The sequence below is a fragment of the Vulpes lagopus genome, chromosome 6, assembly GCF_018345385.1.
Source record: "Vulpes lagopus strain Blue_001 chromosome 6, ASM1834538v1, whole genome shotgun sequence".
In the NCBI taxonomy this organism is placed as follows: Eukaryota; Metazoa; Chordata; class Mammalia; order Carnivora; family Canidae; genus Vulpes; species Vulpes lagopus.
In genome coordinates this window covers 25,430,147-25,563,081 of record NC_054829.1, presented here as the reverse complement: position 1 = coordinate 25,563,081, position 132,935 = coordinate 25,430,147, and the positions used below count along the sequence as shown (strand labels likewise).

Below are 132,935 nucleotides of genomic sequence, written 5' to 3'. Positions count from 1 at the left end.
GACCAATAGATCATTGAAATAAATAGAAAGTCCATAAACAGACCAATATATTTATGGCAAGTTGGTGTATTATCAAGGTAGTATTTCAAATCTGTGGGAAAAGGAAACTTTATTGGAAGGCCAAATAGTATGGAGTAATTCTTAGTGGGGTTAACCTGATTCTACCAGTTACTATCTGTATGAGTTGGGCACTGTATGTAACCCTTTGGTGCCTTCCTCGCTCCCTCTTTATTTATTTATTTTTTTATAGAAACATTTTTTAAAATTTTTTTTTAAATTTATTTATGATAGTCACAGAGAGAGAGAGAGAGGCAGAGACATAGGCAGAGGGAGAAGCAGGCTCCATGCACGGGGAGCCCGACGTAGGATTTAATCCCAGGTCTCCAGGATCGCGCCCTGGGCCAAAGGCAGGTGCCAAACCGCTGCACCACCCAGGGATCCCCCTTGCTCCCTCTTTAAAATGTGTTTTCTGATCCTCACAACAAGCCTGATAAGATGGGATGAAATCAAATAGTACATGACAATTGAAGTATTGTTCAGTAAGTGTCAGTGATTATTATCATAGTGACGAGTTGGCTATCCATTCAAAAAAGTTTTAGTATTCCTACTTCATATCCTTCATGAGAATTCATTTCAAGTGGATCAAAGATCTAAACTTTTTCTTCTAAGCAATGGAAGTCTTAGGAAAAAAACACCAAAAAATGCCTATAATTTTTTGATAGAATTCTTAAATAAGATGGAGAATGTAAAAACCATTTAAAAAAAAAAGGTTGGTAAGTGTGACTATATTAAAACTAGATTTGTGCAAGGCAACCCCCCAAAATTAAGACAAGTGGCTGGCCAAAAGATCTTCCAGGATACATAATAGGAGTGTGAAGAAATGAGTAGTTATGCGATGCTAAGAAGAGTGCAGATAGATATAATCATTTTAGACAGCAGTTTGGCAGGAGCCATTAAAATAAAAATTACAGATATCCAAGGAGCCCAATTCTATTTTTTGGTTTTTATAGGTATTATGCAGGTGATTTTCCTTAAAATACGTGGTTAATGTGTTATAAGTGAATAAGTATAATATAAATGTGTAAAGAAACATTAACACATGAGTACAAGGAAGTGTCTAGAAGCATCTTATTGCACCACTGTTTGTAGTAGAGAAAGATTGAGAAGAATGTAAACTTCTATCAAATGAATCTTAATATAGTTACATCTATACAGTTGACCCTTGAACAATGGTTAGGGGAGCTGATGCCCCACACAGTTGAAGTTTTGTTCCCCAGAACTTAACTCCTAATAACCTATTTGTGACTGGAAGTCTTAGTGGTAACATAAACAATGAATGAATATTTTGAATGTTACATGTATTATATGTGTTATATACTGTATTCTTTCAATAGCATAAACTAGAGAAAAGAAAATGTGAGGAAAATCATAAGAGCAAATATGTTTCTAATACTGTACCAAAAGAAAACTGACCCATGCAGTTTAATCCCATATTCTTAAAGTATATATATCCTGAGCATTTAAAAAGAATGAAGTAGATTTTAAAATGGGCAAAAGACTTGAATAGATGGTTCTCTGAAGAAGACATACAGATGGTCAAAAAAGCATATAAAAGGATACTAACTGTTAGGAAAATGCAAATCAGAACCACAATGAAATACCACTGCACACCTATTCAGATGGCTACTATTGAGAATAAATAAATAATGAGAATTGACAAGGATGTGGAGAAATTGAACCTGTTGTGCACTGTTAGAAATATAAAATAGTACAGTCACTATAGAAAACAAAATGGCGGGCAGCCCTGGTGGCGCAGTGGTTTGGCGCCACCTGCAGCCCGGGGTGTGATCCTGGGGACCCAGGATCGAGTCCCACATCCGGCTCCCTGTGAGGATTCTGCTTCTCCCTCTGCCTGTGTCTCTGTCTCTCTCTCTCTCTCTCTCTCTCTCTCTGTCTCTATGAGTAAATAAATAAAATCTTTAAAAAAAGAAAAGAAAAAGAAAACAGAATGGTGGTTCCTGGAAGAATTAATGGAATTACCATATGATCCAGCAACTCCACTCCGGAGTGTATACAAAAGAATCAACACAGGATCGTAAAGAGATACTTGCACACCACACCTATGTTTACAGCAGCACTATTCACAATAACCAAAAAAGTGGAAGCAATCCAAGTGTCCATCAACAGATGACTACTCGAGTAATCAAAATGTGGTATATACATATAATAAAATATTGTGCAGCCTTAAGAAGGAAGAAAGTTCTGACCCATACTCTAACATGGATGACTCTAGAGGACGTTTATGCTAAGTGAAGTAAGACAGTCACAAAAAGACAAATACTGGATTCTACTTACATGAAGTACCTGCAATAACTGAATTCATAGAGACATGGTAAAAAGGTGGTTCCCAGGGGCTGGAGGGAGTGGGGGATAGGAAGTTTAATGGGGATGGAGCTTCAGTCTTCCAAAATAGAATTATGGAGATTGGTTGCACAGCATTGTAAATGTACTTAACAATACTGAAGTATTCACTTAAACATGGCTAAAATGGTTATTTTTATGTATATCTTACCACAATTAATACGAGCTATACTACTTAGTAATGTTAAGAAAAAGAAGCAACTTGTAGAACAATTAAGTATGGTGTGATAGGGGATCCCTGGGTGGCGCAGTGGTTTGGCGCTTGCCTTTGGCCCAGGGCGCAATCCTGGAGACCCGGGATCGAATCCCACATCAGGCTCCCGGTGCATGGAGCCTGCTTCTCCCTCTGCCTATGTCTCTGCCTCTCTCTCTCTCTCTCTCTCTCTCTCTGTGACTATCATAAATAAATAAAAATTAAAAAAAAAAGTATGGTGTGATAAGTGTTTTCCTTTTTTTTAAAACAAAATTACAAAATTGTTTATATGGTAATAGACATATATGGATAGAAAAAGGTCTGAAAATAATTCTTTTCCTAGCCTCCCTTCTCTGCTAACAGAATTCCTCTTAGGAGAAAACCATTGTTACAGGACTGGATTGTGGCTCACTCCTACCCCAGCACATAGTATGGATGTTTCATCTTCCTGGTTGGACCAATCAGACTATCCTTATTCCCTTTGCCATTGTTCTTATTTCAAACCTGGGAGATCAAACTCAAGTGAAATAGTCTTACCCAGAGTGTTTACTGGAGAGTTGCTCTCTTTTTCTGTGGGAGAGCCGTTGGGTAATGTAAAGTTGGAAACTCAGTGATCAGATTTGGCAATACATTGGAAAAGCTGGCTTGGTTTTTACTTTGGTTGTATAGTCAAACTTAATCCTAACTAATATAGGATGTGTGTCAGAAAGAAGAAATGGGAAGGGAAACTGAATTATTTAAAAAACTCAAAGAACAAAATAGGTTTTGTCAAAACCCATTGAACTGAATCACTGGAGATTTGCATATTTTGCTATCTGTAAATCAAAAAAGAAAAAAATGCAGAAGAGAGGAGGGAAGAAGAAATAATGATAAAAAAGAGAAAGTAAGATGGTAGAGAAAAGTACAAATTCACAGTAGTCATGATGAATGTGATTAGGTAAGTTTTCTTATTAAAAGACAAATATAGGGATCCCTGGGTGGCGCAGCGGTTTGGCGCCTGCCTTTGGCCCAGGGCGCGATCCTGGAGACCCGGGATCGAATCCCACATCAGGCTCCCGGCGCATGGAGCCTGCTTCTCCCTCTGCCTGTGTCTCTGCCTCTCTCTCTTTCTCTCTGTATGACTATCATAAATAAATAAAATTAAAAAAAAAATAAAAGACAAATATACAGGTTGGATATTTTTAAAATCTTGTGGCTGTGTGGTATTACAAAACACACCTAAAATAAAATGACCCAGAACAGTTGGGAATGATAGAATACACTGACTGCACAACCCAGTAATTCTACTCCTAGGAGATACACCCAGGAGAAATGAAAACAATATTCACACAAAATTTGTACACAGTGTTTATGTTATCTTTATTCATAAAAGATAAAAACTAGAAACAACCCAAGTATCTATGGATAAGTGGATGGATAAATTGTGGTGCCTTCACACAGTGGAATACTATTTAGCAATAAAAAGAATGAACTGATACAGCAACATAGATAAATCTTAAAATCAAGTAGAGCAAAAGAAGCCAGACACAAAAGAATATATACTATGTGATTCCATTTATATGAAACTCTAGAAAAGACTAATTTATAGTGATGGGAAATAATTAATTACCTGAGGTTGGGTGGAAGGTTGGCTGTGTACAGATACAAAGGAATTTGGGGGGGGAGGATTATGGAAATATTCTATATCTTAATTGTGATGGTTACTTGGATATATTGATTTGTCAAAATGCATTTTAACCTGTACACGAAATGAGTGCATTTGTTGTGCATAGATTATACTTAACTAAAAGATGGGAAAAGATGCAAAAAAAATATGCTGTTCGAATAAGCAATATGGAAAACACAGAGGGTTTTTTTTGGTAGCCTAACATCAATTTCATGAACGTCCCATGTACACTTGGAAAGGAGGTACAGTCTCTGTTACCATGATTTTTTTTTAATTTTTATTTATTTATGATAGTCACAGAGAGAGAGAGAGAGAGAGAGAGAGAGAGAGAGAGGCAGAGACATAGGCAGAGGGAGAAGCAGGCTCCATGCACCGGGAGCCCGACGTGGGATTCAATCCCGGGTCCCCAGGATCACGCCCTGGGCCAAAGGCAGGCGCTAAACCGCTGCGCCACCCAGGGATCCCACCATGATATTATCAGGGTAAAAGTTTTGATATTTATCCATAAGATCTATCTAATTGTTTAGGTCTTCTCTATCTTATTTGACTCTTTAATCTGTCTCAAGCTGAGAGGAATACATTAGAGTCTCCTGATATTAGTATGTTTTGTTTATTTCTCCTTGTGCTTCTTACTTAGTTTCCACTTGATGAAAGTTGCTACTGTGTGGTTCTGTGCATGGGTACTCATAACTGATAGGTTTCTTGTGAATTGTAGCCTTTTTTTTTTTTTTTTTGGTTTTTTGTTTGTTTTTGTTTTGTTGTTCTTTTGTTGTGAATTGTAGCCTTTAGCTTTATACTGTATCTATTTTGTCTCATTGAATGCATTTGGGCCCAAATTCTCTTTTCTTTGACGTTAACAGGATCTCTGCTTTCTCTTTGTTTTGTTTTGTTTTGTTTTTTCTTTTGTAATACATTTATTTGCCTTGTATATGTTTAGCTATTTTTTTTTATTTTTTATTTTTTGTGAATTTCTTATCCTGAAACTGAGGTGACCTGGTGTGTTTTATCTTATAGACAGAACTGCTAGAAACCAATCATTTATTTGTCCTCTTTTTTCTTTCTTTTTTCTGAATGAGAGTATTCACTGTGGTTGTCCTACTCCTATTACAACAACTGTGTGCTTGGTATATGAGTATATGAGGGCAGATCATTTGCCCTCTTGTTGCATAGGTCTTTAGATCAAAAAAAAGCCACACCTGATAAGGATACTACTACATATATGCCTTGCTGTAGAGACTCCTGTACTTTTCCTAGGTATCCTGAATTTTGAGCCTGATGTCATGACTGGACACAATTTTGAGAATGTCTCTGGGGAGCAGGGGGTTGTATGTACTTGGCCTCTGAGAAGGAAAGTGAGGCAGTGAGGCCAGCATTTGGTAACTAAAAGGGTGGAGTGTAGCAGTTGTTGTGCTGCTCAGCAAACATTTCCAACTCTATTTTATGAACCCAGGGTAGGATTGCTCTTCCCCACCATCTCTGAAGTTAGGGGTGGCAACGTGAGTGAAGATGACATTCATTTCTAGGCAGTAGCTTTAAAAGTCATTGTGTGATTAGCTTTTTTTGCCCCCTTTGTTTTTTCTTTTAAAGATTTTATTTATTTATTCATAGACACAGAGAGAGAGACAGAGACACAGACAGAGGGAGAGGGAGAAGCAGGCTCCATGCAGGGAGCCCGATGCGGGACTCGATCCCTGCTCTCCAGGATCACACCCCAGGCTGCAGGCGGCAGCAAACCGCTGCGCCACCGGAGCTGCCCTGTTTTTTCTTTACAGTCATGAAGACAAAGATGGAAACTTGCTTTGTCTGGATCCCAGCTTAATGATGGGAACATCAGAGTGAATGATAAATAAGCATTTGTTATTTTAAACTATGAAATTTGGATTGGCTTTTTGTTTGTTTTTATTACCGTAGCATAACTTGTCTGTATCAGCTAATAAAGAGCATGTTAAAAAGTCTGGGTTAGAACAATTAGAAGAGAAAAAGAATTAAAGGCAACCAAATAGGAAATGAAGAAGTAAAATTATATCTTCACAGATGATATGATCTTACATGTAGAAAACCCTAAAGAAGCCATTTTTATTTTTAAGTTTTTATTTTAATTCCAGTTAACATTCAGGCGTACTAAAGAAACCGTTTTTAAAACTGTTAGAACTAATTAATGCATTCAGCAAAGTTTCAGGACACAAAATCAACATGGAAAAATTAGTTGTATCTCAGTATACTAAGAACGATTAATTCAAAAAAAAGAAAACAATCCTGTTTACTATGGCATCAAAAAGGATAAAATACTTTAGGAGTAAACCTAACTAAGGAGTGAAAAACTTCTATATTGAAAATTACAAAATGTTGCCAAAAGAATCAGAGAAGATACAAAGAAATGGAAAGACATCCTGTGTTCTTGCATTGGAAGACTCAATATCATTAAAATGTTCATATTACTCAAAATGATCTACAGATTCAGTGCAATTTTTATCAAAATCCCAATGACATTTGTTTGCAGAAGTAGGAAAAAAAATGCCGAAATTCATATGGAATCCCAAGAGATCCTAAATAGCCAAAACAATCTGAAAAAGAAGAACAAAGTTGGATACCTCACAATTCCTGATTTCAAAACACACTACAAAGCAATAGTAATGAGGACAGTGTTGTACTGACATAAAGACAGAGATATAGACCAGTGGAACAGAATAGAAGGTCCAGAAATAAATACTTGAATATATTAAATGATTTGTGCAAGGGTGCTAAGACTACAAAATGGGAAAAGGACAGTCTCTTCAACAGATGGTCCTGGGGAAACCTGGATATCCACATGCAAAAGAAGGAAAAATGACTCCTGCACCATGAAATTAACAAAGATTAACTCAAAGTAGATAAAGGCCAAAACATAAGACCTAAAACTAAGAAAATGGGGAAAGCTTGAGGATATTGAATTTGGTAATGATTTCTTATATATGACACCAAAAACACAGGCAACAAATGCAAAAATAGACAAATGGAACCACATGAAATTTAAAGATTTTTTAAAATTTATTTATTCTTGAGAGATAGAAGGAGAGACAGAGCCAGAGACACAGGCAGAGACAGAGCCAGAGGGAGAAGCAGGCTCCATGCACCGGGAGCCCGACGTGGGATTCGATCCCGGGTCTCCAGGATCGTGCCCTGGGCCAAAGGCAGGCGCCAAACCGCTGCGCCACCCAGGGATCCTGAGCCACATGAAATTTAAATGATTCCTTCTTTCAAAGGAAGCCATCAACAGAGTAAAAGGCACACTATGGAATGGGAGAGAATTTTTTTTTTAATTTTTTTTTATGATAGTCACACAGAGAGAGAGAGGCAGAGACATAGGCAGAGGGAGAAGCAGGCCCCATGCACCGGGAGCCCGTCGTGGGATTCGATCCGGGGTCTCCAGGATCGTGCCCTGGGCCAAAGGTAGGCGCCAAACCGCTGTGCCACCCAGGGATCCCGAGAATATTTAGAAAGCATACATGTGACAAGGGATTAAAATCTAGAATGCATTAGGAACCTCTATAACTTTACAACAAAAAAAACCAAATAACCCAATTTAAAAATGGGCAAAAAGACCTGAATAGACAATTAGCTGAAGATATACAGAAAACCAATAAGCACATGAAAAAATGCTCAATATCCCTAATCATAAGCTAAGTGCAAACCAAAACCATGATGAGATACCACCTCACATCCATTAGGACAGCCACTATCAAAAGAACAGAAAATAAATGTCAAGGATACAATCAGTATCTGATTAATTGGAACACTTGTCACTGTTGGTGGGAATGTAAAATGGTACAACCACAATGGAAATAGTATAGTGGTTTCTCAAGAAATCAAAAATAGAATTACCATATGATCTGGCAATCCCACTTCTGTTTATATATCCAGTAGAATTCAAGGCAGGATCTCAAAGAAATATTTGCATACCCATGTCCATTACAGCATTATTCACAATAACCAAGAGTGGGAGCAACCCAAATATCCACTGATGGATGAATGGATAAAGAAAATGTAGTATATACACACAATGGACTATTATGCAGATTTTAAAAAGAAGGAAATCCTGTTACATTCTGCAATATGATAAACATTGTTCTAAGCAAAATAAGCCAGCCACAAAAAGGACAAATACCATATAATTCCACTCATAAAGTGTCTAAAGTAGCTAAAATCAGAAACAGAGAATAGAAACATGGTTGCCAGGTGCAGAGGAGTGTGGGCAGGAGACATTAGTGTTTAGTGGATATAGAGTTTGTTGTGCAAGATGCAAAAGTTGTAGAGATTTTTTGCACAACAATGTAAATATATTTAACACTTAAGAGCTGTGCACCTAAAAATGATTTTTAAAAGATGGTAAGTTTAATGTGATGTGGATTTCAGTACAAAATAGATACAAGATCAAAGCAATACACAGTGAGAAACGAAAGTTTGAAGTCCCATTCCAGAGAAGTCCCATTCCCACTCAGAACTGCTTCTTTGTTTGCTATAGGCCTGTAGACATAAGCCCTATTGGCTTTCAGAGGTAGGTGTTTTGGGGACATCCAGTGTGGGAGCCTTACAAGTTGGGGCACTAGATGCATGGTTCAAACCCCTTACTCCTCAGGAAGAATCTGGGTGTTGGGGGTTCCCTCCCAATTATTTGGTGCTATGCCAAGGATAAGCTTCATGGTAAGTAACAGTATGTCTCAGCCCTTCCTATCCTTTGGAGGTGAGTATTTCTCATTTGCCTGATGTATAGTAGTCACTCAGCTGGTTTCTGGATTTCTCTCATAGGGAATTGCTTTGTGTGTACATTCCGTGTGTCCAGGAGTGGAGGGAAGTTCAGGAGCCTCCAATGTCAGCATCCTGGTCCCTCTCCATAATAAAGGCATTCTTTAATTACAGAAAAATGCAAAGAAGTGCTCAGTTTTTGAGGAGCCAGCTTGAAAAGGCTCATGCTGGCCAAATTTGAGACAGTTTAGTCATCAGAATTAATGATGACAGTAATGGATTATCACATTGATTTTTAAACTATATTTGACATATAATGTGTAAATTTAAGGTATACAACATGTTGATGCACACTAATTTTTAATGAAGAATCCATGAGTCCATAAGATACTAAGAATAAATAAAATGGGATAGGAGAACTTTCATATATAGAAATATGACAACTGTTCAGTGTAGAAGGAATGATTAAAATATAAAATCATTGTTTTACAATCACCATTGTACTGTGTCAGGCAAGAATCATCAGTGGATGCTAGAACCATTGGTGGACAACCGTAAGGAACAAGATATTTCCAGAGCTTCAAAGTATCACCACACAGATTAGTTATATACACCTTTGCAATAGAGAAATTTGGCAGACACTGCCTTGACCAAATGATTAAACTTGATATTACTATTAGGAGGATAAGTTGGCATAATGTACATCATGATGCAGTGTATAGAAGGATACAATACCCATGTAATATTTTTGTCCCCCAAATTAGAATTTTTTCACATGAATCTAATTATGAGGAAACTGTCAAATCCCAAACTGAGGGACATTCAGCAAAATAATTGGCTTGAATTCTTTTTTGTTTTTTTTGTTTTTTTTTTAAGATTCAGTTATTTATTTTAGAGCACAAGCAGGAGGAGGAGCAGAGAGCGAGAGAATCCTGAAGCAGATTCCCCCTGAGCACAGAGCCCGATGCAGGGCTTGATCTCAGGACCCTGAGATCATGACCTGAATTGGCTTGGATTCTTAAAAATTAATGTCATGAGAGACATAAAAAAAAAAAATGCTGGCAAACTATTTTACATTGAAGGAGACTAACAAGGCATGACAATTAAAAGCAATGTCTTATCCTTGACTAGACTCTGAATTTAAGAAGACGAAAACAAAAACCAAAAAAAAAAAAAAACAAAAAACAAGAAGCAGGGCACCTGGGTGGCTCAGTCAATTAAGCATCCAACTCTTGATTTCAGCTCAGGTCTCGATCTTGGGGTCATGAGTTCAAGCCCTGTGTTGGGCTCCATGGTGGGCATGGAGCCTACTTAAAAAAACAAAAACAAAAAACCGGGTGGCTCAGGTGGTTGACTGTCTGACTCTTGATTTTGGCTTAGGTCATGATCTCAGGGTTGTGGGATCAAGCCCCACATTGGGCTCTGTGCTCAGCGGGGAGTCTGCTTCTCCCTTTCCCTCTGCTCCTCCCCCTACTCACTCCCTTTCTGTGTGTCTCTCTCTCAAATAAATAAATAGATAACGTCTTTAAACAAAAACAAACAAGGGCAGCCCTGGTGGTTCAGCGGTTTAGTGCCGCCTTCAGCCCAGGGCCTGATTCTGGAGACCCAGGATTGAGTCCCACATCGGGCTCCCTGCATGGAGCCTGCTTCTCCCTCTGGCTCTCTCTCTCTCTCATGAATAAATAAATAAATAAAATCTTTAAAAAAACAAAAAACAAAAAAACAAGAAGCCATAAGAGATACTGTTGAGACACTTAGGGAAATTTAAATATGGACTGATTGCTAGATAATATAATTGTATTTATGTTAAATATCCTTAGCATGAACATTATATTGTAGATACATGTAAGGATACCCTTGTTTTAGGAAATATATGCTGAATGTTTGTGTGAAGGGTCACAGTGTCTTCAAGTAACTGATGGTTTAGGGAAAGATGGATAGATAATAGATGTGAGAGAAAAGAGGAAGAAGGAGAATGTAAGAAAACATAACAGATGGTGTGCCTCGATGAAGGATAGAGCGGGGGTGGGGGGGTGGGGTGGAATCCCTGGGTGGCTCAGTGGTTTAGCACCTGCCTTCGGACCAGAGCGTGATTCTGGAGTCCTGGGATAGAGTCCCATGTCGGGCTCCCTGCGTGGAGCCTGCTTCTCCCTCTGCCTGTGTCTCTGCCTCTCTCTCTCTCTCTCTCTCTCTCTCTCTCTCTCTCTGTCTCTCATGAATAAATAAATAAAAATCTTTAAAAAAATTTTTTAAAGGATAGAGGGGTATTTATTTACTATTTTTACAACTTCTCTCTAGGTTTGGCATTTTTCAAAATAAAAAGTGGTAAAAAAAAATAAGCTAAGTGAAACACAGTGGAGAGAAAAGATAACTGACAGAGTAGCAATGTCAAGGGATGGAATCTAGAATGTGAAGACCAGCATCAACTTGGGACAGGAGAAGAGATACTCAAAACTGGAGGATAGGGGGCAGGGGTGGCTGCCAGCGAAGATTAGTACTTACGAGGGTGAGCAGAATTTGAAGGAGTTGGTGCCTGTTAGTCTCTCTGTAAAATTGAAAGCATGGCCATTTATTGAGACACAAGGCTTGAAGTAGTGGTGAAGGACTGAAATAGCTACTGTACTAAGTGGGAGAGGTCGATGACATAAAATAATGGCAAAGTAAATGATGAGAACCCAGACAGGACTGCAGAACCTGAATAGGACTAATTGCAGGCTGTGTGGTTTCTCCATAACCATTCAGCAAAACAAAGTTCAGTAAGCTATAAGGGGAACTTACGGGACAAATGCCACAGTAGAACAAGGAGTTGAAGATACATGTGAGAAAGATTGAATCGATGTAACATAGGTTCAAGAATTGATAGGAAAAGAAGTAAAACCATGAGAGGAGCAGTGACCTCGGATTAAGCATCAGTCAAGGGGCTGGGTCTCAAGAAGACTGATTAACGTATATTAAAAATTAGGAATTGAGAGGGCTATCGAAATAAAAGATTGAGATCTGTAATTAAAGTATCAGAGGTTCCAGCAAAGTAAGAGTTGGTGTTGCATTATGGGTACCAATTGTGGTTAAAGATTTTGAGATTGACATGTTGAAAGAACTTTGTGCCTAAATTGTTCCATGATCAATTTGAGCCTAAATTGTTCCATGATCAACCCAAATGTGTGCTAAACAGGAGCCTAGCATGAATAGCACACACATAGGCTAATGCTAAGAGGTTCTTTTGATATAAACTGCCAAACTGGTCCTTCATGATCACAAACTTAATTCTGTTAATTGAGTCAAAGCTACAGGCAAATTACCCACAAATATCCAATGTACAAATTGGCCAAGAGATCATGAGGTGGGCTGCTGGAAAGTTCTGTCCTAAGGAAATATATCCTCTCTTGGGGAACTTTAGGTCCAAAGACATGAAGAGTTGAATAGTTATAGCCAGAGTAGAAGCCACATGTAAAAGCAGGGGTGCATCTAACACCAGAGTACAATGATCTCAGAGTCCTGGGGTAGGAATTAATCAAGAACCTCCTAATGCTGAGGGAGTAACAGCTATTATCTACTTTGGGTCCTTAAGCACCATTGAGATCCTGAAACACACTCCAGTCTCTCTAGGGCCGACATAGGCAGCCCTTCTTATAGTGCCTAGTGGAGTTTCTGAGTTTCCATGCCCCCCAACTGTGTGTCTGAGATTCCTGTTTCTACATGTATCCTTAGACTATATATCCAGATTTCAGCTGTGGTGCTTTCAGTGCAAACAATAAGGAAATGCATCTTGAATAACAGGAATTTCAAAGGTAGTGTAGCTCTATGCCCAGTATAATCAGCTGAAGCTCTATGTCCCTCAACTCTGAACTTTGCCCTCTGTTCGCTTTGTCATCAAAGCCCCCATTTGGCTGTAAACAGCAACTGGAGCAACAAGCTCCTTGTTTACATCCACTGGAGAAAGAAAGAGGGTTTCTTTCCCAATCATATAATAAAAATCCTTCTCTTCAGTATGATTGTACCAAGTTTGGGAAGATGCCAACCCTTGGGTGGCCAAAGAAAGGTCATGTGCCGATTAGGTTACTACAGAATCTCCCAATAAATGGCAAGAGGGATGATGTAATTATGATTGACTTAAACTAATTGGGACCTACTCTTGGAGCCAGAGATGGTCAGCTTTTTCTGAGTGACATGAGATATATACCGGGAGATGTGAATATCTCCGCAAAACTGGGATTTTATTAAGGAAGAATGGATGTTCTATAGGCAAAGAATAGTATTCACTACACCTCATTCTCAAACACTTGAGTGGTTTATTTTATTTATTTATTCATGAGAGACACAGAGAGAGAGAGAGGGAGGCAGAGACACAGGCAGAGGGAGAAGCAGGCTCCATGCAGGGAGCCCGACGTGGGACTTGATCCCAGGACTCCAGGATCAGGCCCTGGGCTGAAGGAGGCGCTAAACTGCTGAGCCACCTGGGCTGCCCACACTTGAGTGTTTGAGGTGGAATTTTAGAGTATAGGACAAGTGTCAACAGTTTTTTCTAATTTTTCTTCAATCCACTTTGATATTTCTCCATTCTCCTTAATTTTCCCACCTTAAAGTAGGCAATACTTTAGGTATTTAAAGGTATTGATTTATGTTATATATTTAAATACATATGCCGTTGAATTATGAAATACTGTATGTATGATTTAAATATTACATATATAGGGATCCCTGGTGGCTCAGTGGTTTGGCACCTGCCTTCGGCCCAGGGTGTGATCCTGGAGTCCCGGGATCGAGTCCCACGTCGGGCTCCCTGCATGGAGCCTGCTTCTCCCTCTGCCTGTGTCTCTGCCTCTCTCTCCCTCTCTCTGTGTATCTCATGAATAAATAAATAAAATCTTTAAAAAATAAATACAAATAAATAAATAAATATTGCATATATATATATTTAAGGCATAAAGAATATTACTAGGGGCGCCTAGGTAGCTCAGTCAGTTAAGTGTCTGCCTTTGGCTTAGGTCATGATCCCAGGGTACTGGGATTGAGTTCCAGGTCAGATTCCCTCTGCCCACCCCAATCTCCGTTCCTGTGCACACACCCATGCTCTCTGTCAAATAAATGAAATCTTTTTCTTTTTTTTTTTTTTAAAAAGGATATTATTGAAATGAACACCCTTGCACCCCATCCCAATTTAAGAAAAAGAATATTAACCACAACTTTGAAACTTTTATGTAATCCTCCCTGATTATATTCCTTTCCCTCAACTCCACCCCAACTCTGAGGTAAACACCGTTCTGGATTTTTATTTGTGTCCCCTTGATTTTCATTATAATTTTACCCATTATTTGAATACCTTGACTATATGTAAGGTCTATGGGTTTTTTTTTTTTGAGGCTTAATAATTTGCATTTTAAAATTTTTATTTAAATTCAGTTAATTAATGTATGATGTATTATTGGTTTCAGAGGTACAGTTCACAGATTCCTTGGTCTTATATCACACCCAGTGCTCAGTACATCATGTCCCCTCCTTAATGCACATCACCCAGCTACCCTGTCCGCCCACCCCCTCCCTCTCCCCTCTAGTGACCTTCAGTTTGTTTCCTATGATTAAGAGTCCCTTGTGGTTTGTCTCCCTCTCTGATTTCATCTTGTTTTATTTTTTTCCTCTCTTCCCCTATGATCCTCCTTTTGTCTCTTAAATTCCACATATGACTGAGATCATATGATAATTGTCTTTCTCTGATTTATTTCACTTAGCATAATATCCTCTAGTTCTATCCATGTCATCACCAGTGGCAAGATTTTATTTTTTAAATTTTTAAAAAGATTTTATTTATTTATTTATGGGGGGGCAGAGACATAGGCAGAGGGAGAAGCAGGCTCCTTGTGGGGAGCTCAATGCAGAACTTGATCCCAGGACTCCAGAATCATGCCCTGAGCCACCCAGGTGCCCCTGGAATTGTGTCCTAAGGCACTGTGTATCTTCAGTGATAATAGACATTGTCAAATTACTCTTTATGTACACATTTGTACTCCAATCAACAGTGTATGAGAGTTTCTGTTGTTCCACAACCTCATTAGAACTTGGTATTAGGGGCACCTGGGTGGCTCAGTGGTTGAGCGTCTGCCTTTGGCTCAGGTCCTGATCCTGGGGTTCTGGGATGGAGGCCCACATCTGGCTCCCTGCAGGAAGCCTGCTTCTCCCTCTGCCTGTGTTTCTGCCTCTCTCTCTTTGTCTCTCATGAATAAATAAATGAAATCTTTAAAAAAAAAAAAAGAACTTGGTATTGTTGGGGCTCCTAGGTGGCTCAGTTGGTTAAGTGGCCACCTTTGGCTCAGGTCATGATCCCAGCGTCCTGGGATTGAGCCCCATGTGGTTTTTCTCCCTCTTACCCTACCTGCTGCTGCTTGTTCTCTCTCTCTTAATTTAAAAAAAAAAAAAAGAACTTGGTATTGTCAGGTTCAATGCTTCAATACAGATACTGCCAGTTGTTCCCAGTATTCCCTCTTTCATCCTCCCTTAATAATGTATCTCATGAGTTTTATCTGGGTTTCCCAGGTGGAATCTTTATTTCCAAGCCTTCCTAAGGCTAGGCAAGGCCAACCAACTAAGTTGTAGCCAACAGGATGTAACTGAAAGTGATGTGTATCTCTTTCGGTTCCTTACCTTAAAAGGCATGCTCCTTAAAAGGTATGTTTCTCTACTCTAACCCATTTACTAGCCTACTGGCTAGATGCAGATTTAATGGCAAGAGCCAGAGCAGCCACTTTAAACCCAGAAATGGAAGCTATATGTTGAAGATGACAACTTTGGACTGCTTACCTCTGAACTGGCTTTTCATAAGTTCACTTTTCATAAGTAAAAAATGAACTTTTGTTTAAGTCACTATACTTTGCTGTTTCATTGTTATAGCAGCTTAGGCTGCATCCTAATTAATACATTAGTTGGGATGCCTGTGTGGCTCATGGTTGAGCATATGCCTTTGGTTCAGGTCATGATCCCAGAATCCTGGGATTGAGTCCCACATCAGGCTCCTGGCAAAGAGTCTGCTTCTCCTTCTGCCCATGTCTCTGCCTCTCTCTGTGTGTCGCTCATGAATAAATAAATAAAATATTTTAAATGCATTAATTATTCAGTTTTGAAGTCCTTCTCAATTTTACCCTTATGTTTGTTCTCTCTCAAGATCTTCCTGATGATGTTCTTTTTGCATTTGATCTATACTTCTAAACTCCTTTTTATGCTCCTGTCTTTAAGCATATTTGCCTGACAACAGTGGCCCAGGGTAGTGGATGCTTGTTGTTGCTTATCCATATCCACTCCTCCTTCCTAACAGCACCTAGACTTCTTTGTTTTGGTTTGGTTTTGGAGTGTTACATTTTCCCCACTTATATGCAATTTCCCCAGTGTTACATTTTCCCCCAATTGTATACAGGAATTAGATCAGAGTACTCGGCCCTTTCACTATAGAAGATGAGGGGAATGGAGGCTTTTTCTTCTAGATTCTTCCTCTCACCAGCCCATATATCTAAAAAGCCACCGAGTGGCTAAAGGTTAAAAAAAAAAATAGAGGTGAACTTTGTTTCTTATAGCATCCAGAGCTTTGATGATAGAATAGTTCCTGCCTTAGTTTTTTTCTACTCCTAGTTCTAGTTAAATGACCTTCTTGTCTATTTTGTGACTCCCACAGTGTATTTTCAATGCATTTTTGAAGTAATGGATACAGCCACCCCCAAGTGCCAGGTTCTCCTAAACTCTGATCCTGGGAATCAGGATTTTCACTCCTAAACTGGGCATGGTTACAAGGACTGGCTACATGTTAACTGGGATTACATATGAACACCCATGGGTTTCTTTAGGATAAAACGAGAACATGACTCTGAAATAGGGAGGGAAAGAAGCACTAACATTGCCAAGATTAGGCAAGACCAATCTTAGATACTCTTAAGTTTAGACATTTTCTACTCAAAATCCTGGGTAATGCCTACCTAAGGAAGCATAGGTCCAATAGGAGACAATCTGACTCCAAATCCTGTTGTTTAGAGCAGTACAAGCTGCAAGAGCTAGCAGATTTTTATTCCTCAAAATGGCATGTATGCCATCAGCCAATCGGAATATGGCCTCAAACCACTAACCAATGAAATGCCACCCCCTCCTCCCAGCCCCCAACCAAGTCCCCCTAGCAACAGCAAGAATGAAACATAACAAGAAAGAAGTACAGCTGGGTTATAAACCTAGACCAGAGAAGACTCCTGCAAGTTGACTTTGACAGCACTGACAATTAAGAGCTAACCCTCTCTGAAGTCTCCCACACAAAACCTTTTGTGTGATTTATGCTTTAATTCATCCCTTAGTTCATTTTGAATAGGAGCACTTTATATTTTTGTTGCGACTTCTTTCATCCTAGATTAGTAAAATCCATCTCTAAATACTTGGTCTGGGGCTGGTCATACAATGTGAAATCAGTTTCACTAAAATGTCTTGAGAAGAGCATTATACATGAGGCCTCTTTTCAATAATTTTCTGGTATCTAGATAGGGGTTCCATATCAAAGTTTTGTTTTTGTTTTTGTTGTTGTTGTTGTTGTTGTTTAGTTGTGTAGACTAGAAGGTTTGAGTGGACAACTCTGTTAGTTCACAGGGAGTAAGAATCTAGAGGCTAGGATTTTCTATAGCATCTAAAACAATTCCCAATTGGGTCTTTATCTTGAAACAATGAGGGGAAAGGTGTTATCTCCCACATAGGTGCTGAAAGATCCGTCGTTATTGAGGGATGGAATAGAGGACAGGACAGCTAGAACCTACCAATATCAGGTGGGAAAGGAAGAGATGAAGAGAAACCTTTCCACTACCCCCCACCTAATCTCATCTTTCTCTGTTTTCCACAACTATCACTGTTCTCCTTCCCACCTTTTTTTAACTTAAAAAAAAAAAAAAACTGTGAAGTACACCATACAAATGGGAAAGCACAAAGGATAAACACACAGTTCAATAAGTTTTAACAAAGCAAATATTTGTGTAATTACTATTTGGTTCAATAAATGGAACATTGTTAGCATTTCAGAAGCCCTGCTTGTACCCCTTCCAGCCACTACCCTTTCCCTCTCCCCAAAGGCAACCACTAGTCTTACTTTTAACATAATTTCCTTTTGCCAATTTTTGAACAACATGTAAAGCCAATTGTACACTATTCTTTTGGAGTTCCATCTTTCAAAAGTTTCTTGGAGGTACATTTATTGAATTAAACAAGCAGAAAAGTGCATAAATCACAAGTGGTAGAGTCGGATGAATCTTTCACAAGCAAAACATACCTATGTAACCAGTACCCAGATCAAGAAACATAACATACCAGCGGCTGCCTTTATGCCCCCTTTCAATCACTATCTCTTCACCCCAAGGGTAACTACTATCCTAAATTCTAACATTACATATCAGTTATGTCTATTTTTGAACTTATGCATGTGAAAACATGCAGTACATACTTTTTTGCATAGCTTCTTTTGTTCAACAATATGTTTGTGAGATTCACCTGAATTGTCACATGTGGTTATAGTTTGTTCATTCTTATTGTTCTGTATTCCATTGTATAAATGTGCCACAATGTCATTATATATTCTAGCATAGGTGGACACTTGGGTTACTTTCCAGTTTTCAGCCATTACAAGTAGTGGTACTATGAACATTCTTGTACATGTCTTCTGTATAACGTATACATGCGTTTGTCTTCATTATATGCCTAGTAGTGGGATTCCTGGGTTATAAGCTATGGGTCTGCTCAGCTTTAGTAGCTACTGCCAAATAGTATTTCAGAATGATCATCCTAATTTACACTTCAAGGCACCCCGGGTGGCGCTGCGGTTTAGCGCCGCCTGCAGCCCAGGGTGTGATCCTGGAGACCCAGGATTGAGTCCCACATCGGGCTCCCGGTGCATGGAGCCTGCTTCTCCCTCTGCCTGTGTCTCTGCCAATCTCTCTCTCTCTCTCTCTCTCATGAATAAAAATCTTTAAAAAAATAAATAAAACGAATTTACACTTCCACCCTCACTGTATGAGAATTCCATTTGTTCCACTCTTTGGCTTGCAATTGCATAACTCCAATCTCTGCTTTCAGCATCATATGAGCATTCTCTCTGTGTGTCTGGGTCTTCAAATGGCCATCTTTTTATAAGGACACTAGTGGTGGGGTGCCTAGGTGGCTTGGTTACGTGTCTGCCTTTGGCTCGGGTCATGATTCCAGGGTCCTGGGATTGAGAGCCCTGTGGGCTCCCTGCTCAGTGGGGAGCCTGCTTCTCCCTCTCCCTCTGCCTGCAGTTCTCCCTGTTTGTGCTCTCTCTGTCAAATAAATAAATCTTTTTTAAAAAATGGACAGTAGTCATATTGGATTGACCCTACTACAAATATGATCTTAACTAATTACATCTGCAACAGCCTTATTTCCAGAGAAAATCACATTCTGAAGTACTTGAACATTTTGGGGGGTGGGTGGAATACAATTCAATCCATATCAGCTGTGATTGGTAATGAACATCTGTTGTTGATCCTAGTGGGAAAACTTTGAACTTTTCACAATCAAGTGTGATGTTTGCTGTGGTTTTTAAAAATAAATACTCTTTATAAGATTAGGATGTTCCCTTTTATTTCTGGTTTGCTAAGATTTTTTAAAAATTGTGAATGGATGTTGAAATTTATCATATTCTTTTTCTTCATCTAATGAGATAACCATCTCATATTCTCCTCTAGGCTATTAGTATAGTAATTTACATGCATTTTTAATATTTTTTCAAGAGAATTTCAATAGAAAATATTAAAATTATAAGTAAGTGGGATTTATGAGTTGGACAATATTCTGTTTCTTTTTCTGTTCTCTTTTTGGGAAAAGAAGGGGTACAAGGGCAGGCATCTGACCTGGCCCTAATGTTCTGTTTCTTGATCAAGGTGCTAGTTACATAATGTGATTGGTTTGTGAAAATTCGCTAACCTGAAAACTTATGATGTTTAGTTATATGTATATATGTTATACTTCAACAAAAAGTTAAGAGAAATGCAACTGAATTCCTACTTGCGAATGAAAACGCCTTCTGAAAGATACTTAGATGCCCCACTTTCCACTCACATCTGCCTCCTAAGAGAGGTGAAGATCTGGGTTGCTAAGATGGAAGGTCAAATCTTTAACTGACACACTGACACACTTAATATTCTCAGAGTTAGGTAGTGTTGTTGTTGTTTTCCTTTCCAGAATTCAGAGTGTATCAGCTTTGTTTTTCAGTGATCCACTCAAGCCAAAGTTGAGTTTTACGTTGACAGATTGGATTATTTTCTAGGTCACCCCCTCGGGACAATCGTTGAATCTGGTTTTTGCTATCTTTGCTTTAGCTGAGATTCTCCAACACGAATTTTTATGTGTTGAGTTATTCTAAAGAATTCCATTCCTCGCCTTTTACAATAACTGCAGATGTTATCTTTCATGTAACATCTGCAGGAATTGGCGTATCTATCTCCAAAATATTTCTATTCTTCACAGATTTGTTCCGGATTATTATTATTTTCTTTTTTTGTTGGTTAGAATTGAATTAATTCTATTCATTTAATTTGAGGAGAACTGGCATGTCTACATTTTCCCCTCTTTTCATTCAGGATCATGGTAAGCCTCTCCATCATTGCAAGTCTAATTTACTCCCCTCGGATATGATTCCGTACGGTTCTGTAGTTTTCTTCATATACATTCCACATATTTATTAGAGTTATTCCTACTTGTTTCATGGCTTTGCTGTTGTTGTTGAGATTGTTGCTATTGTGAATGGAACCTTGTTTTTTTTTTTTTTTTTCATTCAAAAATGAGCCCGTGGAGCGATAGGATCTCTACCACCCCTTTCAGCTCTGAGACTCTATGGTTCCTCGGTTCTATGAGAACATTCTACTCGCACGTACATTATCCGGACCGGAAGGAAGATGGCAACCGAGAGTCGCCAAGGAAAGGGTCGCTCTATCTTGCCTTTGTTCTCCTCTCGGTGGCTACTGCGCAGGCGTAGTCGCCCCAGTGTCGTCCCCGCCTTCCCGGTCGCGGGCCCAGCTCGGTAGCGCCGGCGCACTGGCGCGCTCCGTTTACACGCTCCGGGGCCTGTAGGCGCCGCGAGTTCCGGCTGTCGCCGTCGCCGCCGCAGCTCCTGGAGGTCGGTTGCGACGAGTAACGGCGCCGGGACGAGCCCTGCGCCGCCTTCTCCGATATGTACCCGAATTGGGGCCGGTATGGCGGGAGCAGCCACTATCCGCCGCCGCCGGTCCCGCCGCCGCCACCGCCGGTGGCGCTTCCTGAGGCCTCGCCGGGGCCCGGGTACTCGAGCTCGACGACTCCCGCGGCCCCCTCCTCCTCGGGCTTCATGAGCTTCCGCGAGCAGCACCTGGCGCAGCTCCAGCAGCTGCAGCAGATGCACCAGAAGCAAATGCAGTGCGTGCTCCAGCCCCATCACCTTCCTCCGCCCCCCCTGCCGCCCCCGCCGGTGATGCCCGGGGGCGGCTACGGGGACTGGCAGCCACCGCCACCACCGATGCCCCCGCCACCCGGGCCGGCCCTCAGCTATCAGAAGCAGCAGCAGTACAAACACCAGATGCTCCACCACCAACGAGATGGGTCTCCTGGTTTGGTTCCCATGGAGCTGGATTCCCCCCCTGAATCTCCCCCTGTACCGCCGGGGTCCTATATGCCCCCGTCCCAATCTTACATGCCCCCACCTCAGCCGCCACCCTCGTACTACCCCCCGGCCTCGTCCCAGCCCTACCTGCCTCCCGCTCAGCCGTCCCCTTCTCAGTCCCCACCTTCCCAATCCTACCTGGCACCCACCCCTTCTTATTCTTCCTCTTCCTCTTCCTCGCAATCCTATTTGAGCCATTCCCAGTCCTACTTGCCCCCTTCTCAGGCATCTCCTTCCCGCCCCTCCCAGGGCCATTCTAAATCCCAACTACTAGCTCCACCGCCACCGTCCGCCCCTTCTGGGAATAAGACAACTGTCCAGCAAGAGCCTTCGGAGAGTGGGGCCAAGAACAAGAGTGCTGAACAGCAGCAAGCTGCCCCTGAGCCAGATCCCTCAACAATGACTCCACAGGTAAGAAAAGCATATGCCTGAGCCTCATCTTTCACCTAAAGGGCCCTAAGTGAGCAGGCCTCAGGGCTTTAACCCGTGTTTAGGCTAATTCCAACACAATGAATAGCTAATTTACACTCCAAAGGGTTCCTTAAGAGTCAGAAGTCTGACACCCCAGCTTTTCAAGTAGCTAAATGTAGATTATTAAAAGAACAGTTGTTTGAAGATGTTCCTAACGTCCACGGAATAGTGGGGTGGCTCAAGAGTTACTTCTTAGGTTTGTTCTTTGGTTCCCTTTGACCGACCTCCTAGATTTTGTTGCTTTTGCAAAGAGCTTTGTTTTAAAATTGTATTTTAAACTCAAATTTCCGTTTGTGAGGCAGCATAGAAAAGAGGCTTCCCAAAGGGTTGATACTTGAAATGTATACAAACCTTTTGACTAGTTAGCTTCTTTAAACAGGTATTTAGGGGCCACTGATAGCTTGTCAGCTTCGTGAATTACAAAGTGTTAGTAAATGAAGAATGGAAATCTTGTTCTTATCAGGAGTATCCTAATTATACTTATAGACACATATGCAATACATAGGAAGTCTCTTCATCTTTGACCTTTTTGGGAGTCTCTTGGTTATTTTAAGGAATGAACCCATACAGCCCTTTCTCACATCAAGTTTTAAGACATAAGCAATTTGCTTACGGAGTGACTTGTTACCATTCAACTGCCTTGGAATTTGGCCAAGGTGAAAATAAGTTAGTGATATCTCTTCCTTCATGAGAGAGCCATTCCTCTAAACTTCTGTTTTAAGTGATGCTTCCTACAGAGCAAAGACGGATTGGATAGCAGTAACTAATGAATTCCTCCCTTAAGAAAGAAGATAGAACTCTCAAGTAGAATAAATAACTTGTTATGATTTCTTAACATAGACACTTTGAGCAATTACTAATCTACCTTAGATCCCCTAAGTGAAAAAAAGAGTCTTTTAATCTACAGACTCAGATTTATATATAAAAGATTTTCAAAAGATAGGTTGTGGTACTCTAATTTTATAGTGGTTTAGCATTAGAAATTAAGAACATACGCAAGTTGTTTTAGGTAAGCCAGATGTTGTACTTGGCACATCATCAGGAGAAAACGCTTGTGATGCTGAAGTGAAATAGGAGAATAAGGGATTCTGCTGGTTTACACCAAATTAGTACCATCCTACCAAGTTATTTCCCCCAGATGCCTCTATTAGAGAAAATTTCTGTCCCCATTCCCAACGCATTCCCAGTGCTTTGTTGTCAGCCTCAGAGTTAGTCCAAGTCAAAGTACAACATCAATATATTCCTCTCTACTAGACTTTTTCTGGCCTTTTAGATAGACAAATAAATTGTTTTTGGAAGGAGGGGAGGAGGTATCTGACCAGTCATTAATACAAATACTTACATGAACACTGGTTTGCTGGTTTTGCTTTTCTTCTGCCTTTGTACTCTTTTCTATATTGAACTTCCTTCAGTACTTTGAGTATTCATTGCCTCCAATTCTTTGGTGACAGCCAGAAAAAAAATGGAAGATGAAGCTTGAGAAGTATGTGGGCCAGACCAAGAAGGGCCTTGTAAGCTTGTTTAGGCTTTCTTATCTCTGTCTAGAATTCCTCCCAATTTCCTCAACCTCCTCTTCCTGCCTTATAGTTGTATTGTTTTCAAGGTACATCTCAAATATCAGGGTCTCAGTAAAGCCATCCCTGAGCTCACCTATCTGGTTGGATGTTTTTCAGATTGTAAGTCCCTTGTAAACAGGGACCATCTCACTCATCTTTTTATCCTCTGTAGCACCTAGGACAGTGCCTTGCAAACTGTAGGCTCTCTACAAAGATTTGTTGAGTAAGCTATAAGAGTTGTTATGTTCTAGACTTAGGATACTTTGGCTTATTAGATTACACAGGTTTTCTTCATACCAGTGCTGGTCTCTGACAATGAACCTTTCTGCCAATTTATTATTTTTTGGTTCATATTTTAATTTTGGAATATGTTAGAAATTTTTATGGCAAAAGATGATAAACACAAAAGTAAAGAAAATGGTATGATTTCTCCTATAAACCCATCAATCAGATTCAACAGCTATCAAGATTTTACCATGTTTACTTCACCTATGCCTTTTTTTAATTGTTGCTGAAATATTTTAAAGGAAATCTTTGATCTCATGTCATTTCTACATTCCATTCTTAGTCATGGGTTTGTTTTTTTTTTAATGGACCTTTTCTTAGGTAAATACATTATAACACCTACAAAAAGTAACAGTTTCTTTGTATCATCCATCTAATTACCTGCCCATTCAGATTTCCCCTATTGTCTTATCATACTAGATGGAGTTAAAAATAATTATTTGATATCATCCATGTTAACATTCCCCAATGGACTCAATCATGTATTATTGGTTTATTCAGATTTTATCAGGATCCAATGTAGACATTGTGAGCAGGATCATTCTTTGTTGTGGAGGGCAGTCCTTGGCCTTATAGTATGTTTAGCAGCATCTCTGGCCTGTCACTACTAGATGTTGGTAGCAGCCTCCAATGGGAAACAAAAATGTTTCCAGGCGTTGCCAAATATCCCTTGGGGTTTAAAATCACCCTCCATTGAGAACTGATCTAGATTAATCTCTCCTATTCTCTTTTCCAACCCCATGCCATTGAACTTGATGAGAAGTCTATCTCAGTTTTGTATAATATCCCACATTCTGGATTTGTCTGCTTACTCATTGTTCTTATCATTCGACTTGTTACACTCTCTTTCACGCTTCTGGTAAACTTGGAAAGCTTATTCTTAAGTTCACCTTTCTTTTGACAAGTATACTTCGTTACCAGGGTGGTGCTGTGTACTTCGTTTGTATTCCATCAGGAGACACACAATGCCTGGTTATTCCACTATTAGCAGAGCCAAGATTGATCAGTAGGTAACAATAGTCTGGTCCCTCCATTGTAAAGCTTCCCATCAATTTTGCCTCTAATGTTTTTTTGTTTGTTTGTTTTTGTTTTTTGTTTTTTTTTAAGATTTTATTTATTTATTCATGAGAGACACACAGAGAGAAAGAGGCAGAGACACAGGCAGAGGGAGAAGCAGGCTCCATGCAGGGAGCCCGACATGGGACTCGATCCTGGGTCTCCAGGATCAGGCCCTGGGCTGAAGGCGGCGCTAAACCGCTGAGCCACCCAGGCTGCCCTGGGTTTTATCTAGTGACTTATCCACTGATAGTCTTTGCTTGAGTAAATTATTTCTTTGTTGAAGGTTATAACATGGTGATTTTTTTTCGTAGCATTGCTTCTACATTTACTATATGGAATTCTGTAAAGAAAAACTTTCATTAACTGATTAGGACTACTTAATTGGAGATATAGTTGGTATGGGAAAGATAGGATAAATGCTTAATATTCTTCCATTTAATTTCTAGTTTTCAGAGTAAAGCATTGGTGATTTAATGGAATGTGTCATTTTGAAGAATTAATTTTCTATGTATTTAAAGGGCTGGCTAGGTAAAATGCATACTAGCCAGTTTTTTTTTCATAAATTGTGACTTCATTTATCTTTTAGTTCTCAAAACTTACATAAAGCTCTTGACTTTGATTAGAATTTTTAGTCATTTAAAAAAAAAGAATTTTTAGTCATTTATTTGATATCCAAGTACTTATTGAGTAGCAACTATGTGCCAAGTGCCGTGCTTAGCTTAGTACCAGAGTTGAAGAAAATAGACATGGTTCTTGCTCTCATTGACTTGTCCCAATGGGAAGAACAAGACATTTAATAAGTCATTATGAGGAGTGCAAGGTGCTGTGGGATTATAAAATACACAATATCACTAGACTATTTCATGAAGAATGGGTTTTTGTTTGTCTTCTAGTTTTAAGCTCACCATTGTATTTACAGTGTCTTACTCAGGGTCTAGCACATAGTAGGTGAAGAACAAAATTTTTTTTTTTTTTTAAGAACAAATATTTTTAAGTGATTAGTTATAGTTGAGAGCTGTAACCTAATTGAAGAGGCCTTCCTTTGTAAGTGATATTTAAGTGAAACCTGAAGAATGAGTAGGAATTAACCAGATAGCATTAAAAGTAAGGCTTCCTGAAAGCTCCAGGTGAGAATGGTAGACACAAACCAGATCAGGGAGGGCCTATGAGGATTTTGGGGCAGTTGGAAGCCAATGAAGGATTTTATATAGTCGAATGTGACAGATTGGCATTTGTGAAAGCTCATTGTGTTTGGTGTGTGGAGAGTGGAATTGAGAAAAGCAAGGATGATTTATAGAGAATACTTAATAGAATAATCCAGACAAGAGATAACAGTGGCTTGGACTTGGATGGTGACAGAAATAGAAGTGGAAAGACTGGAGAAATATTTGTGTGCTAGAACCTAATTGGAGATTGAGTAGTAGCAGAGAGGGAGGTGTCAAGGATGATTCCTGAGTTTTTGGAGTAGACTGCTAGGTAGATGGTTGTCCCATTTACTAATAAAATAGGAAAACCTGGAAGAAGAGGAAGAACAGGTCTGGGGATGATGTGAAAGGATGAGTTCAGTTTTAGACCTACTGAGTTTGAGGTCCTTGAGCCACATGATTCCAAATGGAGATGTTCAATAGGAAGTTAGCTATAGATAGGTCTGGAGTCTAGGAGCGAGATCTTGGAGACATGACAGACTTGTGAGTCATCAGTATAAATATGGTATTTGGGGCACAGAAATGGATGAGGTCTCCTGAGGTATGTGTGTAGAGTAGGGATAGAGTTTAAAGGATGTTAATCCGAGCCCCACAGAATCTCAGTATCTAGGGGAACCAACAGAAGAAAGACCAAATGGGTAGATGAAAGTCAGGATAGTGCAGTCCCGCGGAAGTGCAAAGAGGACTGTTTCTAGGAGGAGGGAGTGCTCAGCTGTAGCTGTAGCACCACCACTGACAGGTCAAGCAGGATAAAGACTTTGAGTTATCTTTTGCATTTACTGACATGTAGATTATTGTTGACCTTGGCAGGAGCAGTTCATAGTGACTGAAGCCATATTGCATTGATTTGAGGAGTGATGGAAGGTGAGGAAATGGGGATGGTGAGTATAGACAACTCTTTAAAGAAGTTTGACTGAAGGAGAGAGAGAGAGAGAATGAGGGCAGGAGCTGGAGGAAGAGGTTGAAATAGAGGAGCTTTATTTTTTCATTTTTCTTTCTTTTTTTTTTTTAGATGGGACTAAGATTATCTGGTGACTTTAATTCCTGCAGTAGAATGTAAACCTCAAAAATACTGAAAATAACTATGTTTTAAATAAGTCTAAAAAATGGAAAACCAATTCACTATTTTGCCAGATTCTCCCCACCCATTGCTTTAGGATGTAAGACATAGGACATTTAGTGTTATAGGCATTTCCAATAACTTGGATAGGAAAGGCAACCTTCCAAAATTAATCTCTAAAACATCTCTCTCTCTCTCTTTCTCTCTCCATCTCTCTTCCTCCCCACCTCACACACTCTTTGCTTTACATTACCCTGTTTAGAAAATCATTTAGTACCTAGTTCATTACTGTACTATAGCAAGTGGTCAGTTGATGCTTGCTGAATAAATTAGCATCTTTTTAATAATGATATTTGTGACAAGTAGTTCTTACATCCTTTTTAACTCTCTTCATTCAGTCTCTTTGAGTGTGACATATGCAGTGATTTTCCTCTATGAATTAACATCCCATGTGAGATGGAGTTGTCTGATATGATGGAGCAAATGGAAAAACTGGCTCTAGGTTTGCTTTGGCTTCATTAGGAAGTCGAGGCAGGTTTTATTCCTTTCTAAAACAGAAATCACTTTTCTCTTGGGGACACTGAAGACATATATGAATGATGCTCCTTTGTAGAGCTTTAAAAATGTACCAGAGCCTAGTCTTAGAACTGAAATAGATCTGGTTTCTGCTTATTGGATTCGTATGAAATAGAAATTGACCTGTAGTGCATACTCTCAGCAAATCAACCAGTATTCCAGCTCCTAACAAAGTTAGACCTAGGCTAGGTCTAAGACAAAGATGGGAAGCATTGACAATAAGGTGGATACATACAAATTGATCAAGAATCTAGATCTGTGTAGTAGCCATTGGCTTCTAGTTTATGAAAGATGGTTTGCATCTTTGTATCTTTTAGTGATGCTTTCAAAGCAACTAAAAACTAAGGGAAGCTTCTAACTTCTACTTGAAAGAGACTGGGTTTATTAATTTTTTTAAGCTGAAAGATAAGCCTGTTGCTATTTTCATAAAATAGTAAAAGAATGTTGAAAATATTTTAATGGTACATTATTGTCAATTATCATGGCCTATGTGCTGTTTTTGTTTTTTTTTTTTTTTTAATGTTCAATAGAAAAGGTAATTACATCTCTGGAGCGGATGATTATGTGCATGGAAATTAAACACAGAATAACTCAATCATGACCCAGACTTCAAGATGCAGGTAGTGAGATGGAATTTTTTCCTCCCAATGGTTTGGAGCAAGTTTCAGGTCATAGAAATAAGTGGCCTAGAAGGGAAGTCTTCGGTTGATCAATAACTATTTATTGACATTCCTCCTGTGCTCCAGCTCTGTGCTTAAGCACCAGATAGGATATAAGAAAAGCATGAGACAGCTCTCTCCCAAGAAAATTATATTCTGTGAGTAAAAAAACAAATAATAAAACATCATAGTGAGAAAAGAGTATATTGTATATGTCTTATGTATTTTGTTTGCCTGTGGGAAATTGGAGAGGATGTACACTAAAATATTAACAGTATAGAAAATCCTGGCTATTCAAGGATAATAAATCCCAGTGAATCTAAGCAAAACGAATCTATTTAACATAGGGACCAAAAGTTTCATGTAAAAAATAAGTAAAATTTATTTTAAAAATTTAACTTGGGACACAACCTTTAAAAAACAGAGCTCAAAGTCATAAGGAATAGCTGTCTTAGAATGAACAAAGAATAGTGTTGATTTGGTTTATGTACTATATTTTTTATGACAAAATTATATGGCAGTATTATATATCATCTTTTACTTTGGTTTTGGATATGTTGAAAAATGTAGGAATTTATCAGTTTTTCTATGGGCTATTTTTTTTTTTTTTTTTTAAGATTTTACCTATTTATTCATGAGAGACACAGAGAGGCAGAGACATAGGCTGAGGGAACATCAGGCTCCCTGTAATGAGCCTGATGTGGGACTCAATCCTGGGATCACAACCTGAGCCAAAGGCAGACGCTCAACCGCTGAGCCACGAAGGCATCCCTCTAGGGGCTATTTTCAACCTTTGATATTCGTGTCATTCTCTTTTGCAGTTCCTATTATAAAAAATGTGATTGTTAACTGGCAGGATTTCTGTTAGATCCTCAGCTATCAGTAATGAGTTCCAAAGCTCTCCAACATCAGTTTCATAAAATCCTGCATTCTTATAATTGTAGTAGAAATACATGCTGTTGTTAATTATGGAAGTATAAAAGATGGTATGTGAGTGAATATTTTCATGTTATGACAACTTTTTACTTATGCAACCTTGTAACCATAGGGAGTTATATAATGAATGCTGGGAAAATGAAGATCCTATAGTTATGTCTGAGTGGTGAGATTTTATTTAATTGATTTTTTTTTTTAAGATTTTATTTATTTATTCACGATAGACAGAGAGAGAGAGAGAGGCAGAGACACAGGCAGAGGGAGAAGCAGGCTCCATGCCAGGAGCCTGATGTGGGACTTGATCCCGGGACCCCAGGATCACGCCCTGGGCCAAAGGCAGGTGCCAAACTGCTGAGCCACCCAGGGATCCCCTTAATTGATTTTAATTCATTAGTTATCACTTATTTGTATAGTTGATTCTCTTTATTTGAGGTATTTGTGTTCCATAAAGTTGCCAAGAACGTTGAATTAGTGAATACTAACCCAATGCTCCTAGGGGAATTACAGGGTTAGGTTTCTGTGAGTCTTTGGTCTCATTTTCATCAACCAGTTAATACATAACCTGTTTTATATGTGCCCCTGTTTAATGACACCTTTAATATATTTTGTTGATTCATTAATATTGAACTCAAAGCCAGCAGCATAACGCATGTCTGAATGAAGTTTATCTAACATGTAGATTTTCTATGTGAAACATATCACAGGTTTCTTGCACTTAGGAACACTAGACAGCACACCAGCCTATGCTTGTGGCCATTTTAAACAGCAAAGTCACCAACAAAAAGCACAGAAATCTGAAAAATGTGTTCCTAAATAGACTGTGAAAAGCACACTTATTTACAGTATAAGAGCTAAACAAAAAGGCAGACCATATCCTTGTTCTGTAACAGCAGGAAATGTGCAAGTCAGGCAACTCAGATTTTTCACCACTCCACTATGCATGTCCACAAATGATAGCCAAAGTTTCCTGAGTATTGATTTTGGAGTTAGAAATAAACTTTAGCAAGTAGGCATATTTGCAAATATAGAATCCATGACTAATGAGGATCAGCTGTATTTTCTAATTATTTCTTCATTAAAGTTCTTATTGTAGTTTTTTCTTTTTTGTTGTAGTTTTTTTCAAGTAGAAACACAAAACAAACTTTCAGAAAATTAAAGTACAATATAATTTGGAGGACAAAGCTGAGACTTTTAAAATGAGTAGAATTCTAAAAAAAGTATATTCTCATTTATCTGTATAGAGCTGGGATACAACAGGTGTTTAAAAGAGGAAAGAGCACCAAAGGAGAGAGAAGTCAGAGAAGGGACAGAACTATTTGGCTATATATTCATTACTTACAAGACCCCTTGGATAAATCTACCCCAGCTAATGGCAGGCTCAAAACAAGCAGCTGTGAATACTAATAGGATTTCCTCTGAGCTTTTTAACATTTTTTTAAGTTTCTTTTTTTTTTTTTTTAAGATTATTTATTTATTTATTCATGAGAGACACACAGAGAGAGGCAGAGAGACACAGGCAGAGGGAGAAGCAGGCTCCATGCAGGGAGCCCGATGCAGAACTCGATCCTGGGACTCCAGGATCATGCCCCGGGCCGAAGGCAGGCGCTAAACCGCTGAGCCACCCAGGCGTTCCTCCTCTGAGCATTTGTCAAAAAGACTGCTCTCACTTCCAAAAGTGTGTGGTAAAAGAGTAGAGAAGTATGTTGAATTAATATGTATGGTTTAACTTAAATGTATATATTTGGGGGAGGAATTGAAAGATCTTGTTTACTTGTCTTTCTGAGTCTGGCTTTGCCCTTTCCTACATATAGACAGATGAACACAGGTACAAACGCAGGTCTCTATCAACACCAAGTTGCAGATATATAGGAGTTTTAGTTAAAATTCTTAAAAATGCTTTCTGTTGTAGGAACAGCAGCAGTATTGGTATCGGCAGCACCTTCTTAGTTTGCAGCAGCGGACAAAAGTGCATCTGCCAGGTCACAAAAAAGGTCCTGTCACAGCAAAGGATGCACCGGAGCCGGTAAAGGAAGAAGTGACTGTACCTGCAACTAGTCAAGTACCAGAACCCCCTGCATCGGAGGAGCCCCCATTACCACCTCCTAATGAAGAGGTACCACCTCCTCTCCCACCTGAGGAACCCCAGGTAACCATAAAACTAATTACTTGGTGTTTAATAAGTTGTTTAGCTTTTTTTTTTCTGATTCGTTTATATAAACCTTTGTCAAAATAGATATATATTTTGATTTTTTTTTTAAGTACATGCAAAATTCTGTTATGGAATAATCAGATAAATGCCTGATCAAGTTTAGAAAAGGCATTTTTCTCATGGTTCAAGTGAGTGAAGAATTAGACACTTCTGAATTAAGGCTCTCTCAGCACTAAAGGGAAGTCAGGGCGTTTTCATATTGGCAGCACAGGGCAGTAGTTATGAGCCTAACCTTCTGTTGTCAAACTACTGGGGCTGTAGTCGAGGCAGTGCCATTTGCTGGGGGTGACTCTGCACAAATTAGTTAGCCCGTGCTACAATTTCCTCATCTGCAAAATGGGTATATTCAAATAGTAGCTATCTTATAGAGCTATTGAAGCATTAAATGTGATAATCCTTGTCACTTAACATACTAACTGACACATGAAAAGTTCTCACTTTGGTCCAAAGATAGTTGTTCTCCCAAGAGCCTCTGTGGAATCTGTGAATCATAATGATGACATTGTAGTCTCTCGGTTAATGTGGGGGCACCTGGTTGACTCAGTGGTTGAGTGTCTACTTTTGCCTCAGGTTGTGATCCCAGGGTTCTGGGATCAAGTCCTGCATCCAGGCTCCCCGCAGGGAGCCTGCTTCTCCCTATGCCTATGTCTCTGCCTCTCTGTCTCTCATGAATAAATAAATAAAATCTTTAAAAAAATGGCTAATGTGAAAAAAAATATTTCTCATAGGATGCAGAGCACATAGCTATAAACTGACTCTTATTACTCCAGTAAAGACTAGAATTTATAAGCTCCTTTGTATTAGTATTCATGATCCACAGTGTAAGTAGAGCCAGATATTTTATCTAAACATAAAATAACTTTTCTCAGTCAGCCAGAGTGTAGGGATTCTGGACTTTATAATACAATACTTTAAAAAATATTCAGGTTGTTTGTTAATTTGGTTGCTGTTTTATTGCTTACATAAAAGTGTATTCTCTCTCTTATCTTTAGTCTGAAGACCCAGAAGAAGATGCGAGGTTAAAACAGTTGCAGGCTGCAGCAGCACACTGGCAGCAGCACCAGCAACATCGAGTTGGCTTCCAGTATCAGGGAATAATGCAGAAGCATACTCAGTTACAGCAGATCCTCCAACAGTACCAACAGATCATACAGCAGCCGCCACATATGCAGGCAAGTGCCTCCTCAGCTGACACATGGTGGGAAGTTGCCCCAAGTCATTTAAAGGAGTTGTTATTCCTGAAAAAGATTTAAATGTGAAGAAGGAGAGAAATTAAATTAGATGTTTCCAAGGGGGTTCTGAGTAGTTCTCTGTCACATCACCATGAGTTTGGGAAGTACAGCTTTATGAAAATGCTGTTGGGAGGGCGGGGCAGGGCTAGTGGAGTCTTCTGTTGTGGAGTCTCTGTCGAGTCTTCTGTCCACCCAAGCAGGTGTTAGAGGCCCATTGCTAAGAGTTTTAAGAACCTCAGATTCTTTCTTTTTTTATGATTTTATTTATTTATTTGACAGAGCACACGCAGGGGGAGAGGCAGGGAGAGGGAGAAGCAGGCTCCCTGCTAAGTAGGGAGCCTGATGTGGTGCTCCATCCCAGGACCCTGGGATCATGACCTGAGTCAAAGGCAGACACTTAACTGACTGAGCCACTCAGGTGCCCCAGAACCAAAGATTCTTATCATGTAGTTTCAAGTTGCCTACAAATCACTACAGTGACAGACAAGCAAAAATCCACCAAAAAGATCACAGCAACCACCACAGAAACCTAAGGAAATACACCATAAAAAATACTTGTCCTTCTTGTACCTTGAAGACACAAACTTGTGTCTGTATGTCCATAATAATAGATCATTTTTCAAGTTCTTAAAATTATCCATTGTAATATTAAAAGGGTGAAAAATAATTCTTGTTAAGATAGGTATTTGCTTTAGTGTTTAGTTAGTTCTCCAACTCTGGGGCAACATAGAAATGAGTCAAAGGAAGAAAGAATGATTATCATTGAATAGATGTGACAAGTTTATCCCTTACTAGCCTACAAAGTCTTTAGTGTTTTAGTTTCCTAAGATACAAATGCCCTTGATTCCTTAATTTTTTAACTTGTGATTAATTCTCTTATATGAATGTCTTGAAATAATTGTCACCCCTTTATTCGTAGACCATGTCTGTAGACGTGCAGCTGCGGCATTATGAGATGCAGCAGCAACAGTTTCAACATCTCTACCAAGAATGGGAGCGGGAGTTTCAGCTGTGGGAGGAGCAGCTCCATTCTTATCCTCATAAAGATCAGCTTCAGGAGTATGAGAAGCAGTGGAAAACATGGCAGGGACATATGAAAGCGACTCAGACCTATCTCCAGGAGAAAGTCAATTCATTTCAGAACATGAAGAACCAGTATATGGGGAACATGTCAATGCCACCTCCTTTTGTTCCATATTCTCAGATGCCTCCACCTCTACCAACAATGCCCCCTCCAGTATTGCCCCCATCATTGCCACCACCAGTGATGCCCCCTGCCCTGCCTACTTCAGTGCCACCGCCCGGCATGCCCCCCCCTGTGATGCCGCCTTCTCTACCCACCTCTGTGCCCCCACCTGTGATGCCTCCATCTCTCTCTTCTGCAGGGCCACCACCGGTTCTTCCCCCACCTTCCCTCTCTTCTGCAGGGCCACCACCGGTTCTTCCCCCCCCTTCTCTCTCCTCTGCAGCACCTCCACCTGTCTTGCCCCTCCCACCATTGTCTTTAGCCACACCTCCTCCGGGATTACCTCCCCCTGGGGTTCCACAAGGGATACCTCCTCAGTTAGCCACAGCCCCAGTTCCACCAGCCTCCAGTTCTCAGAGTTCACAGGTTCCAGAGAAACCTAGACCAGCACTGCTTCCCACTCCTGTGTCTTTTGGTTCAGCCCCACCCTCAACCTACCATCCTCCATTGCAATCAGCTGTTAGTCCATCAGACCAAGTGAATTCTAAAGCCCCTCTGAGCAAGTCGACTCTGCCATATAGTTCATTCTCATCTGAGCAAGGACTTGGGGAGTCTTCAGCTGCTCCATCTCAGCCAATCACTGGAGTCAAGGACATGCCAGTGAGGTCAGGTGGACTGCTTCCAGATCCTCCTAGAAGCAGTTACTTGGAAGGCCCAAGAGGCCCAAGGTAGGTCTGCTTTTGTTTGGTTGGTTTGTTGGTTTGGTTTGGCTTTTTTGTTGATTTAGGCTGAGTAGGCCTTGGTGCTATATAAAAAGCTTTATTTATATGATTTTTATATTTCTTTGTACTTTTATATACATTCCTGGTTTACAGTTAATAACGTTAGTATTGTTCACTTATTAGACACAACATAATAAAAATCTAGAAATAGTAACGTGCCCCCATTTCTTTGATGTCACTGCTTTTATCCTATATGTAGAGATTACACTCCAGGATGAATGTCCTGTTTTAGAGTAATGCTTATCAATGTCTTATAGACTTTTTAACTTCAACAGTAATATTTATTAAGTGTACTTATCTTTTTTGGTTTTTTCCTTGATTTGACAAATAACTGAATTGGTAACTTCTCTTTGTTAGAGAATATGCCAGCTATTGGAGGTAAAGATAAGTCAAATTCTAGTGAAATAAGGCAACAAAATTTCATGTAAGGGTAGATACAGCTTTTATACATTTATTCAGCAAATATTTATTCCTGCTCTGTGCTTATAGCAGTGAATATAACAGAGTAGACAAAATCCTCACCCCCATGGAGCTCATTTCCTATATATTTCCCTCAATTTGGGAGATGTTTTCCTTATGTCTGCACCACATTTTTATTTAGAAAAGCACACAGAAAAAAAAAAAAAAAAAAAAAAAAGCACACAGGAAAATTTACTAGTAATCTCTAACTTTTTTTTTGCTTTGCTTTTTTTTTTTTTTTTAAAGTATTAAATTCATTTTTCCAAGTTTGTAAAAGTATATTTTTCCCCAGTTGGCCTACATGTTAATTTTTCTATAGAAAAACGTCAATCACATTTTTTTGCCAATTGTAAATTGTAAGAGAAATATATACTCCTTATACTAAGTTTAGATAGTACAGAAAAATATTTTAAAAAGTGAAAGTCCTAATTCCGCCATTGAGATAATTATTTTAAAAATGTCATAAAAATGAGATCATACTGAGCATATTGTCTTGTAAGCTTGCTTTTTTGCACTCGTCAGTACATTGATTAGTTTTCTATCTCAGTGTCAGTGTATCTATATTAACTATTTTAATTTAACCTTAATTTTGGCTTTTGGAAACCAAATATATCTTTGATTTGTTCACCAAATTTATAACTCTGAAAACAACATGGCACAGAACTCTACCATCTTATAATGACAGTTATATTCTTGACAGTTCTCTGGAAAGTTTTTTTCTAGCTTTGAACCTAAATGTATTGCTACAACTTCTACCTGTTAATTCTAGATCTGATTCTGTGGTGCAACACATAATTAACATGAACTCTCTGGGTGCCAGAAGCCTTGCCAGAAGCCATATATATGTTATCTCCTAGAGTCTTCTCAGCAACCTGTTAACTAGGCAGGTTCATACCCTACATTTACCCTTGACAGACTGAGGCTGAGAGGTTTGAGAAACTTGCTCAGCATCATGTAACTGGGAGAATAGAGCCTGAGTCCACACCCAATGGGAGCAGAGTCCAGGTGGTCCCAGAGCAAAAGCACTAGTTAAGCACTGTGTTTAATGCCATGATTAAGTGATATTCATACTGTGAGTGATTACAAGTACATTTTGTAATCTTGATTTATTTGGCATGTGTAACTTTTTTATTAGAATTCCTGCTTATCTCTTGGATTAAGCATTGCCTTTTAGATCTGGTGACTAATTTGCTATCTGAAAAGTACATTCTTAAGACCTTGTGAAACATAGATTTTTCTGCTCTTCCCCCCCCCCCCCCCCCCGCTTTTAAAAGATTTTATTTATTCATGAGAGACACAGAGAGGGAGGCAGAGACATTGGCAGAGGGAAAAGCAGGCTCCTCGCAGAGAGCCTGATGCAGAACTCAATTCCCAGACCTGGGATCATGCCCTGGGCTGAAGGCAGACACGCAACCACTGAGCCACCCAGGTGCCCCCCCTTTTTTTCTATCATATTAATGTTTTCTGTCTTTTGCCTACCAAATCTTGTTGTAAATTTAGGACCCATTTTAAGTTTTTTCTTACCTTATAGTTAATAATTTCACTGCTGGGAGGATCTTAGCAATTATCTAGTGCAATATCCCCTCTATAGCAATTCATATTTGTATTGCATTTTAGTTTGTCATCCTGGATCTTACATGTATTACCTTATTATTTTTCCGTGATCTCATGAAGTAAACATATAAGGGAAGCTGAGATTTGGAGAGGTTATAAATAAATTGCCCCAGATAACATTGCTAGTAAATGATTGAGATGGAATTAGAATCCAAGGCCTTCTGATCCTTTTTTTTTTCTAAAGATTTGTTTATTTATTTTGAGAGCGAGAACAAGCATGTATGTGTGGTTAGGGGGCAGAGGAGTAAAGGGAGAGGGAGAAAGAATCCCAAGCAGACTCTGCCCTGGGTGTGGAGCCCACGTGGGGGCTTGACCTAACAACGGCCCTGAGAGCATGACCTGAGCCAATATCAAAAGTTGAACACTCAACTGACTGAGCCACCCAGGCACCCCTGATCCACTTTTTTTAAGGTTTTATTTATTTATTCATGAGAGGCACAGAGAGAGAGAGAGAGGGAGAGGGAGAGAGAGAGAGAGAGAGAGAGAGAGAGGCAGAGACACAGGCAGAGGGAGAAGCAGGCTCCATGCAGAGAGCCCAATGTGGGACTTGATCCTGGCATTCCAGGATCTTCACTCCAGCCCTTCCTGGGCTGAAGGCAGGTGCTAAACCGCTGAGCCACCCAGGGATCCCCCCACCCCCCCACTTTTTTTTCCTGATCCACTTTTGAGTTCATTTTACTTCCTGTGACAATTGGTTAATAGCCTCTGTTTGAACATTGGCACTGTGATAAGGAATACTACCATACAAGGTGTTGACAGTTTGCCGGAAAGCCTATTTGTGTTGAATCTAAATGTGTTGCTGTCACTTCTACCTGTTGATTCTAGATCTGCCTGTGTGGTGTAACACGTGATGGATTATCCTATCCTCCTTCTATAGTGAGTTCCTACATTTCTTTAAACACCACCTTCTTGACTCCTGCATCCTGTCCTACGTACTCTTCTCTGCCATCACAGAAACTCATATTCTTCTTTTCTTTTCACACTTATTTTGGTTCTAGCCTCCTGCTACATTCCTCACTGTCTTGCAAAGGGCCTTGGATTTGTCAGTCTCCTTCAGAATGAATGAACCCTTACTTTAGATGCAGGGAACCATAGAACCTATTACCACCTTTTTTATAAATAACGTATTGTGTAGCTGAACAAATTGCTTTTTTGGGCAGCACTGTCACAGTGTTGACTCGTGTTGAGCTTAACATCAGTTTGGCTTCCCAAGTCTTTTTCAGCTGTTATTAAGCCAAGTCTCTCTCATCCTGAACTTGTGCAGGATGTTTTTTGTTGTTTTGTCTTTCTCTAAGATTTTATTTTACATTTCATCTAGTTAGGTTTGGGCCAACATTCTAGTCTGCTGAAATCTTAATAAATGTTGATTATGTTGCTTTTAGATGTAAGATGTTCCTCTCCATCTTTTCCACCTGCAACTTTGATAAGGATGGGTTTTTTTGTTTGTTTGTTTTTGAATTGGATCCTGCTCACATTATCTATCCTGTTTTTAAAACCCTTCCCCAATCTAGCTTATGTCATTTCTGTTTCTATTACCTTTCCACTTCTTTTGCTCACTTAGCTTATATTGAGTGTCATTTCTGATGGTTGCCAGGGCATGGTTGTTTTTCCTCCTGTGTAACTAGGTGAAAAAAAAATCAGTGAGAAGCTGGTAAATGAGTGAAAGAGACTGAGGTAGAAATAATCCACACTGTTAAGGAAACTTGTGAATTTTTCTTACTAGTTGAATTCGAGTTTGCTATAATCACATAACTCATGGTAAGCCACTCCATTTTGTTTTTTAAACAAAGCTGTGTAGAAAAACAAGAATAGAGAACACAGATAACTGATCAATAACACACTATTAAAATAATGTAGATTACTTTGAGTTTTTGCGAAATCCAGATTGAGGCTGCTTTCTAAAAACCATCATGTGTAAATATCATACCACATTGTGGAGCATCTGGGGCAAGCTCTTTTGAAATTGTGTGTAGGTGTGTGTCATTTGATTCATCAGGACTTCTAGAAGACTACCACTGCTCTGATAAACTGTTAGGTCAGTGGATATTGGTTTCCCAGAACCTTTTATTTTTCAATCTTAAAACTTATTTATTAAAGGGTAACATACAGAGATAATGCACAATCCTGAGTATATGGCTTAGTGAATTTGCACAAAGTAAACACACTCACATTATCACAACTGAGATCAAGATCTAAAGATTACTAGTGTCTGAGAAGTCCTCCTCATGCCCTTTCCCATTTTTCTCTCACCCCAAAGATAACCATTATGCTGACATTTCATATAATAGTTTTGCCTATTTTTGAAGTTTATATCATTGGAATTCTAATGTATGTATTCTTTTGAGTCTAGCATCTTTCACTTGACATTACATTATTGTGAGATACATCCATGTTGTATGTAGCTGCAGTTTGTTCATTCCCATTTCTCTACCATATTTTATTGTTTGAATATACCACAGTCTGTTTATCTATTCTAATATTTAGTCATTTAAGATTTTTTGGTTATTATGAAGATCACTGCTTTGTGTCTTTTGGCGCTGTAGGTGTCTCTTTAGGTGTGTACGTGTGTGCGCCATGTATTTAATTTTGTTTAGAAATATACCAAGGATTCAAATTGCTTGATCAGGTGGTAAGTAGGTATGGTTTTACTTTGGTAGATGTTGTCAAACAGTTGTTTTTTTCCTTTTTTTTTTTTTTTAAGATTTTTTTATTCATTTGAGAGCGAGCAAGCGCACAAGTAGGGGGAATGGTAGAGGGAAAGGGGGAAGCAGACTCCCCGCTGAGCTGGGAGCCCGATGCGGGGCTCAGTTCCAGGAGCTGGAGATCATGACCTGAGCCAAGGTAGATGTTTAAGCATCTGAGCCACCCAGGTGCCCCCAAACAGTTTTCTGGTGTGATTATGTCTATTTACATTCTCACCAGCAGTTCTTTTGCATCCTCATCAACACTTAGTATTGTTAAATTTTTAATTTTAGCCGTTTTGATGGATGTCTAGTGAGATTATAAGTATGACTTTAGTTTGTACTTCCCTGATGACAAATGAAGCTAACTTCTCTGTCCATTTGATTATTGTTAAGTTGAATTTCCTCTTTTATGAAGTGTTGATTGAGGTCTTTTCCCAGGTTTTCTATCGGGTTATGTATTGAATTGTAGGAGTTCCTTGTGTATACTAGATATTATTCTGTGTCTAGACTGTCTCAACTATTTGTCATTCTATAACCCTTTTTCTTATCCTCAGTATACCAAAAAAGTATCATATAGATCCAGAGGATCCTTTTTACTTTTTTAAATTTTAAAGTCATTTTACAAATAACTTACAGAAGTAACAACAAAGGAATAGTGAAAAAAAAAACTTATTAGAAATTTTTACAAAAGTTTTATAAGAGCAAAACTCTGCATCAAGTAAATTTTGGCACATAAATATAAAAGATCAAATAATCCCGTCACACATTCTTCTGGCAAAGCAGAATGATCCAGGTTCTTGGCAGAAAATATTATGTGATAACATCCTTCCAGTTTAATAACCAAGTGGATGGCAGTACTACATTTCCTTTCTGTCCTTAGAAATATATTGTTCACTCATCAAATATTGAGTTTGAGAATATTCATCTAGAGTACTGTCATGTGAGGACTCAGAGTTGGAGATTTTACTGCTGCGATCAGTTTCACATTTATTAGAGCCTAGAGTGCTTCTGTCTCTGTGTTTATTTTTTTATTTTGACACAGCTTTCTCTCTCACTTTTTGCCATTCTGAAAATTTCTCATTTCTCAGTTGTGTTCAGAGAAGCCTAAAAGTAGGCTGTAATATTTTGGGTAATACAAAGTGGAGTGAGATGACAGCTATTTCTACCTTTGCTTCATCCTTTAGGCAAATCCATCATTCCTTTATTGTCTTCATATTTTAATCTTCTTTGGCATAGTTGGGGATAATTAATGAGTAAGATGAGTAAGAATTCTAGGATAAAGAAATTGCAGAATGTTTTTAAGATACAGAAAAAAAATCCCATAGGATCCCATAATGTATCTTAGATTTGTGAAAAGAATGGACCCAAATAGTAATTGCATGATAATATAAGTTTTATTCTATTTTTTTAGAGTTAAGTTTTCTCTTTGTTCTTGGGAAAAGCCTGTAAAAAAAAAAAAGTCATGAAATGTCAATCCTTATAATAGAACTGTTTATTTTTGTTTATTTTTTTAAGTGTTTTTTTAAATTCTAGTTAGTTAACATAAGTGTAATATTAGTTTCAGGTATTATAATATGGTGATTCAACACTAATAAACAACATCTAGTGCTTATCACTGGATATGTGATAAGGAAGTACAAGTGCACTTCCTAATCCCTATCACCTATTTAACCCATCACTGGGTTAAATAAACTGGTAGCCATCAATTTGTTCTCTATAGTTAAAGCCTGTTTCTTGGGGGACTCCTGGCTGGCTTAGCAGGTAGAACATGGGACTCTAAATCTCAGGGTTGAGAGTTCAAGCCCCAGTTGGGTGTAGAGCATACTTTAAAAAAAAAAAAAAAGGAAGAGTCTTTATTGGTTTGTCTATTTTTTTTTCCATTTACTCATTTGTTTCTTAGATTCCACATGAGTGAAATCATATGGTATTTGTCTTTCTCTGACTGACATTTCATTTAGCATAATACTCTCTAGCTCTATCCACATCCTTGCAAATAGCAAGATTTCATTCTTTTTATGACTAATATTCCATTACACACATATACCTCATATCTTCTTTATCCATTCATCAGTTGATAGACACTTGGGCTGTTTCCCTAATTTGGCTACTGTAGACAGTGCTGCTGTAAACATTGGGGTGCATAACTTTTGAATTAGTACTTTTGTATTCTTTGGGTAAATATCTAGTAGTGTGATTGCTAGATCAAAGGGTAGTTCTCCTTTTAACTTTTTGAGGAACCTCCATACTGTCTTCCCTAGTGGCTGTACCAGTTTGCATTCCAATACCAACAGTTCCCTTTCTCCAAATTCTCACCAATAGCTGTTGTTTCTTCTCTTTTGATTTTGGCCATTCTGACAGGTATGACTATAATAGATTGTCAAAACAAAAATAAAAACAAAACAGTTCTAAAACTAGGATGCAGTGAACCCAGAGGAGCCTCAAAGGTTAGTGGTGTCTTTTGATTAATAGAAATTATTGATTTTAATTTAGTAGTCGAATTTATTGACCTTTTCCTTTATAGTTATTAGTGCTTTTTTTGTGTTTTGTTTAAGAAATCTTTGTTTATTTGCCCTAAGGCCATGAACACATTATCCTATTTTATCTTTTGTTGTTTTATCTTTTATTTTTAAATCAACAATTTATAGAGTTGATTGTTGATATATAATATGAGGCAGGGTTCATGGTTTATTATTTTTCATATGGCTATCTAGTTGACCCCAGCACCATTTATTGAAAAAGTTAACTTTTTCTTACTACTTTGGTACTATCTCCTTCATCATGGGTCAGATGACTCTATGTGTGGGTTTGTTTCTGGATTCTATTTGTCTATCCTTGCATAAGTGTCCTGTTTTAATTACTGTAGCTTTGTAATAAATCTTGATGTCTCTGAGTGTAAGTCCTCCAATTCTGTGTTTCTAGATCAGAGGTTGGCAGACTTTTTCTGTGAAGGGCCAGATGAGAAATATTTTTAGGTTTTGCAGGCCATGTTTGGTTTATATTAAATATTTTTCATTCTTTTATTTTTCACCTTTAAAATTGTAAAACAAAACAAAACAAAACAAAACAAAACAAAAAAAACCACTCTTAACTGGATTTGGCCCATGGGCCGTATGGTTCCCTGACCCCCAATCTAGATTGACTTGACTATTTGTCGTCCTCTGTGTTTCCCATGTAATGCTTAGAATCACCTTGTCCGTTTTCAGAAACCTATAATTTTGATAAACATTGCATAGAATCTATTGACTGTTTTGCAGAAGAATTGAAATCTTTGTAATATATTGACTTCTGATCTGTCACACATACTTTTTGATTGGTTTTTAGATTGGAATTATGCACCTCTTCCATTCTGTACCTACTTTATTAGGATTAGCAAGGGACTATAAATACTAAATTTTTTATCTATGTTTCCATTTGTCATGGTTGTTCCTACTATAGAGATAACACTTGGCAGGGGGCGGATTTTGATTTCAGGATCTTGGTTATATATATATATACATATATATATATATATGTATATATATATATATGAAAATAATTGGAAAAATTATCTCACATGAAAACTAAAAGGGCAAGAATTTGATTCTAGAATTTAATATTTTGTAATTCCCATGGTCAGCTGATTTATGTTTATGTAATTATTGTGACAATAAGATGTTATCTTGTTTAAGGGTATTTTGTATTTTTTCATACCTCTTAAGTTTTTATACCCAATTTGAAGTCTGTTTTTATGTCAAATCCTAAAATTTTTATACATACCTCTAATGGTTTCATATCTAGTTTTAGGTTTTTTATTTTTTTAGAAGTTTATGAAATACCTAACTGTACAAAAATTTTCTAAAGATTTAAAACAACAAATATTTGTTTTTCTTCTCATCTAACCAATGGGCAATGCATGTGTTTTTATGTGATTGTATTAGTGAATATATATATGTTTGTACTTTATTTCAAATGTTTTTATATGTTAAAAGGTCATAGCATTTCATTGTATTGTTGTAAACATGACTTATTTTTGTGCATACTTTTAAATTATCTCTAAATATATTTCTTCCAAAAGCTTAAAAATTCTTTTATAAATACAAAAGGTTTTGATAGTCTAACATTTTGTTACAGGCTTGAGTTTTGAAAATTTGAAAGTGCAGTATTGATAAATAATTGCCATTTACATGTAGTGTTGAAAGTATATTTCAATTGCTTTAACATTTTCTAACACCCAAAATAAAAATAAAATGATGACCCTTGGCTGTTGATCAGCAATTTAATCTAAAAGCAAAGCACCCTACCCTTTCATGGAAACTGCGTGTTGTATTTGCAGGCATGGTGCTTGCAGTATTGAGTTCATAACCTTTTACAGCTTTGTCCCTGGATTCTCTTCTTCCTTATCTGCACATCTTTTAGTGCCTCTTGCTTCCTTCATCCTTTCCTCTGGCCTTGACGTGTGCTTTTCTCTTTGTCCGGAATTCCTTTCCTGTCAGTTTTTACTTTGCTAATTCCTATTTTTCTTACCCTAGGGGGCAGGGAGCAATTCAGTAATTATATGTTGAGATCCTTCAGTGAGTCAGACAATGGACATACTTCAGTAAATAAAGCCAACACATCCCATTTTATCAAATTGTGTTCTGATTGTTGATTTACTTGCCTCCATTTTCCCATGACTGTGAACTCCTTAAGTACCATTTATTTCCATCACAAACATAATACCTGACGTGTCAGATTAAATCACTGGTGCTTATGCCAGAATGTCTTAGTTATAGATAAAATTCTGAAGACATTCACAATTTGGTGAGGAAGGCAGTTCATTCGTATTTAAATTTGTTTATAATACTGGGTAATGAGTGGACAAAGGGTTCTTCTGACTCTTCCTTGTGGAGAATAATCTTCTCTTTTCATTTATATGAAGTAATCATTGCTGAATCAAATACAAACAGATTGCTTTACATGACTTTAATGGTCTAAGGTGTTTTTCCAGGCACTTTGAATTAATAAATGTAACTTCAAGAAAAGGAACTAAACCATCATAAGCTCTGAAACAGTATCATAAATAGGTAAATAAGTGGTCTCCATCCTAAGCATTGCTATGTATCCTTTGACAAGTCTTTGGTCAGCTCCTTTCCCTTTGCCCAACAATAACTGTGCCAAGCCTTTGCCGCTTTGCAGAGACCATCTGCACTAGTGCTGCTTTTTTGGTCTCCACAAACATTTTAATTTTACTTTGTAGCTTTAATTTAGCTTCCTGACTCCCAGAGAAAATCAAGGCTTTCAGGCCAAGTGAAACTCACTTTCTGCCCTTATGTTTACCTTACTCTGCTATCCTCATCTTCTAGCCTCAAAAGAAGCCCTTCTTTCTCTTGGTTAGGGCTAATCTGTCTGTGCCACTTAAAGAAATTCCTTTTCTATTCTTATCAAAGTGGTATGTACATACCATAGTTTTTAAAAATCAAGAAAAATAGCCAGCTAGATGTGTTTTCTAATGACATCTTTTAATTCTTTAGCTGTTTCTTTTGGTAGTTACCTTCCTATCACTAAATGATAATGCTCCTACTTTCTTGATTTACACATTTTAGATATTAATATTTACTTCCGGGTCTGATATAGATTTAGCTCTTACACTACTCTAACCTCATCTGCCTAATATATTTATATCACTGTTATTAGATAAGCAAAAATGTTTGTTGTAGAGATAAGCAATGTGTTATATTTTCTTTACTGTAATGACTTTTCTAGGATTTCTAATTGTCTTCTTGAAAAATGTTTAAAATAATTCTCCAACCCCAGTCCCAAAAGCACCACCCTTTTTTTCCTGAGGAGCTCTCTCTCCAGAATGTATGCATCTTGCTTTACACCTAGGCAGGTTGGGTGGTTGGTTGCTCAAAAGATCTGCCATATATATGGCTGTTACTCCAGCATTTTCCTTGACTGTCCTCCTGGATTGGATTCACGGTTTACTGAATCTCATGGCTTCCTGTTTGTGATTTAGTGACTGTTTCCCAGAGTGCATGCTCAAGTAACTTACTGAGAAATCATGGGTTAGAGGTACATTTTCTGAGTCTAGTGTGTCTGAGAATGTTTTTATTCTAACCTCACACTTGATTAATAATTTGGATATAGAATTTGAAGTTGAGCATTTAAAATTTAATTTATTTAAACTAAAAACAATTCACCCATTTCTCCCATGCCCCACCCCTGCCTCTGGCAACTACTAGCCTATTCTCTGTATCGATAAGCTTGGGTTTTTTTCTATTTATTTATTTTTGCATTCCACGTATAAGACAGATCATACAGCATTTGTCAAACTTAATTTCACTTAGTATAATGCCTTCAAGGTTTATCCATGTTGTCACAAGTGGCAAGGTTTCATTCTTTTTTATGGCTGAATAATATTCAGTTTCAGTATCCAGTTTCTTTACCCATTCTTCCATTGATGGGCACTGAGGTTGTTTCCATATTTTGGCTATTGTGAATAATGCTGCAGTGAATACAGGGATGCATGTATCTTTTTAAGTTAGTTTTTTGTTTGTTTGTTTTCTTCAGATATAAATACCCAGGAGTAAAATTGATGGGTCACATGGTAGTTCTACTTTTAATTTTTTTTTTTTTTTAAACAATGGATTTCTTAGCTTTTTTTTTTTTTTTTTTTAAATTTTTTATTTATTTATTTATGATAGTCACACAGAGAGAGAGAGAGGCAGAGACACAGGCAGAGGGAGAAGCAGGCTCCATGCACCGGAGCCTGACGTGGGATTCGATCCCGGGTCTCCAGGATCGCGCCCTGGGCCAAAGGCAGGCGCCAAACCGCTGCGCCACCCAGGGATCCCCTACTTTTAATTTTTTGAAGAACCTTCATACTGTTTTCCTTGTGGCCAAACCAATTTACATTCCCACCAGCCATATACAAGAGTGCTCTTTTTTCCATATCCTCGCCAACACCTATTAGTTCTAGTCTTTGAAAATAGCCATGCTAACAGGTGTGGGGTAATATCTCATTGTGGTTTTGATTTGCATCTCCCTGATGATAAATAATGTAGAAAATCTTTTCATGTACCTATTGGCCATCTGTATGTCATCTTTGGAAAAATATCAGTTCAGATCTTCTGCCCATCTTTTAATCAGAGTGTTTTTTTGCTAGAGTATATATGAGTTGTTTATTTTGAATGTTAGCCCCTTATGAGATATAATATTTGCAAGTATTTTTTCCCAATCAGTTGTTCACCTTTTCATTTTGTTGATGGTTTTCTTTGCTGTACCGAAGCTTGGTAGTTTAGTGTGGTCCCACCTTTTTGTTTTTGATATCAGATTCAAAAAAATCATTACCAAGACCTATGTCAAGGAGCTTACCACCTGTGTTTTTTTCTAGGAGTTTTATGGTTTGGGGTCTTACTTTCAAGTCTTTAATCCATTTTGAGTTAATTTTTGTGTATAGTGTGAGATAGCACTGTAGTTGCATTCTTCTGTATATGGCTGTTCGGTTTTCCCAGGATCATTTATTGAAGAGACTGTCCTTTCTCCGTTATATATTCTTAGCTCCTTTGTCATAAAGTAATTGACAATATATGTGTGGGTTTATTTTGGGGCTCTCAGTTCTGTTCCATTGATCTGTATGTCTGTTTTAATGCTAATACCAAACTGTTTAATACCATTTACATAGCACATACTGATGTTGAACATAATTACTCCTCAAGGTTTTAGGGTCATCATTCTATTTTCTTCTGTTACTTAGTGTAGCTGCTGTACTGTTCTGATTCTTTTCCTAATTAGGTGACTTCTCCCTTTGCCAGAAACACTTTTTCACCCTGGTATTCTAAAAGTTCATAGTGGTTTTGTTTTACTAGTTACATTTGGTACTTAGTGAGCTAGGCCCTTTCTGTCTGGAGATTAGAGTCTCTTAACTCTTAAACCTTTGTGCTATTTCTTTATAAATGTTTTTCTTGTTTTCTGTTTTTCTGGAATGCCTCATTTGTAGGTTTTTGGACCTGCTAGATTGATTATATTTGTCTTTTTCTCTTTCATTTGGTTGTACTTCGAAATACTGCTAATTCTTTCATTGCATTTTATTTGGAGAATTTTAAAAATGTTCCACAGTTCTTTTGGTTCTCATCCTTTTTTATGTATAGCAAATTGATTTATAGCACAGTATCTTTAAGAATCTCTCTGGGGATGTTATTTGAGGATTTTTAAAAAGTTATCTTCTGTTTTTTTGCATTATCTCTGTTTTCTCCAGATTTATGACCTGTTTACCTTTGGTCTCTTCCTTTCATATTGGAGACATTCCTCAAATATCTAGTGATCCTTGGTTATCATTTATATTTAAGAGTTGGGGACACCAACAAGCTAATTGAAAACTGTATGCATATGAAGGGGTTATTAGCTATTATTGCTCCCAGTCAGCAAATTCAGGCTTTGTTTGAGGTGGTAGGGCAAAGAACTGTCTGCTAATGTTAGAGGACTCTCAGATTCAAGAAATTAGGGACATTCAGCCTAGAGAAAGTCTGGTTGATGTTTCCGACTATAGATTTTAACTTATATATTTTTAACCCCAACTCTTACTCTTGTCCTTCATGGTATCTGAGAATTTTGACTCTAGGTTTCTGTGAGCAAACCAACCCCCCCCCCTTTTTTTTAAGATTTTATTTATTTATTCATCAGAGAGAGAGAGCGGCAGAGACCCAGGCAGAGGGAGAAGCAGGCTCCATGCAGGGAGCCCGGGGGCCCGATCCCGGGTCTCCAGGATCACGCCCTCGGCTGAAGGTGGCGCTAAACCGCTGAGCCACCCGGGCTGCCCCCAACTCCATTTTTATTGTATCCCTTTCTACTACCAGCATTCTAAACTGCAGCTTCTTCTTGCTCCATTTGTTACCATTCACATGTGCTCTTTGTCTTTTAGAATTTAAAAACAAAATTCTCATCTGCTGGTGATCCCTTTTCTGTTTATAATGGGTTTATGTATATTGAAATTTCTTGTGAGGAGTCTGTGTGGTGTCAGTTTGGCTAGGCTGTAGTGGAGTTTACTAATATGTTCTTTCCCAGAGTTCCCTTATATGTTTCTGATTAGGATGGGTCACAAGGGAGATTTTTGCATCTGACATAAAATACTTATCTCTGGACAACTGAAAAAAGATTCTCACCTTTTCCCCAGAAAAGGATACAAAGTCCCTTTTTTGTCTTTGGTGAAATCTTCATTCTTCCACCTGGGTTCACACTCTTTCTTTGTTACTTTGTAATTTAAACTCTGAGATACAAAATTAACTATTATTAATACATCTTATGTTAGATAAGAACAATCAACCAAAGAAATTTGACTAAGACATATTTAAACATATCAAATAAGGAAGGAACTACTCATAACTGTTACAGTCCTTCTTTCTGCGATTGGTCATGTAACCTAACCATAGTTGGTATTTATAATAACCTTTATCCACAACCCATTTCATAGTCCCTTTGTTCTCACATGCACCTCAGGTGGTCCTGGTTTTTTGCCTGGTGGAGTGACCCAAACCTTCATTCTTGAAGGCTCTGGGCTGTTGGCAGTCCTGTCTGAATTCAGCTGTTGTAAATTTTTTTTTTTTTTTTTTTTTTTTTTTTTACTTTAATCACAGGACATGGAAGTGCTAAGAGGTGTTCTAGAGGATCTCCATTCCAGACATATTCCTCCTTACCTTCAGTGTGCAGTTTCCCCCTTGCAGCCCAGGGCCAGTCACTCCCTTCTTCGCCTGTTGATTCAGAACCCAGAGTAGCCAGGTGGCAATCTTGAGTTTAATGGAGTTATTGTTGTTTCCCCAGATGGGAGCATTCCCTCCTCCCTTTGAAACTAAGACTTCTAGACCAGCAAAACCTGACGTCAACAGGAATGGAAAATAAATGTTTTATCTGAAACTGAATTTATTATTCCTCATTGATTTCCCAAACCAATGAGAGAAAAACTCTTCTATTTATCATTAAAATCCTGAAAAGTATCACCATCCATTTAGCCCTAAGACAGAAACCTTAGAATCATCGTAAATCCTTCCCTTCTGTTATCATTTTAATCTCACCTGTTAGAAAGTCCTATCCATTTTACCTTCCTTCACATCTCTCACTTTTATCTCCCCTGCATCTTCATGTCAGTCACTGCCTTAGGACAGGCTTCCCTTTCACTTACCCAAATTATAGAAACAATTCTAAATAAACTTTTCCCACCTATCCATCTGCTACTTTTCTGCTAGAGCAATCTTTTAAAATTCAAACCATCTGTAGTGGCTCTAAGTCTCATTAAGTAACCCCCAACTTCTTACCCAGCTGAATTAATTCATTTATGATAACAGAGATCCAAAGTCACATGCTCTAATAAGTTAGTTTTATTCTTTCTCAGCACTTATGTGGTGGCTCTACAATGTCAAGAATCCAGGTTCCTTCTGATTTGTTAATTTTTATCCCCTAGTATATTGCCCTTATCTACATGGTCCAAGATGTGTCATTACCATGTCAAAGCTAGCATGAAAAGGAAATGATAAATGATAAAGAGGAATATGTGCCCTTCCCTTTAAGGGTATGACCCAGAAGGATGTGCTGGTCATTTTCACTCTCAGCGCATTGGCCAGAACATGGCTGCAAGTTCTAGTGCAGGAGAATTTGGAAAAGAGAGTATTTAGGCTGGCTAGCTTTATGTCCAGCTAAGAATGGAGAGGCTCAGTTACTCTAGGAAAAGGGGGAATGGCTGGCTATTGGAGGAGCATAGTAGTCTCTGCCACACAGGCATACAGGGTCTTCTGGAGATTGATTCTTGCCTATTCTTTACTTTGTCTCTTAGTTCTCTACCTTTCCACTCCTTTCCCAGCTCTCCCTACTCTGTCTCCTCTTGTTTCAGCCATGTTGAACTGTTTGCACTTCGAGACATGTTGTGCTAGTGTGCTTCCCTGCCTTTCCTCACAATGCTTCCTTAACCTTAGATGTCCTTGCTGTCCATTTACCTTATCTCCAGTGCACTCTGTGAGCCTGGCCTCAGAGAATTTGTCCTTCAAGACTTAATTTAAGCATCATATATTGTATAAAGCCTTTATTGGACAGCAACCTTCCCCTTATCCTGGTAGAATTAACCATCACCTCCTCTGTTTGCCCTTGTTATATGCAGATAGACTTCTGTCATTGCACCTTTGGGCACTTATTTACACTTAGGTTCTCTTTCTCCTTGATTGCAAACCCTTTGAGGGCACAGATGACATTTTATTTGTATATCCCTTGGATGTACTGTAGTGCTTGACAAGGAATGTGCACTAAAAATTTACTGAATAAGCAAGGAGGTCCATAACAAAATTTCAGGACTTTAAGATGTCCAGACTTTAAAATGTCAGGGCATACTCCTAAGATATAGCTGGCTACTGTCTTTTTGAATTTTGTCAGTCCAGATGATAATGTTAGTTCCAACAGTATTTATAATCATCCTAAATTACCTTGTTAATTGTTTCCTATTTAGTTTTTATATTTTAATTCTGAAAATACTCTCAGAATTAGCTGTGGCATTTTTTCCCCCTTAAAAATGAGTGGACTTTTCTGTCTACTAAGTCACAATGTTTATAATTGCTTTTTAACAATTTATTTAAAATATCAGTGACTTGCCGCAGGAAATGTTTTGAAGTGAATTATAATACTACTGACATGATTTCCAAAGCCTGTCCTGAGACCTGAGCACTGCCACTTTAGCTTACTGATTCTAAGATAGATGCCTCAGGATTTATTTAATGACTGAGAGTCATTTCTGTAAACAAATTCTAAGGCCAGATTGCCTTAAATATTCTTACATGGAGAATATTTTTTTCTGCTTTACTGTCTTGAGTAATATCTTTTGTTTTACTTGTAGATTTGATGGTCCTCGAAGATTTGAGGATTTAGGGTCAAGGTGTGAAGGACCGAGACCCAAAGGGCCTCGTTTTGAAGGAAATCGCCCCGATGGGCCAAGACCCAGATATGAAGGTCACCCAACAGAGGGCACTAAAAGCAAATGGGGAATGATTCCCCGGGGGCCAGCATCTCAGTTTTATATTACCCCCAATACATCCCTCAGTCCTCGACAGAGTGGACCACAGTGGAAAGGCCCCAAGCCAGCTTTTGGACAGCAACATCAGCCGCAACCTAAGTCACAAGCAGAACCTCTTTCAGGAAACAAAGAACAATTAGCAGACACCAATAGTAACCAGCAGAAGAATTTTAAAATGCAGTCAGCTACATTTTCCATTGCTGCAGATATAAAGGATGCCAAGGCGGCTCAGTCAAATGAGAATCTAAGCGACTCTCAACAAGAGCCACCTAAAAGCGAAGTCTCGGAAGGGCCCATAGAGCCTTCTAATTGGGACCCGAATTCTCAAAGTATGGAGACTCAAATGGACAAAGCCCAAGCTGTTACTCAGCCTGTATCCCTTGCAAATAAACCTGTACCTTCTCAATCTGCTTTTCCCTCAAAACCAGGGGGGATGGAGGGAGGAGCAGCAGTGACAACATCATCATCATTAACTGCAGATAATGATTTTAAACCTTTGGGTATTGGTCTGCCCCACTCAGAAAACAGCCAAGAGAAAGGGCTACCTCGGCCAGATAACAGAGATAATAGGTTAGAAGGCAATCGAGGCAGCAGCTCATCTTACAGAGGTCCAGGGCAAAACAGAATGGAAGACATACGGGATAAAGGACTAGTAAATAGAGGTCGAGGCCAGGCACTCAGCCGTGGCCCAGGGTTGGTCAAGCAAGAAGACTTTCGTGATAAGATGATGGGTAGAAGAGAAGACAGTCGAGAGAAGATGAATAGAGGAGAAGGCAGCCGGGACAGAGGGTTAATGAGGCCAGGAGGCAATCGGGAGAAAGTGCCAGGTGGTCTACAAGGCAGCCAGGACAGAGGTAGAGCTGGCAGCCGAGAGAGGGGACTACCTCGGAGGGCTGGCAGTCAGGAGAGAGGACCTCCTCGGAGGGCTGGGAGTAGGGAGAGAGTACCACCACGAAGAGCCGGGAGTAGGGAGAGGGGACCACCCCGAGGGCCTGGCAGTAGGGAAAGGGGACTGGGAAGACCAGATTTTGGTCGTGACAGAGGTCCATTTAGACCAGAACCAGGAGATGGTGGGGAAAAAATGTATCCATATCACCGAGACGAGCCTTCTAGGGCTCCATGGAACCATGGAGAAGAGAGAGGGCATGAAGAGTTCCCTTTAGATGGTAGAAATGCTCCAATGGAACGAGAAAGACTTGATGATTGGGATAGAGAAAGATACTGGAGAGAATGTGAACGTGACTATCAAGATGATACACTAGATCCATATAACAGAGAGGACAGGTTCTCAGCACCACCATCTCGATCTCATGATGGAGATAGACGAGGCCCTTGGTGGGATGATTGGGAGAGAGATCAGGATATGGATGAGGACTACAACAGGGAAATGGACAGGGACTTGGACAGGGATGTGGATCGGATTGGAAGACCCATGGATATGTATGATAGAAATTTGGATAATGAGTGGGACAGAGATTATGGGAGACCACTGGATGAACAAGAATCACAGTTTCGTGAACGGGATATTCCATCTCTTCCACCTTTACCACCCCTCCCACCTCTTCCACCTTTGGATAGATATCGGGATGATAGATGGAGAGAAGAAAGAAATCGAGACCATGGGTATGATCGAGATTTTCGTGATAGGGGTGAGTTGAGGATCCGAGAGTATCCAGAAAGAGGAGATACATGGCGGGAAAAGCGAGATTATATCCCTGACAGAATGGACTGGGAAAGAGAACGGTTGTCAGACAGATGGTACCCATCTGATGTGGATAGACATTCCCCCATGGCGGAACATATGCCCTCCTCACATCATTCTTCTGAAATGATGGGGTCGGATACAAACTTAGACTCTGACCAAGGCCTTGGAGGGGTAATGGTTCTCAGTCAGAGGCAGCACGAAATCATTTTGAAAGCTGCACAAGAACTGAAAATGCTTCGGTAAGTTGACTACTTAAGATCATTTCTTTTAGTCAAAACCACATTCAAACTGCTCTTTTAAAGTGATGTGATATATTTGAATGGAATCATTTTGCTTCAAGTTCTTATCTCGTAATTTTAATTATTACCTGGCCATTCAGTACTGTTTAGGGTTAGGATATATATTTAGGAACTGTGTTAATTGTAAGCTTATGTCCTGAAATGTGAAAATTTTATAGCCATTCTTGGCTTTTATGGATGTGTTGCTGATATACCATGCTTATGCATGTTTCAGGTGTCAAACTTCAAGTCTCTAGTGCTCTGGATTTCATGGAGCTCATATGTAACATCTTTTTTTTTCCCCAGGAGGCATTTGTTCTTTGGTATTAGATCTGATAGACTTCATATTCACTAATCTTTGATAAAACTTTGGGAAGTGCTATAAGGTTTTTCTCTGTTGAAGCTAAGAATGGTTTACCTAAAGTGTCCTCAGATTTGTCTAATCATTGTTACTTTCTTTCTGGGGTGCTTTATCTTTCCGTATAATTAGAAGCAGATATCTCTACTTGAGGATGTTACTTGTTTCTGCATAATCAAATATTTTCTTTGCGAAATGGAGAATAGAATTTGGATTTCTTGATATACAGTCACCCAACTCTGTATAGGTATCTACATAATGCTTCCTGGGTAGTAGCAATAACAAAATTTTTTTAAAAAGCTAACATTGCATGCTTACTATGTACTAGGAACTATACTGAATACTTAGTATATACACATTTAATCCTTAAACCAACTATATCCTGAAATAATTTAGGAGTCATTGTTAGATTGCAAGATTTTTGAGTAATTTCTTAGGAATTAACAACGTTTTGAGAAAATAAATTAATGGTTAGGATTTGATATATTCCAGTGTGTTATATTTCCTTCATTTTTTAATTCTATTCTGCATTTGTGGATTATACCAATTGAAATTATAACTGAAGCTTTATGACTAGAAAAGTGTAGTGAGGAAAAATACCTGTAGGTAAAGATGGAAGATCTGATGTTTCAGGCAGCATAACAGATTTCTGTCTATAGAAGATACGCTCTGAAAAATTAGACTCTTCTAGATTACTCTTGAAGATGTGAAAGCATGCTAGAGAATATTTAGTTACTACACTGTTCGTTTTTAAGTTATAGACACCTTTAATTTAAAGCCCACTGTGTACTGAGTGCTTAGTGTATGTTATCTTAGTTCTCCTGTCTCATATCCTTTTATCTCAAAGGCCTGCAAAGAGAAGTAGATAGTATCCTCACTTCACAGATGACACTAAGACTCATAGAGGTTAAGTCCACTTGGCTATTCAGTGGCAAACCCAGAATTTCAGTGCAGTCTGTCCAACTCTAAAATCTGTTTTGTTTATGGAGAACACCAAGCTGATTGGTGTTACCAAGCTGCCAAGATTTCTTTCCTTTCATTTTAAAATTTCCTTTTCATCTACTGCTTTATATGGAAATGCTGTATAAAAGGTGCTTCTTCTTCACCATCCTTTTTTTTTAAAGCTCTTTCTAGGCAATATAAACCTAATTAAAATATGAAGTGATGGATAAGAATTGTCATTGCTGAATACAAGTAAGCTATGTTGTGATGGTGTAAAGTTATATTATGATTTATGTGAGGCAGAAAATAAACTTTTTCTATATTTGACCCTTTATGTCTATTTGGGTCACTATACCCAATGTAGGGAAAAAATTATAAAAGGTCCGAAGAGCTTATAGTAGATGTTATACCTGTTTAAGGTGGGCATTGTAAGGAAAAGTTAAAAATAAAAAAAGGAATTTGACCAGAGATATTTGAAGAAAAGCATAAAGAGTTGTGTAATTACTCTTTAGGAATATGAAGTACCGTTTTTAAGGGTATAGGCTGACATTTGTTCTCACTGTATACAGCAGGGCCATAAACTAAAATATCCACAAAAACTAGACAGGTAACTAAAATGAGTAAAAATGGGCCAGAATAACTACTTACTGAATGTGGTGAGGATTGTGGCAAACTGTTTCATCTAAAGTGGACAGCCACTATTTCAGCTCATCATTGGCATGTGGGAACTTAAACCCATTGTTACCAAATCCCTTTAAAATTTGAATTTATCTATGAAATATTTTGCTTTGTAAATGATGGCAGCTAATTCAGATTTTTAAAACTGATGTGAAAGCCAAATTTCAAAAAAAAAAATCGCTTTCTAGGTCATATTTGGCCACCATGTTGCAACCTTTGGTCTAGAGACTATTGAACAAAAGACATAGTGAGACAACTTTTTGTTCAATGAAAGAAAAACATGACAAGTAGATGATATTTTAGAATAGACTAATGAGGCAGATTATAGAACCTGCCCTTGAAGATCTTTGATAATTTGTAGTCGTTTATAGGTTGTAGATGACTGGTCAGTTGCTACATATAGGCAAAAGAGTGTTATCCTGCCTGTGCTCTGTGGGCACTGAGAGGATTTTAGAACAAGGATTTTAGGTCTCTTTTTTGTTCTTTGTTATCAATTGTAGTCACTTAGGAATGGAGTAAACATGCCTAATGTACCATGGCAATTTTATTTGTTCACAGGGAACAAAAAGAACAGCTTCAGAAGATGAAAGACTTTGGGTCGGAGCCACAGATGCCTGACCATCTGCCACCCCAGGACGCGAGGTTGCAGAATGCATCTTCAAGGCCTGGAATGTACCCGGTATGGCAAAATGTGTGCTCAGGAAATGAAATGATTCCTACTTTGTATGTTTGTATATTTTGTTTGATTTTTTTTCCTATTGTAATAAGTATAAATTTCCTCTACAAAAAAAATGTAAATTTGGGGAAAGTATAAAGCTAGTGGTAATTGACCTTTGAAAATCTTTTAAATGTGGTCACCTGTGAGCATTTTTCCCCTAGGTTTTGATAAGTACACCAAGCACACCTGAGCTACATGGCTTCATGTTCACAAAACTGTAGAATTTTCCTAATAGTCTCTTTTGTTCAAATAGTGCTGTTTTTCATCTGGGCAGTGTAAGGGCTCCCCATGAACTTTGCTCCTATGAGCCTCATAGTCTCCCCACTTCCTCAAGCTACTAGTTCCACAGCTAAGGAAGGGATCAAACGTCCTGCCTCAGTTCAGGCAGTAAAGTTCTGTTAAAGAAGACTTGTTTGATCAAATTTTCTATTTGTTTTGCATTCATCTTTGTGGTTGTTATTTGTTGTTTTATCTTTAAGCCAGTGTTGGGCTTTAAAAATATTGTCATGCAAATAACTTTGTAACAACACAATGAAAGAAAAAAAAACAAATCATTTCATGAAATTAACTCTTCATTTTTCAATGTTCCCTTTCACTCTGGTCTAACACGTAACACTCAGATATAGTTGTTAACACTAACAACCACCATGATGTCACCTCTCCATGTCCTGTCTCTGACCTGTGTGTGCATCCACCTGCATCTTGATGTGTCTCCTGTCACTCCACAGATTCAAAGCAGAACTCATTATCATTCTCTATTTAACTGGTTCTTTCTCCTCACCATCACATAGTCACCCAAGCTGGGAACCTGAAAGTCAGCCTTAATTCTTTTCTTTGTCCTGCCCTTCCATATCCAGTCATTCTGTTGATTGATTTTACTACCTTTTTAATAGTCTTCAAATATACTGTCCTCCACTTCCCCACAATCTCAGTTCTAGCCTTCATCAGCTCTTGCCTATATTATTTCAGATTATTTCATCTCTCCATCTCACTCCCCTCTGATCCCGTTTTCCATTCTGCTGCTAGAGTGATTGTTTTGCTGTATTTTTTAATCAAATTTTGAGGTTTAGTTTACATCTCATAACTCATTTTAAGCCTACATAGGTTTGTGTTTTGACAAATAGAAGGAAGAACAAAATTTCCATCACCTGAAAAAGTTCTCTAGTGCCACTGTGTACCCCTACACCTCACTTAAGACAGCGCTGATGGGGCTTCTGGCCAAAATGGACATGCAAAAACATAAATCTCACTATGTTGCATGTGCCCTCACTTTAGAATGCTTTTGTATTCCCCCATGGCTTTCAGGATAAAATCTAGAGTCTTTTGCATGACCTTTTATGTTTTCTTCCTGAATTTAACATTACTTACCATTACCATCACTCTGCTACATTCTGCTTTCCTTCCACATGGAGCTTCTTACAATTCAAAGTGTGCCAGGCTCTTCCTCTCTATCGTTTTGCACATGCATGTTCTCTAAAACAGAGTTTCTTTTCTTTCTCTTCTTATCCCCTTCTCCAACTAGTTCATCCTTGTTCATTTTTTTAGAACTCAGCTCTGTATCTTCTCTTACACTTGTGTAAGATGGTTGCCTTCACATGTACCTCTGTAACGTCTTATACAAGCCTCTGTCATGGCCATTATCCTGTTGTATTTTGTCTGTTATCAGGTCTGTCTTTCCTTCTAAACAGAGCTCTTGGTGCACCTGGGTAGCTCAGTTAGTAAAGCGTCTGCCTTCAGCTTAAGTCATGATCTCCCAGGACCCTGAGATTAAGCCCTGCATTGGGCTCCCTGCTCAGTGGAGAGTCTACTTCTTCCTGTTCCTCTGCTGCTCTCCCTGCTTGTGTGCTGTGCACACGTGCACTCACTCACTCTCTCTCTCTCTCTCTCTCTCTCTCTCTCAAATGAATAAATAAAAATAAAATATTTAGAGCTCATAATGATAGGAACTATGTCTTTTATCTTTGTATCTCTTAGCAAATAGTAGAAGCTTCAAATTATAGTTCCATGTGTCTGCTTTATTCACTTCACAAATCATAAACATTTTTCTGTATTCCTGCATACATTATTATTTTTGATGCATAATTTATTAAAACTATTCCACTTCTGTTGGACAATTGGTTTCTAATCCTTCAGCCTTATTATTAATAGAACATTAATGAATATTTTTGTATCAAGTTCTTATTCTAGATAACTTTTTAAAATAATCTTAAATTCCCAAAGTGGGATACTTCAGTAACAGAATAAGGACCTTTTTTAATGATTCCTGGAATACAGCCAGTGGCTCTCAAAAATAGTTGTGTAACATGTATACTAGAGCCTTGCAGGTGTCAGCTACTTAATATTTTTGGTAGATTTAATAGTTTTAAAATGTTTTAATATGCATTTTTGATAGTGAACATGAGTATTTTTCCATATTAGTTAACTAATTTCTTCCTATAAAAATTCTATTTTGTTCTTTACCCATTTATCTGTTGACTCTTAAGGGTTTTTTTTTTTTTTCCAATTTATATTATTCTAAATACAGTATAGATATTAATCCTTTCTCATATAAATACTGTAGGGATGTTTTGTTTTGTTTTTTTACAAGTGTGTGTATTGCTTTCACTATGTAGTGTGAAGGAAATACTTTTTGTTTTATTTATAGACAAAGTCCCAAGTATTCTTAAGATATTTGAAACAGGTCTGGATAGCTGTGCTCCACACAAAAGTTTTTGTCTTATATGACATTTTCTTGGAGTTTAAAATGCCATAATCAAATGTTTATCCTTAGGTAGTAACCCTTTGTCTTTAACTGTAGCCTATAGTGATCTCTAGTTAAACAGCATCCTTATATATTGGCCAAATCCATTTCATTACTCAAAAAGTTTTTTTTAAAGCACAGCCCATATGTGAGTAAATGTGTAAGGAATGTATATATTGTTGGCTGGTCTGTGTAAGGTCTAAAATAGCTGTCAGTGAAGAACAAACAAACTAGAAACAATGAACTAAAAGAAAAGTGTAGTGAGTATTTGAATCAAACTTGTAAAGATTAAAATAAAATTTAATAATTAGGTTTCAGTATTGAGTAGATAGGTAGGACCTATCTATCTAAGAGGTTCTACTGTCTCTTTAATACACATTTCTGTTGACATTTGGTGATTGCTTTGGGAAAACAAATACAACCATTGCATGCTACAGTAGCACTCCCTCTTGAGTAGGTTACTAAATGTTCTATTCAGTTTCTTTGTTTTGTTTCCTGGTTTTGGTGTTGTATGTTGGTACCAGTCCTGCCACAAACTACTGTTGTCAACTAGACAACTGAATAGAAGTGAGGAGGCTAGCTAGAGTTTATTTCACTGGAAATTCACTATTTTTGTAGAGATAGACCACCAGAGTGAGAAAGATAGTTTATAGCAGAGATTCTTAGCCAAGTGGTCAACATCAGAATTATTCATGGAGGTTTTGTTTTTAATTAATGCTAGGATCTCCCCTACAGAAATTCAGTAGGTGTGGGGTAGGCCTGGGGCATTTATATCTAAGTGGCTAGCTCCCTAATATTTCAGGAAGGAGAAAAGAGAGAGGATAGTACATTAGAGGGGAGGGGATGGTAGTGTTGAGGACAATTTTTTTTAAGTGGGTATTTTGTTTATTTGTACTTAAACCTGTAAACCAGCCAGCCAACTGGTACTATTATCATGATACATTAAGATACAAAACATCTTTCTGCAAATACTAAAATAATGAACACATTAGGAGTTATTGTAAAACAACACAAGGGGCAGAGGAAATCAATGAAGCACATGTGGTTTAACCCTTCACCGTAACAATTGAAGTTATTAACAAGTAAAGCTTCACACTCTCTGAAAATACAAATAATCCTTTGTCACACATCTTTGTATTTTTACTTCCTATTCTTGAGGTTAGATCCTAGAGCTTAAAGATACCCAAATTAGTATGGTATCTAGTTATTTATAGCCAGAAACATGCCATGTTGTCCATAGCAGCCAATGCTACTGAAACTTCCTTGACTAGACTCCAGTTGTACCCCCTCAATTTGACAAAATAAGCACAGTGAGAAACAGAATATCAAGGCAAGATACAGGACCCTAAAATATAAATACTAGGAAAAGTAATACAGCCGCTGCCCAAATTGAGATTGAATAATATACTCATCATCATACGTCTTCAGGGTCTGTGTTCACAGAGTAATTTGGGAATAAATCCATTATTTGCTGGGTGCTAAAATCCTTAGCAGTTTGTTGTATTACATTATTGGCTTTCCCCAACAGTTTCTAAGATAGACTCCAAATCACTGACAGAATTTTGCTGGAACTGGATCTGGGGCTGCAAGGATTCCTCTCCACAGTTGTGGAGCTGATTGTTCCATGTCTGGTTGTTCCAGGCTTGGGGGCACCAGCTCTGACTCTTCCAGGAATAGTTGTTCCAAGACTGACTGTTCCAAGTCTGGTTGCTCTATATTGAAAGGTTCCAGAAGTGTTTATCAGTTATTCCTGGTAGTAAGAAGAGAAGCCTGATTATTCAATAGTTGCTGAGCTTGTTTTGAGTCACACTTGCTATTTGGCCAGTTATTTTTCTGCCACTTCTTACATTTCATTCTCTGGTTCTGGAACCAGGTCTTAACCTGCTTATAGCTAAGGTTCAGAATGTTGGGAAGTTCTTGGATCTACTTTAGAGTGAGGTATTTCTGTCTCTGAAATCTGTCGTTGAGTACATATAGCTCTGAGAGGACAGGGTTCTGATCTTCTGTGTCTTGCCCAGGGCCATACCTTCCTTCTTCACTGTGCTCTCCTCTATAGAAGCGGCCAGTAGTTTTACTCTGGGACTGGTGGAAGAATCGGGGCTGTCCTGAATAAGCAGATCTATGGAGGAAGGAAGAGGAGAGGCAGTTTCCACGTGGGGTGTCTCAACAGATGACACTTGCAAGGACGCATAATTTTTTTTAGACCCATAAATCTCAGGCATTTGAGAAGAATCCCTAGAATTGGGTGCTTTGGGGCAAGGCAGATACGGGCTGAACTGAATCCACATTTCTGTTGCTGAGTTAAAGGGTAGAGGGAAAAAAACAAAGAATGAGAAACAAGATTGATTTTGTTTTGGTTTTCTTAAGATTTTATGTATTTATTTTATTATTAGAGACAGCAGGAGGAGCAAAAGGAGAGGGACAGAGTCTCTGCTTAGCTTGGAGCCTGACATGGGGCTTGATGTCACAACCCCAAGATCTTGATCTGAACTAGGGAATCAAGAGGGAATCCCCAACTGACTGAGCTACCTAGACAGCCAAAGAGCAAGATTGTAAGAAAAGACCCAGGCTTATGTATCTAGGTGGAAAAGCTTAGAGAAATATGAAGATCTCCATATGTAAGAGGGTCAGAAAGATGGGATGAAATGGGTCACTACCTCAATAGCAAGAGCCAACCAGCCCAATCCAGCAAAAGGGCAAAGACAATTTTTTTCCTTTTTCTAAATAACCTAATTGAGGTATAATATAGCATGTATTTTGCCCATTTAATTGTGTGGTTCAGTGATTTTTAAATAAATTTACTAAGTTGTGCAACTGTCACCATAATCCAGTTTTAGAACATGTTCGTTATCCCAGTAAGATCCCTTTTGACAATTTGCAGTTAATCCTCATTCCTACCCCAGGTTCCAGGCAACAATTAATCTACTTTCTGACTTTGTAGATTTGCCTTTCTGGGCATTTCATTTAAATGGAATTCATACAATATGTGGTCTTTCATGTCTGTCATTTCTTAATTCGCCTGATGTTTTCAAAGTTCATCCATGTTGTAGCATGAACCAGTACTTCATTTCTTTTTACAGCCAAGAAATATTATATTATGTGGATTATCATATTTTGTTTATCCATTCACCAGTTGACAGAAATTTGGATTTTGAATAATGCTGCTGTGAATACTTCTGCAAGTCCTTTGGTGGATGTGTGTGTGTGTGTGTATGTGTGTGTGTTTTGGATAGACACCTAGGAATGGAATTGCTGAGTGTGTAAGTTTATGTTTAACTTCTTGAACAACTGTTAAACCATTTACCAAAGTGGTTGTACCATTTTACATTCCCATTAGCAATCTAACTGGGTTCTTATTTCTCTGCATTCTTGCCATCATTTGTTATTGTCTGTTTTATTAACTGCAGCCATTTACTGGGTATGAGATAGTATCTCATTACGATTTTAATTTGTACTTCCCTAATGACTAATGATATTGAGCATTTTTTCAAGTGCTTATTTATGTATCTACTTTGGAGAAATGTCCAAATTTTTTGCCCATTTTTTTCCTATTATTTGTCTTATTAAGTTGTAAAAATTTTTCATAATCTAAGTACAAGTCTTTTGTCAGATACATGATTTAGATATTTCTCTCCATTGGTGTATTTTTAAACACAAAAAGTTTTTAATTTTGAATGACCAGTTTATCAGCCTTTTCTTTTATGGACAGAGAATCAGATTTTAATTGCTGCTAATGTGTGAAAACATAATGGTGTGTTTATCTACTAAACCATTTACTCTGTTCTCCAGCCTCCAGGGTCCTATAGACCACCCCCTCCTATAGGTAAACCACCAGGTTCAATTGTAAGACCTTCTGCTCCCCCAGCAAGATCATCTGTTCCTGTGACCAGGCCGCCTATCCCAATACCACCACCACCGCCTCCTCCTCCTCCTCCTCCACCTCCTCCTCCAGTGATAAAGCCACAAACTTCAGCTGTGGAACAGGAACGCTGGGATGAAGATTCTTTCTACGGTCTCTGGGATACAAATGATGAACAAGGACTGAATTCAGAATTTAAACCAGAAACTGGAACAATTCCATCTGCTCCAGTGTTACCACCCCCACTGCACCCTTCCATTCCCCCTCCTGGCCCATTGCCTATGGGTATGCCACCAATGTCCAAACCACCACCGGTGCAGCAGACTGTTGATTATGGCCATGGCCGAGGTGAGTGATGGTGACAGGTTTGTATTTGGGATTGTCAAGAAATTGTTAGCTTCAGCTTTGTCTTCTTTTAGCTTCATTCTTACCATGTTTTATCCCTGATTTGTTTCACCAGATATGTCCACTAATAAAGTTGAACAGATACCCTATGGAGAAAGAATAACTTTGCGCCCAGATCCACTACCTGAAAGATCAACTTTTGAGACAGGTAGGAGTCCCAGAGAGAGCAGTATTTTTAAACCTTTTAGGACCTAGTTATCATTTGCTTTTCCTTTTGATAATATTTTTGATAATATTATCTAGGCTTCCCTTTAAAATAGCTAAAAGATTCATAAGCTGAATTTAGAACAATAGTTTATATTAGTTCTAAAGTTAGATTTGCACTCTTCAGCTTTTATTTCAGAAGAAGGGCTATAGCTCTTATTTTATACTAATTATTTCGTAGAGCATGCAGGCCAACGTGATCGTTATGATAGAGACAGAGATCGTGAGCCTTATTTTGATCGTCAAAGTAATGTCATCGCAGATCATCGAGATTTCAAAAGGGATCGGGAGACACACAGAGACCGAGACCGGGATCGGGGTGTTATTGACTACGACCGGGATCGATTTGATAGAGAACGCAGACCTCGAGATGATAGGTATGTTATGAAAAATATCTTTTTTGCCAGGTATACAAATTACCATAGACTTAAATTTGGCAAAAGTCATTGTATCTAAAGGAAATTCATAAATTTTTATACGTGTGTGTATAGTTTGGAGAGGGAAGAACAGTTCCAGACTAATCTTTAGGAAACTAGATGCTTGAGTTTTGTGAGCTTGAATTCCAGAGAATTAAATGGGAGATGAGGATAGCCAGTGAGGAAACAAAATAGTATTGTCAATAAAGATGCAGCCATTATTTAAATAGTAGGCAAACAGTGTATTTTTGCAATTCATGAGCTCTTTAGATATGTGTATGCAAGTCAGACTGAAATGGAAAAGCAAAATAAAGGGGCACCTGGGTGATTTAGTCTGTTAATCCTGTGCCTTTGGCTCAGGTCATGATCCCGAGGTCCTGGGATCGAGCCTTGCATCAGGTTCCCTGCTCCACAGGGAGCTTGCTTCTCCATCTGCTTGCAACTCTCCCTGCTTGTGCTTTCTCTCTCTCCCTCTCACATTCTCTGTCAAATAAATAAAATCTTTAAAAAAAAGAAAAGCAAAATAAAAATATTGACTATGTATAGTAACTACCCATGGAAAAAATTGGGCAGATAGTGTTATTGCATTGTAAGACAGAGACCTCCACATTTATTTTCTAAAGCGCTCCCTGTTAACATCTTCTAGGACTCAGTCATATCGAGACAAAAAAGACCATTCCTCATCCAGAAGAGGGGGATTTGATAGGCCATCCTATGACAGGAAGTCTGACCGACCAGCCTACGAAGGACCATCCATGTTTGGAGGTAAAGCAGTGCCTTATTAACTATGAGGATATTGAGAATGCAAACCACTGGAGATGATTCCCACTGTAGCTATGGATTTAAACTTTCAGAGTAGAATGTAGTCACAGATTTTTCAGAGATGGCAACATTGTTATCAAAAATAGCAGTGTAGGGGTGCGTGGGTGGCTCATTCGGTTAAGCATCCAATTCTTTATCTCAGCTCAGGTGTTGAGCTGTGGGTCATGAGTTCAAGCCCCATGTTTGGCTTCATGTTTGGATGTGGAACCTACTTAAAAATTTTTTTAAATTTTTTTAAAAATTTTAAAATAATGTAATTAATGAAAGAAAACAAAGTGTTCTTTTGTATTATTAAAGAAATTTGGAAAATAGAAACAAAATCAGTTATAATGCCACCATCTACCATACCACAACTATTATAATTTTGTATATTTCTTCTCATTCTCTTTTCATGTATGTGTTAATGGAGTTGTAATCAAAGTGTAAATACAGTTTTTTTATCATGCTTATTCCCAGTAATATTGTACCATATACATTTTTCTATATGTAAACCTATTATAATAATGGCTCTGTAATATTCCATTGAGTGTATAAAATAGAAAACCCTTTTTGTTGGACATTTAGGTTGCTTTTAGTTTTTCACAACTATACACTTAATCTAAAAATGCATCCCTGTTTGTAAGAGCAAGCTTTCCTAAGCTGGTGACTCTTGTTCATAAAGCTGTAAAGCTGGCATTACAGACAGACTATAAATCATACTTGGGACTGTCCAGCAAAGTGTAATTGTTATTCTGTGTCCTGTTGCTTAACTTTTCCCCTAAATTTAATACAAACAAAAATGATTTGAGTATTTTTTAGAACATTCTGTTTACCTAAATCTTTTTATTTTCTTGATTTCAGTAGATTTACATTACTTTAAACTTTCTCTTATTAAGGTTTCTCTTATTAAGGTACCCCCCAAGTCATCATAAATTATTTTACCTTAGCATGATCGAAGAAAGTTAAAATTTAAAATAATTACCATATAAATAGTAATTTTGTTCAACTGCTGGAATTCTAGGAGAACGAAGAACTTACCCTGAGGAGCGAATGCCCCTGCCAGCTCCTTCACTAAGCCACCAGCCACCTCCAGCTCCACGGGTTGAGAAGAAACCCGAATCTAAGAATGTGGATGATATTTTGAAACCACCTGGCCGAGAAAGCAGACCTGAGAGAGTGAGTCCTATGTAGTTGACTAGCTTTCTTGCAAATCAGAGGCTGAAAGGAGATCTTTTAATATCCTGAGCAGAATTTCTCTACTTTTCTATGACATCGTAATAATCAGATTCAAGGCATCTTACTATTTCCAAATCACCATATAATCTCAAACTGCTTACGCTATAGAATTTAAGAAATTAGAGATTAATTGCTTGGCAAAAAAAAACGTTGAAAAACTTGAAAAAAAAATTGACAAGAGATCCATTAATTGCTCCATTATTTTGACGAGAGGGAAAGTGGATTTGGTTTTATGGTATATAAAACAAAAAGGACTTGATTTACTTGGGCTTATTTTCCTAGTGACCTCCAAATATGTATGTTTTTTTTTTTTAAGTTTTTATTTTCATTCCAGTTAGTTAACACAGTGTTATATTAGTTTTGGGTGTACACATACATTACCTGGTGTACATCAGGACAAGTGTACCCCTTCATCCCCATCACCTTTTTAACCCATCCTCACACCCCCCTCCCCTCTGGTAACCATCGGTTTGTTCTCTATATTCCAGAGTCTATATCTTGATTTGTCTCTCTTTCTCTTTTTTTTTTCCTTTGTTCATTTGTTTCCTCAGTTCCACATATGAGTGAAATTACATGGTATTTGTCTTTCTGTGACTAATTTCACTTAGCATTGTACTCCATCCATGTCATTGCAAATGGCAAGGTTTTATTCTTTTTATGGCTAAAAGATTTCATTCTTTTTATGTCTAACATTCTATTTATATATATATATGTATACACATACATATTTATATGTATTACATATGTAATACATATGTATGTGTATATATACAATATTTATATATGCACACACCACATCTTCTTTATCCATTCATCTGTTGATGGACACTTGAGCTGCTCCTATACCTTGACTATTGTAAATAATGCTGCTATAAACACAGAGGTGCATGTATCCCTTTGAATTAGTGTTTTTGTATTCTTTGAGTAAATACCTAGTATTGAAATTGCTAGATCATAGAGTAGTTTTATTTTTAACTTTTGAAGAACCTGCATACTGTTTTCCAGAGTGGCTGCACCAGTTTACATTCCCACCAACAGTGCACAAAGTTCCTTTTCCTCCATCTCTTTGCCAACACTTGTTGTTTCTTGTGCTGTTCATTTTTGCCATTCTGACAGGTGTCAAATGTATGCATTCTTAAGTTTATATTGCAAAATAGTTAGATTATATTTCAGTAAACTGGTACTAGAGATTTCCATCAGCTATTTTGACTACATAGGACTACATAAGTCTTTGTTGGAAAGTCTGTTTCACCTCTTTTTAGTATAGCTACTCCAGCTTTTCTGTGGTTGCTTGATAGCATGATTTATCTTTTTCATCCTTTTACTTTCAGTCTTATTCGTCTTTGAATTTATAAAGTATGTCTCCTTTAGACAGCACAGCATATAGTTGGATCATGTTTGTTTTGTTTTGTTTTGTTTTTTTATTTTTTTTATTTTTATTTTTTTGGATCATGTTTTTTAATGTAGTCTGACAACTTATACCTTTTCATTGGATTGTTTAATCCGTTCATATTATAGTATTGTTATTGATATGGTTAGCTTAATTCCATTTTTGGATTGTTTAATTGTATAGAAATACAACTAACTCGGGCAGCCTGGGTGGCTCAACAATTTAGCGCTGCCTTCAGCCCAGGGTGTGATCCTGGAGACTGAGAATCGAGTCCCACATCAGACTCCCTGCATGGAGCCTGCTTCTCCCTCTGCCTGTGTCTCTGCCTCTCTCTCTTTCTCTCTCTCTGTCTCTCATGAATAGGTGAATAAAATCTTTAAGAAAAAAAAAAAAAGAAATACAACTGACTCTTAAATATTGATCTCATATCCTGCAACATTGTTAAACTCATTTATTCTAATTAATTTTGTAGTGGATTCCCTAGGATTTTCTGTATACAAGATCATGTGATTTGCAGATAGAGGTTTTACTTCTTCCTTTCTCATCTGAATGCTTTTTATTTCTCTCTCTCTCTCTCTCTCTCTCTCTCTCTTTTGCTTAGTTGCCCTGGCTAGAACCTCCAGTACAGTGTTGAATAAATGTGGTGAGAGTGAACATCCTTGTTTATTCTTGATCTTAGAGAGAATACTTTAATTATTTCACCATTAAGTATAATATTAGCTGTGGGTTTTCAGTAGATACCCTTTATCAGGTTCCCTTCCATTCCTAGTTTGTTGAATTTTTTTATCATGTAATGATGTTGGATTTTGTTGAATGCTTTTCCTGCATTTGAGATTTTTGTGATTTTTGTTTTTACTGTGTGTGATTTTATTCTTTTGCATGTGATTTTTTATCATCATATTGATAATGATGTATTGATTAGAGTAATTGATTTTTTTAAGATTTTATTTATTTAAAAAAAAAGATTTTATTTATTTATTCATGAGAGAGAAAGAGAGAGAGAGAGAGGCAGAGACACAGGCAGAGGGAGAAGCAGGCTCCATGCAGGAGCCTGATGTGGGACTCGATCTCGGGACTCCAGGATCACGCCCTGGGCCGAAAGCAGGCACTAAACTGCTGAGCCACCCAGGGATCCCCCAAGTAATTGATTTTTGGATGTTAATTTGCATCCCTGGGTTAAATCCCATTTAGTCATGGTATATAATTCTTTTTATATGTTGCTGGATTCCCTTTGCCAGTATTTTATTGGAGAGTTTTGCATCTGTATTCATAAGGAATAATCTATAGTTTTTTTGTTTGTTTGTTTGTGATGTTTTTGTCTGGTTTTGGTTTTAGAGTATTATTTTTTTAATTAATTTATTTATTTTGGTTTTAGAGTATTTGTGTGATTTGAGATGCTAGCCTCACAAAATGAGTAGGGAGTTCCTTCCTATTCTGTTTTTTGGAAGAGTTTGTAAAGGGTTCTATAAATGTTTGTTGGAATTTAGTGATGAAACTATCTGGGCCTCTGAGCTTTTCTTTGCAGGTAGTTTTTAATTACTAATTCATCTCTTCACTTGTCATGGGTCTATTTCAGATTGTCTATTTTTTCTCCAGTCACTTTCAACTGAAAATGTCTTTGTCTCTTTCTAGGAATTTGCCCATTTCATCTAAGGTGTCCATTTTATAACCATTTTTTATTTCTATAAAGCAGGTAATTGTGTCCCATCCTTCATTTCTGATTCTGATCATTTGAATCTTTTCTCTTTTTTCTTAGTCAGTCTAGCTGAAGGTATGTTCAATTTTTTTGATCTTTTCAAAGAACCAGCTTTTGGCTCCATTGATCTTTTTTTTTTTAATGTTTTTCAATTGTCTATTTTATTGACTTCTGCTCTAATATTATTTCCTTTTTTCTGCTTACTTCAGGTTTAGTTTGTTCTTCTTTTTCCAGTGTCTGAAATTGGAAAGTTAGGTTATTGATTTGAGATCTTCTTATTAATATAGGCACTTACAGCTATAAACTTCCTTATAAGCACTGCTTTTCACTGCATCCCGTAAGTTTTGGTATTTTTATTTATATCAAAGTATTTTCTGATATTTAAATTTCTTCTTTGACCCATTGGTTATTTAAGAATATGGTGTTTAATTTCCATAGAGTTGTGAATTTCTCAATTTTTTTCTTACTTTAATTTCTAATTTCATTCCACTGTGGCCAGAGACATACTTTGTATTATTTCTGTCCTTTCAGATTTATTAAGGTTTATTTCATGACCCGTCATATAGTGTATCCTAGAGAACGATAGATAGGTCACTTAATTGTAAGACCTCATTGTAAAAAAATCTCTAAGTGATTTTTTTTGGTTTTTCACTGTGTTTCAGATTGTTGTTATAATGAGAGGATTGCCTGGCAGTGGAAAGACACATGTTGCAAAACTTATTCGAGTGAGTATGGGAAAGCCAAAAAAAATCAGTTGCTTTTGTTAGCCACTTGCCTTCTTAGCAAGCAGTGTGATATTGATACAGGTATTTCCCATTTGATCCATCCTTGTTGACCCATGTGGTAGATTCTTTTCCATAAATATTTTGTTCTGCGTAGACAAATATTTTTGCCTCTGCTTGAGTTGAAACTACCAGAAGATTGCATATTATTTAGTCATGAGAAGGAGCTTTGGTATGAGCATTCATTAATTTATTCTGTAAATTCTTTTTAACACTTTGGCTGCATGATTTATAGGATAAAGAGGTAGAGTTTGGAGGACCTGCACCCAGAGTTCTAAGCTTAGATGATTACTTCATCACTGAAGTGGAGAAAGAAGAAAAAGACCCAGATTCTGGAAAGAAAGTGAAAAAGAAGGTATGGCATATTCCTCTCAGGTTACATCCTGATTAATTAATAGTATTGAAAGGAAAACATGTTCAGAGAGAAATGTGGCTTTTTTTGAAGACAAAGACTTCTCTTTTTTGAATACAAATTTTAGTAATTAGATGCGAAGGAAACGCTACAAAGTTGTGTCTGTCCAGAAGCTAACAAGAGAAGAGGTTTAGGATGGTTCTTTGTTTTTGCTTATTCCATATCTCTTTTGGGGTGTCTTAGGTCATGGAATATGAATACGAAGCCGAGATGGAAGAGACCTACCGCACCAGCATGTTCAAAACTTTCAAAAAGACTCTGGATGATGGCTTTTTCCCCTTTATCATCCTGGATGCCATCAATGACAGAGTTAGACATTTTGACCAGTTTTGGAGTGCAGCAAAAACCAAGGGATTTGAGGTAAAAGAACTTTAGAGTACTTTGTGTTATCATGTAAGTGTTGCATTTGTTTGCTTAATCACTATTCATTCTTTTTTAGGTATATTTAGCTGAAATGAGTGCAGATAACCAGACCTGTGGCAAGAGAAATATTCATGGAAGAAAACTGAAGGAAATAAATAAGGTGATTTTTGGAAACATAGGAGGTGTTGTATTCTAAACTTCATTTTGTCTGTATGATCACTGTTGTATGGAAGTTGTTTATCCCCTTTACTTTCAGAAAGTCTTTTCTACCTTCTTTAGTAAATGTGTATTATCCTTTGTATCTAAGTGAAAGAGATGTGGCCTAATTCTTCCAGGAACTGGCCTGTTAGACTTCACAGTATTGGTTAAATTTGTCTTAGGTGCTCATGTGGTCTTTCTTTGAATAGTTTCCTGTGATAACTTGACCTCCTAAATCTCTCAATAGATGGCTGACCACTGGGAAACTGCACCTCGTCATATGATGCGTCTAGACATTCGTTCTCTGCTGCAAGATGCTGCTATTGAAGAGGTAAGTGTCCTTTGCCTTGAACCAGTGCAAAAGGGACCTTTTTTTTTTTAACCTTTTTTATTTGGAAAAAATTTTTAACTACAGAAAAGTTGCATGAATCATATAAGAACACCTATAGAACTTTCACTGAGATTTTGATTGTTAATATTCTGCCACATTTTTCTCTATATAGATATATATCTTTTTAAAATTTAAATTCAATTAATTAACATAGTGTATTGTGAGTTTCAGAGGTAGAGTTCAGTGATTCATCAGTCTAATGTAACACTCAGTGCTCATTACATCACGTGCCCTCCTTAATGTCCATCAGTCAATTACTATGTCCCCCATTATCCTCCTCCCCTCCAGCAACCCCCAGTCTGTCTCCTATGATCAAGAGTCTCTTATGGTTTGTCTGCATCTCTGATTTCATCTTGTTTTATTTTTCCCTCCCTTCCTCTGTGCTCCTCTGTTTTGTTTCTTAAATTCCACATATGACTGGAATCATATAATAATTGTCTTTCTCTGATTGACTATTTCACTTCCCATAATACCCTCTAGTTCCATGTTGTTGCAAATGGCAAGATTTCAGGGTTTTTTGATGGCGGAGTAATAGCCCAGTATATATACACATATGACATCTTTATTCATTTATCTGTCAATGGACATCTGGGCTCTTTTCACAGTATGGCTATTGTGGACATTGCTGCTATAAACATTGGGGATAAAGTGCCCTTTCAGGTCACTACTTTTGTATCTTTAGAGTAAATAGCTAGTAGTGCAAGTGCCAGGTTATAGGGTAGCTCTATTTTCAACTTCTTGAGGAACCTCCATACTGTTTTCCAGAGTGGCTGTACCAGCTTGCATTCCCACCTACAGTGTAAGAGGATTCCCCTTTCTCTGTATCCTTACCAACATCTGTCATTTCCTGACTTGTTTTAGACATTCTGACCAGCGTGAGGTGGTATCTCATTGTGGTTTTGATTTGTATTTCACTGATGCCAAGTGACGTCTTTTTGTGTGTCTGTTGGCCATTTGTATGTCTTCTTTGGAGAAATGTGTATTCATGTCTTCTGCCCATTTCTTAATTGGATTATTTGTTCTTTGGGTGTTGAGTTTGGTAAGTTCTTTATAGATTTTGGATACTAGCCCTTTTTTTTTTTTTTTTTTTTTTTTGGATACTAGCCCTTTACCTGATAAGACATTTGCAGATATCAGGGCACCTGGGTGGCTCAGTGGTTGAACGTTGCCTTTGGTTCAGGTCGTGATCCCTGGTTCAGGTCCTGGGATCAAGTCCCACGTCAGGCTTCCCACAGGGAGCCTGCTTCTCCCTCTGCCTATGTCTCTGCCTTTCTCTCTGTATTTCTCCTGAATAAATAAATAAAATCTTAAAAAAAGATATTTGCATGTATCTTCTTCCATTCTGTCAGTTGTCTTTGTTTTTGTTGACTATTTCCTTTGCTGTGCAGAAGATTTTTATCTTGATGAAGTCTCAATAGTTCATCTTTGGATTTGTTTCTCTTGCCTTTGGAGACATGTCCAGTAAGAAGTTTCTGTGGCTGAGGTCACAGAGGTTGTTGCCTGTGTTCTCCTCTAGGATTTTGATGGATGTGAGATAGACATATATGTCTTCTTATTACTACTACTGTGGAACCATGTGAAAGTTAATTTGTAAACTTCATAACCCTTAACTCTTCACCTCTAATACAGTATTACAGTATGTATCTCCCCAAGAACAAGGGTATTCTCTTACAAAACTAGAAGTCCCAATTATCAAATTCAGGAAATTTAACATTGATAAAGTATTATATTAAGTAGTACAAATTTCCTGAATTATCTCATATAGTCCATATTCACATTTCACCAAATGTTCTCTTAATGTGCCTTACAGCAATTTTTAAAAATCCAGGATATAGCCGTTTAATATAAAGAAGTACTATTTCAGCCATGTCATTGTCAGGAAAGACAAATAAGTTTTGAAGAGTGTAGGCCAGTTGTTTTGTAGAATACAGTTCAATTTGGGTTTGTCTGGTTGTTTCCACATGATTAGTTTCAGGTTAAACATTACCAGGAATGCTACATAGTGATGTTGGGTCTTTAGTGCATCATATCAGAACCATATGATGTCAATTTATTTCATTCCTGGTGGTTCAAATGTTGATCACTTAGTTCAGGTGGTATCCATCAAATTTTTCTACCTTTATCCTTTGTAATAATCTGTAGGGAGAAACCTTGTTAATATCTTGTTCCTTAAGTTTTTACTCATTGATAATTTTGCCTAAATCAGTTATTAATTTGGTGGAAGTAAATCTTTATCATGGAAAAGTAGAGATTTTTCTCTTTTAATCAGTTGTGTACTTCTATTTGGTTTGAGCTCCTATTAATGTTGTCATTGTGTTTTTATGTATTTTTACCTCCCAATGCCATTCCTCAACTCATTTCCTCTGGTTTCTGCTCCAACCATTCTCCAGACACTCTCAGCAAAGATTTCATGACAGTAGATAATTTTCATTTCTGTTGCTTAATTTTGCAGCCACGTAGAACTTAATTGACCATGTCCAACTTCTTTTTTTTAATTTAATTTAATTAATTTATTTATTCATGAAAGAGAGAGAGAGAGGCAGAGACACAGGCAGAGGGAAAAGCAGGCTCCATGCAGGGAACCCGACATGAGACTCGATCCAGGGTCTCCAGGATCATGCCCTGGGCTGAAGGCGGCGCTAAACCACTGAGTCACCCAGGCTGCCCTCATGTCCACCTTTTGACAGCGTTTTCCTTTTGGCTACTGCAAGTCCACCTTCTGATTTTCCTCTTGCTTCTCTGGCCATCCCTTTCAGTCTCTTTTGCTGGCTTTTCTTGCTACTCAGTCCTAAAATTTTGGAGTTCTTTGGGGCTCCATCTATCTTAGGATCTTGTCATTCTGCACATTTGATATAGATCTTTCTGGTAGCTTGGATCACCACATATGTGCCTTTAATAATAAATTGTGAAGAATCAAATAATTTTGATCAGTACAACACTAATTATATCTTAGTGGAGGGATTATGGGTGATTTTTAAAACTCTACCCTTACTTTCCAAATTCTCGACCAAAAACTTGTTACTTGAGTACATCTCAAATTCAACCTATCCACTATATAATTCATACAAACCTGCTCCTCTTCTGGTATTCTCTTAGTAACTGAACCCACAAATCACTTGATTGCTGAAACCTTGACTCAACTCTCTGTTATCCTTTGCTCTTGATTCTGTGTTATATCAACCTTCAACTTTATCTCTTCACCATGTAGTCAGTCTACAAGTTTTGTCAATTTTACCTTATAAATACTTCTTTAATCTATCTACTCTCTATTTGCATTGCTACCATTCTGGGCCAAGCTACTATCATCTTATTTTTCACTATACCCTTTCTTACATCTTGAAATGTGAATCATATACATATTTTACCAAAAAAAAAAAAAAAACCAAACCATGTTTTACTTGATTGGAAAAAATACTTGCTAAAGGTTTTAAAATGAAATTCTAGTAATCATAGGCATTCAAAACAGTAATTGTCAACTTAGCATGGATAATTATACTCAACTGCATAGGGAATTATAAAGATGGATATCCCAGGCAAATGAAAGACAGGAATATCATTCTTTTACAAGTTCTGTTTCAAAGTTTACGGTTTAAAAATTACTTAGAATGTAACAGTGAGTTTGTGCTGTCTTGCTCTGGGCAACTGTGCTCATTTCAGATTTCAGTGAGGGACTCAATATTTTCCTAAATGTTAACTCATCTTTTTTCTTTTTTTTTAATTGGGATGGTGTAGGTAGAGATGGAAGATTTTGATGCAAATATCGAAGAACAGAAGGAAGAAAAGAAAGATGCAGAGGAAGAGGAAAGCGAACTGGTAGGAGACAGACCAACCACTTTGAACAAAGTGTCTCTATTGAAATTTTTAAGGGTTTAATCTCAGATCTATGGTCAGATTACTACTGTTGATTTGCACCTTAATGGTAAAAGTTTCCATAATCATCTTCAAGGAGACTTTTGGATACTTTTTCTTTTCCCTCTGACCAAAAGGACCCTCTACTGTGTTGTTACAAGAAAATTTTAAGAATGCTAAGAAACTTACCCTTGTACTCACTCATCTACTTGTGGGTGGCTTTAGGGGAGTATACTTTTTAAGAAATCAATGATATATGAGAGGGCATTCTTACATTCCAGCAGATATGTGGTACAACCTACCCAACATATGCATAATTGTCTCTTCTTTGCTACAAGATTTCAAAATTGAGTTCTGTCACTGAGGCAGAAGAACTTCTAGAATGAGGAGGCAGAGGGTTGCCACTGACTGCTGGATTTGTTCTGCATTTTATCCTGTTAAGTGATGGGGAAAATGAATTGAGTTTGTAGGCAATGCATTTTGTTTAAACTGATGAGAGGCTTCCGTAGTGTGAGTTCAAAGTTCCCGTGTACCTACTGTAAATGCTTTTGATCACACCTCTGTAGAGATGTTTGCCTTACCCTGTCATTGAAAAATATGCGACCTGTAGAGTTATGTTACTTTTCAGTGTTTGATAATGAGGCACAGAGATTAGCAATGCCTTGAAACAGTGTTGCTTTTTTAATTTAAAGTATTATTTGGTTTATTTAATACTTCAGCCCTTTATAAAGCTGCTTCTCATATTCTTCTGGAAATGTACAAAGCGAGAACCCTGATTCCTACCCCTAGAGAATACAGACTCTCTAAGGAGTGGTCCCATCAAACCCATGTGTGATATAGAGGACTCTGAAAAGAAAGAAACTGTGTGTACATAGAGATGGTGTCAACCTCTACATTCTTAGATTTCATACGCGGATTAAAAAATAAGCTTTAAAGTTAATTGCATTTGAGTCTCAGTATGTTTTTTTCTTTAAACAAATTATTTTTCTTAATTAGGTTGTCTTTTGACATATATGATTTAAAACATAGGTAGGAAGTTCATTTAAAGGTCCACGCTGTTCTGGAATATGGCTAATGACCTCTTTAGCTACTTGCAGCGTGTGTACTAGAAAATGATCACGTGAGAAGTCTGTAATGTTAGCTTTCTGAAGCTCCGTCTTCCTTTTGTGGAGATTTCAGGCTATGATTCATAACATCTGACTCGTTTAAGTGTAGGTCAAAGCTCGGAACTTTTAATTGAACGTACTACTTACTTTGAAAAGTGAAACACACTGTAATACTCTGTTATTACATCAGAAACATGTCAAGGAAGTCATAGAACTCTACCCTGCTGGACTCTCTCTTTTATTTCCAAGTGGCCTAACATTTTAACCAGGGAGAAGATACACAGTTTTAAGGAAGAACAGGGTGGTTCCAGCAGGAGGAAATTAATATACTCATTCTGCTTATCTTTATGTTATAAAACTTCTCTTAACCCATTCAAAAATGCAGAATCCAGATCTTCTACTATTGGGTTCTATTCCAAGAGTAAAAGATTCTTGGAGAATTTTAACCAAAGGGTTAAGAGCAAGTCTCATGTCATTCAGACCATTTTAATGGAATTCTTAATAAACTTTGCATTTTCTACTTTGTACTGATCACTGCAACTGGGCGAAATCCAAACTTTTCTTGGTTAAGAGAATCCTTCTGGGGGATCATTGGTATGATATTTTTCTTTCTTTAGTGCTTCAGTGAACCTAGTAGATACGATTCAGAATTTATAAATGTTATTCTAGTGATGCTTAAGGTTTTCAGATGATTTTCGAGATATCACTTGTACAAATTTCATGAGTACTTTTAGCACCATCACTTCAGCATAGCTTTGTCTTGGTTTGTTGTAGAAATGTATTTGGGAAAGATGGTATGATTTATAACTTCAAGTACTAATAAGTTGAAAGTGAATAATTAGTCTGGCCTAAAAACTAGAAATGTACAAAATCTGTAGGTTTCCTGGAAGAACTATGATGCTCCAGTTCTCTTACACAGCAGCTATTGTTATCATACATTCAGCATACTTGCCAACTTACCTTTGTGTCAGTCTGTTCCATGGACTTGAATATTCTCTATGTAGAGATATTAATTCTGAAAAGAAGATGCTGACACCTTTGATGAATCTGTTTATATAATAAGCCCTAATGTTAAAGTTCTGTATGTTAGGGTCTAACAACAGAGTCCAAATGAAGGAAAAGAGGAATCATAACCGTACACTTGCTAGGTGAATAAGTGGAAAAGTATTACTACATAGTTAAATAGGTACATTGGGAAATTTGAAAATCTTACGGGACTTTGTTTGAAATAAACCACCCAGTTATTTTATTAAATAAAATGTAAATTGCCTGTGGAGATTTCTGGTTTTCGAATAACAGGAAAATGTCATTTTAAAAGACATTGGAAATAATAATCTAGGTTCCAACCGATGAAAAAGAAATGCTCTCATACTGATTCAGTAAAAACCAGCCTTTGTAAGATCTAACTGGTAAATGGGTTGAGTCATTTTTAAATAAGTTGGAACTTCATAGTTGTGTTCAGCAATACCATGTTTTCTTCTTTCTTTTGAGTACTTAAAATTACACTGCAATATAAAGTAACTGTCTTGAAGAACACTCTTTGTCTACTATCACTTGAGAATCGAAGTTGTACTTAGAAAACAAGCTAGCTAGTTATTACAAATAACTACTCTGCTACTCTGAATGATATTAATACTAGCACAGTAACCACCGTACATCCTCACCATATTTCCTATCCAGCTGTTGTTCGGACTACAACTGTGTGTCCTGAACTGTAGCTGCCTCAAAGCGCCTTCACAATAGTGTTTTGAAGTGACTACTCTGAAATCTGGGCAGTGAAGTTGGTGAATTGGGTAATTCAGTTTCTTCAGAGGTAATGAGACTGTGTTTTCCCTAAGGATATATATATAACTAGTGAGTGGAAACTGAATCCGTTCCCAGTTTTAATGCTTTTCCAGTTCAACAGTGATATGCATGTATGTGTCTCTTTCTAACCCTTCGAGCTTCTCTCTGTGTGCGATTTAGGGTTACATTCCGAAAAGCAAATGGGAGATGGACACATCTGAGGCCAAGCTAGGTGGGTATCTCCTTTTTCCTGTTTTTATATGTGATACCTGATGGTAATGGTCATAGATCTTTCTGCTTTAAGAAGAACAAATTTCCCCAAATTTCTGCTTTAAACCAAGATTTTTGGCCTACCTTAATACATCCGTAGCAAGCTTTCAGTTTAACTAGTTACATCTTGTGACAGGGTGAAAGAAGAGTATTTAGAAGAATTGCCTTTACTACCACTTCAAAGTTTTAGAATAAGCAGAAGTATGATGAATTTAGCAATAAAATACTGTCACTTCTAAAATCCATTGTTATATTAATCAGAAATGTTAGAGATGATGAGATTTCTGCTTTTTTAAAAGAATATTTAATGGCAAAAGAAAAAAAGAGAATATTTAAAGGCAGTCCAAAGTTGAACCTGATTATGAATATTTTGGGTAACAAGAGTAGTAATAATAATAAATATTGAAGTTTAAACATTCAAACATTCATTAAAAGGCAGTTATTTTTCTTATATAATAAATAAGAGTTTCTGGTTTGGGGGAGGTAGATATGTAATTCAGGTTTTTAAGGAGCCTGCTTTGTAAGATTCTTTCCTTAGGTTTATTTTTAGTGGCAGGTTGATTACAAGGTAAACTGATTAAAATTACTATCTAACCCAAAAGTTGGAGTTGCCTAATGTGAGCTTGTCTGTCAAGCAGAAAATCATATATATCCAGTGATTTTCATCCAATATTTAATGGTAATAATTGCAAAACTTTTTTTTCACCTCGCTTAAAAAAATCATTTATCACGTTAAGATGTATTAATAAATAATCTAAGAAAATGAGATAAGGACTTCCTGGAAAATTGACCTTACTAATGTATGAAATTTAACTGTCAGTCTCTGCGTTTCTTTTCCTGGTATCGTACTGTTACTCCAAGACTGAAGTAACCATCTAAGTATCTTAAGTTTATAGAACACATCTCAGTCATTTAGCTGCTTCACTGTTTGGGATCCTTTGTGTTTCTGATGTAAGAGGAGTACATTTTACATAAGTTGCATAAATTCTGCCTTTTATTTTGCCCAGCTGATCATGTTAGCAATTGATGTCCACTAGATCCTATGTAAAGTAGTTCCATAAACTTTAGTATTACTGTATTATTAATAGGGATAGGTGCTTTGATATAAAGTCTAGGGTTTTTTCCTAGTGTATGACATGTGAAAATTGTATGTGGTTACTGACATATTCTTAAACTGGTCTTCTCTCTTTGGGAAATCTTAGTCAATGATCTCTTCCTCTAAACTTTTAAAGCATTTATAAACGTTTCAATGCCATTAAATACGTAGGAAAATAATAATCACAAATTACTTTTTAAATAATAATGCTTTAGATCTGCTTATTTTGATATTAGATTAAGTCTGTTTGAAGCTCTGTACTGTACTTTGAGAATAACCTGTAAGACTGTAAGATCATTTCCCTCTTCTGGTTCTCTAAATAGCAATTATCTTTTGGGGCAAAAAGAGATCATAAATACAGATCAAGAGGATTATAAAAATGATCGGTATTTTAGCTAAGCATGTAATGTTCATAGGTATCGTGTAATATGTGATCTACAATAATAATTTTTAAACTTGAGCCAGTCCAATTTCTATTTTTCTTTCTAATTTCAAAAGAGAAAGGAAATTTAGCTGTGATGAATATTCAAGAAAATATGTTATTAAACTTGGTACTGATTTCTGAAAAAATTTTGTCCTGTCTACCATTTGCTTCTCAGAAAACACATTTTATACAAATTCAATCCATCTTAAAGCATTAGGCAATTAATTCCAGAAATGGATTTGGTAAATAAACCATTTCAGTTAAAAGCACTGAAGGTCTAGTAATGAACCTAGAAAATAAACCCCACCATGTTTGCCACTGCTGCTGTTGTTTTAATAAGTGACAGTGATGTTTCTTTCATTTAATGACGGACATCTTGCACCACTGTGTTATCTTGAGAGCTAATCTATTTGTGGAGGAAGGCAAATTGAGTGTGAGCATTCTTGAAAGTGCTTGCTTCTTTGAGATTGGTCCGTGGAGCCAAATGAGAAGATTATTCCCTAAAACATAAGGCCCTTCATCTGAGAATTAGTCTATGGTGCTTTCCTTATGATAAGAAATTCGATAGATTTGATTACCAAATACAATTAATTTTTCTAGTACTTTACCAACATTCTTAAATTACTTTTGGTAACACGATTATGCTAGATGAAAACATACTAAGCTTCATCTAAGTCACACATTGAGCCAGAAGAGTTAAATGTGTACCTGGGGAATTTTGATTCACAAATGAGTCTGCCAGTGAGAAAGTACTCATTTACCTTTCATGCAGCTGGTTAAATCCCATTGCAGATTCTTGATCTGTGTTCATTAAGTACAGTATGCACTTCAGCCAATGTTTGAATGTTAAATTGGAAGTGGTGTAATTTTAGAGAGATTCAAAACTGGCCTGAAATACATCTGGCATGGGTGCTGTGGAGTTGTTAAAGACGGCCTGTGGCCCATTTCAGTTGCCCCTGACTGGCTCCTTTTCAGCTGGGACACAGGCACCCTAATACTAGGGTAGGTGTTACATGCCACATCAGACGCTGGGTTTCAGTATTGAAGCTACTTAAATTCTGATGATATGATTTTGGTTTCTCAAATTGTGAGAATTTCTCACAATTTGAGAAACCAAAAGGTTTGAGACTGCTATCCTAATTTAGATTTCTCCATACCAAGTACTTTGCTTTTCTCATCTGTCATTTGTCTCTGATTATTGGTTATTGTATATTGGCCTTCTACATGTCAGGCAATTTCATCTCTTCACAGTTGGAATGAAGTTATTATTCATATAGGCACGTAACCCTTATATGTTTACCATGACCAAATTTTCAGAAACACCATTTATGTTTAGAAAATGCATAGATGTATCTACAAAAATTTTCTGTTGTGCTATAATAATATTTACTGTTCTGAAGATGTGGGAAATTCTGTGACCTGCCAAGTTGGATATTTAAACCTTCATCTTCATCTTAAAACCTCATCTTTTGAAATTCAAACCTCTGAAAATCATTAGTGTGGGTGTATGGGACACCAGCCGCCTTCTGTAATTAACACCCCAGATTCCTCTTCCCTCACCTTATGCCATACATCTGTGTGTTTGGGTTTCCAGGATGCCATGTGGAAGAGGTATGAACCTTTCTTCAGCCCCAAGAAGGAAGCTTTAAACATGCTGTGTACAATGAAATTTCAAATTAAACATTACAAACAAGGGTGTTCAGACTAGAAGTACATGTTCTTCTGATCTTCCATGTTGCAAATATGGGACTCCTGTCACATACCCAGTGTTTGAGGAAAAGTTCTTGCAGTTTTCATACTTGCCCTTCTGCATTGCTGCCTTGGCTATGCTCTATTCTTGGAGTTCAGATATGAATTTTTTTCCTTTGAAGTATGTTAATGTCAAAGTTGATCTTAAGTTTGGAAATCCCTTGAGGTTTATTTAATAAGTGTGTTAGAGCTTCCTACTCTTCTAGTAATACTGTCTGTATACTGTTGAACTAGAACAGTTTTATTGTTTGTGGGACTTCATTGGTTTTCTAATACCATCATCTGTGTCCCTATGCAATCAAGGGATCACTTCTTTAAGAATCTGTATAATACGGCCTGTCACACACACGGGGTAAAGCCATTTGGTACAGCATGTGGTTTACAGAGATTAGGCAACTGTTTCTTTTGAACTCATCCATGTTAAAAATTTTTCCAAAGTGATATGATAAAAATTTATTGAGTTTTGTAAAGTGTTGTAGTGTGCCTTGCAGATTTTTCAATACTATTGCTTTTATGGGGGAGGGTTTTAGGAAATAAAAATTTTGCCAAGTATGCGAAATCTTACTGGTTTTTTTTAAGCCTGTTTGGTATGGTACAGTTAGCTGTGTGTGAATCTTTTACATTTGAAGCATAAACTCACCCTTTCTCCTGCCACTGCTTCCATTGTACTTTTCTTTTCATATCAATTTCTCTCCAACTTGGTGCCTAACAGATTTTTATTATACGCACTCTGCACCCTTTATGGAGTTTAATGAAGTGTGGTTATTGTGTATTTCTGACATTTTTAGTTTTTCTTTTATTGACTTGCTTAATAATAGTATGTGTATATAATCACAGATGATTCAATAATTTAGTGCTTCAGTGTAACTCATATTTCACATGAGAATAAAAATACAAAATTAAAAATCAGTATTAACGACCAATAAAAATGACTGCACATTTTCATCATGTGTTCTTGAAGACACCTAAACTCATGTCTTATAATTTCTGAATCTGCAATCTCTGTTCATTTAATTGGTTACGATTTGGGGCCCTTGGAAAGCCTAGCCCTCTCAGATTGAGGATTCAGAAAGAAAATTTAGGTCTGGTCACTTTCACTGGCTAGCTTTTAGCCTCAGAATGGTCAGTAGCACTTCGTAGTATAACCAAAGAATGCGGTGATTTGTACGGTTTACTCAGAAACCTTAACTTACGGCGAATCCTCACACAGTGGTCAAAATCCCAATGAACTGTTAATGTAAAACCTTTTTAAATATTAGCTTGGTTCATTAAGTTGTTGGTACTGCCTACCTTTCATATGACACAGTATCACACATGATTGCAAATCAAATGGGTGATGTTAATATTGTGTTAAAGAAAACGAGTGGAAGAAGTAGTTTTTAGAAAAACCCGTCTTCGCATTTTCCTTCAGAACATGAGAGCTGAAGTGTGATTTGGGGGTGGGAGGCCAGGAGACAAGTGACTTTTCTTGCTCTGCCTGTATTTGTTCCTTAAACCAACATCGTAATGTAATGCCTGCCAGTATGAACACCAAATAAACAATGGAAATTGCACAGAACTTGATACTATCTCAACCAAGAAGATAGTTTCGATCTGCAAGTGATGCTGCTCTCAAAAATGTGGATGTGCCCTCTGACAGTGTTCCAGACTTCTTTTCCTTTGTTTGTGTGTTGTGTGCAAACTCACACTCTTCCTTAATGCTGCGGCTCTGTGTTTGTCCCTCAGACAAGTTGGATGGCTTGAGAACTGGTACTAAAAGGAAACGTGACTGGGAGGCAATTGCCAGCAGAATGGAAGATTACCTACAGCTCCCTGATGATTATGACACTCGTGCCTCTGAACCTGGGAAGAAGAGGGTAAGAGACTTTGTCAGTAATTGTCAGTAGATAAAGGGCTTCTTTAGCCATCTGGTTTTAGAAAGTTATAGGCAGATAACATGAATGGTATTTTTAGAGTGATTTAGTTTATACTGTATCATATTACAAATCAAAAAAGGAGTCAGACCATATAAATTATCAGATTAAAATGTATAGATAATTTAAAAAATGGAGAACAGAATCTCATGGCTAGGGAATCCCTGGGTGGCTCAGCGGTTTAGCGCCTGCCTTCTGCACAGGGCATGATCCTGGAGACCCAGGATCAAGTCCCACATCAGGCTCCCTGCATGGAGCCTGCTTCTCCCTCTGCCTGTGTCTCTGCCTCTCTCTCTCTCTGTCTCTCATGAATAAATAAATAAAATCTTAAAAAAAAAAAAAAAAAAGAATATCATGGCTAGCATGCTGACAACCTTAACGGAGTTTTAAGTTGCCACTTGTACTGTTTCGTCATGGGGCAGAATAGCCAGGTGCAAAGTAGAGTATTGAAGAGAATATGGAATGTCTTTTTTTTTTTTTTTAAGATGTATTTATGTGAGAGAGAGAGTAAGCACAGGGCAGGAGGAGGGGCAAAGAGAGATCTCAAGCAGACTCCCTGCTGAGCACAGAGCCCGACTCAGGGCTCAATCTCACTACCCTGAGATCATAACATGAGCGAAATCAAGAGTGGGACACTTAACTGACTGAGCCACCCAGGTGCCCCAGGAATCTGTGGGACTTTTTAGTGGATTAGATTCAGAGGGTCCAGGAGTGGATGGAATAAATCAAAAGTGAATCTTCAGGGTTTTGGCCATAAGCACTCCACATGTGTGGTGCCATTTACTGACTCAGAAAAAATTGGAGGAGTCTAGTTTGAGACTAAACAATGAGAAGGTCAGTGAGGGACCATTTACATTAGAAATGATACTAAGACGCAAGACTCCAAAATTTAGAAATTCAGGTAGAGGTAAATGTTTCAAGAAGTAAAGAGTAGTCAATTGTTAAATGATATAGAGAATGCAAGTAAATTGGGAGCAGAGAAATGGCTATTAGATTAGATTTGGCAACTTGGAGATCATTGGTGATTGATCAATAATCAGTTGAGTTTTAGAGTTGAAGGGCACAAGCCAGTTTGGAGCAAACAAAGTAATAAGAAATGAAATATAGAACAGCAGATGGAGACAACTTTTTGATGAAGTTTTGCTGTGAAAAGGAACAGAGAAATGTAACCAGAACGTTGTATAGCCCTTCCACATAGACATCAAAATCAGGAAAAGTGATCTTTGTGTATCCTTTAAAACAAGATAATGAAGAAAAAAAAGGGGGAGTCATATTATATATGATCTGGATAAGCCTTTTCTAGCTAATTTGTCTTGGTCTTTCTATATAAGTATATACAGACGTACCATTCTTTTTAAATAGCTGCCTAATATGCCATTGGTTGTACAGTTATTTATCCAGTCCCTTACTGGTAAATACTTAGGCTGTCTTCACTGCGTTATTAATATAAATACTAGGGTGAAAGTCATGGTGCATATGTTCTTGGCATCATTTTGACAGCATATCCCTAGGTTAAATAGTTAACATAAAAGCTGCAATCTTATAGAATATGATTTATCATTTTGACAAATACTGTGAGCTTTTTACCCAAAAAGGTTACAGCTGTTTATACACCCACATGTAACTAAATGCCTGTTTTTCCACACTTGCACTAAAGGTGCTATTACTTTTAACCTTTTAACCTTTTGACAATTTGGTAAAACAAAAATGGTATCTCAGTTTGCATTTCCTTAATTAGGATGAAGCTCTGTATCATTTATCTTTACATATCATTTCCTTCTTATGAGTTTCTTCAGTACTTTTAAATTTTTTTTTTTTTAATTTTTTTTTTAATTTATTTATGATAGTCACAGAGAGAGAGAGAGAGAGGCAGAGACACAGGCGGAGGGAGAAGCAGGCTCCATGCACCGGGAGCCCGATGTGGGACTCGATCCCGGGTCTCCAGGATCGCGCCCTGAGCCAAAGGCAGGCACCAAACCGCTGCGCCACCCAGGGATCCCTCTTCAGTACTTTTAATATTAAGAGTATTTATTGTAAGAGGGTAAAATTGCCAGTAACACTTCATTACATTGGATAACATTACGAAGAATCCCAGTTTTCAAAGCTCTTTTAAATACTTCACATAGTCCCTAGACCCACCCTTGTCCATGTAGCTTGAGAGGAGGGCAAAGGGAGATTAGGGGCCTTCTAGATTAGTGCCTAGCTCCACTCAGATACTACTTGTGTCGATTCTTCCTATTCCAGTTTTAAGGTTGGGGCAATAAAAAATAGAAATAGCTCTTCCTAGGGAATAATAATTTGGTGTAGTTCAGTAACAACGAATAATCTCAAATGAAAAACATTTTCTCTGGTTTATTTTTTTTGAATACCTATTAATCTACAGAGTATGTGATCCCTTGTAATTTACTTTGTAAGCTGGGTAGACAAAAATTAAGTTGTGCACATCCTAGTTCTTTTTTAAGTTTTTATTTTAATTACAGTTAGTTAACATACAGTGTTATATTAGTTTTTGGTGTCCAGTATAGTGATTCAGTACTTCCATACACCAGGTGCTCATCATGAGAAGTGCACTCCTTAATCCCCGTTGCCTATTTCTCCCATCCTGTTCCCCCACCTTCCCTCTGGTGACCATCACTTTGTCCTTAATACTTAAGAATCTGTTTCTTGGGCAGCCTGGGTGGCTCAGCGGTTTAGCACTGCCTTCAGCCCAGGGCATGATCCTGGAGACCTGGGATCAAGTCACTGCATGGAGCCTGCTTCTCCCTCTGCCTGTGTCTCTGCCTCTCTCTCTCTCTCTCTGTCTCTGTCTCTAAAAAAAAATCTGTTTTTTTTTTAAGATTTTATTTATTTATTTATTTGAGAAAGAGAGAGCATGAGCAGGGGGAGGGGCAGAAGAGGAGGGAGAAAACCTCAAGCAGACTCTGCTAAGCACAGAGCCCGACACAGAGCTCGATCTCAAGACCCATGAGATCATGATCTGAGCCAAAACCAAGAGTCATGTATCCAACTGACTGAGCCACCCAGGCACTCTATAAGAGTCTATTTCTTGATTCGTCTCTTTTTTTCCCCTTTGTTTTTTTTTTTTTTTAATTTTTATTTATTTTTTTATTTGTTTATGATAGAGAGAGAGAGAGAGAGGCAGAGACACAGGCAGAGGGAGAAGCAGGCTCCATGCACCGGGAGCCCGACGTGGGATTCGATCCCGGGTCTCCAGGATCGCGCCCTGGGCCAAAGGCAGGCGCGAAACCACTGCGCCACCCAGGGATCCCTGTTTTTTTTGTTTTTTTTTTTTAATTTATTTACTTATGATAGTCACAGAGAGAGAGAGAGAGAGAGGCAGAGACACAGGCAGAGGGAGAAGCAGGCTCCATGCACCGGGAGCCCGATGTGGGATTCGATCCCGGGTCTCCAGGATCACGCACTGGGCCAAAGGCGCCAAACCTCTGCGCCACCCAGGGATCCCTTTTTTTCCCCTTTGATCATTTGTTTCTTCAATTCCACATATGAATAAAAGTATATGATATTTGTTTTTCTCCAATTGACTTACTTCACGTTTTATATAATACACACAAGTATATGTACATACACCCCCACATCTTTATCCACTCATTAATCGTTGGACACTTAGGCTGCTTCCATAATCTGATTATTATAAATAATGCTGTTATAAACATAGGAGTGCTTGTATCCCTTTGAATTAGTATTTTTGTGTTCTCTGGGTAATTACCCAGTAGTATGACTGCTGGATTATAGGGTAGTTCTATTTTTAACTTTTTTGAGGAACCACCATACTGTTTTTCACAGTGGTTGCACCAGTTTGCATTCCCACCAACACTGTACGAGTGTTCCTTTTTCTCCAGCTCCTTGCCAACACCTGCTGTTTCTTGTGCTGTTGATTTTAGCCATTCTGACAGGTATGAGGTGATATCTAATTATATTTTTGATTTGCATTTCCCTGATGATAAGTGATGATGAGCATCTTTTCATGTCTTTTAGCCATCTCTGCATCTTTGGAGAAATGTTTGTTCGTAAGTTCTGCCCATGTTTTAATTGGATTATTTGGTTTTTAGGCGTTGAGTTTTGTAAGTTCTTTATATATTTTGGATATTAACCCTTTACTGGATATGTCACTTGCAAATATCTTCTCCCATTTCATAGATTGTCTTTTAGTTTTGTTGATTGTTTCCTTTGCTGTGCAGAAACTTTTTATTTTAATGTAATTCCAATAGTTTATTTTTGCTTCTGCTTCCCTTGCCTCAGTAAACATAGCAAGAGGTTGCTACAGCCTATGTCATAGAAGTTAGTACCTGTGTTCTCCTCTAGGATTTTTATGGTTTCAGGTCTCACATTTAGATCTTTTTTTTTTTTTTTTTTAAGATTTTATTTATTTATTTATCCATGAGAGACACAAGGAGAGGTGGAGACATAGGGAGAGGGAGAAGCAGGCTCCCTGCAGGGAGCCTGATATGTGGGACTCTATCCCAGGACCCTGGGATCTTGCCCTGAGGTGAAGGCAGATACTCAATGGCTGAGCCATCCAAGTGTCCCTCACATTTAGATCTTTAACCCATTTTGAATTTATTTTTGTTTATGAAACATGATTTAGTTTCATTCTTTTACTGCTGTCCTTTTTTCCCAACACCATTTGTTGAAGAGACTGTCTTTTTTCCCCTTAGATATTCTTTCCTACTTTGTTGAAGATTAATTGACCATATAATTGTGGGTTCATTTCTGGGTTTTCTATTCTGTCCCATTGATCTGTGTGTTTATTTTTGTGTTAGTACTGTAGTGTTTTGATTACTGCAGCTTTAATGTAACTTGAAGTCTGGAATTATGCCTCCAGCTTTGCTTTGCCTTTTCAGGATTGCTTTGGCTATTTGGGATCTTTTGTGGTTCCATACAAATTTTAGAATGTTGTTCTAATTCTGTGAAAAATTCTGTTGACATTTTGATAGAGATTGCATTAAATGTATAGATTGCTCTGGGTAGTATAGACATTTTAACAAGATCTGTTCTTTCAACCCAGGAGAATGGAATGTTTTTCCATTTCTTTTTGTCATCTTCAGTTTCTTTTACCAGTTATAGTTTTCAGAGTGCAAGTCTTTTACTTCTTTGGTTAGGTTTATTCCTAGGTATCATCATTTTTGGTGCAGTTTGTAAATGGAATTGTTTTCTTAATTTCTTTTTCCGCAGCTTCCTTTTTGGTGTATAGAAATGTAACAGATTTCTGCACATTGATTTTGTATCCTGTGACTTTACTAAAATCGTTTAGCAGGTTTTTTTGGTGGAGTCTTTCAGGTTTTCTTTATGTAGTATCATGTTGTCTGCAAAAAGGGAAAGTTTTACTGCTTGCTTACTGATTTAGATGCTCTTTATTTCTTTTTGTTGTCTGATTGCTGTGGCTAGGACTTCAATATTATTTTGAATTAAAGTGGTGAGAGTGAATACCCTTGTCTTGTTTCTGACCTTAGGAAAAAAAAAGCTCTCCATTTTTTCCCATTAAGGATGATACTGGCTGTGGGTTTTTCATATATAGCCTTTATTATGTTGAGGTATGTTACCTCTAAAGCTACTTTGTTGAAGGTTGTTTTCATAAATGGGTGTTGTACTTTGTCAAATATTTTTTCAGCACCTATTGAAATGATCATGTGTATCTTATCCTTTCTCTTATTGATGTGACATTGATTGATTTTCAAATACTGAACCAACCCTGGCAACCCAGGGATAAATCCCACTTGATCATGGTGAATGATTTTTTTAATGTGTTGTTAGCTTCAGTTTGCTAGTATTTTATTGAGAATTTTTGCAACTGTGTTCATCAGGAATCTTGGCCTGTAGTTCTCCTTTTTATTTATTTATTTTTTTAGTTCTCCTTTTTAGTGGTGTCTTTCTCTAGTTTTGTTATCAGGATAATGCTGCCTCATAGAATGAATTTGGAAGTTTTCTTTTTCTATTTTTTGAATAGTTTGAAAATAGCTACTATTGTTTAAATAGTTTGGTAGAATTCATCTATTAAGCTATCTGGTCATGGACTCTTGTTCACTGGAAGCTTTTTGATTACTGATTCCATTTCTTTGGAATTATCCGTCTGTTCAAATTTTCTATTTCTTCCTGTTTCAGTTTTAAATGTTTGGTAGAATTCATTTATTAAGCTATTTGGCCATGGACTTTTGTTCATTGGAAGTTTTTTGATTACTGATTCCATTTCTTTGGAATTATCCGTCTGTTCAAAATTTCTATTTCTTCCTGTTTCAGTTTTGGTAGTTTATATTATCTAGGAATTTATCCACTTCTTCTAGGTTGTCTTAATTTGTTGGCATATAGTTTTTCATAATATTCGCTTGAAATTGTATTTCTGTGATGTTGGTTGTTATTTCTCCTCTCTCGTTTGTGATTTTATTTATTTGAATCCATTCTTGTTTTTTCTTGGTAAGTCTGGTTAGAGTTTTATCAATTTTATTGATATTGATATTGAACCAACTCCTGGTTTCATTGGTCTTGTTCTATTGTTTTTTTAGTTTCTATATCATTTATTTCTACTCTAATCTTTATTATTTCCTTTCTTCTTCTAGCTTTAGATTTTTGTTGTTGTTGTTGTTTTCGTTTTTTTCCTAGCTCCTTTAGGTGTCAGGTTAGGTTGTTTTTTTGAGATTTTTCTTGTTTCTTCAAGTAGGCCTGTATTGCTACATACTTCCTTCTTAGAACCATTTTTTGCTGTATCCCAGAGGTTTTGGACTGTTATATTTCATTTTCATTTGTTTCCCTGTACATTTTAAATTTTTTTCTTTTATTTTCTGGTTGACCCATTCATTGTTTAGTAGCATGTTATTTAACTTCCATATATTTGTGCTCTTTCCAGATTTTTTTCTTGTGGTTGACTTTTAGTTTCATAGCATTGTGGTCAAAAAAGGTGCATGGTAGGGACGCCTGGGTGGTTCAGTGGTTGAGCATCTGCCTCCAGCTCAGGACATCCCAGGAGTTCTGAGATCAAGTCTCAGAACACGTTGGGCTCCTGCATGGAGCCTGCTTCTCCTCCCTCTGCCTTTGTCTCTGCCTTTCTCTGTGTCTCTCATGAATAAATAAATAAAAATCTTTTTTAAAAATGCATGGTATAACTTTGATCTTGAATTTGTTGAGGCTTGTTTTGTGGACTAAATATGTGATCTCTTCAGATCTTTAGGTTTGTTATTAACTGTTTTTTTGTATTTAGATGCTCCCCTTTTGGGTGCATAAATATTTACAGTTGTTACATCTTCTTGTTGGATTATACCCTTATTATTATATTATGTCCTTCTTTGTCTCTTGTTACTGTCTTTGTTTCAAAGTCTGTTTTGTCCATTTTAAGTCTTGCTACTCTGGCTTTCTTTTGACATCCATTTGTGTGATAGATATTCTCCATCCACTTTCAATCTGCAGGTGTCTTTAGGTCTAAATTGAGTGTCTTGTAGGCAGCATATAGATGAGTCTCATTTTTTCTTTTCTGTTTTTAAATATTTTATATATTTATTCATGAGAGACACACACACACACAGAGAGAGAGAGAGAGGCAAAGACACAGGCAGAGGGAGAAGCAGGCTCCATTCAGGAAGCCCAACGTGGGATTTGATCCCAGGTCTCCAGGACCACAGCCTGGGCCAAAGGCAGCACTAACCTAGGGAAGGAAACAGATATCCAGATCCTGGCTACCTGGGCTGCCCCATCATTTTTTCTATCCATTCCATCACCATATGTCTTTTGATTGGAGCATTGAGTATACTTACATTCAGAGTAATTATTGATAAATATTTATTTATTGTTATTTTACTGTTTGTTTTGTGGTTTCTGGAGATTTTTTTCTCTGATCCTTTCTTGTCTTTCTCTCTTCCATGGTTTGCTAAAATTCTTTAGTGATACAGTTGACTTCTTTCTCTTCATTCTTTGCATATTTATTGATAGTTTTGATATGTAATTACCATTAGGTTTATTTATAACCTCTTCTGCATGTAATTTATATTAAATTGATGGTCATTTAAGTTTGAACCCATTTTTTCCTCTTCTCCCCACATTTTAAATATATGTTGTCTTATTTTACATCCTTTTGTGAGTTCCTTGACTGATTTTTTTTTATAGAAGTACTCATTTTTACTGCTTTCATGCTTCTACCTTTATACTGTCACTTTTGGTCTCTCCTTTACACTCAGAATCCCCTTTAATATTTCTTGCAGGGCTAGTATAATGATAATGAATTCCCTTGTTTTTGTTTGTTTGGAAAACTCTTTGTCCTTTTTTTTCCCTGAATGATAGCCTTGCTGGATAGTGTATTCTTGACTGCAGAGTTTTCCCATGTAGTGCTACCTTCAGGCTTGGAAAGTTTCTGCCGAAAAATCTTCTGCTGGCCTTCTGAGTTTTCCCTTGTAAGTTACTGCCTTCTTTTGTCTTGCTCCTTTTAAGACTTTTTCTTTATTACTATATTTTGCCAATTTAATTACAACATGTCTTGGTGTGGATCTGCTTTTGTTGATTTTGATGGGAGTTCTTTGTGCTCCCTGGATCTGGATATCTGTTTCCTTCCCTAAGTTAGGGAAGTTTTCAGCTGTTACTCTACAAATAAATTCTCTCTCTTCTTCTGGGACTCCTATAATAAGAATGTCATTACATTTGATAGAGTCACTGAGTTCCCTAAGGCTATGCTTATTTTGCTTAATTCTTTTTTCTCTTTTGTTCAGCCTGATTACTTTCCATTACTCTGTCTCCTTAGGTCACTAATTTATTCTGCTTCTTCCATCCTGCTGTTCATTCCCTCAAGCATATTTCTCATTTCATTTATTGTACCCTTTCTCTCTGCTATTTTATTCCTTATCTCTGTTAACGTCTCACTGATATCCTCTATTCTTTTCTCAAGTCCAGTTAGTATCCTTATGATCATTGCTTTAAATTCTTTATCAGGCATGTTACTTATATCTGTTTTGCTTAGATCTCTTCTGGCCATGTTCTTGTTCTTTCATTTGGAATAAATTTCTCTGACTTCTCATTTTGTCTGAGTCTCTGCCTCTTTCTCTGTGTTAGGAAAGTCGGCTACATCTCTCATTCTTGAGGGTAATGACTTTATGAAGAAAAGGTCCTGTAGTGCCCTGCCATATGGTCCATATGGTATCCCCTGTTCCCCAGGGCCTCATGCTTCTGAAAGTGTGACCAGTGAATGCTCTGTAGGCTTTGCTCTTTTGTTCTGGCCATTTTATCCTTCAGGCCAGCTATCTGCAGAGGCTCTTTGCCAGTTGTGGGCAGTGTTTGGTCCCTGGCCTGAATGTGGTGCGTTTTAAATAGATGTGCTCTGGTCTGATTGTGAAATGAGACCTCTTGCCACCACTGCCAGAACTGAGGCTCCACAAACTCCCACATCGGGAGATGCAACATGAGCGTTTGCTTCAGTCTTCTGAGAGAGGAGTTCTGCCTCACTGAGGCTAAGTTCCGCAAGAGCACGGGGGGGGGGGGGGGGGGGGGGGGGGGGGGGGGGGGGGGGGGGGGGTGCAGGTCTTGGTTTAGGCAAGTTAGGTCGTTAGTGTTGGTGCTGCACTGGTTCCCACAGGTAGTCCTGTGGTTATGCTGAGGGGTAGGTGAGGGAAGTGGCATTGGCCAGGTCCTTTGTTCCTAGAGGGGTCTCTTTCTGTGAATGCTGTCCCTCTGGGATGTGCTCCAAAATGAGCAAATAACTTTCCTACTGTATGCCACAGGCATTCTTCAGATTGCTATTTCCACGCTCTATATTTGCCTGTCTTCTCTCCACGAGCAGGGCAATTCTCTTATGTTTCTCCCAGCCAACCTGCTGACCTTTAAAACTCCATGCTGAAGGGACAATAAGGGAAAGGAGGGAAACTGAATGGGGAAAAATAGAGGAAGACCAACCATAAGAGACTCCTAACTCTGGGAAACAAAGGGCAGAAGGGGAGGAAAGTGGGGGGATGGGGTAACTGGGTGGCAGGCACTTGATGGGATGAGCACTATATGTTGGCAAATTGAATTTAAATTTAAAAAGAAAGACAGATGGCTTTTTCTAATGCGCCTGGGTGGGCTCAGTGGCTGAGCTGGCCTTCAGCCCAGGGTGTAATACCGGGGTCCTGAGCATGCATCGGGCTCCCCTCAGGGAGTCTGCTTCTCCCTCTGCCTATGTCTTTGCCTCTCTCTCTCTGTCTCTCATAAATAAATAAATAAAAATCTTTTAAAAATAAATAAAATAATTTCAACATAAAACTATTTGTGCTGAAACATATTGCTTATTTAAAACATAATTACATATTTTTTCTTCTAATCCTATGTTCTTTATTTTATCTGAGTTTAAAGACTTAATTTAAGCTGCAGACTTAAAAGTTAGCTCTTAGTTTATTCAAAGTGAAATTGACCAGTGTGTTTAACTCTGTGCCAAGGACGTACTGTTTTTTTCTTCAGTGGCCACAGTCTGTCCATTTCTCCATCCTTCATCCTCCTTAACCATAATCATCTTTTGCTAAAGTGTGTCCCCTTGATCCCAAGGGAGATTGAGAGAGTAGATGAATCTATCAAAATAAATACAATCAGCATAAATACATAGCAGAAAGACCAGAGATCTCTGTATACAAAAGCCCACATTATTTAGGCTTTTTTTTTTTCTAAAGTCCATGAAGGAAATTTAGGTTTTCTACACACTAAAAATCTACTTTAAAAAGAGTTGGGGGGATCCCTGGGTGGCGCAGCGGTTTGGCGCCTGCCTTTGGCCCAGGGCGCGATCCTGGAGACCCGGGATCGAATCCCACATCAGGCTCCCGGTGCATGGAGCCTGCTTCTCCCTCCGCCTGTGTCTCTGCCTCTCTCTCTCTGTCTCTCTGTGACTATCATAAATAAATAAAAAATTAAAAAAAAAAAAAGAGTTGGGTATGGGATACCTAGGTGGCTCAGTGGTTGAGCATCCATCTTTAACTCAGGTCATGATTCCGAGGTTCCCACAAGGAGCCTGCTTCTTCCTCTGCCTATGTCTCTGCCTCTCTTTCTGTATCATGAATAAATAAATAAAATCTTAAAAAAATAAAAAGAATTGGGTGTTATCAATTTTTCCCCACTGCCATTACTATGTATCTTCTCTTTGGCCAAGTGGTTGCTATTTGGAGAAGCCTAGTCATTTCATTACCAGTCCTGTAAATGGTAATAGGAAAGGTCAGTATACCTCTAAGAGCAGTAATGCATTTCTGTGTCCAGTGTGAACAGCATGGAGTATGCATGCTCTCGTTTTCTTTCCTTGCAACAGATAATAAATCACAAGCTAAATTTATATACAGTCTTGGGGGCTTCTGGGTGACACAGTCAGTTAAGCGTCCAACTCTTGGTTTCAGCTCAGGTTGTGATGTCAGGGTCGTGAGATCAAGCCCCCCATGTCAGGCTCCATGCTCCGTGTGGAGTCAGCTTGAAATTCTCTCTCCCTTTCCTGCCCCTCCCAACTTGTACACTCTCACTCTCTTTGTCTCTCTCAACTAAACAATCTTTTTAAAAAACACAGTTTCTACAGACTTTGGTGCTGTGTCCCCAGTTTCATAGTTTCTCCTTAAGTATTTCAGCTTTTGCAGAATTTGATATATCTGCTTGTTTTTTAATTGTTAATGTAAGAATCTATACTTGATATATTATTAAAATTCAAAATGTATCTGCTTACATTTTTAAACTATCAGAATACCTGCCAATGGGAAATATCCAGTTTATGTATTTGTAGTTAAAATCTTTCTGTAAGTGATAGCAGTTGAGTCCATCTCTTTATCTTATGAATGAAAATAGTAATACCTGCTTCCTATTTTCTAAGAAAGTCTGTTTTTTTGTTTTTTAAGAAAGTCTGTTAATCTAGGGTACTTATAGTCTGTTAGGGAAAATAAGTCTGTAATAGATCATAGCAATATAGTGTAAAAGTTCAAAAGTAAACCTCAAGATCTAGAAGTAGCTCTAAAGAAGCAATGATTAATTAATTATTTGGCAAAGACAAGAAAGATAAAGCAAGGGTTGATGACTAGACTCATGACAGGTGGACAGGGTTAGGGCAAAGACATTTCAGGAAGGAGACTAGTATATGCCAGGTTACAGAGATGGGAAATGGTCCAATGTGCTCTGAGAGCTAGAAATAATTTTGTACTGCTTATATAAAAGGCTGTAGTCACTGCCCAGAAATGCCACTGGAGAGCAGACAGGCCAGATCCAAAGGGAGCTGTGTGCTTGGATTTTATTCTTTAGGCGAGGGAAGGATTTAAAGCAGGTGATAGTCACAACTGTCTGTATTTGGGGATCACTGGCAGAATGGATCAGAGGGAGTGAGCATGTAAAAGGTAGGAAGACTAGGCAAAAGGAAAAATAAGATCAGTAAACCAGAAAGGAGGGACAGAAGAGATGGAGGACTGAGCCGAGAGCTGAGAGCTGAACTGTTCAGGAGTTGGAAGGGTTTAGGACTTGGTGACTGGCTAGAGAATTTTCTTTCTGGAACTTAAGATACATGGCTTTCTCCACTTCTCCGCAGTTAATTCCTAATGTTTTTATCTCTTTGTTTTAAATATCCCTTAGACTACCAAGAGAATGAAGAGCTCATTTATGTATGTATTTTTCCTAAAGCCCAGCCTAATGCTGTGTTCTTTTTAGGTGAGATGGGCAGACCTGGAAGAAAAGAAGGATGCAGATAGGAAAAGGGCCATAGGTTTTGTGGTCGGACAGACTGATTGGGAGAAGATCACAGATGAAAGTGGTCACCTGGCTGAAAAAGCCCTCAATCGAACCAAATATATATGAGACTTAGTTTTTGAGCGGAGTCATTAATTCCTCTAAGGTAAGTTTGCACAGTCACGTAAATAGCCTACTGTGTGGTTGTTTTGAAGGGTTTGAGATAAAGGAGACAGCATGCTTTACTAAAAAGGCTTCTCTTCTTGTATTTTCTGGTTCTTAGAAGAGTAAGTATGTGCTAGTTGCCAGTATATAGAATGAGGGTGTTAGAAAAGGGAGCAGTTTTCTGCAACCTGGCTCACTTTATACAAGACTTGAGAAAAGCTTGGATTCTTTCGATTTGAGAAGGAGTAGAACGATGAGATACTAAAGTCTATTGAACTTTCTGCCTGCTGTTTCGTGGCTTGACAGCCTTTTCTTTTCCTTTCAGGTGGTTCGCTTTGAGGTGATTCTGAAGCCACAGCCTCATGGAGCTTCGTTGTGTGTCACCTTGCCTTCCACGTTTCAGTTTTTGTTTTGTTTCTACCACTTTAGTTTTTTAAAGTTCTCCAGTGTCCCCAAGAGGTATTAGAATCTTGCTGTACCCAAGCAAGACATTAATTTTTCTTTTTAACTATTTTGGGGAGGGAGGGAGTGATAGCTTAACTGCTGAAACCATGTGGGGGTCTGCTGGAGGATTCCAACAGAAAATATTTCCTCCACTGTACAATGTCACAGACTATCTCTATCATCATTGCTTTGTGGCTGTTTTTGTTTTTTACTGTATGTAACTGGTAGCTGATTGTACTAGGATTAAAAACAATAAACTTTCACGATAAAGCCGATGAGTATTCATGGGCTATACAGCATGGGCCCCTTTCTCTTGTTTTCTTAATTTTATTTTTTATTGCTTTTTTAATATGATGTGTTCTAATTACATGCTAGCCGAACATCCCAAAGCCTTTTTCCCATTGAATATTATGTAGCTCAGTGATTCCATAGCACATATTGTAAACACAAGGAAGGTGCACTGATCTTTGTTTGATAGCTGATTTCATTCTCTGTCTTTGCAGCATGAAGACTAGTATAGACAATTGCAAATAATCATCAGTTCTCTGGAGCACATCAGTTCTGTAGCATGGTGTTTTATTGTCTTATTTTTTTGATCCTCTTGCTGTTCCTCCCTCTTTTCACTTTCTCCTTTCATGCTATGTTATAATTTGATTTTTCCCTCATCTGGCTTTGATTCCTGGTGGGCAGAACTGATGTACTCCATAGAACTCAGGAGCTTGTTGCCTTATTGCTAAACTTGAATCATTGATGTTTTCATCAAGATGACAGGGAAGGATGAGTACGGAGATGTGCAGCCTTCTGGCAGGCACCCTCTAAGCCTGTCGAGTTTTCAGGTTCTTGCCAGATTGCTCATTATTGGAAAGCATGGCCTTCTGCACAGATAGTACCTTCATTCTTCTTCTCTTGTGGATAGTACCAGGTGGAACCTAGAAATGCACAGAGCTAAAACCCAAATACTCCAATTTAAAAGCAAAAAGCACTTTTCCCTTTTCCAATCTGCAAAGAAAAAAACATTTTGTGGCATGAGAGAAGACAGAAAGGAGCCTTCTTCCTCAAACACCATTTCCACTTTGTAATCCAACTCAGCAATTTGTAAATATGTTCATAAAAGGCTTAACTATTTTGAAATATACACTTTTGTGCTACAGACAAAAACCTTTTAATTTTATGACCTACATTAAATATTGTGTAACCAGAAATGATATTTATTAGCACTCAAATAGTATTGCTTTGGGTTCAAGAATGTGAAATTATAGTACTGAAGATGAATTTAATGGGAATCCTGACAACTTTCTGTTCTTCTGTCTTCCCTGAAGTTCTGAATGTTTATATGTAAGAGGCTTTAAGATCATTAACAAGTCAATACTGAAGGTCTAATTGGCCACATTGGATGACTTCTACTGTTTGTAGTATTTAACAAGCTACTTTGGTTGCTTCTTGGCCGACAGTACACTTCTATGTACCCATCTTTCTCAGCCACCTTTATGAGTGAAGGTACATCACAGGATAACCAATAGAATTCTTGTTTGTACAGAGACGCACGTGAATCTACCAAATGTCTGTTCTTATCAAAAACAGTATTTCCAGAGTGTGTTCTCTAGTTCAGAAGACAATGGAAGCATATATGCTCTCATAAAGGATGTTTTACTTTAGTTTTCTTAACCTTTTTATGTTCTAACAGTATTTAGAATGCCAGTGAAATAAGAAGTGGTAATCACTTTAAATCCACCATACTTTTGCCTTGCAGCCATGCCTTTGTGTCTCTGATCTTATACCAAAGGGGATAGGGAAGAGAACAGTCAGAAATGGCCTCTGCTGGTTTTCAGAATATACAGAATAACATGACCTTAGGAGATGGATATAGAATGTTGGCTACTTTAGGAAGTTGGCCTAACAACCTCAATGAAAGAGAATAATGAAAAAAAAAAAGATAGGCCCCAAAAATAAAATAATAGAGACTGTCAGTTAATATTTGACTTTACTAATCTAATGAGACTGGTAAAAAATTCTTGAATTTGCATTCTCACTAGATGCAGAATAGAATTAGAAAGCCCAAGAATATCTTGGAGAAATTTGGTGTGAGTAAAAAATGCCTTGATAACAGATACTTTAAATTTATTGAGATATCCTTGGAATACAGAAAACCAAACTTGGGTTCCATTTATTTGCTAGTATTTTACGCATTTTACTGTTGTTTTATTAACATTGTTTTCTTTATCATCTCAAAAAACTGCTTGGTATGTGTTTTACATTTTTTATTATAATCGTATGAAGTTGATTTAAAATCCTGTGTTGTGTCTTGATACAAAAATAATCTGATGTTGGGGAAAGTTCTTGGTATCTTTAATGTTTCAGATCTCTTAAACTAAATGAAAACTCTCACTTTGGTGATTCAGCTCTGCTTGATTAGATGCAGAAATTTTTTCTATTTAGAAATCATTTATTTAGGGTTAAGTTGTCATATTCAGAACACATTATGATTGATTACAGGGATCAAAAGCCATCAGTTATACACAGTAATCTGTTTGTTGACACGATTCACATAATTTTCAAGAAGTTATACTTGATTTTGATATCAATGATTAATTCAGAAGTTTACTGACAGACAAAAATCTTAAATTTTCTGGTTGGATTTCTTTCCTTTGTGAAAGAATTCTGGTTGTTGTTTGGGCAAACCACGTATAAAATTCTGAATTGGATGACTAAAATTTCAACCTAGGTTTTCATACTTTGGAGGTGCCTCAGCTTTTATGTTAAGTATTTTATCCTGCTGACTGTGCAAGTTGCAGGTATTTTAAAGGTAATGTTGGTATCTAGAGCCTGGCATACTCTTAGGACTGTAAAAGCAACAAGTCGTCGGCTACAAAGAGACTGTATGGCTATTTTAAATACAGTTTAGAGCTACCAAAACAGATGAATTTTACTGGTACAAGTTCAAGTTCCTCTCTCAGAAGTTATGTGACCTTAAGCAAATCATTTAACTTATCTGGGCTTCCATTTCCTCATCTATAAAGTGAACATAACAAAACTTACCTAGCTAGCACAGGTTGCTGGGAGGAGTGAATTGAGAGGATGCTTGTAAGCTGCTTGGCCCAGTACTGAGCACAGAGTAAAAGGTAAAAAACTGGTAGTAGCCGTCATCATTGTCATTATTACTTTTTTATTTGTTCCTCTTTTTGCTTTTGAAATCTGAAATTTTCACTTGGCTTAAAGATAATCATCATCGTTTGTAGTCAGCTACTATAGACTGAGGTATGCCATATGAAACAGTGCAGTTTGTGTGTGTGTGTGTTGGAAGAGTAATCATTGAGAAGCATTTTCAGGTAAGTGATGAAACTAATCTTCAGAACCTGTAAGGAGGCTTAAGAGGCTTAGGTGCAAAGGCTAACTACTAAATACCCAGAGAGGATAAGTATTAACAACAGTTGCCAGACGACAGGTGTGTACAAAGGTGAAGGTACTGAATTGTGGATTTTCTTTGACTTGCATATATTCAAAAAGAAAATGGTAATTTTATGCATAAGTAATACATGCATGTGGTATAAAATTCAGAAGGTTCAAGGGCATATGTATTAAAGTCTCCCTTCCATCTCAACGACCTCAGCCTCCCACATCCCATCTATAGAAGTGACCAGTGTTGCCTGTTAATTTTGTTTCCTTTCAGAAAAATTCTATGGATAAGCATTAAGTATTAACATTTTTGTTTTTGTGTACTCAAATGGTAGAGTGCTACACGAACCACCTTATTTTTGTTTTTTCTTTTTAATGGTCTTGGAAGTCGTTCAGATTGTATACAGAACATTCTCATTCCCCCTCTTTTTCTTTCTCTCTTCTCCCCTTTCTAACTTCTTTCTTCCTCCTCCTCCTCTCTCTCTCTCTCCCTCCTTTCCTCCCTCCTTCCTTCCCCCCTCCTTAATTTCCAAAGGTACCTTTGTATTTTAAGGAGCTTTACTGAAAAATTTTAAGCAACCGCTTCATTTATATTTCTGTTCTTTTCATGGCATGGAATATATATTGTGTAGGTATATTTCTATACAGTTTTATTACATGTGTAGGTTGGTGTATCCACCCCCATCTTCCTCATACCCCCATGTCTAACCCCTGGCAATCATTAATCTGTTCTCTGTTTCTATAATTATATCATTTAAAGAATGTGATATAAATGAAATCATTTAAGATGTAAACTTTTGGGACTGGATTCTTGGCTTTTTTTTTTTTTTAACTTGGCATAATTCTCTTGGCATTCATTCAAGTTGTTATGTGTATCAGTGCTTTGTTCCTTTGTATTGCTCAGTGGCATTCCATCCTTTTTTCCCTTTACAGCTGCAGAATATTGTATGTCGTTACTGTGATTTAATGTACCAGGTTTCTGTTGATGGATATCCATGCTGTCTTCTGTTCTTACAAAATTTGAATTTTATATATCATCATCACTCTGCCACTCCCTATGCTTACCTGAGTTTTAACAATGAAGGAACAGTACCAATGGCATCCTTTACATATTCTCAGGGGGATGATAGGCACTTTAGAGCCAGCATATCACAGGGGTGAACTATTAAGAGAGATGCCGTAATGAAATGACAAAGGCAGATCTTGTTTCCTGGTAAATCTTACATAATAGGATTCTGACAAAGCAAAGAATCATGATGCGTCTTAGAGCACACGTGACTGAATGTTAAATCCTTAGACCACCGTCCTCTGTACCTGGATATTTATGCACCACAACGATTGATCTGATTCCATTCTCAGGCTCCATTGCTTTCATGTTAGACCATGGTCAATGAGCATCCTCTTGAGTGAGGCGGAGCTTCTGCAGTTAATGCACAGCCGTCTGCCTGCCAGCAGGACCTTGCATTTGTGATCCTATGAGGAGCTTGTAGACAAATTTAACAATTTATTATAAAGGGAAAGACTTTGAGTCTTCTATTTAAGAAGCTTGCACTTTCTACCAAATATTCACATTCTTGTTTTTGACAGCATTGATCTAGATTGCAGATCCTTCTCCTGTATTTAAAGAATTAAAGTAATCTCTTCCACCATAACTTGGAATTTCTCTCATACCTATCATTTCTGATGGTGAGTTCTAATTCTTGGGTATGTCTAATGTTTGTTTCTTTTACAGCATCTAGCTAGCTTGGTGCATGGCTCATGTTATCTCTTGAGTGAATAGAGGGGATGTCTCCCATGAGCGTGGCAGTAGTCACACACTTATTCAGAGTTGGACAGGTAAAAAAAGGAGTGAGTCAGAGGGTGGAGACTGGCAAACTGGAGAACAAGGTAGGTCCGATTAAAGGGGAAACAACACCTGCAAAGCCACAGCAGATTGTGGCTATGTGGGGAAGTGGGTTCTTGTTGCCAGATTTTCTGGCTTTTCAAGAAAAGTGAAAAATCTGGGTTTTTATGTGTGAAATCATTGAGCACTAGGAACTTATTTTGGTTTTGATTTGATTGTTGGGGGCTTTTTGCAAATGATGCTTTGGCATGCACAGTTTGCCTGCCATTTCAGACTTGAAGGCTGCCAGTTTGAAACTCTTGATATTTAGAGAAGAGGTTGGAAAGACCTTAGGTCTCATTCCGGTCAAATCCCTTCACTTTAGAGATGAAGTTTCTGAGTCTGAAAGAAGACAAATTATTTGCTCAAAATCTCATAGTTATTTGATGGCAGAACAAGACTAAAACTTGGGTTTCCTGGTCCCCGACTAGCACTTTTTTCTTTTTCCTTAACTATGATACCTTCTTTCTGAGGGCCTTCATAAGTTCTAGGATGGTAAATGCTTCAGTATTGTGTGTGTTGTGTGCATGTGCACATGGGCGTGTTTTCTAAATTCTGTGGACCTAGAAGTACGTTCTGATGTAAATATATCTATCAGGAACAATATGATTCAGTTGGTTACCTCTGAAACCATCTTCCTTGCATTCCCACAGTAAAACTATATGCTTGCGATCTTATTTATTACTTGTTAGATTGCTTGATACTTCTTTTTAATCACAGAAGCTTAAAAATTTGATGAGTATTGAATTCTTGTGTAAGAATGGAGGAGAGGAAATCATGTTTTGCAGTTTGGATAGCTCATAGAAATAATTTTGTTTTCTGTAATTTGACATTTCTTATGTAATATAACTAGCCTATTTGCTCTAGCTCCAACAACTAGCATCTTAACCTACTTCACTTGGAAGTTCCCTGTTACCCATCTTATGAAGGACAAACTCATCAGCTTGGCAGTGAAATCCGTCAGTAACACGATCCCAACTACTTTTCCAGCTTCCTCTTCCACTCTTCTTACCACGTGTACACATACCACAGACACACTGTGTGACTTACTGTATCCTCAGCTTTCCCTAAGATTTCCCATTTCCTTTAGAAATTGTATCTTAGGGCCTGGATCACATGCTACATTCTCCCTAAAGCTGTGTTTTCTCTGATCTTCCTGTTTTGCTTCCTCCTTCCAGCACAGGGTTTTGCTTGATTTGTCCTATGATCGGTCTCTCTCTCTCTCTCTCTCTCTCTCTCTCTCTCTGCCTTTGGATGTGGCTTTCATATATTTAATTTTTTTAAGTAGGATTAATATACACAGTTTCAGTTGCAATACAATGATTCAACAGTTCTATACATTACTCAGTGCTCACCACAGTAAGTGTGGTAACCATCTGTCACCAACACAACATTATTAACGTCTTATTGTAAATGAGAGTGTAAATTGGTGCAGCCACTGTGGAAAACAGTATGGAGGTTCCTCAAAAAATTAAAAATATAATTATCAAATGACCTAGTAATTCTACTACTGGTTATTTACCAAAAGAAAATGGAAAGATATATGCACCCCTGTGTTTACTGCAGCATTATTTACAATAGCCAAGATACGGAAGCAACCCATATGTCCTTCCGTAGATCTATGATCTCCTCTTAATTTATCTTTCTAGTAGAATAACACACACACACACACACACACACACACACACACCTGTCTTGTCTTTCTGCCCCATCCCTTCCCATTCCCAAATACAGCTCCTAGAGGGTAAAAACTTTATTTCGCTCCTCTTCCATCCTTATAACACCTAATATGCAATACCTGTTATGTATAGTTGATGCTCATTAAGCATATTTAGAATTGATGCAATGAATTTAAATATAAAGTTAACTCATATAGGTCAATATATGTGTAATTCACAAAACTCCAGTTCTTTTTTTTTAATTTTTATTTATTTATTTATTTATGATAGTCACACAGAGAGAGAGAGAGAGGCAGAGACACAGGCAGAGGGAGAAGCAGGCTCCATGCACCAGGAGCCTGACGTGGGATTCGATCCCGGGTCTCCAGGATCGCGCCCTGGGCCAAAGGCAGGCGCCAAACTGCTGCGCCACCCAGGGATCCCCAAAACTCCAGTTCTTGAGTTTGCTTTTTCACTGCCTATTTTCCACTTGGTGGCATTTCCATAAGTACTATATAAACCAGGCATCACAAGTTCAAATGCCTGCTATGGATATAAGTGAAAGAATTGGCCAGTAGTTTCATAATGGCATGTTCTCTTCTTTCATCAGGAACATACTTTGCAAACTAGACGTGTAGGAATATTCTTCAGTCTTGTGGGAAAATGTCCTCTCCAATTTTTTCTCAAAATATTCTACACTATGTATCTTTAGTGTCCCTACATTTGGTAGAGATATAAGTACAAGTGTTCATTTTCTTCTTTACTCTGAGAAAATCAACAGTGGAAGCAGAATCATAAAGGGAACTGCTCTCAGGTTGGGGAGGCAGTAGGGCATGGTGAGGACTGAGTGCTTGCCCTATCTCAATGAGATCGTTCTTCTCCAGCCAGGTGTTACCAAATGAAGATAAAGGGAAAGCTCAATTTTTATGTGATAAAGTCTTTTCAAAATACTATAGGGGCAATTGAGTAGTGGCAATGGGCAAGTCAGCTGGAGGCTACATATTATCTACAGGCCATCATTTTGAGACTTCTGACATATGTCATAGAAGACTTTGGAAAGACAATTAAAGAAGATCTTAATAGGAGAGGAAACATCAGCTTATAGTTTGCATGTAAAGATTTTGGCCAATACCTGGTAACTAACATTTTGGAGTAAATCTGTTTTCATTGAGTCAGATAGCGGTACATACATAATATACTAATGCTGAATTTGCAGTAGGTTATTTTTTGTTCATTGGTTGCTGTCACATGGATGCATGCATATTGCCTCCTCCTTGGGTGACATCCTTTCCATGCCTCCATTTATCAAGATGGCAGATGAGCACCTGTGTGTGCACAATTAAATAGTGTGCACACACTTATCCCAGAGAAAGAAGACTGCAAGAATTCCCTTTGGTTAAGTGGAGCAGCTGAGCAGCCATACCCAGAGGTGAATTTGACCAGAATGTCCTACTTATAACTCTCCATTGCTTGCTACTATTTCTACTAGGGAGAGAGGATACATGTCATTAAAGCTTCTTTGTTGGCACCTGTCAGTGTCAAGGTGGGTGTACTTTTGCTATGTTTGATTTCTTAAACTATATTTTGGGGCATTATCTTTTTCAAGTTTATTCCAGTCATAAAATAATTCATTCGTTCTCATTATTTAAAAATATTAAAATACTACAGATAATACTAAAACCCCTGTTGAGCATCAAACATTTTAAAATCTTAGAGGTAATTACTGTTACCATTTTGGGATGTGGCTTTCCAAATCTTTTTCTGTGCATTTATAAACATATATATGTACCTATAAGGGTATAGTTAAATTTTTTTTACGTGAGTGATACTCTTTACATGTTGTCTGCAAACCCCTTATGTCTGTGTGTGTATATATATGCACACACATACATATAAATTACATATGTGTAAGTATATATTCCATGATATCTATGTAGCATAGATTATTTCTCTTATTTGTGACAGTTTTTCACTGTCATGACAGTGTTACATTGAGCATTCTTGTAAATGCCCTTCTGGGGCATAGTTTCAAATTTTCCAGGGAAAATACAGAAAAATTTAATTATTGGGCTATAGGAAAAAATTTTTCCATTTATGTCCTTCTAATAATCTGTATGTGTATTTTAGAAAGAGTCCTAACTTAATGGCTGGGAATTTTAAAAATTGTTTTCTTGGTACTTTAAAATTCAGTCTTGAGTAAATTTGGAATTGATAAGGATAAGCAAAATAGACTCAAAGTAATAGCCATACATAGATCAAAGCTATTAAGTTTTTGGGAATAGGTGCTGTGTTTCAATGGTGGGGAAATTAAATTTTCAATTGAGAAGATTATCTCCCTTAGTTGTGAAGTTCTTTTTTCCAATTCTTTCTCTTCTCCTTTTGGAATTATGACAACTGGATCCATAAGTACTATGAAAATATTTTCTCACATCACACATCCTGTTTGATACTAGTTTGAAAATATAAGTTTTGATACTGTACCTTTGCTTAAAAAAAAGTATTAGTTTGGTAAAATCTGGAATAACTACTTTACATGAGAGGATCTAGTTCATTTTTTTAGGTATTAAAGGTTTTATTAAAAGGACATTCTTGGAGTGCCTGGCGGCTCAATTGGTGGAGCATACCACTCTTGATCTCAAGGTCATGAGTTCGAGCCCCATTTTGAGTATAAAGATTACTTAAATAAATAATAAAATTTTAAAAATAAAAGAATGTTCTTTACACAAATAACTAATATCAGAAGTGAAAGAATGGACATCACTAAACATCTCATGACATTAAAAGAAAAGGAATACCATGAACAACTCTGCCCACAGATTTGATAATCTAGATGAAATAAAACAGTTACTTGAAAGGTATAATCTGCCAAAACTCAGAGAAAATAGACATATAAATAGGTCTGTATCTATTAAGAAAATTGAATCAATACTAACAAATATTATTATTATTTCTTTTAACCAACCTTCAAAAACAAAAAGCACCAGGCCTAGATAGGCTTACTGGGAATTCTACCCAACTTTTTAGGAAGAATTTATACCAGTTTTCTATTCTCTCTTTCAGAAGATAGAAGCAGAAGGAATATTCCCTAACCCATACTATGAGGCCAGCATTATCCTTCTACCAAAACCAAAGACATTACAAGTAAAGAAAACTGCAGACTCTGGGTTTCCATGAACATATATGCAAAAATCCCTAACAAAATATTAGCAAATTGAATCCAATAATGTATTTTAAAAATTATGCTCATGACTGAGTGGGATAGTATGCAAGGTATGGTTCAACATTCAAAAATTAGTACACGTTGTTCATCACAACAGGCTAAAGGAGAAAAATCACATCATATAAACAAATGAAAGAAGCATTGACAAAATCCAACACCCAGTCATGATTGAAAACCCTCAGTAGAGTAGAAATAGAGGGGAACTTTCTTAACTTGATAAAGAGTAACTATAAAAAACCTATAGCTAATATATTTCATATTTAATGGTAAGAAACATGAAGCTTTCCTAATAAGATCAGAAACAAGTCAAAGATGTTCCTTCCCACCACTGCTTTTCAAAATTTTGTTAGAAGTCCTGGATAATGCAAGAAGTCAAGTGAAGGAAAGAAAAGATACACAGATTAGAAGAAATAAAACTTTGTTTGCAGAAGACACTTGTTTATGTAGAAAATCCAAAAGAATCAACAAACTCCTGGAACTAATACATACAGGAAGGTTACAGGATACAAAGTTAATATATAAAAGTTAGTTGTTTTCCTATGTACCAGCAATAAACAAGTGGAACTTGAAATTTAAAACAATACCATTGGGCAGCCCGGGTGGCTCAGCAAGTCTCGGGATCAAGTCCCACGTCGGGCTTCCTACATGGAGCCTGCTTCTCTCTCTGCCTGTGTCTCTGCCTTTCTCTCTCTCTGTGTCTCTCATGAATAAATAAATCTTTTAAAAAAATTTTTGAAATACCATTTATATTAGCATCCCCCAAAACAAAATACTTAAATTAACAAGATGTATATGAGGAAAATTACAAAAGTGATGAAAGAAATCAAAGAACTAAGTAAATACAGAGAGACTTCATGTTTATGGATAGGTAGACTCAAAATTGTCAAGATGTCAGTTCTTCCCAAATTAATCTATAGATTCAATGCAATTCCAGTCAAATTCCCAGCAACTTTTTTTGTGAATAATGACAAACTGATTCTAAGGTTTATATGGAGAAGCAAGGGACCCAGGATAGACAATACAATATATTTTTTTAAGATTTTATTTATTTATTCATGAGAGACAGAGAAAGGCAGAGGGAAGTAAGCTCCATGCCGGGAGCCCAATGTTGGATTCAATCCTGGGACTCCAGGATCACACCCTGGGCCAAAGGCAGGTGCCAAACTGCTGAGCCACCCAGGGATCCCTAGACAACACAATATTGAAGAACAAAATTGAAGGACTGATAATACCTGACTTCATGACTTACTATAGAGCTATAGTAATCGAGACAAAAACAGACAAAATAGATAATAGGCATAAATAAAAGGAACAGAAATGAGATCCCAATGTAGACCCACATGAATTTAATCAACCGATTTTTGTCAAAGGAGCAAAGGCAATACAATGGAAAAAAAAAAAATACTATCTTTTTAAAAAGATTAATAGGAGAGAAAGCATGAGCCAGGGGAGGAGCAGGAGAAGGAGAAGCAGACTCGCCGCTGAGCAGGAGCCTGACTGCCGCTGGATCCCAGGACCCCAGGATCACAGCCTGAGCCAAAGGCAGACACTTAAATGAGTCATCCAGGTGTCCACAAAGGTAGTATTTTCAACCAAGGGTATTGGAACCACTGGACATCAATATGCAAATAAGTTGAATCTAGACACAGACCTTACACCTCTTACAGAAAGTAACTCAAAATGGATCATAGAATTAAATGTAAAACATAAAACTATAAAGCTCTTAGAAGATAACATAGAAGTAAACCTAAATGAGTTTGGTGATGACTTTTTAGATCACCAAAGACACAACCCATGAAAGAAAGAATTGATAGGTTGGCCTTGATTCAAATTAAAATTTCTGCTCTATGAAAGACACTGTCAAGAGAAATGCCACAGACTGGGAGAAAATATGTGTAAAATACATATCTGATAAGGACTATTATCCAAAATATACAAAGAACTCTTAAAACTCAGGAATAGGAAAACAACCCAATTTAAAATTGGGCCGAAGGAGTTAACAGGTCATCAAAAAAAGTCGGCAAATGAGCATATGAAAAGATGCTTCATACCATATGTCTTCAGAGAAATTAAAATGAAAACACAAGGTATCAACACACACCATTAGAATGGCCAAAATCTAGATCACTGATGACAGCAAATGCTGGTGAGAATGTGCAGCAACAGGAACTCTTATTCATTGCTGGTGAGAACGCAACATGGATACCACCACTTTGGAAGATAGTTGACAGTTTCTTAGGGGAGTTGAAAACTATGGCCCCACAATAACTTAAACATGGATGTTTATAGAAGCTCTATTCATAATTGCCAAAATTTGGAAATAACCAAGATATCCTTCAGAGGTGAATGGTTAAGTAAACATATCCAAACAATGGAGTGTTACTCAACACTAAAAAGAAATGAGCTGTCAAGCCATCAAAAGACATGGAGGAAACTTAAGTGTGTGTTAATAAATGAAAAAATCATACACTACACATTATATAATCCCAACTATATAACATTCTGGAAAAGGCAACACTATGTGGACAGTAAAGATTAGTGATTGGTTGCTAGGGGTTAGTGAGAAGGGAAGCACTTTTAGGGCAATGAAACTATTCTGTACGATAACCGTAAATGTAGATACGTGTCATTTATACTTGTTCATACTCATAATATACAGCACAAAGGGTGAACACTAATGAAAACCATGGACTTTGAGTGATGCTGATGCACATAGTTTCATCAGTTGTAACAAATATACCATTCTGGTGGGGATGTTAATAATGAGGGAGCCTAAATGCTTATATGGAGGCAGGCAATACATGGGAAATCTATGTATCTTCTGCTTGATTTTGCTGTGAGCCCAACATGACTCTTAAGTCTATTTTTTTAATTATATACTTTGAGGATGTTCTGTTTTTCATAAGATCCCTCTGCTTTCACTAGATGTGAATCTGAGTTTGTCGGTAGGGTCTCTCCAAGATCTGAACAGCATTCCTTAAGTTTATTGTCAGGGAAGTATATTGACAGTGAAGGCCTTAAACCAAGAACTGGTATGGTTCTGGTTGAATAATTGCTTAGATTCCATAAGCACTTGAACATAAGATTACTCTCTACATATACATGTTTGGAAAAACAATGAAACATAAACAGTGTTCCATGTGAAAAGTCCTATGCTAGAGCGGGTAATTATAAAACTTTATATCTAAAAATTGCCTGGGGATCTGTTAAAACAAGGCTCAACCAATGATATACTTAAAACAATTAGAGTCTAGAGGTAGGACTCAGGTATAAGTAATTTTTTTAAAAAAACTTTTTTTGTCTTTGAAGATTTTACTTACTTGAGGGAGAGAGCATGGGTGGGTGGAGGGGCAGAAGGAGAGGGAGAAGCAGACTCCTTGCTAAGTGGGAGGCCGATGTAGGGCTCCATCCCAGGACCCTGAGATCATGACCCAAGCCAAAGTCAGACATTTAACCAATTGAGCCACCCACGCATCCCTTAAAGTTTTTTGTTTGTTTGTTTTAGTAATGTCTACACCAAATATGGGGCTTGAACTCATGATTCTGAAATCAAGAGTCATATGTTCTACTGACTGAGTCAGCCGAGCATCCCCTCATTGGTAATTTTTAAAGTTTACCAGGTAGTTCAAGCGTGCAGCCAAGTTTGAAAACCAGAGGGCTAAAAGAGATGTTTAATTTTATTCTATCTCCATCTAAAGATAAGTTCATTAATTATAATTTCTAAGGGCCTTGGTCTGTTAGTACTTTGCAGGTATGGTAGATGTTGGAGTGTTGGAAGGATACTTGTTAGTAATAATTAATGAAACTCTGTAAGTGCAAAGTAAAATCCATATAGCCTGAAAGTTAATGCAGTTTCCAAAGGTGCTTGATAGACAAGAAATAGTCTAGGCACATGGAGAATCTGGCTTATTGGGAGCGAATAAAAGCCAAGATTTAAAATGTCTTTTAATATGAAACACATATGTACCCCTGGGCCTGAAAACAAGCCATAGCCCTTCAAGTTGTGGTGAAGCTTCCTAACAACAGAAGTAAGTTGTGGTACAATGCCATTTAAACTGGAAAGTTTGGAGGAGAAGTTAGATTTGTGGAGGGGTCATAAATGGGAGAAGACAAGTGCACTGGGTAGGCAGGATAAGTTTTTTTTTTTTTTATGACTTTTGATTCTGAGGACAGAATTAGCTGATAGTTCTGATTATCTGTGTACACAGAACAAAACCAAGTAAACCGTAGCAAAATGAAAAATTGATATTTAATTAAGAAGCTAAAATATACCTTATTAAATTAGCCTGCTTTGGTATTTAAAATAATTAGTTATTTGTGGTTTTAAATGTCCTTATAAAAGCACTCTTATTTATGGTGGTGTGGACTTTTATTTGCTTCTTACTTAAGGGACATTAGTCCTTAAGTAGACCTCTACCAAAGATTCTGATTCTACATGGTGTGTGTGTGGCAGGGGGGAGGGGAGGGTTAACTTTGTATTTTGAAATAATTATAGATCCATAGAAAGTGCAAAAAATGTGCAGAGAAATCCTCATGCATCCTTCACCAAGTCCGCCCATATGGTAACATTTTATATGAATCAGAGATGTCTCAAAACCAAGAAATTGACATTGGAATACTCCACAGAGCTTATTCAGATTTTTAATTTTAAAAGCAGTGTGTGTGTGTGTGTGTGTGTGTGTGTGTGTGTGTGTGTGTGGTTCTGTGCAATGCTATCATGCGTAACTTCATGTAACACCTCTGTATTCCAGATACTGTGCTCCACATGGGACTTGAAGAACCGTTAAGGGGTATGGAATGAGTTGTTTTGCTTGTGGTCCCATCACCAGCTTGAGTTCAGGACTTTGTATTTTGGGGGACTGCTGCTTTGTGGGGATAGGTAGCTTAGCTTTTGCAACAGAAAGTGACTTTTCTTCTTTTATTTGATCATCATTAAAGGTGTTTTTATCAAGGACTATGTTTTGAGGAGGTAAATCATGGTCACTTTATATGAAGGAAGTGAAATGATAAATTTATGCCCCAAAATGTAAAAATCTGTTATAGATCCAACAATTCTGGCACAACAGCAATAGACTACTAGAAAGTTCCTTCTCTGCCAAGTTTTAGAACATTGGAGACTTGCTCAATAAATGATGCATCTTTGTGGTTCCTGAAACAGAAGACTGCCCCTCACCCAGAGAAATGCCCTGATGTGTTTGAAGTGACTAGATATAATTTTGTAATAAAGAAATGGAAGCAGTCACTTAGTAAAATCTTCTAAGCATTGTCAACATAATTAAACTCTGCCTCACATATGTTTTTTAGGTAATTGCTGTCTCCAGAGCTTAAGGATACATAATCCTATCTACCATTTACAGGGCATAAGGATCTTAATTGCCTTTGCACCTAATATATCAAAAGGTGTTTAGGAATATAAACTCAGTGCCATTAAACCTTTTGTTCCTAGTATTTGCTGATAAATCTACAATCTAACAAAACTGCTTATATGTGTGTTGTTCTAATACCGGCACCCTAGTCTTTCTTGGAAACTCTTATTTCTGATTCTATTTTTAGCAAGAATCCTATAGGAGAGAAGAGTTCTGGGGCTGGTTGGTTGGTTGGTTGGAAAATTCTGGTTGGCCCAGTAAGCTCAGCTGTGACGAAGTAATGGGATATGTGATGAGAAATGAGTGTCAAAACATCAAGATAGTAATCTTGGGCAAAAGCATCTTTGGGGTATTTATAAAGAATACATGCCACCAGGTGTAATTATGGAGGTTTTATTTTTTTAGGGATTTAATATAGTAAGAACTCAGCAAAGCATCAAGTTGATAATCCCACTGTCTCATAACACTGGGTTTGAAAAAGTCCATTTATTTTGGAACAGAGTAGCCAAAAAACCTTAAAGTCTTAAATATTCTGAAAAAGATAATCAACCCACATTCATGAAAAAAGCAGAGGAGGAAGATTATCAACATTAATGACTATAAAATGAAGAGAACCAGAAAAGGGGCCAGTTTATCTGCAATAAAAAAGCAAGCTTAAAAAAAATAAAAATAAAAAAAGCAAGCTTATCTATGTGGAAATGTGATCTTGAACATACATTTTATTTTATTTTATTTTATTTTATTTTATTTTATTTTATTTTATTTTATTTTATTTTATTTTAGATTTATTTATTTATTCACTCATTCAGAGAGAGAGAGAGAGAGGCAGAGACACAGGCAGAGGGAGAAGCAGGCTCCATGCAGGAAGCCTGACATGGGACTCAATCCCAGGTCTCCAGGATCACACCCCGGGCTGCAGGCGGCGCTAAACCGCTGTGCCACCGGGGCTGCCCTTGAACATATATTTTAAATGTTAGAAAAGCGTGGTTGTGTCAGTGTATTTCCCCCTATACATGCACCCAATCTTTTAGGGAGTAGAACAGCTGCAAAGATATTTTGAACAACTGTACAGGAGTTAAGAAAAGATCCAAGCCAAACAGTCTCTTCGGTGGACACTGATACAGCCCCAAAAAAACAGTTGTTGGCAAGTTAAGGGATGCCTGGGTGGCTCAGTGATTGAGTGTCTGCCTTCTGCTCAGGGCCTGATCCTCATTCTAGGGATGGAGTCTTGCATCAGGCTTCCTGCAGGAAGCCTGCTTCTCCCTCTGCCTATGTCTCTGCCTCTCTCTCTCTCTGTCATGATAAATAAATCTTTAAAAAAATATGTGGCATGTTGAATAATTTTAGAAATACTACATTTAGTCACTAAGTTTAAAGTTAAGAGTGTCAGACTATGTATTGGCCTGTAAACGACAAGCCTTTAGTAACCAACTGGCAAATAGCAATAGTAGTTATGTCATGTGCCAAATAGACAGGTCAACATAGGATTGTTATGAAGAGTAAATGAGGGAATGCATATAGACTTTATAGCACAAGGGTTTTTTTTAGCTGGATTTTCTTTCCCTCTCAGAAAATATTAACATCTCGGTTTAAAGTTAAGTTTTATGATGTCACCACAGCTCTTAGTGCACTTTACTGCACGGTTATAGTAAAAATATTCAGAATATGTCTTGGGCCTATAACGTCACACATCAGAGCTGTTTTTTTAAGGTTTGCATTATTTTTTTAAAGATTTTATTTATTAAAAAAAAACAAAAAGATTTTATTTATTTATTCATAAAAGACACATAGAGAGGTAGAGACATTGGCAGAGGGAGAAGCAGGCTCCTCACAGGGAGCTTGATTCGGGACTCGATCCTGGGACTCCAGTATCACGCCTTGGGCCCAAGGCAGGCACTAAACCACTGAGCCACCCAGGGATCCCCAGGGCCATTCTTAAGCTAAGAAATATTTTTCCACTGTAAAGCAATCCAAATTCCTGGCTTTGCTAACAGTTCAGGACTGCTAAGTAATAATATAGCGAAGATCATACTGGGCAGTCGGAATGGGCTGAGAATTTCACATGTATTATTTTACCTAAACATTCAAACATTACTGTGAGGTAGATACTATTTTGTTATCTCCATTTTGCAGATGGGAAAGCTGAGGCCAAGAGAGTAACTTGCAGAGATCCATAGCCAGTAAGTGCTTGAGCCCAGATGAAACAAGCTTCTGGGGCTCTTGCACTTAACTGCAGTACTCTTCCTAAGAAAGGTATTGGTTGAGAGGAAGGGCGGCAGATCAGATGCTGAGGATAAAGTGGGGAAAATGTTAAGGTAGAGACAGCATTCTTGCTCAAAGCTAAATGTCCAGGCCAGAAGTGGTTATCAAGGAATAGGAGCTTGAGCCACATAAGTCAGTAAATGAAGAGGAGGGTGGTTCAAAGAGAAGACTATGACCTGATATATATTTGAGGGGTGATTGGAGAATTTGGAAATAGCAAAACAAGTCTATGTGCATGAAGGGGTGAGATTTGAGAAACCAAACCCAGAAGACTGTTGGTGAAGGAGGAAGCCAATTCCTCAGAGTGGGTAGATGTGTGAACTGGTGAGGCTCAGGATGGATGTTCTTACTGTTTTCATTGTGTTTACCTCTCAACGTCATTCCCTTCTTCCTCTGGAGGCTAACATCTGGGGTTTGTTTTAGCATTCAACTCCTGCATACTTTAGATTTGTGTAGTCTGAAAGAATTTTTTCTTGTCAATAGGAATTGTGTCCCCCTGAAAAATACTCTTCATGAATTATCTTTTTCCACAGGTGAGCACTTAATACATATATTTAAATTGTAGGTACCATGATCTACCTCAGAGATACAGCATGTATTATCAATACTCAAATAGGTCATCAGAGCTCATTCTTTACAGTGTGTGTTATATATACTTAAATCTGACCAAGAATATTTTTATACTTTCATAAGAAGTATTATATTTGCTATATTTTCACAAGTTTATGTTCTCTTCCAAAGTATCAAGCCCTGAAGCAATTGTTAAGAATTGTAGAGCTCTCCTCAAATTCAAATGTGCATATTTTAATCATCAGCCTGACAGAACTGTAACTTATTTTAGCCAACATGTTCTTTAGTGATGTCACAGCCATCACTCTTTCATTATTGGTTTTTTTTCTCAGTCCTGAGAAAATTATCTTGCCTTATGTGAATCTATGCAAATGCCTAATGGAGTTTGTATAAAAACTCCAAACATCAAAAGGTTTTTAAATTTTCTATTTTGTTTTGAAAGCACATACAATGAAACTTTTGACCTACTTTACAGAGTCAAAACTATAAAGAAAAAGAGCTAGAGTCAAAGATTTTGAAAATCTAGAATATATAGGATTTTATCCAGGAAACTGGTTACCATAATTTAAGGTAATTTTAAAAGGATTTTTAAAAGAAATATTTTTAAAGGATTTTTAAAAGAAATATTTTCTAAAAGTACATGTAAAGTTATGCTGTAGAAGTCTTGTCTTAAATTATTTTTTTCTGTATTCTGTATTTTGTTACTAAAAACGAAGACAGGCTATTTTTTAAAGTGGACCCGTGAACCTCCCGAAAGTGAGGTGCAGAACCTTATTCGAGAGCTTTGTTCCCTCTGCCCTGTAGGCTTAGCCCTTTCTTGGATGGGAAGGAAACAGTTCAGGCATCATCCATCTCCCCAGGAGGTGTGCAAACCTGGTTTGGAGCTATGTGTACTATGTGAAGCCATGTTTGAAATAGGGTTTCTAGTGAACCTTTTCCTGCATGCAATGCCAACTAACTGCCTGCTTTTAATTGGGCATTAACTCCCTAATAGATAGTGCCATCATCATTAACCAGGGTCCAGGTCCTACTCTCTACCATTGAAGGATTAGACAATTATGCAGTGTTTGACCAGACTTTGAAAATGCCTGATTTGGAACAGAATAGTGCCCACAAATACCTTAATGGAAAGAATGGCCAGCCCTCTGGCAATGGTATGACAGCTAAAAGAACTTAATAACCAGCTCAAAGTGTGTTCCCAACAGAGAAAGAGATATACTTGGTAGAAACAAAAATATAAAAGATGAGAATTCTTCTATTGGCAGAGCATGTATATTTATACATTCTTCTGTGTTTAGGTCAGTGGTTGGAGAACACTTCCTGGAAGGACCGGGGTACACAAATGTTTTCAATTTGAGCTTGTACATTTCATCTAATTGGTCCCTGGGACAAGGTTCACTGCCCTGGAGGTGACTTGGCTTCATCTTTCAAACACACGCTAATGAATTTCAGGTCTGGGACAGAAAATGGCTGCTCCGTATCAGACAATCATGTGAACTTGGAATTGTTTCCCATGAATGTCTTCAAGGACTATGTAATACCACTCTGGATAGTGGGTTTTTCTGCCATCTCCGACCACAGATAACTTCCCTTGCTCAAGATACTCCGTGCTTGCCTACTTTTAAAACTTAGATTTGGCAGATTGCTTCATTTTTGAAGGGAACATTGTGGGAGAAAATATGGCAAAGATCATCTAAGTGGAGCCCGATGTATTAAAGGACATTTAGAAATAATCTTAAAGCAACCTGAAAAGATTGGTTTGGGCTGAATACATCTGCTTTGGTTTTCCTCTGAGCTGTTAGAAGTAAGAGAATATTCAAAAGGAAGACATTTTGCATATCTTTTTATATTGATACATCTACAGGGATTTTATCTCCTCTGATCCAGCTCACCCAAAAAGTCAAGGAAGTGGGGTAGTTGAATATAGAAACGTGTTTTGTGTAGATAGAGAAGTAGGCTAATGAAGTCACAGACATCCTTTCATCAGAATGACTGGCCCTAAATAAAATAAAATAAAATAAAATAAAATAAAATAAAATAAAATAAAATAAAATAATAAAATAAAATAAAATAAAATAAAATAAAATAAAATAAAAAGAATGACTGGCCCTGAGCTCTGTGTGCCCCCCCCCAATCCAGCCTGCACACCTTTGCAGTGCTTATTATAGAGACTTGGCTCTGACTAGTGTAGAAGACAAATGCAGTTAGTTACTCAGCTTTGCTGAGTTTGTACTCAGCCCTGATTACAAACTGTTGTGCCCCTTATGTCTTGCCTATATGCTCAGAGTGAGTCACAATTTGTGTTGGGCCAATAGGTGAAAAAAAATGTTGATTTCATGAATTTCTGTAATTTCCTTATAGAGTGGGAGAATTTCTGTTTCTGCATGTGCTGCTATATTTCTCCCAGTTATGCCGTTCACGCCTTGGGCCCAAGGCAGGCACTAAACCACTGAGCCACCCAGGGATCCCCAGGGCCATTCTTAAGCTAAGAAATATTTTTCCACTGTAAAGCAATCCAAATTCCTGGCTTTGCTAACAGTTCAGGACTGCTAAGTAATAATATAGCGAAGATCATACTGGGCAGTCGGAATGGGCTGAGAATTTCACATGTATTATTTTACCTAAACATTCAAACATTACTGTGAGGTAGATACTATTTTGTTATCTCCATTTTGCAGATGGGAAAGCTGAGGCCAAGAGAGTAACTTGCAGAGATCCATAGCCAGTAAGTGCTTGAGCCCAGATGAAACAAGCTTCTGGGGCTCTTGCACTTAACTGCAGTACTCTTCCTAAGAAAGGTATTGGTTGAGAGGAAGGGCGGCAGATCAGATGCTGAGGATAAAGTGGGGAAAATGTTAAGGTAGAGACAGCATTCTTGCTCAAAGCTAAATGTCCAGGCCAGAAGTGGTTATCAAGGAATAGGAGCTTGAGCCACATAAGTCAGTAAATGAAGAGGAGGGTGGTTCAAAGAGAAGACTATGACCTGATATATATTTGAGGGGTGATTGGAGAATTTGGAAATAGCAAAACAAGTCTATGTGCATGAAGGGGTGAGATTTGAGAAACCAAACCCAGAAGACTGTTGGTGAAGGAGGAAGCCAATTCCTCAGAGTGGGTAGATGTGTGAACTGGTGAGGCTCAGGATGGATGTTCTTACTGTTTTCATTGTGTTTACCTCTCAACGTCATTCCCTTCTTCCTCTGGAGGCTAACATCTGGGGTTTGTTTTAGCATTCAACTCCTGCATACTTTAGATTTGTGTAGTCTGAAAGAATTTTTTCTTGTCAATAGGAATTGTGTCCCCCTGAAAAATACTCTTCATGAATTATCTTTTTCCACAGGTGAGCACTTAATACATATATTTAAATTGTAGGTACCATGATCTACCTCAGAGATACAGCATGTATTATCAATACTCAAATAGGTCATCAGAGCTCATTCTTTACAGTGTGTGTTATATATACTTAAATCTGACCAAGAATATTTTTATACTTTCATAAGAAGTATTATATTTGCTATATTTTCACAAGTTTATGTTCTCTTCCAAAGTATCAAGCCCTGAAGCAATTGTTAAGAATTGTAGAGCTCTCCTCAAATTCAAATGTGCATATTTTAATCATCAGCCTGACAGAACTGTAACTTATTTTAGCCAACATGTTCTTTAGTGATGTCACAGCCATCACTCTTTCATTATTGGTTTTTTTTCTCAGTCCTGAGAAAATTATCTTGCCTTATGTGAATCTATGCAAATGCCTAATGGAGTTTGTATAAAAACTCCAAACATCAAAAGGTTTTTAAATTTTCTATTTTGTTTTGAAAGCACATACAATGAAACTTTTGACCTACTTTACAGAGTCAAAACTATAAAGAAAAAGAGCTAGAGTCAAAGATTTTGAAAATCTAGAATATATAGGATTTTATCCAGGAAACTGGTTACCATAATTTAAGGTAATTTTAAAAGGATTTTTAAAAGAAATATTTTTAAAGGATTTTTAAAAGAAATATTTTCTAAAAGTACATGTAAAGTTATGCTGTAGAAGTCTTGTCTTAAATTATTTTTTTCTGTATTCTGTATTTTGTTACTAAAAACGAAGACAGGCTATTTTTTAAAGTGGACCCGTGAACCTCCCGAAAGTGAGGTGCAGAACCTTATTCGAGAGCTTTGTTCCCTCTGCCCTGTAGGCTTAGCCCTTTCTTGGATGGGAAGGAAACAGTTCAGGCATCATCCATCTCCCCAGGAGGTGTGCAAACCTGGTTTGGAGCTATGTGTACTATGTGAAGCCATGTTTGAAATAGGGTTTCTAGTGAACCTTTTCCTGCATGCAATGCCAACTAACTGCCTGCTTTTAATTGGGCATTAACTCCCTAATAGATAGTGCCATCATCATTAACCAGGGTCCAGGTCCTACTCTCTACCATTGAAGGATTAGACAATTATGCAGTGTTTGACCAGACTTTGAAAATGCCTGATTTGGAACAGAATAGTGCCCACAAATACCTTAATGGAAAGAATGGCCAGCCCTCTGGCAATGGTATGACAGCTAAAAGAACTTAATAACCAGCTCAAAGTGTGTTCCCAACAGAGAAAGAGATATACTTGGTAGAAACAAAAATATAAAAGATGAGAATTCTTCTATTGGCAGAGCATGTATATTTATACATTCTTCTGTGTTTAGGTCAGTGGTTGGAGAACACTTCCTGGAAGGACCGGGGTACACAAATGTTTTCAATTTGAGCTTGTACATTTCATCTAATTGGTCCCTGGGACAAGGTTCACTGCCCTGGAGGTGACTTGGCTTCATCTTTCAAACACACGCTAATGAATTTCAGGTCTGGGACAGAAAATGGCTGCTCCGTATCAGACAATCATGTGAACTTGGAATTGTTTCCCATGAATGTCTTCAAGGACTATGTAATACCACTCTGGATAGTGGGTTTTTCTGCCATCTCCGACCACAGATAACTTCCCTTGCTCAAGATACTCCGTGCTTGCCTACTTTTAAAACTTAGATTTGGCAGATTGCTTCATTTTTGAAGGGAACATTGTGGGAGAAAATATGGCAAAGATCATCTAAGTGGAGCCCGATGTATTAAAGGACATTTAGAAATAATCTTAAAGCAACCTGAAAAGATTGGTTTGGGCTGAATACATCTGCTTTGGTTTTCCTCTGAGCTGTTAGAAGTAAGAGAATATTCAAAAGGAAGACATTTTGCATATCTTTTTATATTGATACATCTACAGGGATTTTATCTCCTCTGATCCAGCTCACCCAAAAAGTCAAGGAAGTGGGGTAGTTGAATATAGAAACGTGTTTTGTGTAGATAGAGAAGTAGGCTAATGAAGTCACAGACATCCTTTCATCAGAATGACTGGCCCTAAATAAAATAAAATAAAATAAAATAAAATAAAATAAAATAAAATAAAATAAAATAATAAAATAAAATAAAATAAAATAAAATAAAATAAAATAAAAAGAATGACTGGCCCTGAGCTCTGTGTGCCCCCCCCCAATCCAGCCTGCACACCTTTGCAGTGCTTATTATAGAGACTTGGCTCTGACTAGTGTAGAAGACAAATGCAGTTAGTTACTCAGCTTTGCTGAGTTTGTACTCAGCCCTGATTACAAACTGTTGTGCCCCTTATGTCTTGCCTATATGCTCAGAGTGAGTCACAATTTGTGTTGGGCCAATAGGTGAAAAAAAATGTTGATTTCATGAATTTCTGTAATTTCCTTATAGAGTGGGAGAATTTCTGTTTCTGCATGTGCTGCTATATTTCTCCCAGTTATGCCGTTCATCATCTGTGAGACTGTGTACAGGCTGTGCATGTCTCCTGTCTGGACCTCCTTCCTCTCTTAAGCAAGGTGTGCCAGGTGATCTCCTAAGGCCACTTCCAGCTTCCAAGTCTGAAGTTCAGTTTCTTCTGTACATAAGAGGTCAGGGCATCAGTTGCATTAGCCATCTAGAGCCTACTTGGGTTTTCTCATTGATAAACTCCCAGCAGATGAGTGAATGAACAGCAACACTCAAGTTCAGCAGAGAATTTGCCTTGGGCATGCTGGAATGATCAGTGAAAATCCTGGGTGATGAAGCATTCCTGAGTGTCGGGCAGGGCTTGTCAATTGACAGTGCCCCATCAGTGCTGGATGCTTCCTGGGCATGGTGGCCTGTTTTGAGATCACAAAAAAGCAGCATGAGGTAGTCCTGCATAGAGTCTGGCATCAGAAGGGCTTGGGTACCTCCATACCCCTGGCCATCCCCACTGACCCAAATACCCTAGCCTTATTACCTTGGCAAGTTACTTCACAGCTCTAACAACTTGGGTTTGGTTATTTTTCAAATGAAGATAATATCTATTTTTCTGAGTGAAAAGCATAAAGATAATGTGTTTGAAAGTGTCTAGCAAAGAGGTGGACCTCCATAAATAGGTAACTAAACCCAGAGATGTGTAAAATAAAACACAAAAGATAATTTTATCTGAAAGCCAAGGGGGGCAGAAAACTAACATTTGTGTAGTGAGTAACATTTCATAGAGGGCTTTAAGACAGAACATCTTTTAATCCTCCCAACCTGGTTTTACAGATGCAGAGATCCTGGCAAAGTTCTCAGGGTCACAACACCTGGAAAACAGTGGAGTCAAGATTTAAGTTCTGATTACAAACTGTTGTGCCCTTTTCACAATATGCTACAAACTGTTGCGCCCTTTTCACAATATGCTACAAACATACCATTGCATTTGGTTGATATATTTTATAGTTAAGATTATGCCTGTAATGATTCTGAAAAAGGAAATAAAGGACCAGAAATGGTAATGGTACCTATGTGGGGGGTTTCTCCTTATGCCCTTTTTATATGCCTACAGCTATACTGACTGCCATTTAAGACAAACCCAGGAAACCCTGGCCAGTTGCTCCTCACTTTATGGGGTCTTAGTTCTGAAACAGCTCCTGAGGATAGTTGGAAGATTTGAATAGCTCTGGGATGTCACTGTCCAGTTTCGAAATAATTTTATAAATGGGTTTCTTCCAGGAAGGATCTGAGTCTTTCCCCGCGGAGACAGCCCTGAAGAACTCCTGTAACGTCAAGCTGGCAATTTCCAAGAAGCAATCTGGTACCTGCATTCCCAGAGAGACCCACAAGAAAGAAAAGACATGAGGCTATGGAGCCCTAATGCTGTGCAGACCTCAATGCTGCCTGTTCCTTGGGTGACGGGCTGAGAAGAGCATCTCTACTCTCCTGGCCCTCGATTTCTGCAGCCCTAAGAATTTCCCCTGCTCTCTCATCAAGTACAAACCTTAAAATGATGGTCCCTGTGAGACAGCCCTGGGAAAAAGCATATCAGGGGCACTCTACTTTGTAGGAAAAGCTGCTTCTACTAATGGTGATGTTTTTAGTAAGTGGGAAGCTCTGACTCTGATTGAAATTAAATTTGTGGTTCAAAGGAGGTTTTTAGTATTCTTTTCCTTAGTGCCTGATGTTGAAAGGCATGCCCTCAAATTTACAACTGTTGTATCTTTTGGAGTTGGATCCAAAAGACTTGGAATCATTCCTGCTTCCAAAGCCAAGTATGAGGTTGAGGGGACTCAATAATATGTTCCAGGACCTCACGCAGACTGGCACCATAAATGATGGGGGAGTCCCACAGGTCCTCTAAATCCAGCCTGGCCCAGGGCTGGCCAGGACTGCATGCCAAATGACCACCCCATGTGGAAACATAGGCAGCACTGCTCCCCCTCCACACCCCCTGACCCCAGAAGCCTCAGAAAGGAGGCTTAAGTTTCCAAACATATCATGACTGAACATCTGGTAGATGCCAATAGTTCTTCCCTTTTTGGAGGTATCAGAATCAAGTGAGAAGGGCAAGGAGAGGGGAGTGTAGTCAGTGACCTACAGAGCAGGATGACAGTCCAGTAGAGCTGTCAGCTGCACACAAGGAAATGCGTGCCTAGATTAGGAGTTGTCATGGATAACATTTAGGCCATGTGCTCCCCCTTTACTGATGCTTTACCTCTAAGGTGCCACCAGTGTGCCTTCATAGAGATTCCCAAAGGACCAAGAAGCTTGAGTCCTGTTTATTCAGTATTTACAGAAAGAAAGGATTTGAGGTGACTTGCCATGAAAGGCCCACAAATAAAACTGTTCAAATGAGAAAAAAGGAACCAAATGATGAAATGAACAGAAATTGTAAAGAAAATGGAGGCCAAGTCTAGGTGCTACCATCATTTAGTGGTGTGCCTCCTGGATAGAAGGGGGGAAAGGTCAACAAGCTATGGAACTTTTCAGTACAGAGTATTAAATCTAAAATGGCACAACACCTGGTCAACTTCTGCTTTAGTTTCAGAATGAAGACTGGCTGTATATTCACCTTGTGACATTCAACTGTTGCCTAAGAGAAGATGTTGAGTCTTATCTTTGTGGGCAATACAGACATTGGCCCCAAGCTGCCTTGGCTCTCACTGACTTAAGGACAGACACAGAAGGGGATCTTTTCTAAAACTCAATCACAAAGGGAAGGCAATCATCAGACCTCATGGGACCCAAGTATATGGTCTTACCTCAAAGTCATTTCCCTTGTTATAGTGCATATTGAGAGTTCGATAAAGTTCTGAGTTGCGGAGTACCACCAGCATTTTGGGATTTGTGACACCATCTGAAATCGCTTGCCGGGCAAATTTCTCCATTTGGATGTAATAAAACTCACGGAAGTTGCTGAACCATTTGATCATCTGGGAGGTTATGCAGCGGTTGAACTGTACAAACAATAGGCTCCATCAGGTCAGATGTTTACCATGAGGTGCTCAGCTTCCAGTTCAGCATAGGGCTTAATAAGGAGGGCTTCAACCACCATTAAAAAGGGCTTTCGTTTTTTAGAGAGGAAGGGTGGGGGGGCAGAGAGAATCTTGAGCAGTCCCCAACCCAGGGGTTGATCTCACAACCCTGAGATCATGACCTGAGCTGAAATCAAGAGTTGGATGGTTAACTAACTGAGCCACCCAGGCACTCCAAAAAGGGCTTTATTTTAAAAAGAAGCCACAGCTGTTTTCCTAGCCTATTCACTTATACACAGGAAAATCTCAATTAGCTACAATGTCTATTAGAAAATATTGTTTTCGTTATACTATATGTTGGCAAATTAAATTTTAATTTTAAAAAAGAAGGAAAAAAATGTTTTTGATATACTGGATTTATGACTTAAAAATTTTTTTTTTAAATTTTTTTACCCATGAAAAGCTTTCCATGGTGTCTAGTATAACATTGGGAGGACCTGGGGTCAAGGCCAGATGTTTCTGCTGTGCATGGCAGCCCCAGAGCCTTCTGTCGGGTCAAGTGCAAAAAGAAGGGATAAAGGTGTAGACTGGAGAGCAGTTCGTAGCAACCATACAGTTGCAGAATGAATTGAAATTAGAGCTTGATGCAGGAGCCACTTGAGCAACTGAATATGAGGGAAAGATCTGAAAAAAATGCAAAGATGTAGATACAAAATATTAGCAGCCCAATCCCAACACCCAGGGTAGAGGAGGCCCTCAGAAGCTTTTCAGGAACAGGCAAAGTCTGGTTCCAACCACCAGAGGTTGATTCTCCTGTCACACTTGATCTCTCTGCGCCTTCAATCAGGTTTGAAAGGTAGCACTTTGAATAGAAACAAGACAGGGAAAAAAAAAAAAAAAGAAAGAAACAAGACAGCGTACAACCCTTTATATATTCTTTCTTTTTCATGGTCTCCACAGTAGAGACAAAACAATAGGCTGAGATGCCATTTACTAAGGTTTCCCTCTCCCTGCCACCTTCCCTCACCCCCCTCTACCCATTTGTTTCTGGGAATATCTACAGCTCAAAAGTTTAAAATTCAGATACCTAATCTTTGTGGCCCGAAGTTATTCATGCAGAGTCTCAACCCAGAACTGGAAATCCTACTGATGCCATCAGCAACATGAAGGGGACCTGAAGTGCTTGCCTACCACTGGCCAGAACCCAGTGCCTCTTGGGAGTTTTGCAGAGGCTTTCAGAGGTGATAAATGACTCTACCTGGACATCAGGGAAGTAAGTCTTCAGGATGTTGGAGCTGGGGTAGCGTGTGAAGAAAAACATCAGTTTGGCCTTCTTCAAGTGACCGGGATTTAGGCCCTCCTGGATTTATCTCAGCGTCAAGGAAAATTTACACCAGTTTGTCAGATAATTTTATCAATTTATCCAAATAATGAATTGTCCTGCTCCTTATGGTTTCTATTTTATTTCATTTTATTTTTTTCTGGTTGAATGGTGTATTAGTTCCAATTTTTTTTGTCTCTATGAAGTCAGTCTGATCAGATACACTTTTTCTTAGGGTGCCTGGCTGGCTCAGTCGGTAGAGCACATGATTCTTGATCCTGGGGTCTTGAGTTCAAGACCCCCCCCCCCACTGGGCTTGAGCTTACTGAAAAAAACTAAAAAAAAAAAAAAAGCTTTTTCCAGATGTTGAATACCATATATGTACGGTAGATTTGCAGAATTTAAAAAACATTTTGATGTGTAAAAGTTCTGTGGCACATAGGATCTCAGCTTGTCGTACTTTGTATGTACTTTGTGTGTGTGTGCTTTCAGAATAGAATGGGAAGAGATGGCAAGTCTGTGCCAGATCTCAAAACCCCACATAGAGATTTCCTTCCCTTTCTCTGCCTCAGTTTCCCTGTCTGTAAAATGAGGTGAGCTGACTGGTCCCTGTTCTACTCTCACAGCTCCCTTTGCAGTGTTCAAGCCAACAAACGCCTAACCAGCCTGAGTACCAGATCCCAGTTTGCTTCGGCTCAGGAAGCTTGAATTTCTTGGCTGTGCATGCTCCCAGTATGGCTGGCAGAGCTCTCCCTCACCCCTTCCCTGTGAAATATTTCCTTGCTGAATCAGGCCTTCCTTACCCTGGGCTGTTGAGGCTTTTTGTACAAATCTCTGTTGTAGCAGTGACCTTCTTGGAAGTTTTATCACACGTTGTTGTGTCCCCATTTAGAATGTGAGCTCCTTGAGGGCAAGGACCTTATCTTTTCATCTTTGTATTCCACATGCCTAGCCCAGTGCTAGGAATGTAGTAGGTGCTCAATAAATGATTGTTGGCTGAAGGAACGAGTGAGTGATTGGATGATCAACCTTAATCTGTACCAAAATATGGAAATTATGTTCCAACCCCATACCTCACCCTGAGAACAGATCACTTGTCTGCTAACAAGAGTAGGGGGCTGTGGTGTGACTGTCTTGCACCAGCATGGGAAGGAAATAAAGATTCCGACATAAGAACACATAGCATTCCCAGGGAGAGTCCTGGGGCTGGGTGCAAAGCGTGACACAGAGTAAGCTTGGAGTTAAGCTTGGACAGTTAAGACTTCCCATAGGACATACCAGTTTAGCCAAAGGAGACCAAACCAACTGATCACAGTTACCACTGGCCATGGCACCCAGGATGCTGCCCTTGCCTCATTTGACCTACTACTTATCCTTCTCAAAGGTTCACAAATGTTCACAAATGCTGGGGAAAGAAGGCTGGACTTAGGAGTCCAAAGACCCAGTTTCAGATACTGATTTTGCCACCAATTTTATGCAAGCCACTTACCTTCTCTGGGCCTCATTTCTAAAACGTAAGCATGGTAGTTAAAGCTTGTGCTTGGCAGTCAGATCCTGGGTTTGAATCCTGTCTCTTCCGTGTGTCTGTCTCATGACTTTAGGCAGATTAGTTTTCTTCTCTGTCCCTGCCTCTCAGACACCTGATCTAGGGTGGATGCTTGAGGATGAAGAGGTTACACAGGCCCACAGCCCCTTATCTGAAACTCTGGGCCAAATGGGGTTCAGATTTCAGAATTTGTTATTTTATTATGGTCACATGGTGCATGTGCCATATGTTAGTTAATGGCCAGAGCAGGGGCTGTGGCAGCAGTCCATAAACCAACACATTCCTATTTCCACAGCAAAGTGGATGGCTATTTACACTAAGTGAATAGTCTATAAAGAGCCTCCAATCAGTGCAGGTCAGGTTTTGGCACCAAAAATGTTTCCATCAACCTTAGAGGGAAGAAATGACAGGGATTTTCAGAGCTCTTGAGTTCCAGAATTGTGGCTAAGTGGCGGTGGACACGTACATGGGAACGGCTGCTGGCACTGCCTGCCGCAGGGAAGGTGCGCAGCAGATGCTGCCCCCTACTGGCTGTCTCGTCACTCCTGCTTTGCCTGTTGCAGAAGTTTGTGATAGTTTTTTTACACTTCAAAGTAGCTTGCTCTCTGTAGCTTCCCTGGGCCAGGAACACATCTCTAACGGAGGGTAGGCAACAGGAACGAGGGAATGGTCGGGAACCAGGATGCTGCCCAGGGGCCTCAAATCACTCCTGGCAGCCAGGCCCTGTGCATGGGCTCCCAAAGCTCTCGGAATTCCAGTCCTTATTTTCCGGAGCAGGGCTAGGCACCTTGGGTAGGTGCCCAAGAAATATCAGCATGCCCCTCCCAAGGGAAGTATAGCAGAGAACTTTTGGGGACTGAGTCCTTTAGGTTTTTTCCACCATGGTCCAACTTTAACCACTAGCCTCTTACCGAAGGCCCAGACAGGCAGCCTTTGTCTTACAAGGCGATGTCCTAACAATCTATCTCTACACCTCCAAGATTTCCTACTGCCCGAGAAGCAGTAGTGGCCTGTGAGGTGTTCTCAGTGTTGGTTTCATGGTTGCTCGTGGCCTGCCTGCCTGCCTGGACAGCTCTCGGCAGTGCCCGAGCTTTAAGGGTGTTTCCAACACCTATGACCAGAAGAGGGCGCTCATGGCATTTAGGACACCAGAGCCCACACCGGTGTGGCCAGTTAAGTGGGTCCCACCCCACGTTTCTGCCCCTAAATACAGCTTCCCAGGAGAAGGACATGACTGTTCACACCTAGATATGCAGCTCCACAGACGCATCAACCTCTGGAGACTCAAGTCTAGGCTTCCCATGAAAACCAGCAGTGGAGCTCCACCCTCTTAAAAAACAACATCCAAACTAATGTGGTCGGGAACTTTAGCCCTACCAGGATGCTTGTTGGAAGAGGATCTTTGGTCATGTGAGTTTCAGGTTGCAGACCTCCTCTTAGAGCTTCACATACAACCGGCATGTTAAAGGTTCTGAGAAGTCCCGCAAACTACCCAGTGGCCGAAATAACCAGTATTTAAACAACCAGTAGAAATCATCTAGTAGTTACCCAAGCTGGTTTTTTTTTTCCCTAATTTACCAACTATTAATATCCTGAGGGAGGATTACTCTGGGCAACACTATTTGGAAGAGCGGAGTCTGCCTATGGGTTACAATAAGATCCAAATCCCTACAGACCTGGCCCGTGGGGCACCCCCTCCCTCCAGAGGCCTAGCCCCCAACCTCTGGTCATCCTCTCAGCTGCCACTTAGAAGCTGTTCCTTAAACTAAAGGCCTCTTATCCCTTCCGGCTGCCTCTTGGGTCCAGTCCCTCAGGAAAGCATCCCCTTTTCCATCTTCCTCAGAAATGTCTTGTCCTTCATAGCTTCCCTGCATTACCTGGACAATGCATGCTTTTTTGCCTGTGGAGCCAAGAGACTGGGGAAGCCATACTTCAGATGAGGTCCTTCCTCGGACCCTCTCTGCCTAGGTGTACAGGTCACTGACAACCAAATTATGGGGGTTTTCTTCCCATAGGGCATTTGTCATATTTTGGAAGCCCATTTGAGTTTAAAAGCAAACAAAACTCTTTCAGACCCAAAAGAAAGAGTCAGTAGTGGTGGAATCCAGTGTGTCATTGAAGAAGGTAAATGAACCTCCCCAGCAGCCTCAAATCCCAGAATGTGGCCACCACCTTCTCAGAACCTAGTAACTACAAACCACAGGGAAGGAGAGCCTGGAAGCAACATTAAGGCCATCAGGAGAGCAAAGCCATGTCATGCCATGGGGTTATCTGTCCCCAACTGTGCTCATCTTCCAGACTTCCCGTTTCTCTGGGCCGTGGCACCAAGCACTTCAGTTACTAGTAAAGGATACATGGACTGAAGGTAAAGGCAGCACATCCGGGGCAGCCTGCAGGCCACCCTGTTCCAGCTTCACTGAGGGAAGGAGGGCCAGTCTTTCCAAAGGTGGGGAAGCGAAGGGCAAGGGGTACTGCTGCTGCCTCAGAACCGATGGCCGCAGTCTGGCTGCTCCCCAAGGTCGCAGGGCGGACTCTGAGGAGGGATGGCTTTGGAAAGATGAGTCCTGGGGCAGACTGCTGCTCCAGTGACTGCTGGGTCCACACCCCAGTAGCTGGCGGAGAATCTGATTTTCCTGGACTTGGGAAGGTGTGGTCAAAGGGCAGTTTGCTGGGGGACCCTGACAGGGTCTGGAGATCATCCTCAGGGAGACAGGGTACCTAGGAGGATCCAAGGACTTGGCCAGGGATAAGTTTCTCAGTGGGACCCCGGTCAGTGGCTGGGCCCTCCTGGGCAAGGTGGCCAAAGGAAAGAGATCTTTACAGGCACTTCTCTCAGGAGGGGAGGGCTCGCTTCTCCCCTCTGGCACAAGCCCCTGGAAGCTTCTGCCCAGCTGAGTCAGGTGGCCTGGGGGATCCAACAGTACCTTTTGTAATACTGAGTCCACAGCTTGGGACACTGCCTCGGTCAACTCTTTCCTCAGAATCTCCAGCAAAGCCCGTGCTCCACACGGAAGGAACCTGGGCTCCTCAGACTCGTATTCCATGTCGGATGCCCTGTGTTTTTCCTCTCCAGAGAGGTCCCCACGGGAGCCCTGGTAGTGGTCACTGCCCACCACCCAGGGCCTAGATCCATAGCCCTTTCTCTGCTTCACACTCAGAGGGCCCTTGTCTGTCTCGGAGCCTCCTGGGTCCTGAGCCGCATCCCTGGGCTCAGCAGCCTGCAGGATGTGCTTCTGTAAATGTCTTAGCTGTTGCTTCAGCTGATGGAGCTGTTCTCTCACCCGAGGGCCCCCTTTCCTGCTGTCATGGTTCCCAGCAGGGCCTGGCTTCAGGGGGCCTTGCTGCACGGGAAGGCTCTGCTTCCTCTTCCGCTCCCGCGCCCTCTCTGGGCAACATGTGGCCTCCCTGGCTCGGGCACCGTCTGGCAGCAGAGCGTTGGGAGAGAGGCACATGCCTTGGACGATGGTCTCCACTCTGGCCCTCTTTGCCTGGATATTCTCATCCCAGAACCAGTCAGGGTCGGCAAAGCTAGAGCTGGGGACTGGGCTCCAGGCAAAGGGGGAGCCTCCGGCCTTCTCTCGGGGGACTGGGCTTCTCTCGCCTTCCATACAGGGCTGTGCCAGGTGGGAGCAAGCCCGGGACAGAGGAGGAAGCAAGCCAGAGTTTGGATCCATCCCCTGGCTCCACGGGCACCTGCTCAGAGGGTTGGTTGCAGCTCCGCAAGGGAATCCCTTCTCCTAAGGTCCTCAGGTGGAGGGGTACCCAGAGTGAGCCAGGGGTTCCTCCTCTGCACTCAGAAGGATGAGAAGCAGCCGTCAAGGATTCAAACTCTGTGGTGCCAGGGCTTATAAACCTGAGCAGACTCTGCAGAACTAAGAGACAGGAAGAAAAGAATAGCGTATGTGACTTTGAGCTGTGCAAACAAATAACCTAGAGATGTTATTAAAATGCAGATTTGGATTCAGCAGGTCTGGGGTGGGACAGAGATTCTGTATCTCTAACCAGCTCCCAGGCGATGCTGTGCTTGCTGGTTGGGATCCTACTTTAAGAAGATTCCTAAGAGAGATCCTTCAGAGAGAAATTCTCTAGCTAGGGCATGACAATAGAATAAAAATAATGAATGTAATAGCAGTAGCTAACTGCACAACTGGCACCATGCCAAGAGCTTTACATCCATTACCCAATATAATTCTCATAACAACTCCCTGAGAATGTTGTCATTCTCATTTAAGAGATAAGGAAACAAAACAAGGTTTAACTGATTCAGAGTATTTTCTTAGCATCTACCACCACAGAATCCACACCCCCAACCCCGGCCCTCACCAGCCCCCCCACCCCAGGCACTTGTTAAAAATAACAAATTCAGTAGCCCCAACCAGTCCTGCAAAATCAGAACCCCTTCATACTGGGGCCGGGAACCTGAATTTGAAAACAGCAAACCAGAGTTTGAGAACCAGCTGTTTGACCACTACACTGTCCTGCTCCTGGAAGAATCTGATTACACATTCATTGTTCACATTCAATAACTATTTAGTAAGCACCTCCAAAAAAAAAAAAAAAAAGCACCTCCGAGGCATCGGGCCTTTGTCTGAGCACCTGGAGAGACAGTGGTGAACAAGACCAGCTGAGTCCTGCTCTCATGGAGCTGGCTGTCTACTGGGGGAAGAGAGAATGAACAAATCTATTTTCAGGTCGTAATACCTGCTATGAATGAAAAGTGCAAAAAGGGACTGGAAATCAGGCTGAGGGTGTGGGAAGAAGGAGGAAGCTATTTCAGGAAAGCTTGCCTAAAGCTATTTTTCCCCCACAAAATACCACCATACTTTAACCAAGAGGCTTCAGATCTCAAGTGTAAGGCACTTGGAGTTCACAAAATGTTTGTACATGCCACCTCCTTGCACCTCTCACCAAGCTGGAGAATCAGTATGATGCTCCCATTTTACAGATGAGGAAAACCGAGGCTCAGTGAGGCTGAGAGTGGCCCCCAGTTACTAAGATACTACAACTCCAAATCCTTTGACACAACCACACTTTAGCTGCCTCCCTGGAGAAAGAAAGACCTGTATAAGAGATTGATTTCAGGGTGCTTGGGTGGCACGGTCGGTTAATGTCTGCCTCTTGGTTTTAGCTCAGATCCTGATCTAAGGGTTGTGAGATTGAGCCCCAAGTCGAGTTCTACACTCAGTATGGAGTTCTGCTTGAGATTTTCTCTCCCTCCATCCTCTCTCTCTCTCTCTCTCTCTAAAATGAATAAATAGATCTTAAAAAAAGAAAAAAGAAAAAGAAAAAGAGACTGACTTCTCTGTCAGATGGATGCTTCCTTTCCTACAAGAGGTAAATTAACTTCTTTCCTCTACAAGTTTCCACTCTCCTTTGCTTCTCTTGCACAAATGCTGGCAGGAGAGAGTCCGCTTGCTCTCTTCCTACTTCCCATCTAAAGCTTACTTGGAGTTCTCTACCTCCAGCAGAGCTTAGCTTTTCAGCAGCCACTGGGTTCTTGTATGGACGTGGCCACTGCCTCCACCTGGAGCTTCCGGACAACCAGCAGAGACACCCAACACAAGCTCCCAGTGAGCAATGTGCCCCCCAAGTGCCAGGGCAGAGGCAGGGAAGTGGCGGCAGCTGCAGAGCCATCACACAGAAAATGAAAGCGATGTTCATGGGTCAGAATAATTAGAAGGTTTTTGCTTTGAGTCAGACATTTGTTAATTACTAAGATAAAATAGATGCTTTGCCAAATTAATATACACTTGAAAACTTATCACCAAACTTATCCCAACAGTTTGGATGGTTTACCACCTCTTGAAGAGAGACATGTTTCTTAACTTCCTGTGATCATTTGACAATGATTATATTTTATTTGTATAATATGAAAAAGTTATCTTTACATCAACTCTTACCATCTGCTAGGCATATCTGGGTCATTCATTAAGCATGCATTGGCTGGGTTCTAACTAATAACAATCACTGAACTAGCGGAATTGATATTTTAACAATGAGAGACTCACAATAATACAAACTCTACATATTTTCAGTTAGGTACTTTCCAAAATGAAGAGGGGATTGGTCATGCTTATTTTAACTGCTGAGTGAACATCTGCTTAAATTCAACACTTTTATTTTTTATTTGTTTATTTTTTTAAAGATTTTATTTATTTATTCATGAGAGGCACACAGAGAGAGACAGAGAGAGAGAGGCAGAGACACAGGCAGAGGGAGGAGCATGACGTGGGACTCGATCCCGGGTTTCTAGGGTCATGCCTTGGGCCGAAGGTGGCTCTAAACTGCTGAGCCACCCGAGCTG

General features: G+C 38.5%; 2 protein-coding genes and 1 pseudogene across 5 annotated transcripts; 1 reads left to right on the top strand and 2 right to left on the bottom strand.

Annotated features, from left to right (window-relative positions):
* Positions 1-21,032: 21,032 nt before the first annotated feature.
* On the top strand, positions 21,033-96,945 carry YLPM1 (YLP motif containing 1). Of its 3 annotated transcripts, none has more exons than XM_041758893.1 (21): positions 21,033-22,068; positions 31,374-31,610; positions 32,666-32,845; positions 33,825-34,819; positions 51,458-53,578; positions 56,154-56,274; positions 62,843-63,260; positions 63,373-63,465; positions 63,784-63,898; positions 64,584-64,702; positions 65,760-65,914; positions 69,723-69,785; positions 70,078-70,197; positions 70,438-70,614; positions 70,694-70,777; positions 71,063-71,146; positions 74,939-75,019; positions 78,127-78,178; positions 83,211-83,341; positions 96,020-96,203; positions 96,528-96,945. In XM_041758893.1, exons 1-20 carry the CDS (start codon positions 21,193-21,195, stop codon positions 96,164-96,166), a joined length of 6,369 nt encoding a protein of 2,122 aa, XP_041614827.1. In that variant the 5' UTR covers positions 21,033-21,192; the 3' UTR covers positions 96,167-96,203; positions 96,528-96,945. The 3 variants fall into 3 exon arrangements, 2 of the variants coding, with proteins under 2 accessions (XP_041614827.1, XP_041614826.1); XM_041758892.1 differs by having other exon boundaries at positions 63,703-63,898; XR_005988407.1 differs by lacking the exons at positions 78,127-78,178; positions 96,528-96,945 and having other exon boundaries at positions 63,703-63,898; positions 96,020-96,157.
* Positions 59,693-62,104, bottom strand: LOC121493184 (annotated as a pseudogene).
* Positions 96,946-119,961: 23,016 nt separating the features above from the next.
* PROX2 (prospero homeobox 2) lies at positions 119,962-130,305 on the bottom strand. 2 transcript variants are annotated; one of them, XM_041757761.1, is made up of 4 exons: positions 128,986-130,305; positions 125,023-125,130; positions 123,552-123,746; positions 119,962-122,111 (listed from the first exon to the last, which is right to left on the bottom strand). In XM_041757761.1, the coding sequence occupies exons 1-4, from the start codon at positions 130,303-130,305 to the stop codon at positions 121,926-121,928; spliced, it is 1,809 nt and encodes a 602-aa protein (XP_041613695.1). In that variant the 3' UTR covers positions 119,962-121,925. The 2 variants fall into 2 exon arrangements, with proteins under 2 accessions (XP_041613695.1, XP_041613696.1); XM_041757762.1 differs by lacking the exon at positions 125,023-125,130 and having other exon boundaries at positions 129,556-130,305.
* Between the last annotated feature and the right edge of the window lie 2,630 nt (positions 130,306-132,935).

Bases quoted from the DNA above. Each gene is read 5' to 3' on its own strand.
- YLPM1 (XM_041758892.1), top strand. From the start codon at position 21,193: ATGTACCCGAATTGGGGCCGGTATGGCGGGAGCAGCCACTATCCGCCG. The intron at 65,915-69,722 runs GTGAGTCCTATG...ACTGTGTTTCAG, and splicing joins GAGAAAGCAGACCTGAGAGA to ATTGTTGTTATAATGAGAGG. The intron at 70,615-70,693 runs GTAAAAGAACTT...ATTCTTTTTTAG, and splicing joins CAAAAACCAAGGGATTTGAG to GTATATTTAGCTGAAATGAG.
- PROX2 (XM_041757761.1), bottom strand. From the start codon at position 130,305: ATGGATCCAAACTCTGGCTTGCTTCCTCCTCTGTCCCGGGCTTGCTCC. The intron at 123,747-125,022 runs GTAGAGTCATTT...TTGTTTGTACAG, and splicing joins CTTACTTCCCTGATGTCCAG to TTCAACCGCTGCATAACCTC. The intron at 122,112-123,551 runs GTAAGACCATAT...CTGGGAATGCAG, and splicing joins ACAAGGGAAATGACTTTGAG to GTACCAGATTGCTTCTTGGA.